Raw genomic sequence first — 144,179 nt, 5'->3', positions numbered from 1 at the left:
CATATGATACTGGTCTTTCTCTGACTGACTAATTTCATTTAGCATAATACCCTCCAGTTCCATCCATGTAGTTGCAAATGGTAAGATTTCATTCTTTTTGATTGCCAAGTAATACTCCATTGTGTGTGTGTGTGTGTGTGTGTGTGTGTGTGTATCACATCTTCTTTATCCATTCATCCATCGATGCATTTGAGCTCTTTCCATATTTTGGCTATTGTTGATACTGCTGCTATAAACATGGGGGTGCATGTGTCTCTTTGAAACAGCACATCTGTATCCCTTGGATAAATGCCTAGTAGTGCCATTGCTGGGTTGTAGGGTAGTTCTATTTTTAGTTTTTTGAGGAACCTCCATACTGTTTTCCAGAATGGCTGCACCAGCTTGCATTCCCACCAACAATGCAAAAGAGATCTTCTTTCTCTGCATCCTCGCCAACAGCTGTTGTTGCCTGAGTTGTTAATGTTAGCCATTCTGACAGGTGTGAGGTGGTATCTTATTTTTCATGTGTTTGTTGGGCATCTGGATGTCTTCTTTGGAGAAGTGTCTATTCGTGTCTTTTGCCCATTACTTCACTGGATCATTTGTTTTTTGGGTGTTGAGTTTGGTAAGTTCTTTATAGATTTTGGATACTAACTTTCCTTCGCTGTGCAGAATCTTTTTATTTTGATGAGGTCCCAGTAGTTTATTTTTGCTTTTGTTTCCCTTGCCTCTGGAGATATCTTGAGTAAGAAGTTGCTGTGGCCAAGATCAAAGAGTTTTTACCTGCTTTCTCCTCGAGGATTTTGATGGCTTCGTATCTTACATTGAGGACTTTCATCCATTTTGAGTTTACTTTTGTGTATGGTGTAAGAAAGTGGTCCAGGTTCATTTTTCTGCATGTCGCTGTCCAGTTTTCCCAGCACCACTTGCTGAAGAGACTGTCTTTATTCCAATGGATATTCTTTCCTGCTTTGTCAAAGAGTAGTTGGCCATACGTTTGTGGGTCCATTTCTGGGTTCTCTATTCTGTTCTGTTGATCTGAGTGTTCTTGTGCCAGTACCATACTGTCTTGATGATTACAGCTTTGTAATACAGCTTGAAGTCCAGGATTGTGGTGCCTCCTGTTTTGGTTTTCTTTTTCAAGATTGCTTTGGCTATCCAGGGTCTTTTCTGGTTCCATACAAGTTTTAGGATTGTTTGTTCTAGCTCTGTGAAGAATGCTGGTGTTGTTTTGATAGGGATTACATTGAATATGTAGATTGCATTGAATATGTAGTATTGACATTTTAACAATATTTGTTCTTCCTATCCAGGAGCATGGAATCTTTTTCCTTTTTTGTGTGTCTTCTTCAATTTCTTTCATAAGGTTTCTATAGTTTTCAGTGTATAGATTTTTCACCTCTTTGATTAGATTTCTCCTAACCAAAGGTATTTTATGGTTTTTGGTTCAATTGTAAATGGGATTGATTCCTTGACTTCTCTTTCTGTTGCTTTATTGTTGATGTATAGGAATGCAACTGATTTCTGTGCATTCATTTTATATTCTGCAACTTTGCTAAATTCATGAATCAGTTCTAGCAGTTTTTTGGTGGAATCATCTGGGTGTTCCATATAGAATATCATGTCATCTGCAAAGAGTGAAAGTTTGAACTCCTTCTGGACAATTTGGATGCCTTTTATTTCTTTGTGTTGTCTGATTGTAGAGTCTAAGACTTCCAATACTGTGTTGAATAACAGTGGCGAGAGTGGACATCCCCTCTTGATCCTGACCTTAGGGGGAAAGCTGTCAGTTTTCTTCCATTGAGGATGGTTTTAGCATTGGTTTGTTCATGTATGGCTTTTATGATCTTGAGGTATGATACTTGTATTCCTACTTTCTTGAGGGTTTTTATCAAGAAAGGATGCTGTATTTTGTCAAATGTTTCTCTGCATCTATTGAGAGGATCATATGGTTCTTGTCCTTTCTTTTATTGATGTGATAAATCATGTCAATTGTTTTGTGGATATTGAACCAGCCCTGCATCCCAGGTATAAATCCCACTTAGTCATGGTGAATAATTTTTTTAATGTATTGTTGGATCCAGTTGGCTCATATCTTGTAGGGGATTTTTGCATCTGTGTTCATCAGGAAAATTGGTCTATAGTTCTTTTAGTGGAGTCTCTGTCTGGGTTTGGAATCAAGGTAGTGCTGGCTTTATAGAATGAGTTTGGAAGTTTTCCTTCCATTTCTCTCTTTTGGAATAGCTTCAAGAGAATAGGTGTTAACTCTTCTTTAATGTTTGGTATGGGGCACCTGGGTGACTCAGTCGGTTAAGCGTCCGACTTCAGCTCAGGTCATGATCTCACTGTCTGTGAGTTCAAGCCCCGTGTTGGGCTCTGTGTTGACAGCTCAGAGCCTGAATCCTACTTCAGATTCTGTGTCTCTCTTTGCCCCTCCCCTGGTCATGCTCTGTCTCTCTCTGTCTCAAAAATAAATAAAAACATTAAAAAAATGTTTGGTAGAATTTGCCTGCAAAGCCATCTGGCCCAGGATTCTTGTTTTTTGGGAGATTTTTGATTACTAATTCGACTTCCTTACTGGTTATGCGTCTGTTCAAATTTTCTATTTCTTCTTGTGTCAGTTTTGGTAGTGTATATGTTTCTAGGAATTTGTCCATATCTTCCATATTGCCCATTTTATTGGCATATAATTGCTCATAATATTCTCTTATTATGTTTATTTCTGGTGTGTTGGTTGTGATCTGTCCTCTTTCATTCTTGATTTTATTTATTTGGTCCTTTCCTTTTTGTTTTTGATCAAACTGGCTAGTGGTTGATCAATTTTGTTAATTCATTCAAAGAACTGGCTTCTGGTTTCATTGATTTGTTCTGTTTTTTGGCTTCAATAGCATTAATTTCTGCTCTAATCTTTATTATTTCCTGTCTTCTGCTGGTTTTGGGTTTCATTTGCAGTTCTTTTTCCAGCTCTTTGAGGCATAAGGTTAGGTTGTGTATCTGAGATCTTTCTTCCTTCTTTAGGAAGGCCTGGATTGCTATATACTTTCCTCTTAATACCGCATTTGCTGCTTCCCAGAGGTTTTGGGTTGTGGTGTTATCATTTTCATTGGCTTCCCATACTTTTTAATTTCCTCTTTAACTTCTTGGTTAGCCTAGTCATTCTTTAGTTGGATGGTCTTCAGTCTCCAAGTATTTGTTACCTTTCCAAATTTTTTTCTTGTGGTTGATTTTGAGTTTCATAGCATTGTGGTCTGAAAATATGCACAGTATGATCTCAGTCTTTTTGTACTTGCTGAAGGCTGATTTCTGTCCCAGTATGTGGTCTATTCTGGAGAACGTTCGATGTGCACTGGAGAAGAATGTATATTCTGCTGCTTTAGGATGAAATGTTCTGAATATATCTGTTAAGTCCATCTGGTCCAGTGTGGCATTCAAAGCCATCTTTCCTTGTTGATTTTATGCTTAGATGATCTGTCTGTTGCTGTTAGTTGGGTGTTTAAGTCCCCTACTATTATGGTATTACTATCAATGAGTTTATTTATGTTTGTGATTAATTGATTTATATATTTGGTTGCTCCCACATTTGACGTATGAATGGTTACAATTGATAGGTCTTCTTAGTGGATAGACCCCTTAATTATGATATAATGCCCTTCTGCATCTATTGATACAGTCTTTATTTTAAAGTCTAGATTGTCTGACATAAGCATGGCTACTCTGGCTTTCTTTTGTTGACCATTACCATGATAGATAGTTCTCCATCCCCTTACTTTCAATCTGAAGGTGTCTGTAGGTCTAAAGTGGGTCTCTTGTAAACAGTATATTGATGGATCTTGTTTTCTTATCCATTCTGTTACCCTATGTCTTTTGACTGGAGCGTTGAGTCCATTGACGTTTAGAGTGAGTACTGAAACATATGAATTTATTGCCATTATGTTGCTTGTAGAGTTGGAGTTTCTGGTAGTGTTCTCTGGTCATTTCTAATCTTTGTTGCTTTTGGTATGTATGTATGTATGTATGTATGTATGTATGTATATTCATCTTTTCTCCCCTCAGAAAGTCCCCCTTAAAATTTCTTGCAGGGTTGGTTAAGTGGTCACAAACTCCTTTAATTTTTTTTGGGGAAATTTTTATCTCTCCTATTTTGAATGACAGTCTTGCTGGATAAAGAATTCTTGGCTGCACATTTTTCTGATTCAGCACACTGAATATATCCTGCCACTCCTTTCTGACCTGCCAAGTTTCTGTTGATAGGTCTGCTGCAAACCTGATCTGTCTTCCCTTGTATGTTAGGGACTTTTTTCCCTTGCTGCTTTCATGATTCTCTTCTTGCCTGAGTATTTTGTGAATTTGACTATGATATACCTTGTCGATGGTCAGTTTTTGTTGAATCGAATGGGGGTCCTCTGTGCTTCCTGGATTTTGATGTCTGTGTCTTTCCCCAGGTTAGGAAAGTTTTCCACTATGATTTGCTCACATAACCCTTCTACCCCTATTTCTCTCTCTTCCTCTTCTGGGACCCCTATGATTCTGATGTTGTTCCTTTTTAATGAGTCACTGATTTCTCTAATTCTTAAATCATTCTCTTTTGCTTTGATCTCCCTCTTTTTTTCTGCTTCATTATTCTCGACAAGTTTGTCTTCTATATCACTGATTCTCTGTTTTGCCTCATCCATCTTGCTGCCAGGGCATCCATCCATGATTGCAGCTCATTATAGAATTTTTAATTTCATTCTGGCTATTTTTTACTTCTTTTTCACTGCAGAAAGGGATTCTGATTTATTTTTTACTCCAGATAATATTCTTATTATTGTGATTCTAAATTCTGGTTCAGACATCTTGCTTGTATCTGTGTTGGTTAAGTCCCTGGCTGTTGTTTCCTCATGCTTTTTCCTTTGGGGTGAATTCCTTCGTTTTTGTCATTTTGAAGGGAGAAAAGGAATTAATGAGGTAGAAAAGTTGAAATTAAAAAAATTAAAATAAAAAATATTATAATTAAAAATTAAACACACACACACACACACACACACACACACACACACACACAAACCAAATAGATGTTGCTAGATCCCAAGTGTGTTTTGGTCTGGATGTTGAAAGTGGTTTGACAGATTAGAGAAAAAAAGTGGGGGGGGAAGGAAATCATTTGAGAATTTGAAAAAATGAATACACTGAAGTAGACTAAAATGAGATGATTAGGGTAAAATAGTACTTGAAAAAATGTACACAAAAGTAAAGATTATAGTAGAAAATATTAAACAAAAATATTTTTAATAAAAGTTAAAAATAAATATGAATTTTTTCTTTTTATGTATTCAAGAAAAAATAAAAGAAATGAAAAAGAGAAAAAAAGATTTAAAAAATAAAGAAAAAAAGGAAATCGTTTGAAAATTTGAAAAAGTGAATACACTGTAGTAGACTAAAATAAAATGATGGAAGTAAAATAGAATTTGAAAAATTTACATGAAAGCAAAAATATAGTAAAAAAACTAAATAAAAAATATTTTTAATAGAAACTTAAAGTAAAAATGAAGTTTTTCTCTTCTGCATTCAAGAAAAAGAAAAGAAATGAGAAAGAGGAAAAAAGAAAGAAAGAAAGAAAAAGGAAATTGCTTGAAAATTTGAAAAGGTGAATACACTGAAGTAGACCAAAATAAAATGATGGAAGTAAAATAGAATTTGAAAATATTTACACAAAAGTAAAACACATAGTAAAAAAATTAAAGAAAAATATTTTTAATAAAAATTGAAAATAAAAATGAATTTTTTCTTTCTGTATTCAAGAAAAAGATAATTGTAAAAGAGAAAAAGAAAAAAGAAAGAAAATTGAATAGATGAACCTGCTATCAGATTGAAGTTGGACTGAAATTACTTTGTTTTCCCCTAGAAGTCAGAATATGAAGCGCTTTATAGTCCATAAACTAAGCTGACAGTGAGACTTGTGTTCTTGAAGAGCGAAGTTGGCCCAGTTGGGTGGGACTCAGTGTAACAGCTCCGCTCTCCACTAGATGGTGCTGCTAGCCTCCTGGGGTGGATTGTTGTTGGGCTCGTAGGTGCCTAGCGCATATGTGGGAGTGGTGAAAATGGCGCCACCCAGTGACCCAGTGTGTTCTCACTGATCAGCAATTGCCCACCCATCCTCTGTCTTCAGCTTTCATCCACTCCTTGCCTTTTCAGTCTCCGTGACCAAGCCCCAGGCAGTACCTCTCTCCAGAGTTGTGTCAGATGCGGCTGTTTTACCCGGCCCCTTACTTCTGAAGGACTGTGGTTTTGACCTGTTCTGCCCCTCTGTGGAAGGGTCTCACCGAGCAATGGCCAAATGAGCAATGGCCAAATGTTGGCTGCACCCAGGAACGCTTGCTGGACCCTGCTGCTGGTGACCAGAGACTGCAGCCAAGTACCAGCCCACCCCAGAAAAAATTCATGAGACAGTGTAGCAGCAGCATTTCAGGGATTGTGGAAAATCACCACACATCTGGCACCAGGCTTCACCCTTAAAGACCTTGTTCCAGCACCAGTGAATGTGGCCATTCTCTGGGGTCTGCTGGGACCAGGTGGCCTCAACAGTCTCTACCAAATGTCTTTCCAGCAGTGGAACTGCTTTTCCCAGTGTGACCCAAGAACCTCCTGGACCTCACTCTGCTCCTGGGGATTCACCCTTCCCACCAGAGCACCGCCAGGTATCAAGCTGCGGAGTTGCAGACTTTGTGCTCCCCTTTTTTACAGTCTTAATGGAATTTAAACCCTCTCCTTTCTCCTTTCTCCCTTTTTAGTTTAGTCCCTGCAGCTGTTTCCAATTTTTCACTTTCTCTCCAGCTGCTTTTGGGGAGGAGTGTTTTTCCCGTATTCTCCCCTCCTCCCCAGTCTCTGTCTTCTCTCCGCCCACAAAAGCGGTTCCCTTCCCTCAGCAGCTTTTCACTCCCCAAGTTCACCTCTCCATGCCGTGTACCTGCTGAATTCTGTGGTTCAGGTTGTGCAGATTGTTGTGTTAATCCTCCAATCAGTTTTCTAGGTGTGTAGGATGGTTTAGTGTTGGTCTGGCTGTATTTCAGTACACGAGACACACAAAAAACTTCCATGCTGTTCCACCATCTTGGCTCCTCTCAATATTTATTCTTCTTATCTTTGAACATGGAATGTCTTTCCATTTCTTGGTGTCATCTTCAATTTTTTTCATCAGTGCTTTATGGCTTTCAGAGTATAGGTCTTTCACCTCTTTGGTTAGGTTTATTTCTAGGTATCTTATTGTTTGGGGTGCAATTGTACATGGTAAATTGATTCCTTGCTTTCTCTTTCTGCTGCTTCATTATTGGTGTCTAGAAATGCAACAGATTTCTGTACATGATTTTGTATCCTGAAACTTTACTGAATTTGTGTGTGAGTTCTAGCAATTTTTTGGTGGGGTCTTTTGGGTTTTCTATGTAGAATATCAAATCATTTGCAAGTAGTGAAAGTTCCAACTACTTTCTTGCCAACTTGCATGCCTTTTATTTCTTTTTGTTGTTTGAGTGCCGTGGCAAGGACTTCCAGTACTATGCTAAATAACAGTGGTGAGAGTGGATATCCCCATCTTGTTCCTGACTGTAGGGCAAAATCTCTCATTTTTTCCCCATTGAGGAGGATACTAGCTGTGGATTTTTTTGTATACAGCCTTTACTGTGTTTAGGAATGTCTCTCCTCTACCTCTACTTTGTTGAGGGTTTTATCATCACTTGATGTTGTACTTTGTCAAATGCTTTTTTTTGCATCTATTGAAAGGATTATATGGCTCTTATCCTTTCTTTTATTCATGTGGTGTATCACATTGATTGATTGATTTGCAAATATTGAACCACCCTTCCAGCCCAAGAATAAATCCCACTTGATCATGGTGAATGACTTTTATTTTTATTATCATTAAAAAAAATTAATGTTTATTATTTTTGAGAGAGAGAGAGAGAGAGACAGAAAGCAAGCAGGGGAGGGGCAGATAGAGAGGGAGACACAGAATCTGAAGCAGGCTCCAGGCTCTGAGCCATCAGCTCAGATTCCAACGTGGGGCTTGAACTCATGAATGGTGAGATCATGACCTGAGCTAAAGTAGGACACTTAACCAACTGAACCACCCAGGCACCTCTCATAAATGTTTTTTAAAAATCTATTGGTGGATTTGGTTTGTTAGCATTGTATTGAGAATTTTTGTTTCCATGTTTATCAGGAATATTGGCCTGTAGTTTCCTTTTTTAGTGGATTCTTTATCTGGTTTTGGTATCAGGCTAATGTGAGTCTCAGAGAATGAATTTGGAAGTTTTCTTTCTTTTTCTGTTTTTTTGGAATAATTTGAGAATAGGTATTAAATCTTCTTAATTATTTCATAGAATTCATCTTGAAGCCCTCTGGCCCTGGCCTTTTGTTTTTGGAGAGCTTTTTGATTACTGATTCAATTAGTTTGCTGGTTATTTTTCTATTCAAATTTTCTATTTCTTCCTGTTTCAGTTTTGGTAGTTTACATGTTTCTAGGAATGTATTTATTTCTTCCCGGTTGTCCGATTTGTTGACATATAGTTTTTCATAATCTCTGATAATTATTCGTATTTCTGTGGTGTTTGTTGGTACTTATCTTCTGTTCATTTGTGATTTTTTTTTTGTCTGGGTCTTTCTCTTCTCTTTGATAAGTCTGAGTAGATGTTTATCAATTTTATTATTTTTTTCAAAGAACCAACTTCTGGTTTCATTGATCTGTTCTATCATGGATTTAGTTTTTATATCATTTATTTCTGCTCCAATCTTTATTACTTCCTTCCTCCTTCTGGCTTTAGGTTTTATTTATTGTTCTTTTTCAAGCTCCTTTAGGTACATGGTTAGGTTGTGTATTTGAGATTTTTCTTGCTTCTTGAGGTAGACCTGTATTGCTATCTACTCCCCTCATAGGACTGCTTTTGCTACATTCCAACATTTTGCATCATCGTGTTTTCATTTTCATTTGTTTCCATGTATTTTTAAAATTTCTTCTTAGATTTCTTCATGGAATCATTCTTTGTTTAGTAGCATGTTGTTTCACCTCTATGTTTGTGGTCTTTCCATTCTTTTTCTTGTGGTTGACTTCTAGTTTCACAGTGTTGTGGTCAGAAAATATGCATGGTATGATATCAATATTTTTATATTTGTTGAGACATGTTTAATGACCTAATATGTGATCTATTCTGGAGAATGCCCAATGTTCACTTGAAAAGAATGTGTATTCTGCTGTTTTAGGTTGAAATGTTCTGAATATATCTGTTAATATTTATGTACTTCCGTGTTGGGTTCATAAATATCTACAATTGTTAGATCTTTTGTTGGATTGTCCCCTTTATTATGCTATAGTGCCAACTTTTTGTCTCTTGATACAGACTTTGTTTAAAATCCAGTTTGTCCACTATAAGTATCACTACTCTGGCTCCCTTTTGACATCTATTTGTGTGATAAATATTTCTCCATCTCATCACATTCAATCTCCAGGTGTATTTCAGTCTAAAATGATTCTATTTTAGGCAGCATGTAGGTGAGTCTTGTTGTTTTTGTTTTTATCCATTCTGACATTTATCTTTTTTTAAAAATATTTTATTTATTTTTAAGACAGAGAGAGACAGAGCATGAGTGGGGATGGGGCAGAGAGAGAGGGAGACACAGAACCTGAAGCAGGCTCCAGGCTCCGAGCTGTCAGCACAGAGCCCGACGTGGGGCTTGAACTCACAAACTGTGAGATCATGACCTGAGCCGAAGTCAGACGCTCAACTGACAGAGCCACCCAGGCACCCCTGACATTTATCTTTTGATTGGAGTGTTTAGTCCATTTACAGTCAAGTTCATTATTGATAGATAGATATTTAGTGCCATTTTATTGCTTGTCTTGTCATTGTTACTGGAGATTTTCTCTTACCCTCTCTTGTATTTGTCTCTTTTCATCTCCCTTTTCCACTCAGAGTCTCCTTTAATATTTCTTGCAGGGCTGTCTTATCTTTTGGTATCAAGTTTTTATTTAAATTCCAGTTAGTTAACATACAGTGTAATATTGGTTTTAGGAGTAGAATTTAGTGATTCATCATTTACATATAATACCCAGTGTTCATCACAAGTGTCCTTTTTAATACCCATTACCTATTTGACAAATCCCGCACCCACCTCCCCTCTATCAACCCTCGGTTTGTTCTCTATAGTTGAGTCTCTTGTGGTTTGCATCCCTCTTTTTTCCCCCTTCCCCTATGTTCATCCGTTTTTTTTCCCCACGAAGTTTATTTTTATTGGGGCGCCTGGGTGCCTTAGTCAGTTAAGCGCAACTTTGGCTTAGGTCATGATCTCACAGTTAGTGGGTTCAAGCCCCACAATGGGCTCTGTGCTGATAGCATGGAACCTGGAGCCTGCTTCATGTTCTGTGTCTCCCTCACTCTCTGCCCCTCCCCCACTCATACTCTTTCTCTCTCTCTCAAAAATAAAACAAAACATTAAAATATTTTAAAGTTTATTTTTATTTATTTTGAGAGAGAGATAGAGAGTGAGTGAGGGAAGGGCAGAGAGAGAGAGAGTCAGAGTACAGAGCCTGACTGGGGGCTCAAACTCACAAACTGTGAGCTCATGACCTGAGCTGAAATCAAGAGTCAGACACTTAACTGACTGAGCTACCCCAGCCTCCCATTTGTTTTGTTTCTTAAAAACCACAAATGAGTGAATTCATATGGCATTTGTCTTTCTCAGACTGACTTATTTCACTTAGCATAATGCACTCTAGCTCCATCCATGTCATTGAAAACGGCAAGGTTCCATTCTTTTTGATGGCTGAGTAATATTCCAGTGTGTGTGTGTGTGTGTGTGTGTGTGTGTGTGTGTGTACATATCACATCTTCTTCATCCATCTATCAGTTGATGGCCATTTGGTTCTTGCAGGGCTGTTTTAGTGGTCACAAACGCCCTTAATTTTTGTCTGCATGGGAAACCCTTTATGTCTCCCTCTATTCTGAATGATACCCTTGTTGGATAGAGTATTCTTGGCTATAAATTTTTCCCATTCAGCACTTTGAACATATCATGTCATTCCCTTTTGACTTGCCAAGTTTCTGTTGAGAAGTCTCCAGCTAGCCTTATCAGTTTTTCTTTGTAAGTTAAGGACTTCTTTTGCTACTTTAAAGATGTTTTCTTAAGATCATTATGTTTTGCAAATTTAATTACTATTTGTCTTGTTGTTGGCCTGCTTTTGTTGATTTTGATGGGGGTTCTCTGTGTCTTTTGGATCTGGATATCTATTTCCTTCTTCAGATTAGGGAAGTTTTCAGCTATTATTTCTTCAAATAAATTTTCTGCCCCCTTTCTCTCTCTTCTTCTGGCATTCCTATAACATGAATGTTATTACATTCGATGGAGTCACTGAATTCCCTAAATCTATTCTTGTATTGCATAAATCTTTCTCTCTTGTGTTCAACTTCATTAATTTCCATTCTTGTGTCTTCTATGTCACTAATTTGTTCCCCTGCTTCTTTTAGCTTGTTGTTCATTGCATCAAGCCTGCACTCTTCATCTCGGATTCATTCTTTTTTAATCCTTTTATCTCTGTGATAAGACCTCCCTGATGTTTTCTATTCTTTTCTCAATCCCAGTGAGTATCCTTATGATTGTTTAATTCTCCATCAGGCATGTTACTTATATCTGTTTCACTTAGATCTCTGACCATGGTCTTATCCTTTTATAAATTCCTCCATGTTGGTATTTTGTACAAGTCTCTGCCTTCTTCTCTGTGGTAGGAAAGCCAGCTATGTTTCCTGCTTCTGAAAGTAATGGCCTTATGAAGAGGAGGTTATGTAGTACCCTGGGCCTGGCATTTCAGGGAGTGTCTCTTGTGTGTTTTGGGTGTACTCTGCTCTTGTGCTTTGGATACTCAATCCTTTAGGCCGGTCATCTGCAGAAGTTCTCTTTCCCTGCAGAGGGCTGTGTTTGGTCCCTGGCCATATGTGGTGAGTTTTAACTAAGTGTTAAACTAAGAGTTAAACTAAATGGTGCTCTTTAAATGAGACCTGATACCACTTCCACTAGAACTGAGGCCAAGCAGAGCACTATGGCCAAGAGACATGGTGTGGGCAGAGGTTTGTGCTGGTATTCTGGCGGAGAGGCCCAGTGTGCTGGGACTGAGGCATGATTGACTGAGAAAGGCAGTCACACCAGAGTGGAGGGTGGGGGTGGAGTTTGCTGTAGGCAAATTTGGCAGTCAGTGTCCATGCTGTGCTGCTTTCAACAGGTGGCTCTGTGTTTATGCTGAGGGGTTGGGGAGGGAAATGGAGCCAGCCAGCTTTTTTTTTTTTTCCTTGAGAGGTGTCTCCATGGACACTACCTCTTAGATACATGCTTCAAGAAGAGCGAATAGTCTCCCCATTCTGTGCCCAAGTGTTTTTCTGATTGCTGTTTCCACACTGTTTGCTCCTGAGTTATTTGCCTGCATTCTCTCCAGAGCAGGTCTATCTTCAGGCTGTATTCCAGCTAAGCCCTCTCACCTTTAAAACTCCAGGCTTTAAGCTCCACTGGTTATAAGAACTCATGAAATTCAGCTCCTCTTGGTTTCTAAGTCAATGGCTTTGGGGAAATGCTCTCCTTGTGCCTTCCCCTGTGTGTTCCCTCCTGCCCCTCTCTCTCACTTTACTCTGTGACCATGTCTTCCTCCCTTCTGCAGCCCCAAGATCCATTTCTCCCTTGAACCAGGTCTCCACAATTCCTATATTCTTTGATGTGGCTTCTTCTCTCCCTTTAATTGTGGAGTTTGTCTGTCTTCAGGTTGATTTCTGCGATATTGAGAATGATTTGATAGTTACCTATTTGTGTCCATGGATGGAGGCAAACCTAGGGTCTCTTTAATCCACCACCATCTTCCCCAAGTCTCTCTCATATGGTTTTATTTTTAACTTTTGTGAAGAAACTCTATACTCTTTTTTTACATTGGTACACCAAATTACATTTCCACCAACACTGCACAAGGGTTCTCTTTTCTCTACATCCTTGCCAGCATTTGTTATTTCTTGTTTTTTGTTGTTGTTGTTGTTGTTTTTGGTAATAGCCATTTTAACAGGTATGAGCTGATAGCTAATAGTAGTTTTGACCCTCGTTTTCTCTGGACCTCAGCCTCACACTGCAGGAACATGACCTTGAAGGGTTTGAGAGGGAAGGAAAAAAGGATAAAGAATTAGATGAGGGATGTACAGAGCAAGGAGAGGATTGAGGATCAGGAACTAATGATCCAGCACCCACAAGACCTGAACTTTAGTGGTTCCTGAGAAAACAGGTAAGGGAGGCATGTTAGTATTGACTCTGAGCATATGGAAAGGTTAGGAGGCTAGTTAGTCCCCATGCTCTGTTTCTCTGGAAGCTTCTAGGATAGATGCCTCTCCAGCTTCTGGCATTTGTAGTGGTAAAATACCATGAAGAGTGTGTGCTCCCTTAATCTATTCCTGAGTAGAAGCAAAGCTGTGTATTGTCACACAACACAAATGTGAAAAACAGAGTATGTTTTTAAAAAATGTAACATAATTGTAATTCTCTGATATTTTCTTAAGGGGAGAAGTTTCTTCCATTCTTTGCCATGAAATTGACTTATATTAGGAAAGAATAATAATTTGTGTATAGTACTAAGGATCCTTCTGTACTACATTTACATCCGTGGATGTCCTTGTTACCTTTCACAATCCTGCAGCCCTCACCATTTCACCCTCTCCAGGCTTTCTCAGGACTCTATGGCTGCCTCCTTTTCCTGACAGACCTATCCATGGATCCAGCAAGGACTTTCAAACCAGACCCACCTGTGTAATTCTAACCTGAGGCACCAGAACCAGGTAATGCTGTGCCTGTGCAGAAGCCTGTCTGAGAAGCCACTAGGCCTGAAATAGACTTTCCTGTTCCCTCACAATGTCATTCAAGATTAGGCTTTCCAGAGGAAAGGTATTTGCATCTTACAGCACTGCCCAAGGGATCCATTCTAGACACTGACTTCTGCTCAGAAATGCAGGTGTTAACAGTTCTCTTTCATTTAGAAAATACTCAGCAAATGCCAATTATATGTCAGCCAGGCACTATTTTGGGCAATGAGGACTTATATATTTCCATTAAATTAAAAAAAAACATGACAAGATTCCAGCCTACTTGAATAATACAAACAGACAGTGAACCACTTAAAAACAAACACTTAGTATAATGCCAAGGATTGATAAGTATATGATCTAAAACAAAGCCAGGTGACAAGATTAATAGGGATGAGAATTTGTAATTTTAGCATTGTTGGTTTACAAGCGCCTCTGGAACTTCCCAGGTGTAATTGGAAACTGGCCCCCATACATGGTGGTGGGCAGGGAGAGACTTGCCCAGCCTACTCCAGATTGGTAATTGACAGGCTTAATAACCAAAGGAACTTACATATGAGGCTAGTTTAGGGTGACTGCAAAATGAAGAGATCTCAGCACCTACCCACCAAATCTTAAAAGTTTATATAAAGGGCCTGACTGGGTTCAGTCACATTTACCTTCCAGATGGTCTTAATACAACATTATCTTAAGGTTATGTATGTCTTTGGGACAGCCTCTGGGAGCAGAGAAGGCAAGTAAAATGCATATTCCAAGGAGAGGGACTGAGGGTAAAGAGTCTTCAGTTGCTGGGCTCCATCTCACATGTGAGCTGGCAGTCACATCTTCTCCATGACCTCCCCAATAATACATCCTTCATGACAAACTATTACAATCTTATATGCCCTGAGAAGTCAGCAAGGTGTTTCATTAGCATGGAGGTGGCTCTTTTGGCAGCTGGGTGCATCAGAGGCAGATGACACAGCAACAGCACAGGCTCATGTAAGAGAAAACACAGATTAAGACAATGATTTCCCATATCAGTGAGAATTTATCCACCTAAATGCCCATGATATGAACCATTGATTTATTAAGTCTTCTAGACTGGGAGTCACATCACTCAGGTTGTTCACTTGTGTTCTTGTGTAAATTAATAAGATTATACATTAGTAGAGTCACCAGGTATGAAACAACAGCATTCTTTTTGGATAATGGCACAGATGCCTTCTTGCAAAGAAGTAATAATGTCCAAGACCATCTTATTTTGGAGGACCACTTTTATTAAAGACATTTCAGTGTTCAGTAAGAACAGGCTTTGTTGACTATTATTTAAAGTTTGCTGGACAAAGTTAGTAAGGCATTTACGTGTGCTATAATATACTCCAGGCCAATGGAGGGGAAAAAGACAGTGGCCAAATAACTATTACCAGTGGTAAACATAACATACCCACATAGCATTTAGGAGAGCAAAGTTGGCAGTTTTAGGAACTTAACGTGTTTGTACATACCATACACGCTGTCCAGTGGAGGACATAAAGAGTTGTCAGGCATAAAGAGACGGACTGTCAGTAGGATATGCCAGACTAAAACTCTTTTTTTCTTCCCTCTTTCAATGGTACATGTTCCATTCCATGTATAGTGCATTTCACCAGGTCCAGCTTGCAGCAGGACAGTGCGATCCAGGGTAGAATGAGTAATTCCCCCTCACCAGGGATGCTTCATAACTTACCCATCCTGGTGGAATGTCCCATAGCAAATTCCAGTAGATAATTTCTTTTACAGCTGTGATGGAGCTAGGTATTCTCAGTAACATATCATCCACAGTAAGAGCCAGGGCAATGGTTGTTCCCAAGGCTTCCATACCTTTATGGTATTGGATGCCTATGGCAATAGACCATATTAGTTGATAATTCAAATGTATTAAAGCCTGACACAGTACTTTAGTGCATTTAGCCAAGATGGTTTCAGTAGTTAATAATTCAATCTGCTGCTTTAATATTCCATTTTTTTCTACCAACCCTCTGCTTGCAGATTATAGGAATGATGGAACTTCCAACAAATGTAATGTTCTTTTGCCCAATCTTTCATATTATGACCTTTGAAATATGACCCTTGATCACTGTCTAGTTGATAAAGGTATCCAGACATGGTGCTCAGCTTTTTAAGCCTCCTAATGATGGCAGCCTAGTTTACATGGTAACAAGGGAAAACTTGGGTTAATTCAGACTCAGTGTTCATACAAACCAGGGTATATTTAGGACCCTCACTCAGAGGGAGGAGGCAAGTATAATCAATTTGCCAATCCCTTACTGATTGGGAACTTTGGTGGATGGCCCCAGACTCCTTTGGCAAAGTCTTGGGCATTGTTTAGAACATACAGGACATGATATTACTACATTAACCAAGTCATAGTAATTCAAGACCAATCTGGCACCCTTGGCAGTATGCCATCCCACCAAGGCACTGCAATGATCTTTCCTTCTGTACACCCAATCTTCTGATCTACTTAAGATTCAGTTATTAGGGCTTACATCCAAGCTAAGGGCATCAGCTTCCTCGTTGCAGGGGTGTCAGTGCCTTATGAGCTGAGATATGAAAAGCAGTGAGAACTGTCTCAGCTCTTGTGGATGAACCAAAATGTCTTTCTATATATCCTGACCACACAAGGGTTTATTCATGATTTTACATCCCTCAGTTTCCCATTGCCATTCTAATCTCTTTAGAACAGCCCAACTGTTAGTGCAAAGGGTTAATGACCAGGGTTCATGACCAGTCAAACCACTTTGGGTTCAGCCCATTGACTTGCTATAAATTACTCCTTCTTGAGAGGTTCTAACTGGAGAAGCACTGTGTACACTGCTAGGAGCTGTTGCTTTATGGAGTATATTGTGTTTTTGCTCCCTTCCAGAGCTAGGACAAAAATCCTAGGGACATTATTCCCTTTTTTGTTTTTGCCACAGTATCTGATGCATACCTTCTCAAGTTACAAGCTCATTTAACTCAAAAGATAACCCTGCATGGGAGATGCCTATATTTTCTATTTGCTTCATTTTTCTATTTGTTTTCTCAAAGATGACTCACTACTCTGACCCCCATTCCTACACGTGTCCTTTCTTTAACAGGCAGTATAAGAGATTGAGACACTGTGCCAAGTAGGGAATAAAATTCCTTAAAACCCCTAAATCCCCACCAAAGGCTTGCACCTCATTCACATTCTTAGGGATTGGGTGAACTTGCATCTTATCAATCACAATTTCTGGACAATGTGAATCATTTTTTTTTCTTTTTTAATTTTTTAACTCATTTAAAAAAAACTTATATCCTAGTTAGCCTATAGTGCAACAATGATTTCAGGAGTAAATTACTTGATGCCCCTTACCCATTTAGCCCATCCCCCCCTCCCACACCCCCTCCAGTAACCCTCGGTTTGTTCTCCATATTTAAGAGTCTCTTATGTTTTGTCCCCCTCCCTGTTTTCATATTATTTTTGCTTCCCTTCCCTTATGTTCATCTGTTCTGTGTCTTAAAGTCCTCATATGAGTTAAGTCATATGATATTTGACTTTCTCTGACTAATTTCGCTTAGCCTAATACCCTCTAGTTCCATCCACGTAGTTGCAAATGGCAAGATTTCATTCTTTTTGATTGCTGTGTAATGCTCCATTGTATATATGTACCACATCTTCTTTATCCATTCATCCATCGATGGATATTTGGGCTCTTTCAGTAAACATTGCTATAAACATTGGGGTGCATGTGCCCCTTCAAAACAGCATCCTCGTATCCCTTGGATAAATACCTAGTAGTGCAATTGCTAGGTGGTAGGGTAGTCCTATTTTTAACTATCTGAGGAACCGCCATACTGTTTTCCAGAGTGGATGCACCAGCTTGAATTCCCACCAACAATGCAAAAGAGATCCTCTTTCTCCACATCCTCCCCAACATCTGTTGTTGCCTGAGTTGTTAATGTTAGCCATTCTGACAGGTGTGAGGTGGTGTCTCATTGTGGTTTTGATTTGTATTTTCCTGATGATGAGTGATGTGGAGCATTTTTTCATGTGTTGGTTGGGCATCTGGATGTCTTCTTTGGAGAAGTGTCTATTCATGTCTTTTTCCCATTTCTTCGCTGAATTATTTGTGTTTTGGGTGTTGAGTTTGGTAAGTTCTTTATAGATTTTGGATACTAACCGTTTATCTGATATGTCATTTGCAAATATCTTCTCCCATTCTTTTGGTTGCCTTTCAGTTTTGCTGATTGTTTCCTTCGCTGTGCAGAAGCTTTTTATTTTAATGAGGTCCCAATGGTTCATTTTTACTTTTGTTTCTTTTGCCTCTGGAGATGTCTTGAGTAAGAAGTTGCTGTGGCCAAGATCAAAGAGTTTTTTGCTGCTTTCTCCTCGAGGATTTTGATGGCTTCCTGTTTTACATTGAGGTCTTTCATCCATTTTGAGTTTATTTTTGTGTGTGGTGTAAAAAAGAGGTCCAGGCTCATTTTTTGCATGTCGCTGTCCAGTTTTCCCAGCACTACTTGCTGAAGAGATTGTCTTTATTCCACTGAATATTCTTTCCTGCATTTGTCAAAGATTAGATGGCCATATGTTTGTGGGTCCATTTCTGGGTTCTCTATTTTGTTCCATTGGTCTGAGTGCCTGTTCTTGTGCCAGTATCATACTGTCTTGATGATTACAGCTTTGTAATACAGCTTGAAGTCCAGGATTGTGGTGGCTCCTGTTTTGGTTTTCATTTTCAAGATTGCTTTGGCTATCCAGGGTCTTTTCTGGTTCCATACAAGTTTTAGGATTTTTTGTTCTAGCTCTGTGAAGAATGCTGGTGTTATTTTGATAGGGATTGCACGGAATATGTAGATTGCTTTGGGTAGTATTGACATTTTAACAATATTTGTTCTTCCTATCCAGGAGCATGGAATCTTTTTCCATTTTTTGTGTCTTCTTCAATTTCTTTCATAAGGTTTCTATAGTTTTCAGTGTATAGATTTTTCACTTTTTTGGTTAGATTTATTCCCAAGTATTTTACGGTTTTTGGTGCAATTGTAAATGGGATCGATTCCTTGATTTCTCTTTCTGTTCCTTCATTGTTGGTTTATAGGAATGCAACTGATTTCTGTGCATTGATTTTATATCCTGCAACTTTTCTGAGTTCATGAATCAGTTCTAGAACTTTTTTGGTGGAATCTTTTGGGTTTTCCATATAGAGTATCCTGTCATCTGCGAAGAGTGGAAGTTTGACCACCTCTTGGCCGATCTGGATGCCTTTATTTGTTTGTGTTTTCTGATTGCAGAGGCTAAGACTTCCAATACTATGTTGAATAGCAATGGTGGGAGTGGACATCCCTATCTTGTTCCTGACCTTAGGGGGAAAGCTTTCAGTTTTCCCCCATTGAGAATTGTTTTAGCATTGGTTTGTTCATGTATGGCTTTTATGATCTCGAGGTATGATACTTGTATTCCTACTTTCTTGAGGGTTTTTATCAAGAAAGGATGCTGTATTTTGTCAAATGCTTTCTCTGCATCTATTGAGAGGATTATATGGTTCTTGTCCTTTCTTTTATTGATGTGATAAATCATGTTAATTGTTTTGTGGATATTGAACCAGCCCTGCATCCCAGGTATATATCCCACTTAGTCATGGTGAACAATTTTTTAAATGTATTGTCGGATCCGGTTGGCTCATATCTTGTTGGGGATTTTTGCATCTGTGTCCATCAGGGAAATTGGTCTATAGTTCTCTTTTTAGTGGAGTCTCTGTCTGGGTTTGGAATCAAGGTAATGCTGGCTTCATAGAGTTTGGAAGTTTTCCTTCCATTTCTATTTTTTGGAACAACTTTAAGACAACAGGTGTTAACTCTTCCTTAAATGTTTTGTAGAATTCCCCTGGAAAGCCATCTGGCCCTGGACTCTAGTTTTTTGGAAGAATTTTAATTACTTATTCGATTTCTTTACTGGTTATGGGTCTGTTCAAATTTTCTATTTCTTGCTGTTTCAGTTTTGGCAGTGTATATGTTTCTAGGAATTTGCCCATTTCTTCCAGATTGCCCATTTTATTGGCATATAATTGCTCATAACATTCTCTTATTATTGTTTTTATTTCTGGTGTGTTGGTTGTGGTCTGTCTTCTTTCATTCTTGATTTTATTTATTTGGGTCCTTTCCTTTTTGTTTTTGATCAAACTGGCTAGTGGTTGATCAATTTTGTTAATTCTTTCAAAGAAGCAGCTTCTGGTTTCATTGATCTGTTCTACTGGTGGGTTTTTTTTGTTGTTTGTTTCAATAGCATTAATTTCTGCTCTAATCTTTATAATTTCCTGTCTTCTGCTGGTTTTGGGTTTTATTTGCTGTTCTTTTCCCAGGTCTTTAAGGTGTAATGTTAGGTTGTGTATCTGTCACGTTTCTTCCTTCTTGAGGAAGGCCTGGATTGGCATATACTTTCCTTTTATGACGCCTTTGTTGTGACCCAGAGGTTTTGGGTGGTGGTGTTATCATTTTCATTGGCTTCCATATACTTTTTAGTTTCCACTTTAACTTCTTGGTTATTCCATTCATTCTTTAGTAGGATGTTCTTTAGTATCCAGGTGTTTGTTACCTTTCTGAATTTTTTCTTGTGGTTGATTTCGAGTTTCATAGCATTGTGGTCTGAAAATATGCACGGTATGATTTTTATACTTGTTGAGGGCTGATTTGTTGGGACAGTGTGAATTTTAATTGACTTAATGACTTCCAAAACTGATGGTTTGCCTGGGCCTTGAATTGTCTGTGGGTTCACCTTTCATCTACTTTCTCCCAGATACTCCAGCAAAGTCTGAAAAGTGTCCTGCAGCAGAGGCAAGTCTTTGGATGTTAGCATCATATCTTGATGTAATGGTCCTATTTTACTGATGTGAGGAAGGAAAACAGGGACAGGTCTCAGGTTACCATCTCATGATATATTGTGAGGCTATGCAGGTAGCTTTGGTGAAGCACATGATAGGTTCATTATTATCCCTCCCACAAGAAGGCAAATTGATCTCTGTAATCAGAAACATATCCAAGTCTTTTCCATGAATCTCTTTGAAGTTCAGGCACTTTTACAAGAACACTTTTTCTTTTCTTTCCTTGTTCCTTTCCTTTCATTACCTTTCCTGTTTCTTTCTTTCTTTCTTTCTTTCTTTCTTTCTTTCTTTCTTTCTATCTTTCTTTCTTTCTTTTTCTTCTTCTTCTTCTTCTTCTTCTTCCTTCCTTCCTTCCTTCCTTCCTTGCTAAAGCATCAGAATGAAAAAATAGTTGTCTGCAAATGACAGAAGACTTTAAAATATCCATGGTTAAAGAACTGGTGAAAGTTCATTATAACTCAGTTGAGCAGATAATTTGGGTATTTCTGTGACATATGTTTTTAAACTATGACTGTAAACATTATTCCAGGATATATCAGATTTGAAATATACACTAAAGAAAGTTTAGCATCACTTAGTATTTGTTAATGCTTCCCATAAAATGGAACATATGCAAAAAGTTAAACACAGTTTAAAAAACTGAGTTCTTTTAATAGAGAAGATTCAATATTCTTAATCAAAGATATGATAAAGACTAAACACAGAATCTTTGTTTTCTAGGTAGATTGCATTAAAGGTAAATAAAAATATTTGTTTACAATTTCCTATTAAGAAAAGACTAATATCTAAGAAACTTTTGTCCTTTCAACTGAAAATCATATTCTTTTAAAAAAATTTTTAATGTTCATTTATTTTTGAGAGTGAGAGAGAGACAGAGCACAAGTAGGAGAAGGGCAGAGAGAGAGACACACACAGAATCTGAAGCAGACTCCAGGCTCTGAGCTGTCAGTACAGAGCCTGATGTGGGGCTCAAACCCACGAACTGTGAGATCAACACCTATGCACGTGAGGGGGCCTATGCATGTGTGGGGACAGTAAGTATATGGAAAATATCTGGACCTTCTCCTTAATTTTGTTATGAGTGGTAAACTACTCTAAAAAATAGGTTGAGAGAGAGGGGGAGAGAGAATATCAGGCAAAGGGTACAACAAACCAAAGTACTTCGAGTGGTACTGGCTTGATGAGTTCAAAGAATAGAAAGGAGGCCAATATGTTGGGAGTCTATTTAGTGAAGGACAGGGAAATAGTGGATAAAAAGTAGTGGTAAGGTTATGTAAAACTTTATAAGAAGCAAAAAGAAGTTACAGGTTACAGGTTATAGGTTATGGTAAGAAGTTACATGTGTTTCTTTGTTTCTTTGTTTGATGAGAGGCTGTGCCAAATCCAGTTGTAGAAATAAACAAAGACCATTCACGATATCAGAGTCAACAGAGCTTGCTATAGCAAGAGAATCAGCCACTATCTCTTGTATTTGTCAGAGACTCAAAGGCAAGCAGGGAAGTGGGAAAGCTTTATAGTGGAAAAAAAGGAAAAGGTTCAGACATACTCTGATTGGAGGTCTTTGGCATGGGGAAACTGGAGGCAGAGTAACTATGAGAGGGGAATCTTATGTGACAGAGTTGGAGAGTATATTCAGTGCTCTCTGGTTGGTCATAAGTCAGAAGATGGCAAAAAATATAGGAAAGTTGATAGTCATTGGCCAGGTTTTCACCATTATAAGTCAGTTGCTGTAGACAGAGATTGTAGTTTGGATTCCTGGAGTATTGTAGATTAGAGTTGTATTATATATTCTCTGTTTATGTTAGATTGTTTATTCAGTCTCTCACAGTTTATGTGCCTTCCTGTATTTTCTCAGCAATGGTTTTCTGCTTGAAGCTAATGGAAGCATTTCAGAAAGATATTCTAGTACCACCTGAATTCTTATAGGCCATAGAAGAGAGATTTTAATATTCCCCAGAGGAAGATTCTTTGGGATCTATTACTGGTTTCAGGGTATCACAGGGGCCACACCATTGTGATGCACTGACTACTTATCCAAGCACTGGCCTATTGTTCCAAGTCTTCCATATTGCTCATTGGCATGACCCAACAATATTCTGTCTCCCACTTCCTAGATAGGCTTCCTTGATGTTTTGTGTGAAAAGTGTTGTGAAAACACTGGGCATCTCTACATGTGCACCAGTTTTCCAGGAGACTTGCAAGGCTGTGGGTGAGATGCTGGGGCACAGCACTGTATGAGCACTGATTCATGCTGTGGATACTGCTGCATTTCTCTTGGGAACTTATCCCATGGTTGTAACAGCACTCCAGCTTGTCTTAAGCATTAACTTTCTTCAAGTTAACACACTCCTTGCTTGCTGACCTAAGGCCCTTAATTTGTAGCACAACTAATTTACTTTCTTTGAGATTTACAGACCATTGGCCTTGGGGAATGAAGGGCCAGAACTTTCCCAGGTCACAGAGGCCAGCAAGTCTGTTTGAAGCCACCTTGGCTTTCTGATAAGCTCAGCAATCTTTTAGCAAAATGTTTTTCTTTTTTAAGGTCACACAAATGAATTTTCTGACCCCCCTTTGCCCATCTGTAGACTTTGCACTCCTTTACAGAAAGAATAAGATATTCTTGCACAACCCCCAGGTGCCAAGGACCAGGCATTCTTGTACAACCCCTATCCTGGGCACTAAAGAACTAGACCTTCTTACACAACATTTGAGCATAAGGATAACTTGGTAGCTGGTATAATCAAGTCTGTATGTAATTGAGAAATGTCATAGACCACTGCACTCCTTTAACTGTTTAAACCCTTAAAAATCTTTGGGCCAGGTAGAACCAGAGTTGGCTTTTGGACAAAAGCCTGCCTTCTCTCCAGGTTGTCAGCCTCCTGAATAAGGCTCATATTCCTTTGCAATCAAAACTTGTCTCCCGAGTGTTGGCCTTTTGAAAGATAGGCAGCCAAACTTGGGTTCAGTAACATGGTGGCCTGTAAGTAATGTGAGAAGCAACCAGCAAATGTGAGGAGTTGAAGCTCCAATGAGTGAACCTTAACCAGGAAAATATAAGAAAAAGGGAAGAGGTCATATATCAGTTCTCTATTTCTTTCCACTCTCATGAACTTTTGTGAAATGCAATAATTTATAAATCATCTAGTTTATCTGGAAATTTGCCATAATATGGAATAAAAATGATTTTACTGAATTGGAATGTGAGACTCAGCTGGCCATTTTGGGGTACTATGCCACTGAGCCCAGAGGCAAAAGAGAGAGGGAGAGAGAGAGAGGATTAATTTAATGAGTAGGGTGATTGATCTAGATTACCAAGAAGAAATTGGATTGTTGCTATACAATACAAAAAGGACTATATATGCAACCTGGAATTCTCTTAAAGTGCTTCTTAGTACTTTCATGGTCAAGAGTGAAGTGCAGCAACCAAGAGGGAGACGAAAAAAAAAAAAAAAGAGGAAGACGAAGGAGGAGAAGAAGAAGAGGAGGAGGAGGAAAAGAATAAAGGCAAAAAAATAATCCAGTTAAGAAATGGGCAGAAAACATGAATAGACATTTTTTTCCAAAGAAGACATCCAGATGGCTAACAGACACATGAAAATGTGCTCAACGTCACTCATCATCAGGGAAATACAAATCAAAATCACAATGAGATACCACCTCACACCTGTCAGAATGGCTAAAATTGACAACTCAGGAAACAACAGATATTGATGAGGATGTGGAGAAAGGGGAACACTTTTGAACTTTTGGAGGGAATGCAAACAGGTGCAGCCACTCTGGAGAACAGAAAGTTCTCAAAAAGTTAAACATAAAACTACCCTAAGATCCAGCAATTGCACTACTAGGTATTTACCCAAAGGATACAAAAATACAGACTCGAAGGAATACATGCACCCCGATGTTTATAGCAGCATTATCAATATTGGCCAAACTATGGAGAGAGTCCAATGTTCATCGATTGATTGATGAATGACTAAAGAACATTGGCACACACACACACACACACACACACAATGGGCCATTAAATGAGCCATAAAAAAGAATGAAATCTTGCCATTTGCACTGACATAGCTGGAGTGTGTTGTGCTAAGTGAAATAAGTCAGTCAGAGAAAGGTAAATACCACAAGATTTCACTCAAATGTGGAATTTAAGAAACAAAATAGATTGACATACTGGAGGGAGGATAAGAGAGGGAAAAAACCATGAGAGATTCTTAACAATAGAGAACTGAGGGTTGATGGAGGGAGTTAGGTGGAGGATGGGTTAGATAGGTGATGGGTATTAATAAGGAGGGCACTGGTTATCATGAGCACTGGGTGTTGTATGTAATTGATGAAACACTGAGTTCTACTCCTGAAACCAATATTGCACTGTCTATTAACTAACTAGAATTTAAATAAAAGTTTGAAAAAGAAAAGAAAAAAGAGGCAAAACGATTGAGAACTCAAAGCTTTCAGGAATGAAGATTTGGGTTACTTAACCAGGTAAAGAACATAGAGCAACTCAGCTTCTGACAAAAAGCAAGAAAAATGTGGAAAGGGTTGAAGAATGAAGCAGTGAATATCAACTATGACCTCATGACCAATTACAGAATAAAAAGGACTGTAGTGTCTTTGCACATTTTTTCTTTGCTTGAAATATGTATGTTTATTTGTGTACAACAATAATTTTATTCTCTACCTTCCCCATTTTATTTTATATACAACTTGTTGGAGGTTAAAGCAACAATTTATTCATTAGGAAACTAAGTATTCAGTGTGACTGTGACTATATTTGAGAAGTAATGAATCTGAGCCAGCAATGGATACAGTTACTTTTGGAATTGTACATTTCCTCATTTTAGGGAAAGGCTAAGAACCTCTTCATTCGTAAGAAAGAAATATGTATCTTGTCAGATGACTATATGAAATTGTTTTGTTGATATGTAGGAGTTCAAACATATATTCAAGGGTGTGTATGAAAATTGAATAGTCAAAGGGATAGACTATGCTAGTTATCAATGTGTTTCCTCTCAACTCTGAGTTCACTCTTCATTTTCAGCACTGTGAAAATTTATATTGACCTTTTAAATATTTTTCCTTTTCCAGCCAGTGTATTAAGCTTTAGCAGTAGAAGGCACTGGAGAAGCATTGCAGAAGGAAGGGAAATTTGTTAAGAATTGCAGTTTTTAAAATTTCCTAAATATTTGGCTTAATTAAAGAAAACTGGTGAAAAAGACAAACAAATATAGAAATCCTGTGTTCATTAATTGGAAAACTTAATATTGTTAAGATGTAAATATTACTCAAAATGATCTCCAGATTCAAGTAATCCCTACCAAAATTTACACATATATTTCCAAATATAGAAAAATTTGTGCTAAAATTCATATAGAGTCTTCAGAGCCCTATAAAGGCAAAAAAAAAAATCTTAAAAATAGGAAAAGCTCAGAGATCTCACAGTTCTTGACCTCACAACTTATTACAAAGCTAAAGTAATCAAAGCAGCATGGCACTGGCATAAAGACAAACATATAGACCAATGAAATAGGATAGGGAAATAAACCCTCACATATATAATCAAATAATTTTCAACTACAGTCCTGAGAACTTTCAATAGGGGGAAAAAACAAACTTTTCAACAATTGTGTTGGGAAAATGGGGTACTCACATATCAGAGAATAAAGTTGCAATCTAACCTTCCATCATGTAGAAAAATTAATTAAAAAACATTTTTTAGATATATGAAATGTATTGTCAAATTAGTTTCCATACAACACCCAGTGCACGTTCCAAAAGATGCCCTCTTTAATACCCACACCCACCCTCTCCTCCCTCCCTCCCCCCATCAACCCTCAGTTTGTTCTCATTTTTTAAGGGTCTCTTATGTTTTGGCTCTCTCCCACTCTAACCTCTCTCTCTTTTTTTTTTCTTTCCCCTCCCTCATGGGTTCCTGTTAAGTTTCTCAGGATCCACCTAAGAGTGAAAACATATGGTATCTGTCTTTCTCTGTATGGCTTATTTCACTTAGCATAACACTCTCCAGTGCTGTCCATGTTGCCTCAAAGGGCCATATTTCATTCTTTCTCATTGCCACATAGTACTCCGTTGTGTATATAAACCACAATTTCTTTATCCATTCATCAGTTGATGCACATTTAGGCTCTTTCCATAATTTGGCTATTGTTGAAAGTGCTGCTATAAACACCGGGGTACAAGTGCCCCTATGCATCAGTACTCCTGTATCCCTTGGGTAAATTCCTAGCAGTGCTACTGCTGGGTCATAGGGTAGATCTATTTTTAATTTTTTGAGGAACCTCCACACTGTTTTCCAGAGTGGCTGCACCAATTTGCATTCCCACCAACACTGCAAGAGGGTTCCCATTTCTCCACATCCTCTCCAGCATGTAAAGTCTCCTGATTTGTTCATTTTGGCCACTCTGACTGGCGTGAGGAGATATCTGAGTGTGGTTTTGATTTGTATTTCCCTGATAAGGAGCGACGCTGAACATCTTTTCATGTGCCTGTTGGCCATCCGGATGTCTTCTTTAGAGAAGTGTCTATTCATGTTTTCTGCCCATTTCTTCACTGGGTTATTTGTTTTTCGGGTGTGGAGTTTGGTGAGCTCTTTATAGATTTTGGATACTAGCCCTTTGTCCGATATGTCATTTGCAAATATCTTTTCCCAATCCGTTGGTTGCCGTTTAGTTTTGTTGACTGTTTCCTTTGCAGTGCACAAGCTTTTTATCTTCATGAGGTTCTAATAGTTCATTTTTGCTTTTAATTCCCTTGCCTTTGGGGATGTGTCAAGTAAGAAATTGCTATGGCTGAGGTCAGAGAGGTCTTTTCCTGCTTTCTCCTCTAGGGTTTGGATGGTTTCCTGTCTCACATTCAGGTCCTTTATCCATTTTGAGTTTATTTTTGTGAATGGTGTGAGAAAGTGGTCTAGTTTCATTATTCTGCATGTTGCTGTCCAGTTCTCCCAGCACCGTTTGTTAAAGAGACTGTCTTTTTTCCATTGGATATTCTTTCCTGCTTTGTCAAAGATTAGTTGGCCATACTTTTGTGGGTCTAGTCCTGGGGTTTCTATTCTATTCCATTGGCCTATGTGTCTGTTTTTGTGCCAATACCATGCTGTCTTGATGATTATAGCTTTGTAGTAGAGGCTAAAGTCTGGGATTGTGATGCCTCCCGCTTTGGTCTTCTTCTTCAAAATTACTTTGGCTATTCGGGGTCTTTTGTGGTTCCATACAAATTTTAGGATTGCTTGTTCTAGCTTCGAGAAGAATGCTGGTGCAATTTTGATTGGGATTGCATTGAATGTGTAGATAGCTTTGGGTAGTATTGACATTTTGACAATATTTATTCTTCCAGTCCATGAGCATGGAATGTTTTTCCATTTCTTTATGTCTTCTTCAATTTCCTTCATAAGCTTTCTATAGTTTTCAGCATACAGATCTTTTACATTTTTGGTTAGGTTTATCCCTAGGTATTTTATGCTTCTTGGTGCAATTGTGAAAGGGATCAGTTTCTTTATTTGTCTTTCTGTTGCTTCATTGTTAGTGTATAAGAATTCAACTGATTTCTGTATATTAATTTTGTATCCTGCCATTTTGCTGAACCCATGTATCAGTTCTAGCAGACTTTTGGTGGAGTCTATTGGGTTTTCCATGTATAATATCATGTCATCTGCAAAAAGTGAAAGCTTGACTTCATCTTTGCCAATTTTGATGCCTTTGATTTCCTTTTGTTGTCTGATTGCTGATGCTAGAACTTCCAACACTATGTTAAACAACAGCGGTGAGAGTGGACATCCCTGTTGTGTTCCTGATCTTAGGGAAAAAGCTCTCAGTTTTTCCCCATTGAGGATGATGTTAGCTGTGGGCTTTACATAAATGACTTTTATGATGTTTAAGTATGTTCCTTCTATCCCGACTTTCTTGAGGGTTTTTATTAAGAAACGATGCTGAATTTTGTCAAATGCTTTTTCTGCATCGATTGACAGGATCATATGGTTCTTTTATTTACTTTTATTAATGTGATGTGTCACATTGATTGATTTGCGAATGTTGAACCAGCCCTGCATCCCAGGAATGAATCCCACTTGATCATGGTGAATAATTCTTTTTTTATGCTGTTGAATTTGATTTGCTAGTATCTTATTGAGAATTTTTTGCATCCATATTCATCAGGGATATTGGCCTGTTGTTCTCTTTCTTTACTGGGTCTCTGTCTGGTTTAGGAATCAAAGTAATACTGGCTTCATAGAATGAGTCTGGAGTTTTCCTTCCCTTTCTATTTCTTGGAATATCTTGAGAAGGATAGGTATTATCTCTGCTTTAAATGTCTGGTAGATTAGAGGAGAAAGCAGGAAAAGACCTCTCTGACCTCAGCTGTAGCAATTTCTTACTCGACACATCCCCAAAGGCAAGGGAATTAAAAGCAAAAGTGAACTATTGGGACCTTATGAAGATAAAAAGCTTCTGCACAGCAAAGGAAACAACCAACAAAACTAAAGGCAACGAACGGAATGGGAAAAGATATTTGCAAATGACATATCGGACAAAGGGCTAGTATCCAAAATCTATAAAGAGCTCACCAAACTCCACACCCGAAAAACAAATAACCCAGTGAAGAAATGGACAGAAAACATGAATAGACACTTCTCTAAAGAAGACATCCGGATGGCCAACAGGCACATGAAAAGATGTTCAGCGTCGCTCCTTATCAGGGAAATACAAATCAAAACCACACTCAGGTATCACCTCACGCCAGTCAGAGTGGCCAAAATGAACAAATCAGGAGACTATAGATGCTGGAGAGGATGTGGAGAAATGGGAACCCTCTTGCAGTGTTGGTGGGAATGCAAATTGATGCAGCCGCTCTGGAAAGCAGTGTGGAGGTTCCTCAGAAAATGAAAAATAGACCTACCCTATGACCCAGCAGTAGCACTGCTAGGAATTTATCCAAGGGATACAGGAGTACTGATGCATAGGGGCACTTGTACCCAATGTTCATAGCAGCACTCTCAACAATAGCCAAATTATGGAAAGAGCCTAAATGTCCATCAACTGATGAATGGATAAAGAAATTGTGGTTTATATACACAATGGAATACTACGTGGCAATGAGAAAAGATGAGATATGGCCTTTTGTAGCAACGTGGATGGAACTGGAGAGTGTTATGCTAAGTGAAATAAGCCATACAGAGAAAGACAGATACCATATGTTTTCACTCTTAGGTGGATCCTGAGAAACTTAACAGGAACCCATGGGGGAGGGGAAGGAAAAAAAAAAAAGAAGAGGTTAGAGTGGGAGGGAGCCAAAGCATAAGAGACTCTTAAAAACTGAGAACAAACTGAGGGTTGATGGTGGGTGGGAGGGAGGAGAGGGTGGGTGATGGGTATTGAGGAGGGCACCTTTTGGGATGAGCACTGGGTGTTGTATGGAAACCAATTTGACAATAAATTTCATATATTAAAAATAAATAAATAAATGTCTGGTAGAATTCCCCTGGGAAGCCATCTGGTCCTGGACTCTTATTTGTTGGGAGATTTTTGATAACTGATTTAATTTCTTCGGTGGTTATGGGTCTGTTCAAGCTTTCTATTTCCTCCTGATTGAGTTTTGGAAGTGTGTGGGTGTTTAGGAATTTGTGCATTTCTTCCAGGTTGTCCAGTTTTTTGGCATGTAATTTTTCATAGTATTCCCTGATAATTGCTTGTATTTCTGAGGGATTGGTTGTAATAATTCCATTTTCACTCATGATTTTATCTATTTGTGTCCTCTCCCTTTTCTTTTTGAGAAGCCTGGCTAGAGGTTTATCAATTTTGTTTATTTTTTCAAAAAACCAACTCTTGGTTTCATTGATCTGCTTTACAGTTTTTTTTAGATTCTATATTGTTTATTTCTGTTCTAATCTCTATTATTTCTCCTCTTCTTCTGGGTTTGGGGTATCTTTGCTGTTCTGCTCCAATTTCCTTTAGGTGTGCTGTTAGATTTTGTATTGGGAATTTTCTTGTTTCTTGAGATAGGCCTGGATTGCAATGTATTTTCCTCTCAGGACTGCCTTCACTGCATCCCAAAGCGTTTGGATTATTGTATTTTCATTTTCATTTGTTTCCATATATTTTTAAATTTCTTCTCTAATTGCCTGGTTGACTCATTCATTCTTTAGTAGGGTGTTCTTTAACCTCCATGTTTTTGTAGGTTTTCCAGACTTTTTCCTGTGGTTGATTTCAAGCTTCATAGCATTGTAGCCTGAAAGTATGCATGGTATGATCTCAATTCTTGTATACTTATGAAGGGCCGTTTTGTGACCCAGTATGTCATCTATCTTGGAGATGGTTCCATGTGCACTCGAGAAGAAAGTATATTGTGTTGCTTTGGGATGCAGAGTTCTAAATATATCTGTCAAGTCCATCTGATCCAATGTCTCATTCAGAGCCCTTGTTTCTTTATTGACTGTGTGTCTAGATGATCTATCCATTGCTATGAGTGGGGTGTTAAAGTCACTGCAATTACCACATTCTTATCAATAAGGTTGCTTATGTGTGTGAGGAATTGTTTTATATATCTGGGGGCTCCCGTATTCAGTGCATAGACATTTATAATTGTTAGCTCTTCCTGATGGATAGACCTTGTAATTATTACATAATGCCCTTCTTCATCTCTTGTTACAGCCTTTAATTTAAAGTCTAGTTTGTGTGATATAAGTATGGCTACTCCAGCTCTCTTTTGACTTCCAGTAGCATGATAAATAGTTCTCCATCCCCTCACTTTCAATCTGAAGGTGTCCTCAAGTCTAAAATGAGTCTCTTGTAGACAGAAAATAGATGGGTCTTGTTTTTTTTTTATCCATTCTGATACCCTGTGTCTTTTGGTTGGTGCATTTAGTCCATTTTCGTTCAGTGTTATTATAGATAGATATGAGTTTAGAGTCATTGTGATGTCTGTAGGTTTCATGCTTGTAGCGATGTCTCTGGTACTTTGTCTCACAGGATCCCCCTTAGGATCTCTTGTAGGGCTGGTTTAGTGGTGATGGATTCCTTCAGTTTTTGTATGTTTGGGAAGACTTTTATCTCTCCTTCTATTCTAAATGACAGATTTGCTGGATAAAGGATTCTAGGCTGCATTTTTTTTTCTGTTCACCACATTGAAGATTTCCTGCCATTCCTTTCTGGCCTACCAAGTTTCAGTAGAGAGATCCGTCATGAGTCTTAGTGGTCTCCCTTTATATGTTAGAGCACGTTTATCCCTAGCTGCTTTCAGAATTTTCTCTTTATCGCTGTATTTTGCCAGTTTCACTATGACATGTCTCACAGAAGATCGATTCAAGTTATGTCTGAAGGGGGTTCTCTGTGCCTTTTGGATTTCAATGTCTTTTTCCTTTCCCAGATCCGGGAAGTTCTCAGCTATAATTTCTTCAGCACCTTTCCCTCTCTCTTCCTCCTCTGGAATACCAATTATGCGTAGATTATTTCTCTTTAGTGCATCACTTAGTTCTCTAATTTTCCCCTCATACTCCTGGATTTTTTTATCTCTCTTTTTCTCAGCTTCCTCTTTTTCCATGATTTTATCTTTTAGTTCACCTATTCTCTCCTCTGCCTCTTCAATCCGAGCTGTGGTTGTCTCCATTTTATTTTGCAGCTCTTATAGCATTTTTTAGCTCCTCCTGGCTGTTCCTTAGTCCCTTGATCTCTGTAGCAATAGATTCTCTGCTGTCCCCTATATTGTTTTCAAGCCCAGTGGTTAATTTTATGACTATTATTCTAAATTCAATTTCTGTTATATTGTTTAAATCGTTTTTGATCAGTTCATTAGCTGTCATTATTTCCTGGAAATTCTTTTGAGGGGAATTCTTCCGTTTTGTCATTTTGGATAGGCCCTGGAGTGGTGCAGAACTGCAGGGCACTTCCCCTGTGCTGTCTTGAATAACCTGCATTGGTGGGTGGGGCCGCAGTCAGACCTGATGTCTGCTCCCAGCCCACCACTGGGGCCACAGTCACACTTGTGTACCTTCTCTTCCCCTATCCTAAGAATGGAATTCACTGTGGGGTGGCGTGGCCCGTCTGGGCTACTTGCATACTGCCAAGCTTGTGGTGCTGGGGATCTGGTGTATTAGCTGGGGTGGATGGGCAAGGTGCACAGGGGCAGGAGGGGCAGGCTCAGCTCACTTATCCTTCAGTGATCCACTTCAGGAGGCGCCCTGCAGCACCAGGAGGGAGTCAGACCTGCCGCCGGAGGGATGGATCCACAGAAGCACAGCGATGGGTGTTTACGTGGTGCAAGCAAGTTCCCTGCAGGAACTGGTTCCCTTTGGGATTTTGGCTGGGGGATGGGCGAGGCATATGGCGCTGGTGAGCGCCTTTGTTCCCCCCCAAACTGAGCTCTGTTGTCTCGGGGCTCAACAACTCTCCTTCCCGTTGTCCTCCAGCCATCCCGCTCTCCGAGCAGAGCTGTTAGCTTATAACCTTCCAGATGTTAAGTCCCACTTGCTGCCGGAACACACTCCATCTGACCCCTCCGCTTTTGCCAGCCAGACTCAGGGCTTCTGCTTGGCCAGCGGGCTGCCCCTCCGCCCCAGCTCCCTCCCGCCAGTCCGTGTAGCGTGCGCCACCTCTCTGCCCTTCCTACCCTCTTCCATGGGCCTCTCGTCTACGCTTGGCTCCAGAGAATCCATTCTTCTGGTGATTTTCTGGGTTATTTAGGCAGGTGTGGGTGGAATCTATGTGATCAGCAGGACACAGTGAGCCCAGCGTCCTATGCCGCCATCTTTCTCCCCCAGCCAAATTAATTCAAAATTGATAAAAGACCTAAATGTGAGAGTTAAAATTATAAAACTCTTAGAAGAAACAATAGGAGTACAACCTCATGATGTGTTCCTGGAAATGATTTCTTATATTTGACGTCAAAAGCACAGGCAACAGAGAGGAGTTAAGATGTTAGAGAAGTAGGGTACCCTGGGCTTTCCTGTCCTTCAAACACAGCTGTATTGAGGTCATATCACTTGGAACACTTAGAAAATCAATCTGTGTACTGTCCAAAGGATCTCCATGGTTGAGGGGAGACAGTGTGGCAGGTGTGAGGTGCATGGAAGAGAACTGGGGGTGAGAAAAACAGCAGTGCCATGGAGGGCAGGGAACGTTTCTGTGGAGACACAAAAGGGAGAGAAAGAAAGAAGGGTTGAAAGAGTGAGGCGTTGGGTTCATACAAGATGAAAACCTCTGTAGACCACAGACTGAGGAGAGAGAAGTACTAAGTATTGCAGGGTTTTTTGCAAACAGCACTTGGAGCTCAAACTCTGAGGTTTTGGAAGTGTGTGACATTCTCCAGAGCAGAGCTACTAGGGAGAAGGAGGGAGCTGGTTCTTGAGTGCATAGTGTGGTGTAGGGATCTCTGGGGGCACACTGGGAGAGAACATTCCCCATTCCTGGAATACTTTCAGAAGTTGGTATATTGCCTTTCCAAGGACAAAAGATCCTGTAGGCTCCAGCAAAAGGCCTTTTACTGGCAGATGACAGAGGCGAGCCCAGAAGGCATATAACCTTATTGCTGCTTTTACCAGTGCACCACTATAGATTCTGCACACAGCCCAGACATGGGGCTGTTTTTCTGGGCCAGAGGACATCAGACAGAGCATGGAGAGGCTCTACTCCAGAGGAAGGGGGAAGGTCTGTGTGGTTCTGGGTCCTTTAAAACTTCAAGTTTTGAATCCCACTTGTGTGCCAAAGAAAAAAATGAAGAAGAGCTGTGGCCCAGGGTGAGCTGACTGCTTTTGTATTCTGTGAGAACTGCATGAACAGTGGGGTGTGTGAGATCCCCTGGAGAGATTGGGACAGTGCCATTTTCCCCCCAACACAAACATGGTGGGGCTTCATAGAGCAACACAGTGTCCCCCAATGGAGGGGGAACCCACTTAAACCAAGCATGCCCCACTGTGCCTGACAACTGATTATTTACTGGCACAGGGTTGACACTGAGAGTGTGAAGTGGGCCTCTTCTCCAGAAGACCAGTACAGGCAGGACCCCACATGCACCAAGTGTACTGAAACAGAGTGCTTCAAAATGACACCTGTAGTTCTGGTGGAAAGAGGACCAAGCTTACTTTATTTCTTTTTTCTTTTCTGTTCTCTTCTCTTTTCTTTTTCCTTCCTCTTTTCTTTGTTCTTTTTTTTTCTTTGCAACCATGTTCATAGTATTTTTTTTCATTTCATTTTCTGTTTTTTTTAAATCAGTCTTTGTTCTTTTTTTCACCATTTTTTTCTTTTTTTATCTTTCTTTGGAATCAGCCTTAAGTTTCTGATTGTCTGTTTTTTTTCATTCCTTTTCCTTTTTTCCCTTTTTTTGTGGGGGGTAGTCAGGCTTTTCTTCCCTTCCCCTCCCTTCCCTTCTCTCCTCCCCTCCCCCTTCCCCTCCCCTCCTTGCTCTGCTCTTCTCTTCTTTAGGTTTATTTTAACAAACAAATCAAAACACACTGAGTTAAATGTTCAAACACTCCACCACTGCAAGCAAGAGGAGCTCTTAAAGTGCTGACCAGTGGGAAACAGCAGCCAAAATGCAATAGCGGAGTGCACACAGAATACACTGGAAACATTTCCTGAAGTGCCAGGCCCCGGATACAGTATGATCCCTTTTAAATATAGCAGTACTCTCAGGTGCAGGAAACAAAACATGCTTTCATAACACATAAAAGACAGAAACTTAGAAAAAATGACAAGATGAAATAATTCTCCCTAAAAGACAGGTGAAGAAGAAATCATAGCAGGGACTTGCTCAAAACAGATATAAGCAATATATCTGAACAATAATTTGGAGCAACAGTTATATGATTACCATCTGGGCTTGAAAAAAGCATAGAAGACACCAGAGAAACTATTGCTGCAGCGAGATCATAAAACCTAAAAACTGGTCAGGCTGAGATAAAAAAGAAAATGCTATAAATGAAATGCAAAACCGATTGGACACAGTCACAGTAAGGATTGAAGAAGCAGAGGAAATAGGTGAAATAAAAGATCAAATTATGGAAAATAATGAAGCTGAAAAGAAGAGAAGAAAATTATTAGATCACAAGGGGAGACTCAGAAAACTTAGTGATTATCTAAAATGAAACATCTATATCATAGGAGTCTCAGAAGAAGAGTGGGAGAAAGGGGCAGAAGGTTTATTTGACAAATTATAGCTGAGAAATTCCCTAATCTGGGGAAGAAAACAGGCATTCAAGTCCAAGAGGCACAAAGAACTCCCTTCCAAATCAATAAAAACAGGTCAACAGCACAACATATCATGGTGGAAGTTGCAAAATACAAATATAAAGAGAATTCTGAAAGCAGCTAGAGACAAATGTCCTTAACCTCAAAGGTAGACACATGAGGTTAGCAGCAGACCTGTCCACTGAAACTGGGAAGGCCAGAAGGGTGTGGCATGAAATAATCAATGTGTTGAGTGGGAAAAATATGTAGTGAAGAATTCTTTATCCAAAAAGTTTGTCGTTCAGAATAGAAGGAGAGATAAAGAGCTTCCCAGACAAACAAAAACTAAAGGAGTTGGTGACCACTACATCAGCCCTGCAAGAAATTTTAAGGGATACTCTTTGAGTGGAAAAAAAAACAAGACCAACATAAGAGACTACAAAGGACCAGAGAACATCACCAGAAACACCAACTCTACAGGTAACTCAATGGCACTAAATTGATGTCTTTCAATAATCACTCTGAATGTAAATAGACTAATTCTCCAATCAAAAACATAGGGTATCATAATGAATAAAAAACAAGATCCATCTATATTCTGCCTACATAAGACTTATTTTAGACCGAAAGACACCTGCAGATTGAAAGTAGGGGGTGGAGAATCATCTATCATGCTAATGGATGTCAAAGAAAGCCAGATTAGCTATATTTATATCAGACAAACTAGATTTTAAAACAAAGATTATAACAAGAGATGAAGAGGGACATTATATCATAATTAAAGAGCTTATCCATCAAGAATATCTAAGAATTGTAAATATTTAGCCCCCAACATGAAAACTCCCCAATGTATAAATCAATTAATTACAAACATAAATAAACTAATTGATAATAATAGTAGGGGACTTTAATATCCCACTTACAACAGTGGACAGATTATCTAAGCAGAAAATCAACAAGGAAACAGTGGCTTTGAGTGACACACTGGACCAGATATACTTAACAGATATATTCAGAACATTTCATCCTAAAGCATCAGAATACGCAATCTTCTCTTGCTCACATGGAACATTCTCCAGACTAGATCACATACTGGGTCACAAATCATCCCTCAACAGATACAAAAAGACGATCACACCATTCATATTTTCAGACCACTATGAAACTTGAAATCAATGATAGGAACAAATTTGGAAAGCTGTCAAATACATGGAGGTTAAAGAACATCCTACTAAAGAACTAATGGGTTAACCCAGAAGTTTAAAAAAATGAAAAAATACATGGATGCAAATGAAAATGAAAATACAACAGTACAAACCATTTGGGATGAGGCAGACGCATTCTTACGAGGAAAGTATATTGCAATTCAGGCCTATATCAAGAATCAAGAAAGGTCCCTAATACACAACCTACCCTTACACCTAAAGGACCTAGGAAAGGGACAGCAAATAAATCCAGCAGAAGAAGGGAAATAATAAAGACTAAAGCAGATATAAATTATATAGAAACAAACAAACAAACAAAACAACCAGTAGAACAGATGAACAAAACTTAGAGCTGGTTCTTTGAAAGTATTAACAAAATTGATAAACCTCTACCCAGACTTATCAAAAAGAAAAGAGAAAAGATCCAAATAGATACAATCATGAATGAAAGAGAAGAGATCACAATCAACACCACAGAAATACAAACAATTAGAATACTATGAAAAATTATATGCCAACAAATTGAGCACTCTGGAAAAAAATGGACAAATTCCTAGAAACTCATATAGTAGCAGAACTGAAACAAGAAAAAATAGAAAATTTGAACAAACTCATAACTGGCAAAGAAATTGAATCAGTAATCAAATGTCTCCCAACAAACAAGAGTCTTGTGCCAGATGGCTTCCCAGGGGAATTCTACTAGACATTTAAAGAAGAGGTAATGCCTATTTTTCTCAAACTGTTCCAAAAAATAGAAATGGAAGGAAAGCTTCCAAACTCATTCTATGAAGCCATCATTACCTTAATCCTACAACCAGTCGAAGACCCACTAAAAAGGAAAATTACAGGTCAATATCCCTGATGAAACTGGATACAGAAATTCTCAATAAGATACCAGCAAATCAAATTCAACAGTACATTAAAAGAAATATTCACCATGATCAAGTGGAATTTATTCCTGGGCTGCAGGGCTGGTTCAATATTTGCATGCAGAAGAATGAAACTGGATCACTTTCTTACACCATACACAAAAATAAATCTAAATGGATGAAAGACCTAAATGTGAGACAGGAAACCATCAAAATCCTAGAGGAGAACACAGGTAGCAACTTTTTTACCTTGGCCAGAGCAACCCCATACTACAGATGTGGCTGAAGTCAAAGGAAACAAAACTAAACACAAACTATTGGGACTTCATCAAGATCAGCTTCTGCATACTGAAGGAATCAATCAACAAAACTAAAAAGCCGCTTACAGAAAGGGAGAAGATATTTTCAAGTGACATATCTGATAAAGAGTTAGTGTCCAAAATCTATAAAGAACTTATCAGACTCGGAGATGGGGGCCAACATGGAGGAGAAGTAGGGGGAATCCATACTTCCTGCATCTCTCAAAAGAGAAGTGGAGAAGCCAAAGGACTTTGAACACCAGAGCATAGGAGGAAGAGACACTGAATGTACTAGGAAGAAAATGGGAAAGCTGGAAAAAAGATAGGTGGGTAACTGTGAACTGGGGGAGATAAAAAAAAACCTGCATGTGCACGGAGAGGAGGGACCCCCCCCCTTCTGTGGAGAAACAAAGGGAAGAGAAAGAGCAGTTAGAGAAGTGCAGACTGTATCTGGACAGGAGAAAGACCTCTGACTGAGACTGAGAGGGATCTTATCTCTAATCATGGGGCTTTCTTCAGACTGGGCCTGGCTCCCTGTTTGTGCATCTGGGGAGGAGGGGAGCCAGCCCTGGGTGCGGTGGTAGGTCAGAGGCTCAGTCCACAGTTGGAGAAAGTGGTTACCTGGAGAGCTGTGCGATAGTATGGAATCTGCCTGTGTCTGCCACCTCTGGGTGGAGTGGCTGGGCCAAAGGCACAGTCTGAAGGAGGATAAGGCCGCTGTTTCCCTGGAGTGCTGGGAAAAGACAAAGCCAACCTGCTTCTGCCACCCTGGGGCTCATGGCGAGGGCAATGGCTCAGTCTGCAGTAGAAGAAGGTGGACCTCCCTGAAGTGCTGTGGCACAGACAAAGCCAGCCGGTACCACATATTGCCACACTGAGAGGGGCTTCCCCAGTGCCAGAGCGCACAGAGTGGGACTTTGAATCCTAGCCAAGCACAGGGTCAGGGGAGTTGGTGGAGAAAGACTACCCCATCTGTACCCACGGCACAGTGAGGGTGATTCAAATTGAGCCCACCTGTCTGGCTCCATGGAGAAGAGACTGGGGGATCACCACCCCCCCACTACCACCACCAAGGAAGGAGCTTCAGGGATCACTTCCAGGGCCCATAGTGGAGGTGGGTTCAGATTACGCCAAACCATGCCCCCTTGCACTGGGTAACTGCCTATCCACTGGAGTGGCACAGAACCTGCGGATAGCTACTACCTACAAGTGCTGCAGAATTTCTTGGATTAACCCTAGGTCAATTCTGGATATATAGATATATTCTCTCCCCCCCATTTCTCCTCATCTCTTCCCTCCCCTAGGCTGGTTACTCTGGTTATTGGTCTGTCTAAACTGACATATTTAATCCATTGTCTTTATACATGTTCTACACCTCCTTCTTTACACTCCTTTCTCTCTCTCAAATAATCAAGGCATATAGTTTCTCTGTCTGGGTAAGTTTATCTTCGTTTTGTTTTCCCCACCTCCTTCCTTATTTTCCTTTCTCTCTCTCTGGATTAAGGCTTTTAGTCTCTCTGCCTAATCAATGGTTATTTTTTCTTCCCCGTGCCCCGCTCCTGTCATTTCTCTCTTTGTATATGCTCTTTCATTAGCACCACCTTCTTCTTTACTTGTAGCCGGTGTTTTTTGGATTTTTGTTTTTAGTCTTTAGGTTTTTGTTTTTGATTATTTGTTTGTATTATTTGTTTGTGTGTTTGTGTGTTTTTGTCTCCTGTTTGTCTGTTTTGCTTTACAGGGCTACTCCAAGGAACAAATTAAAGCACATCTGGTGGAGGGTCCAAATTATCACTACGAGTAGGGTAATAAAATAACCAAAGTCACAAAAGCAGAGAGCAAGTAACACTCTCCAAAAAAAAAAAAAAAAACCTCCTGAGGGGCCAGGCCCTGGATGTATGGCTCCCCCTTTAATGTAGCAGTGCTCGCAGGTGCAGAGAACACAACAAGCTTTTAAAATGCTTAAGGGACAGAAGACTAGCCAAAATGATGAAACGGAAGAATTCTTCTTAAAAGAAATTCCAGGAAGTAGCCACAGCTAACGAATTGACCAAAACCAATTTAAGCATTAAAAGGGACCAGGATTCAGAATAACAGTCATAAAATCAATCGCTGGGCTTGAAAAAAGCATAGAGGACAGCAGAGAATCTATTGCTACAGAGATCAAGGGACTAAAATAGTCATGATGAATTAAAAATTCTATAAATGAGGTGCAAAATAAAATGGAGGTGGTCACAGCACGGATTGAAGAGGCAGAGGGGAGAATGGGTGATTTAGAAGATAAAATTATGGACAAAGAGGAGCTGAGAAAAGAGAGATAAAAAAAATCCAGGAGATGAGCAGAGAATTAGAGAACCAGGTGATGCCATCATATGGAACAATATCCATATCATAGGATTTTCAGCAGAAGAGAGAAAGGAGCTGAAGGTGTACTTTAACAAATCATAGCTGAGAACTTCCCTGATCTGGGGAAGGAAAAAGGCATTGAAATCCAAGAGGCACAGAGAACTCCCTTCAGATGTAACTTGAATAGATCTTCTGCATGACATACCATAGTGAAACTGGCAAAATACAAGGATAAAGAGAGAATTCTGAAAGCAGCTAGGGATAAACGGGCCTTAACATACAAAGGTAGACACATAAGGGTAGTGGCAGACATATCTACTGAAACTTAGCAGGCCAGAAAGGAATGTCAGGAAATCTTCAATGTGATGAACAGAAAAAAAATGCAGCCGAGAATCCTTTATCCAGCAAGTCTGTCATTCAAAATAGAGAGATAAAGGTCTTCCCAAACAAAAACTGAAGGAATTCATCACTACTAAACCAGCCCTACAAGAGATCTTAAAGGGATGCTGTGAGTGAAATGTTTCAAGGACCACAAAGTACCAGAGACACCACTACAAGCATGAAACCTGCAGATATCACAATAACTCTAAACACAAATCTTTCAATAATAACACTGAATGTAAATGGACTAAATGCTCCAACCAAAAGACATAGGGTATCAGAATGGATAAAAGAACAAGACCCATCTCTTTTCTGTCTACGAGAGACTCATTTTAGACTTGAGGACACCTTCAGATTGAAAGTGAGGGGATGGAGAACTACCTATCATGTTACTGGAAGTCAAAAGAAAGCTGGAGTAGCCATACTTATATCAGACAAACTAGACTTTAAATTAAAGGCTGTAACAAGAGATGAAGAAGGACATTATATAATAATTGCAAGGTCTATCCATTAGGAAGAGCTAACAATTATAAATGTCTAGGCACCGAATTCGATAGCACCAAAATACATAAAACAATTAATCACGAACATAAGCAACCTTATTAATAAGAATGTGGTAATTTCAGGAAACTTTAATACTCCACCTACAGAGAAGGATAGAACATCTAGATAGAGAATAAAGAAACAAGGGCACTGAATGATACATTGGATCAGATGGACTTGACGGATATATTTAGAACTCTGCATCCCAAACCAACAGAATATACTTTCTTCTTGAGTGCACATGGAACATTCTCCAAGATCGATCAGATACTGAGTCACAAAACAGACCTCAATAAATATAAAAGAATTGAGGTGATACCTTGCACACTTTACGATCACAATGCTATGAAACTTGAAATCTACCACAGGAAAAAGTCTGGAAAATCTCCAAAAGCATGGAGGTTAAAGAACATCCTACTAAACAATGAATGGTTCAACCAGGCAATTAGAGAAGAAATTTAAAAATATATGGAAACAAATGAAAATGAATATACAACAATCCAAATGCTTTGGAGTTAGCAAAGGCAGTCCTGAGAGGAAAATGCATTGCAATCCAGGCCTATCTCAAGAAACAAGAAAAATCCCCAATACAAAATCTAACAGCACACCTAAAGGAAATAGAAGCAGAACAGCAAAGTCACCCCAAACCCAGCAGAAGAAGAGACATAATAAAGATCAGAGCAGAAATAAACAATATAGAATCTAAAAAAACAGTAGAGCAGATCAATGAAACCAATAGTTCTTTTTTTGAAAAAATAAACAAAATTGATAAACCTCTAGCCAGGCTTCTCAAAAAGAAAAGAGAGAGGACCCAGATAGATGAAATCATGAATGAAAATGGAATTATTGCAACCAATCCCTCAGAAATACAAGCAATCATCAGAGAATACTATGAAAAATTGTATGCCAACAAACTGGACAACCTGGAAGAAATGGACAAATTTCTAAGTACCCACACACTTCCAAAACTCAAAAAGGAAGAAATAGAAAACTTGTACAGACCCATAACTGGTGAAGAAATTGAATCAGTTACCAAAAATCTCCCAACCAATAAGAGTCCAGGACCAGATGGCTTCCCAGGGGAACTCTACCAGACATTTAAAGCAGAGATAATACCTATCCTTCTCAAGCTGTTCCAAAAAATAGAAAGGGAAGGAAACTTCCAGACTCATTCTATGAAGCCAGCATTACATTGATTCCCAAACCAGACAGAGTCCCAGCAAAAAAAGAGAACTACAGACCACTATCCCTGATGAATATGGATGCAAAAATTCTAAACAGGATACTAGCAAATCGCATTCAACAGCATATAAAAGAATTATTCACCATGATCAAGTGGATTCATTTCTGGGCTGCAGGGTGGTTCAATATTCAAACACAATCAATGTGATACATCACATTATTAAAAGAAAAGATAAGAGCCATATGATCCTGTCAATCGATGCAGAAAAAGCATTTGACAAAATTCAGCATCCTTTCTTAATAAAAACCCTCGAGAAAGTCAGATAGAAGGAACATACTTAAACATCATAAAAGCCATTTGTCAAAAGCTCATAACTAATATCATCCTCAGTGACGAAAAACTGAGAGGTTTCCCCCTGAGGTCAGGAACACGACAGGGATGTCCACTCTCACCACTGTTGTTTAACATAGTGTTGGAAGTTCTAGCACCAGCAATCAGACAACAAAAGGAAATCAAAGGCATCAAAATTGGCAAAGATGAAGTCAAGCTTTCACTTTTTGCAGATGACATGATATTATACATGGAAAACCCAATAGACTCCACCAAAAGTCTGCTAGAACTGATACATGGGTTCAGCAAAATGGCAGGATACAAAATTAATATACAGAAATCAGTTGAATTCTTATACACTAACAATGAAGCAACAGAAAGACAAATAAAGAAACTGATCCCTTTCACAACTGCACCAAGAAGCATAAAATACCTAGGAATAAACCTAACCAAAGATGTAAAAGATCTGTATGCTGAAAACTATAGAAAGCTTATGAAGAAAATTGAAGAAGACATAAAGAAATGGAAAAACATTCTGTGCTCTTGGATTGGAAGAATAAATATTGCTAAAATGTCAATATGACCCAAAGCTATCTACACATTCAGTATAATTCCAATCAAAATTGCACCAGCATTCTTCTCGAAGCTAGAACAAGCAATCCTAAAATTTGTATGGAACCACAAAAGACCCCGAATAGCCAAAGTAATATTGAAGAAGAAGACCAAAGTGGGAGACATCACAATCCTAGACTTTAGCTTCTACTACAAACTGTAATCATCAAGACAGCATCGTACTGGCACAAAAACAGACACATAGACCAATGGAATAGAATAGAGACTCCAGAATTGGACCCAAAAATGTATGTCCAACTAATCTTTGACAAAGCAGGAAAGAATATCCAATGGAAAAAAAGACAGTCTCTTTAACAAATGGTGCTGGGAGAACTGGACAGCAACATGCAGAATAATGAAACTAGACCACTTTCTTACACCTTTCACAAAGATAACTTCAAAATGGATGAAGGACATGAATGTGAGACAGGAAACCATCAGAACCCTAGAGGAGAAATCAGGAAAAAAACCTCTGTGACCTCAGCCCCATCAATTTGTTAACTTGACACATCCCCAAAGTCAAGGGAATTAAAAGCAAAAATGAACTATTGGGACCTCGTCAAGACAAAAAGCTTCTGCACTGCAAAAGAAACAATCAACAAAACTAAACAGCAACCAACGGAATGGGAAAAGATATTTGCAAATGACATATCGGACAAAGGGCTAATATCCAAAATCTATAAAGAACTCACCAAACTCCACACCCAAAAAACAAATAATCCAGTGAAGAAATGGGCAGAACACATGAATAGACACTTTTCTAAAAAAGACATCCAGATGGCCAAGACGCACATCAAAAGATGCTCAACGTCACTCCTCATCAGGGAAATACAAATCAAAACCACACCAAGAAACCACCTCATGCCGGTCAGAGTGGCTAAAATGAACAAATCAGGAGACTATAGATTCTGCAGAGGATGTGGAGAAACGGGAACCCTCTTGCACTGTTGGTGGGAATGCAAACTGGTGCAGCCATTCTGGAAAACAGTGTGGAGGTTCCTCAAAAAATTAAAAATGGACCTACCCTATGACCCAGCAATAGCACTGCTAGGAATTTACCCAAGGGATACAGGAGTACTGATGCTTAGGGGCACTTGTACCCCAATGTTTATAGCAGCACTTTCAACAGTAGCCAAATTATGGAAAGAGCCTAAATGTCCATCGACTGACAAATGGATAAAGAGGATGTGGTTTACATATTCAACGGAATACTAGTAGGCAATGAGAAAGAATGAAATCTGGCCATTTATGGCAACGTGGATGGAACTGGAGAGTGTAATGCTAAGTGAAATAAGTCAGGCAGAGAAAGAGAGATACCACGTGTTTTCACACTTATGTGGATTCTGAGAAACTCAACAGAAGACTAGGGGGTAGGGAAGAGGAAAAAAAAGTTACAGAGAGGGAAGGAGGCAAACCATAAGAGACTCTTAAAAAATGAGAACAAACTGAGGGTTGATCGTGGGTGGGAGGGAGGGGAAAGTGGGTGATGGGTATTTAGGAGGGCACCTGTTGGGATGAGCACTGGGTGTTGTATGGAAACCAATTTGACATAAATTTCATTAAAAAAAAGACTTATCAGACTCAACCCCCAAAAAGCAAACAACCCATTAAGAAATGGGCAGAAAATATGAATACTTTTCCAAAGAAGATATCCAGATGGCTAACAGACACATGAAAAGATGCTCAACATCACTCATCATCAGGGAAATACAAATCAAAACCACAATAAGATAACATTTCACACCTGTCAGAATGGCTAAAATTAATAACTCAGGAAGCAACAGGTATTGATGTGGATGCGCAGAAAAGGGAACCCTCTTACACTGTTGGTGGGAATGCAGACTGGTGCAGTCACTCTGGAAAACAGTATTATGGAGGTTCCTCAAAAAGTTAAAAATAGAATTCCTCTACAATCTTGGAATTGCACTACAAAGTATTTACCCAAAGAATCTGAAAATACTTATACAAAGGGATATATACACCCTAATGTTTATAGCAGCATTATCAACAATAGCCAAATTAGGGAAAGAGCCCAAATGTCCATCAACTGATGGATGGATAAAGAATATATGGTGTATATAAAAAATGGAATACTACTTAGCAATCAAAAAGAATGAAATCTTGCCATTTGCAACAACGTGGGTGGAACTAAAGTGTACTATGCTAAGTGAAATAAGTCAGGCAACAAAAGAAAAATATCATATGATTTTACTCATATGTGGAATTTAAGAAACACATCAGATGAACATAGGGGAAGGGAAGGAAAAATCAGATAAAATCAGACAGGAAGGCAAACCATAAGAGACTCTTAAATATGAGAAGAGGAGTTGTTAGAGAGTTGGTAGAGGGGTGGTGCATGTGGGATGGGTTAAATTGGTGATGGGCATTAAGAAGGACACTTGTTGGGATAAGCACTGGGTGTTATATGTAAGTGATGAATCACCGGGTTTACTCCTGAAACGAATACTATGCTGTATGTTAACTAACTTGAATTAAAAAAAAAAGTTCTCAGCACATGAAAAAAAATTCTACAACTATATATGCGGTGACTGATGTTAACTAGATTTATTGTGTGATTATTTCACATTATATGCAAATATTGAATCATTATGGTGTACACCTGAGAGAAATATAATGTTGTATATCAATTATACCTCAATTAAAAATTTTTAAAAATTAAAAAAATATAAATATTTGTTAAATTAAAAAAAACTGTCCTAGATATAACAAAACCTTAAAAACTAGTGATGTTAGTTGGTTTTGCAACTGAATTTGACATGCCTTGACAAAAGGAGTTATTATATCTCATAATCACATAACTTGTTTTACTTTAAGACATCCATCACACTTGTCTACAGTATAAATGTTTATGGGTACTTGCCTTCTTTTTCTTTTTGTGTGAATGTGTGAAGTGACTAAAACACAAGTGACTATTTGGTGACACTGCCTTGATTAAAGTAGCAACAGTTTTATCCACCATTGCTTTTGAACCATCAGTGCAAATGTCAACACATTGGAAAAAGCAAATCACCTTCATATTATTCATATTTATACTCATATTATGGGTTCCCTGTAAGAGGGTCAGTGATCCCCAGAGTCCCAGGGAACATGCTTTCAGAATATTTGCTCCAGATTTATGTGACATAAGTAAACCACTATTTAATACACAGTTAGTTTGGAGGCGCCTGGGTGGCTCAGTCAGTTAAGCGTCCGACTTTGCAGGTCATGATCTCACGGCTGTGAGTTCAAGCCTGTGCTGACAGCTCAGAGCCTGGAGCCTGCTTCATATTCTGGGTCTCCCTCTCTCTCTGCCCCTCCCCCGCTCATGCTGTCTCTCTCTGTCTCTCAAAAATAAACATAAAAAAGACGCAGTTAGTTTGGTTTAAAACACAAGATAATTTGTATCTCTAGTTTTCAAACCATCTTGTGCAAGTTTGCCAAAAGGCAGCAATTAGAGATATTCTTTTTCTGAAAATACTTTTCTCTTTTTTATAGCTTTATTGAGATGTAACAGAAAAATAAAAATTGTATATATTTAAGGTGTACAATGTGATGTTTTGATATACATATACATTGTGAAATGATTATCCCAATAAAGCTAGTTAACATATCCCTTACCTCACATAGTTAACACACTGTGTGTGTGTTTGCATGTGTGTGTGTGTGTGGTGTGTGTGTGTGTGTGTATGTGGGGAATAAGAACAATTAAGATCTCTTTTAGCAAATTTCAAGTACACAATACAGTATTATTAACTATAATCACCATGCTATAGAGTAGATCTCCAGAACTTTATCCTTTGCATAATTAAAATTTGAGACTCTTGAATTTATAGTAACTTACTTCAAATTCTGAGACAGAATAGGCAGGGGAAGTTAAGAAACAATTCTTTTTTTTTAGTGGTTTAGATGTTTATTGTTAATTTCAGTTAAAGGCTAGAAATGACTACAATACCCAACATTAAAGTTCTGCTAATACAGAACTTGCATATATAGACCAGAGTAAACAATACCATAACACAGAACACTATCTGTTTTAGAGGATACTATTTACTATTAAGGAAAAAATGAAGTCAACATATACACGAAAGTGGAATAATTCTCAGGAATTATTATTCTCAAGTGAAGAAACCATGATACAGAGCCATTATTTGATACTGTTTACTTTTCTTTTTGCTATACTTGTATATAATATTTCCTTTTAAATCATGCCCCGTATTCTCATATCTTTGTGCTCTACTCAAAAGTAGGATAGCATGTCCTTCTCAGACAGTTCTACTTAGAAATCAGCACATGCTCTTTTGTACCTCCCCTCCCTTGTTCCACAGTGTTGCAAGCACAGTGAATATTTGGTTCATAACTGTGGACAGTAGGAAGAACACCAGCTTTGGAGTCAGTTCAGACCTGTGTCTGCTGCATTGCTGAAATCTTGGGCAAGTAAGTTACTTATTTTTCTGAATATAAATTTTCTCAACTGGCATATGGCAACAAAAATATGTCTGTATCTATCTATTATGATGACTAAAGGAGCTAAAGCACATAAGCACTCAGCACAATGCTAGGTGCATAATAAGTGCTTCATAAATGACAGTTTTTATTAATTTAGTACAATGTTTAAGGGACTTGTTTAGATTTTATAAGCTCTTCTTTTCCAACTCTCCTTGAGCTGTATCACCCCAGCCTTCCCTGGTAAGCTTCTCTGGAAAGTTAAGTAATTTTGCCTTTCCTGGTTCTTTTAAGCACTTTTTAAAGCAAAATTACCTATTTTACACTCAGTGCTTTAAAGAAGAATGCTCTCTGTCCTCTTGATTTCAAAAGAGAGTTTACTCTTTCTTTAGATTATTCTGCATGTTTATGGTTAAATGTATCACTGTGCATTTTAAGTTGAATATTACATATTATATAGGAGGCTGTCTAGCAAAACAGTTACAATTTAAAACAGATCAATAGTGTGGACTGAAAGCCAAAACCTGGGATAATGTCTCTATTAGACTCTCTTTTGATTTAAATTATATTGAAGGAATATAGTCTTATAAAGTAATTTTTAACAGATTTTTATTTCTTCATTTTCAGGTCTTTCAGCCTGGTATGGCAGAAAAACCATTGTGTATGCCCACACAAATACCCCATGATGAAGATACAGTTGAGTATATCTTTCAAATAGAACTTCCAATTTTGTACTTTAACAAGATTGGGTAATTTCAAAATATTGATTCAGTAAAATGATATAGACATAGGTCATAAAGATTCGTGTTTGTTATGCTTGCACAAGAATTAAATTTTACATTGATTGGAGTTAAATACCAATATTGGTTTAAATAACTGTTCCCTGTTTCTTGAGTTTGCAGACCTTTTTGGTAGTATTCTTATTTAACAGCAAAGAATAACAAACCTCCCATTAGTGGGGAAGAATAGCACTATTTTGATGCATGTGTTTGTGGAAATTTATGTGCTGAAAATAAATAACTTTTAAGTGAAGTTATTTTAGGAAGTGGTTGGGTGGCTGTTTATTTCTTTGCTCAGTGGGAGATTGAAACAAGTTACATTTTAAGATGAGCCTCTGTACTAGGGACAACTTACAATAATTCACATACAAATTTACACTAAAAAAGAGTAGTATGCCTGAATGAGTTAAAAGTGAGTTTTAGAATTCCTTTTGAGCAGAATGTCAAATATATATGTGAACATTGATCTATGTTAAATAGTGCTCATTTATGTCTTAGTACCTAATGGCTCTCTTCTTGGTATTTTCTCTTCCCCCAAACATGCATATCCAAACTACCATATTTTTTCTCTTTTCCTTCTCACTGTTACTCCTCTGAAGAGAATGGCTTATTCAATGTTTGTTTTTCTATCAGTCACATGCTTAAAATCACACTTGATCCACCTTTCATCTTCACTGCTTTTTAAACTACTGTCAAAGTCATGTCTCAGAAATGAAACCACTGACTTATGTCCATGACATAATATCTTTGGCCCCTCTTTTGCATTAAATCATGGTGAACATTCCTTTGTTTACATGATATTAAAATAATAAAATTTTAGAATTAGAAGGGATACCAAAGGCCAATTAGTCACACTTTAAGCTAAGGTAGAAATGCTCAGTACACACCCTTTAGCAAGTAACCTTCCAACTTTTTTTAACCATTTTACAATTGGCAACTTAGTTTGTTCCCTCATCATGCTCAAACAATAGGAAAGAGAAAACACTCCTCTCAACCTAGTTTTTCACCAGCAGTAACTAATCTTTGGACAAGTTTTCATATCAGCACACAGATCAACCTTATTCTTTTTAATAGCTCTGTACTTTTGCTATTATAAATGTACTTTTTTTCAATAGCCAGCCCCTCTAAGTAGTGGTAAGGTAACTTCTAGGCTTTTTTTTTTTCTGTTTCTCTTTCTTCTTCTTCCTCCTCCTCATTTTTTCTTCTTTTTCGTCTTCACAATTCTGTATAATGCTGCATTGAATATCCTCCTACATACTTTTTCATATATATGTTTCATGTATTTTGTTAGAAATGAAATTATTGGATCAGGAAGTATATGCAATTTAAAATTTGATAGTAATTAGCAAGTCACTCTATAAAGATATTATGTCAATTTATGCTATAACCATCAATATGTGAGGATGTCTATCTTGTTTTTTTTTTAATCTCTCTCCTGTATTGGAATTCAAGGCTTAAGTAGACTCATTTAATTGTTTTTTATTGAAGTGTAATTAACATATTGTTTTATATTAGTTTCAGACATACAATATGATTAAACAATTCAATACATTACTCAGCGCTCATAATAATTAATGAACTCTTAGTCCCTTTTTATCTATTTCATTCATTCTCCCACCTTCCTGTTTTCTGATAACCACCAGTTTCTTCTTTGTATTTAAGAGTCTATTTTTTTGTGTGTCTTTTTTTCTTTATGTTTTTTGTTTGTTAAATTCCAAATATAAGTGAAATCATATGATATATGTCTTTCTCTAAGTGACTCATGTCAGTTAGCATTATACACTTTAGGTCCATCCATGTTGTTGCAAATGGCAGGTTCTCATTCTTTTTTACGGCCAAGTAATATTCTATTGTGTATATATGCCACATCTTTTTTTACACCAAGTTTTCATTTAAATTCCAGTTAGTTGACATACAGTGTAATATCAGTTTCAGGTGTAAAATTTAGTGATTCAACACTTACATACAACACTCAGTGCTCATCACAATAAGTATCTTCCTTAATCCCCATCACTTATTTACCACATCACCCTTCCCACCTCCCCTCTGGTAACCATCAATTTGTTCTCTATAGTTAATAGTCTGTTTTTCTATTTGCCTCTATTTCCCCCACTATGTTCACTTGTTTTGTTTCTTAAATTCCACATATGAGTGAAATCATATGGTGTTTGTGTTTCTCTGACTGACTTATTTCACCTAGCACAATACTCTTTTGCTCCATTCATGTTATTGCAAATGGAAAGATTTCATTGTTGCTATTGCTGAGTAATATTCCATTATATATATACATATATATATATATATATATATATATATATATCCAATTCTTCTGTATACATTCGTAGTCAATGGGCATTAGGACTCTTTCCATAATTTGGTGATTGTTGATAATGCTGCTACAAACATCAGGGTGCATGTATCCTTTTGAATTAGTATTTTTGTATCCTTTGAGTAAAGACCCAAGAGTGCAATTGCTGGATAATTGAGTAGTTCTATTTTTAAACCTCCATACCATTTTCCAAAATGTCTGCACAAATTTGCATTTCTGTCAAGAGTGCAAGAGGGTTCCTCTTTCTCTGCATCCTTTACCAACAGCTGTTGTTTCCTGATTTTCCTATTCCAAGAATAGTTTATTCTTGATTTTGTTTCTCTTGCCTCAGGAGACATATCTAGAAAGAAGTTGCTATAGCTAATGTCAAAGAGGTTATTGCATATGTTATTCTCTATCTCATATTTAGGTCTTTCCTATCTCACATTTAAGTCTTTAATCCATTTTGAATTTATTTTTGTATATGGTGTAAGGAAGTGGTCTAGTTCCTTTCTTTTGCATGTTGCTGAACAGTTTTCCTAACACCATTTGTTGAAGAGACTGTCTTTTTTTCCATTGGATATTCTTTCCTACTTTGTTGAATATTAATTCACCACATAGTTGTGGGTTTATTTCTGGGTTTTCTATTCTGTTCCATTTATCTATGTATATATTTTTGTGCCAGTATCATAGTATTTTGGTGACTACAGCTTTGTAATATAACTTGAAGTCCAGAATTGTGATGGTTCCAGCTTTGCTTTTCTGTTTGAAGGTTGCTTTGGTTATTTTTAGTCCTTGTTCATTCCATACAGGTTTTAGGATAGTTTTTTTCTGGTTCAATGAAAAAATGCTATTGTTATTTTGATAAGGACTGCAATAAGTGTGTAGATTGCTTTGGGTAGTATGGACATTTAAACAATATTTGTTCTTTTGATTCAGGTCATAGAATGTCTTTCTATTTCTTTGTGTCATCTTTTGTTTCCTTCATCAGTGTTTTATAACTTTCAGGGTACGGGTCTTTCACCTCTTGGGTTAGGTTTATTCCTAGATATCTTATTATTTTAGGTGCAATTGTAAATGGGACCAATTCCTTAATTTCTCTTTCTGCTGCTTCCTTATTGGTGTATAGAAATACATATTTCTGCATGTTGATTTTATATCCCGAGACTTTACTGAATTCATGTATTCTAGACGCTTTTGGTCAAATCTTTTGGGTTTTCTATATGGAGTATTATGTCATCTGCATATAGTGAAAGTTTGCTTTCTTCCTTGCTGATTTGGATGTCTTTTATTTCTTTTTGTTGCCTGATTGCTGAGGATAAGATTGCCGTACTATATTAAGTAGTAATAGTGGGAGAGAACATGCCTGTCTTGTTCCTGACCATAGAGGAAAAGCTCTCAGTTTTTCCTCACTGAGGATTATATTAGCTGTGAGTCTTTTGTGTATGGCCTTTATGATGTTGAGGTATGTTCCATCTACCCTTACTTTGCTGAGGGTTTTTATCAAGAATGGTTGCTGTATTTTGTCAAATGCTTTTTCTGCATCCATTGAGATTATATGGTTCTTACCCTTTCTTTTCTTAGTGTGATATATATGGTTGATTGATTTGTGAATATTGAACCACGCTTGTAGCCAGGAATAAATCCCACTTGATCATGGTGAATGATTTTTTTTTAATGTACTGTTGGATTCGATTTGCTAGTATTTTATTGAGAATTTTTGCACCCATATTCATCAGTTATACTGTCCTGTAGTTCTTTTTTTAGTGGAGTCTTTATCTGGTTTTGGTACCAGGCTAATACTGGCTTCAGAGAATGAGTTTGGAGTTTTCCTGCCACTTCTATTTTTTGGAATAGTTTGAGAAGAATAGATATTAACTCTTCTTTAATTGTTTGGTAGAATTCACCTGTGATGTCATCTAGCCCTAGACTTTTGTTTGTTGGGAGATGTTTTATTACTGATGTAATTTCCCTTATGGTTATTGGTCTGTCGAAGTTTTCCTTTTACCTGTTTCAGTTTTGGTAGCTTATATACTTCTAGGAATTTATCCATTTCTTCCAGTTTGTCCAATTTGTTGGCATATAGTTTTTCATAATATTGTCCAATAACTGTATTTCTGTGGTGTTGGCTATTATTTCTCCTCTTTCATTTGTGATTTTATTTATCTGGGTCTTTTTTTATTTTGTAAGTCTGGCTAGGGGTTTATCAATTTTATTAATTTTTTCAAAGAACCAGCTCCTGGTTTCATTGATCTGTTCTATTGTGGGTTTTTTGTTGTCTTTTAGTTTCTATGTCATTTATTTCTTCTCTAATTTTTGTTATTTCCCTTCTTCTGCTGGCTGCAGGCTTCATTTGCTGTTCTTTGTTGAGCTCCATTAAGTGTAAGATTAGATTGTTTATTTGAGATTTTTCTGGCTTGTTTAGGTGGGCCTGTTTTACTATCTACTTCCCTATTAGGATCACTTTGCCACATCTCAAAGGTTTTAAACCGTTCTGTTTTCATTTTCATTTGTTTCCATGTATTTCCTTATTCTTTTATTTTCTGTGTGACCCATTCATGGTTTAGTTGCATGTTGTTTAACCTCCATGTGTTCAAGCTCTTTCCAGACTTTTTCTCATGGTTTACTTCAAGTTTGATAGTGTTGTGGTCAGAAAATATGCATGGTATGATCTCAATATGTTTGTCCTTTTGAGGCCTGATTTTTGACCTAGTATGTGATTTATTCGGGAGAATCTCCCATGTAGACTAAAAAGAATCTGTATTCTGCTATTTTAGATTAGCATGTTCTGAATATATCTGTGAAGTCCATCTGGTCCAGTGTATCATTCAAAGCCATTGTTTCCTTGTTGATTTTCTGTTTGGATGTTCTCTCCATTGATATAAATGGGGTGTTAAAATCCCCTAATATTATGGTATTATTATCAATGAGTACTTTTATATTTGTTGTTAACTTTTAAAATATATTTTGGTGTTTCATGTTGGGTGCATAAATATTTATAATTTTTAGACCTTGTTGGATTGTCCCCCTTATTATGGCATAGTGCCCTTTTTGGTCTCTTACTACTGACTTTTTTTTTTTGAAGTCCATTTTTCGTGTATTAGTATGACAACTCCACCTTTCTTTTCATGTCCATTGCATGTCAATATTTCTCAATCCCCTCACATTCAATCTGCAGGTGTCTTCAGGTCTAAAATGAATCTCATAGGCAGCATATAAGTGGGTCTTGTTTTTTTAAATCCATTCTGACACCCTATGGCTTTTGATTGGAGTGTTAAGTCCATTTATATTCAAAGTAATTATTGATAGATATATTCAGTGCCACATCATTACTTGTTTTGTCATTGTTTCTGGAGATTTTTCCTGATCTTTTCTTGTCTTTGCCACCTTTGGTCTCTTCTTTCTTTGCCACTTTTGGTCTTTCCACTCAAAGAATCCCCTTTAATATTTCTTTCAGGGCTGTTTAGTGGTCAGTAATTCCTTTGGTTTTTGTCTGTCTGGGAAACACTATTTTTCCTTCTATTCTGAATGATAGCCATGCTGGAAAATATTCTTGACTGCAGTTTTCCCCATTCAGCACTTTGAATATATCATGCCACTCCCATTTGGTTTGTCAAGTGTCTATTGAGAAATCTCCAGCTAGCCTTATGGGTTTTCCCTTGTAAGTTAAGGACTTCTTTAGTCTTGCTGCTTTAAAGATGTTTTCTTTCACTCTACTTTGCAAATGTAATTACAATATATCTTGCTGTTGGCTTGCTTTTGTTAATTTAAAATTTTTTAAAAATGTTTGTTTATTTTTGAGAGCCAGAAAGAGAGAGTGTGAGTGGGGGAGGGGCAAAGGGAGATGGAGACACAGAATCTGAAGCAGGTTCCAGGCTCTGAGCTGTCAGTACAGATCTCAATGCGGGGCTTGAACTCACAAACTGTGAGATCATGACCTGAGCTGAAGTTGGATGCTTAACCGACTGAGCCACCCAGAGGCCCCATTTTGTTGATTTTGATGGGAGTTCTCTGTGCCTCCTGGATCTGGATGTCTGTTTCCTTCCTCAAATTAGGGAAGTTTTCAGCTACTATTTCTTCAAATAAATGTTTTGCCCCCTCTTCTCTGTCTTCTTCTTGTGGGACTCTTGTAATACAAATGTTATTACATTTGATGCAGTCATTGAGTTCCTTAAGTCTATCTCATGTTGCATAATTCTTTCTTATTTTGTTTAGCTTCTTTAAATTCTCTTACTTTGTCTTCTATCACTAATTCATTCCTCTGCTTCTTCCACTCTGCTATTCATTGCATCAAGCCTGTTTCCAATCTCATTTATTGCACTATTCATCTCTGATTGATTCTTTTTGAACTCTTTTATATCTGTGGTAATGGTATCACTGATCTCTTCTTTTCTTTAAAAAAATTTTTTTTTAAATAGCATAAAATAATTTTTTTTTTATGAAATTTATTGACAAATTGGTTTCCATACAACACCCAGTGCTCATCCCAAAAGGTGCCCTCCTCAATACCCATCACCCACCCTCCCCTCCCTCCCACCCCCCATCAACCCTCAGTTTGTTCTCAGTTTTTAACAGTCTCTTATGCTTTGGCTCTCTCCCACTCTAACCTCTTTTTTTTTTTTTTTTCCTTCCCCTCCCCCATGGGTTCCTGTTAAGTTTCTCAGGATCCACATAAGAGTGAAACCATATGGTATCTGTCTTTCTCTGTATGGCTTATTTCACTTAGCATTACACTCTCCAGTTCCATCCAGATAAAAAAAATTTTTTTAATGTTTATTTATTTTTGACAGAGAGAGAGACAGAGCATGAGCGGGGAAGGGGCAGAGAGAGAGGGAGACAGAATCTGAAGCAGGCTCCAAGCTGCGCTGTCAGCACAGAGCCCGACGTGGGGCTTGAACCCACAGACCGCGAGATCATGTCCTGAGCTGAAGTCGGATGCTCAACTGACTGACCCACCCAGGCACTCCTCTCTTCTTTTCTTTTAAAATATTCATTTTATTTTTTTTTTGAGTTTTCTTTGAAATAGACAGAGAGAGAGAGAGAGAGAGAGAGAGAGAGAATCCTAAGCAGGCTCCATACTGTCAGCACAGAGCCTGATGCAGAGCTTGAACTCATGAACCATGAGATCATGACCTGAGCCAAAATCAAGAGTCAGACAATTAGTTGAGTGAGCCACCAAGGTGCTCTTCTTCTATTCTTTTTTTAAACCCAGAGAATATACTTATTATTTTTGCTTTAAATTCTCCATCAGACATGTTACTTATATCTGCCTTTCTTAGATCTCTGGTTGTGACCTTATCTTGTTGTTTCATTTGGGATGAATTCCTCTGTCATGGCATTTTGTCTAAGTCTCTGCCTTCTTCTGTGTGTTACAAGCCTGTATGTTTCCTGCTCCCTAGAGTAATAGCTTATGAAGAAGAGGTCATAAATGTCCAGGGCCTGTCACTTTAGGAAGTGTCTCTGGTGTGTGCTGCATGCACTGCTATTTGCTCTATTCTTCATACCATGCATCTGCAGGCTCTCCTTGCCTGCAGTGGGCAATGTTGGGTCCCTGGCCAGAATGTGGAGTTTTAACTAGGTATGGCCTTATCTGTTTGTTGAATGAGACCTGATACTACTGAAGCCCTGCAGATCTTCCTGGTCAGGAGACTGGTGTGGCCAGGTGTTTATGCTGGTCTTTCTTCTGGGGAAGGGGCCTGCTGTGCTGGTACCAAGGTAAGCTTGACTGAGAAGGGCAGTTGTGCCAGAGTGTAGGGGTGTGGGATTTGGTGCAGGCAGGTTAGGCAGCCAGTCTTGGTACTGCCTGCTTACTGCAGGTGTGTCTATGTTTATATGAGGGTTGAAGGAGGGAACTGACATAAGCTGTCTCCTTTGTTCCTGTAGAGGTGACTCCTTGAATGCTGCCTCTCAGAGAAGCACTCCAAGAAGAGCAAATAATCTCTCCATGTTTGACCCAGGCATTTTTTTTTAAATATATATATATGAAATTTATTGACAAATTGGTTTCCATACAACACCCAGTGCTCATCCCAAAAGGTGCCCTCCTCAATACCCATCACCCACCCTCCCCTCCCTCCCACCCCCCATCAACCCTCAGTTTGTTCTCAGTTTTTAACAGTCTCTTATGCTTTGGCTCTCTCCCACTCTAACGTCTTTTTTTTTTTTCCTTCCCCTCCCCCATGGGTTCCTGTTGAGTTTCTCAGGATCCACATAAAAGTGAAACCATATGGTATCTGTCTTTCTCTGTATGGCTTATTTCACTTAGCATTACACTCTCCAGTTCCATCCACGTTGCTACAAAAGGCCATATTTCATTTTTTCTCATTGCCACGTAGTATTCCATTGTGTATATAAACCACAATTTCTTTATCCATTCATCAGTTGATGGACATTTAGGCTCTTTCCATCATTTGGCTATTGTTGAGAGTGCTGCTATGAACATTGGGGTACAAGTGCCCCTATGCATCAGTATTCCTGTATCCCTTGGGTAAATTCCTAGCAGTGCTATTGCTGGGTCATAGGGTAGGTCTATTTTTCATTTTCTGAGGAACCTCCACACTGCTTTCCAGAGCGGCTGCACCAATTTGCATTCCCACCAACAGTGCAAGAGGGTTCCCGTTTCTCCACATCCTCTCCAGCATCTATAGTCTCCTGATTTGTTCATTTTGGCCACTCTGACTGGCGTGAGGTGATACCTGAGTGTGGTTTTGATTTGTATTTCCCTGATAAGGAGCGACGCTGAACATCTTTTCATGTGCCTGTTGGCCATCTGGATGTCTTCTTTAGAGAAGTGTCTATTCATGTTTTCTGCCCATTTCTTCACTGGGTTATTTGTTTTTCGGGTGTGGAGTTTGGTGAGCTCTTTATAGATTTTAGATACTAGCCCTTTGTCCGATATGTCATTTGCAAATATCTTTTCCCATTTCGTTGGTTGCCTTTTAGTTTTGTTGGTTGTTTCCTTTGCTGTGCAGAAGCTTTTTATCTTCATAAGGTCCCAGTAATTCACTTTTGCTTTTAATTCCCTTGCCTTTGGGGATGTGTCGAGTAAGAGATTGCTACGGCTGAGATCAGAGAGGTCTTTTCCTGCTTTCTCCTCAAAGGTTCTGATGGTTTCCTGTCTCACATTTAGGTCCTTTACCCATTTTGAGTTTATTTTTGTAAATGGTGTGAGAAAGTGGTCTAGTTTCAACCTTCTGCATGTTGCTGTCCAGTTCTCCCAGCACCATTTGTTAAAGAGGCTGTCTTTTTTCCATTGGATGTTCTTTCCTGCTTTGTCAAAGATGAGTTGGCCATACGTTTGTGGGTCTAGTTCTGGGGTTTCTATTCTATTCCATTGGTCTTTTGTAGCAACGTGGATGGAACTGGAGAGTGTAATGCTAAGTGAAATAAGCCATACAGAGAAAGACAGATACCATATGGTTTCACTCTTATGTGGATCCTGAGAAACTTAACAGGAACCCATGGGGGAGGGGAAGGGAAAAAAAAAAGAGGTTAGAGTGGGAGAGAGCCAAAGCATAAGAGACTGTTAAAAACTGAGAACAAACTGAGGGTTGATGGGGGGTGGGAGGGAGGGGAGGGTGGGTGATGGGTATTGAGGAGGGCACCTTTTGGGATGAGCACTGGGTGTTGTATGGAAACCAATTTGTCAATAAATTTCATATATAAAAAAAAAAAGAAAAGCCAGCTATGTCTCTATTCTGAAATAATGGCCTTATGAAGAAGAGATCATGTAACATCCCCAGCCTGTCATTTCAGTAAGTGTCTGGATGTGTGCTGCATGCACTCTGCTATTGTGTTTTGGCTGCTCTATCCCTCAGGCCAGTCATCTGCAGAGGTTCTCCTTGCCTGTTGTGGGCATTGTTTGGTCCCTGGCCTAAATGTTGTGAGTTTTAATTAGGTGTGTTCTGGTCTGCTTATGAAATGAGACCTGACATTACCTCCACCAGAACTAAGTGCCCATAAAATTCTCTGGTCAGGAGACGTGATGTGGACAGGGGTTTGTACTTGCCTTCTAAGGGAGGGGTCCACCCCATTGTGCTTGAGGCGAGCTTGAATGAGAAGGGCAGTCCCATCAGAGTGCAGGGAGTGGGCTTTGTGCAAGCAAGTTAGTGTGGGCACTGCACTGCTTCCACAGGTGGCTCTTTGTTTATGCTAAGGGGCAGGGGACTGAAATGGTGCCAGGTAGCTCTTATGTTCCCACAGAGGCATCTGTGAATGATGCTCAGAGAAGAGCAAATACTTTCCCCACTATGTGCCCAGGCATTCTTTGGAGTTCTGTTTCCATGGGATCTGCCCCTGGGTTGTTTGCCTGCCTTATATCCAGGAGCAGAAAAATGCCCTTTGGGCTCTCTCCCAGACAAGCCAGCTCACCTTTAAAACTCCAGGCTTTAAGCACCATTGGTTGCAAGAACTCATGAAATTCAGCCCCTCTAGTTTTCCAAACCAATGACTTATGTAAAATATTCTCCTTGGGTGTTCCCCTTTGTGCTCCTCTCTTTCTCACCCTTCTCTCTGATGTTGGCTCCCTCCTTTCTGAAGCACCCATAATCTTTTTCTCCCCTATACCACTTCTCTGCACTTCATACTTTCTTTGATGTGACCTCTTCTCTCCCTTCGTTGTGGAGTTTGATCTGTCTGTCTTCAGATTGATTTCTGGAGTATTTAGGATGATTTTATAGTTATCTATTTGTGTTCAAGAGACAAGATGAGGCTAGGGTCCTCCTACTTTGCTGCCATCTTCCTCTCCCTCCTCCAGATTTACTATTTTTAAAATTGAAAGCAAAAACTATGTGTCTGGACAAGACTTACTTGCTCACAAATTTACTTAATTCAAATCTTGTCTGAGTTATGATAATCAAATGATAATTCTAATTTCTTAAACCTATTATTAAAATTATTTTTTCAAATGATATTACTAATTTTAATTAATTGTTTTATTTTTGTGTTTTTAAGCAAAGAGGAGATAGTGTCCGTTGCTTAACAATGCTTGGTCATTTTGGTTTTGAATGTTTGCCTCATCAGTTGGTAAACCAATCTATTCAACAAGGATTTTCTTTTAATATTCTCTGTGTGGGTAAGTGCCTGATTCCTCATCTGAATTAGTACTTAATTTTCTCAAATGCTTACTTCAACTTATCTAAAGTAGTGTAACACTGGTGCTGCTAATTCAAGACCATGTCCTTCTATCTGTATTTGTTCCCATCATGTTAGTCACATTACTTAGACTTTTTATACAAATAAATTTTTATTTGTTTTTGAGAGAGAGAGAGACAGAGTGGGGGGGGGACAGAGAGAGATGGAGAGAGAGAATCTCAAGCAGGCTCCACACTGTCAGTACAGAGGCCAATGTGGGGCTAGAATCCATGAATCATGAGATCATGACCTGAGCTGAAACCAAAAGTTGGATGCTTAAGTGACTGAGCCACCCAGGTGTCCCTAGACTTTTATTTTCTTTGGATGTTTCAGTGCTCTTCAAAATCTGATATGTTTTCGTGTATATTTTTTCTATATTATATTAATGACTGAGAGAGTCAAGAGAAACATGTATACCTCATTTTTATTCACAAGATTTTTAAAATGCATTTTATTTATTTATTTATTTTTGAAAGAGAGAGAGAGTGCACACACATAAGCAGGGGAAGGGGCAGAGAGAGAAGGAGACAGAATCTGAAGCAAGCTACAGGTTCTGAGCTGTCAGCATAGATCCCAGTGTGGGGTTTGAACCCATGAACTGTGAGATCATGACCTGAACTGAAGTTGGACACTCAACCAACTGAGCCATTCAGGAGCCCCTAAACATGTATACTTTAAAGGACATTATAGTCATTGATGTATTTGGGTTAAGCGTTACTTCTTCTTAGCCATTTTATGTCCCTAGATAATGTATCTATGTTTATTACAGGGGAAACTGGAATTGGAAAATCAACACTCATCGACACATTATTCAATACTAATTTGAAAGACAAAAAATCCTCACATTTTTACTCAAATGTTGGACTTAAAATTCAGACATATGAACTTCAGGAAAGTAATGTTCAATTGAAATTAACTGTTGTGAAAACAGTGGGATACGGTGATCAAATAAACAAAGAAGCCAGGTTAGTGTTTTCTTATTTTAATTACAAAAGATTTTATTCTTTCAAGGAATTTACCTTCTTTACTGACATTTCCTCTGGCTATATCACTCCCATCTGCCTCCACCTTTATATAGGCTTCTCTGCTCTCCTTATGTCTCTTTTAAGGACATTTGTTGTTTGAACTAAGATGTATCCAGAAAATCCAGGATGATCTTGTTTATACAAACACTCTTTTTTTTCCCAATAAGATTAAATTTACTGGTTTTATAGATTAGGATGCAGACATATCCATCTGATTCTCACCATTGAATCTTTATATAAGGGTATATCCTTATATATCTATATCAATATCGATATAGATATCCTATATATAAGGTTGATTCCTATAAATTTTTCAAATAGATTTTCCCCATTTATTTACTTGTTGGCTATTCTCATTTTTAAAATCACTTACCCAAGTTATAAGTAAATTTATTTCTGTAAAAATTTAAACGATCCAGATGAAATGAAAACCCACTTAGCCAAATGTAAGTACTTAGAGCCTTTTCTTTTTCCAAAAATAGCCACTATTGTAAGTTTAGTAAGTGTACTCTCAGACCTTATGTTGAATTTTTATAATAATTAATATACATTTGAAATAATACAGAACAAGTATCCTTAAACTATATTATGTATAATATAAAAATGCATAAAACATTTATGAACAGGTTAATAGATAATTCTGAAACAAACATCCTATGTAATCACTTTTCTTTTTTTTTTAATTTTTTTTTCAACGTTTATTTATTTTTGGGACAGAGAGAGACAGAGCATGAACGGGGGAGGGCCACAGAGAGAGGGAGACACAGAATCGGAAACAGGCTCCAGGCTCTGAGCCATCAGCCCAGAGCCTGAAGCGGGGCTCGAACTCATGGACCGCGAGATCGTGACCTGGCTGAAGTCGGACGCTTAACCGACTGCGCCACCCAGGCGCCCCTAATCACTTTTCTATTCAAATTGTGGTCTGATTCCCATGGGCCTTAGACATTTCCCTTTCTTATAAAAATTTTTTTAATGTTTATTTATTTTTGACAGAGAGAGATAGAGAGAGAGACAGCATGAGCGGGGGAGGAGCAGAGAGAGAGGGACACACAGAATCTGAAGCAGGCTCCAGGCTCTGAGTTGTCAGCACAGAGCCCAATGCAGGGCTCAAACTCACAGACCGTGAGATCATGACCTGAGCTGAAGTCGGACACTCAACCGACTGAGCCATCCAGGTGCCCCAAGACATTTCCTTTTCATGATCACAACCCCTCACCAAACTCATAGAAGAAGAGTGTAAAATGTTTGCCAATGGTTGGGGAGAAGGAGGAATTAAGAGTTCTTGTTCAATGGATAACGTTTTAATCATGCAAGATGAGATCTGCTGTGCAACAGAAGATTTAACAGTATATGTAACAGTACTTTATATTACATTCAAAAACTTGTTATGAGAGTAGATATCCATTAAGCAATCTTACTGCAATTAAAAACAAGCTATAGGAATGCCACAGGAGTTTTACTTAGAGGGAAATTAAAAAAAAAATTTTACTGTTTATTTTTGAGAGAGAGAGAGAGTGAGTGAGTGGGGGAAGGTCAGAGAGAGAGGAAGACACAGAAACTGAAGCAGGCTCCAGGCTCTGAGCTGTCAGCACAGAGCCCGATGTGGGGCTCGAACCCACGAACCATGAGATCATGACCTGAGCCAAAGTTGGATGCTCAACCGACTAAGCCACCTAGGGAAATTAATAGCATAAGATACTTATGTTAGAAAAAATGACAATCTCAAGTATTATAAATTTCAATGTTAAGAAACTAGCCAAATAAGAACAAATTTACCCTAAAGCAAGAAAAAGAAAGGAAAACCCATACTACAGCAGAAATTGATGAAAACAGAAAAAATGTCAGAAAATCAATAAATTGAAAACCTTTAACTAGACTGAGCAAGAAAAATAGATGAGAAGCCAAATACCACCAACATCAGGAATAAGAAAGAAGACATTATTACGGATTTTACAAATATTAAAAAGATAAGAATACAACAAACAATTCAATGCCCATAAAGTCAACAATTTAGAGGTTAGCCATGGGCTTTTCATATATAGCTTTTATTGTGTTGACATAAATTCTTTTATACATAGTTTCAAGAGTTTTGCTATTTTTTTAAATGATGAAAAGGTGTTAAATTACATCAAGTATCTGTTCTGCAACTATTGAAATAGTTATGTAATTTTTCTTTTTCAATCAATGTGGTGTTTATAAATCAACTTACTTACATTGAATAATCCTTGCATTCTGAGGATAAATCCCACCTACTCATTGTGTATGATCCTTTTAATTTGCTGTTGAATTCACGTTGCTAAGTATTTTGTTGAAGATTTTGCATCTGTGTTTATTAGGGATATTTATCTGTAATTTTTTTTTATATCAGGATAATTCTGGCCTTCAAAAGAGTTGGAAATTTTCCCTTTTCTTTAATCCTTTTGGAAGATTTTAAGTATTGGTGTCAATTCTTCTTTAAGTGTTTATTAGAATTCAATACTGAAGCCTGAGTTTTCTGTGTTGGTAAATTTTTGATTACTTATTTAACCTCCTTATTTGTACAAGAATACCTGATTTTACTAGACTTACTTTATTGTGCTTGTCAGATATTTTTCTTTTTATGTATTTTTTTTACAAATTGAAAGTTTATTGCAGCTCTGTGTAAAACAAGTCTATCAGCCTGGCTTTTCCAAGAGCATTTGATGACTTTGTGTCTCTGTGTCACATTTGGTAACTTTGCAATATTTAAAATTTTTCATGATTATATATTGTTATGATCAGAGATCTCTGATGTTACTTTGTAATTGTTTTGGGGCACTATGAGCTGTGTCCACAAAAGACAGGAAATTTAATTTGTAGATGTTGGGTTTTTAAATTTTTATTTTAATTCTAGTTAGTTAACGTACAGTATTATATTAGTTTGAGGTGTACAATATTATGATTCCACACTTCCAAACAATACCCAGTTTTTTCCCCTTTGTTTTGTTTCTTAAATTCCACATATGAGTGAAATCATATGGTATTTGTCTTTCTCTGTCTTATTTCGCTTAGCATTATACTCCCTAGCTCCCTCTATCTTATCGAAAATGGCAAGATTTCATTATTTTTATGCTGAATAATATTCCATATATAATACATAATATTCCATATATAGTATATAATAAATATATAATATATTCCATACATTATATGGAATTACATATATATTTTTTATTCAGCATAAAAATATATGAATGCATATATGAATAATATATATATGATATATATGCCTCTTCTTTATCCATCAATCTATGGACACTTGGGCTACTTCCATATCTTGGCTATTGTAAACAATGCTGCTATAATTATAGGGGTACATATAGCTCCTTGAATTAGTGTTTTTGTATTCTTTGCTTAAATACCCAGTAGTGCAAATGCTGGATCTTAGGCTAGTTCTATTTTTAACTTTTTGACAAACAAAACTTCATATTGTTTTCCAGAGTGGCTGCCTCAGTTTTCATTTGCACCAACAGTGCATGAGTGTTCTTTTACTCTACATCTTTGCCAACACCTGTTGTTTCTTGTGCTGTTAATTTTAGCCTTTCTGACAGGTGTGAGGTGATACCGCATTGTAGGTTTGATTTGCATTTCCCTGATGGTAAGTGATGATGAACATCTTTTCATGTGTCCGTTGACCATCTGGATGTCTTCTTTGAAGAAATGTCTATGTCTTCTTCCATTTTTAATTTTTAAAAAATGTTTATTTAGTTTTGAAAGAGAGAGAGAGACAGAGTGTGAGCAGGTGAGGGCCAGAGAGAGAGAGGGAGACACAGAATCCAAAGTAGGCTCCAGGCTCTGACCTGTCAGAACAGAGCCTGATGCAAGGCTCGAACCTACGAACTGTGAGATCATGACCTGAGCTGAAGTCAGACGGTTAACCTACTGAGCCACCCAGGTGCCCCACCCCTTCTACCCATTTTAAAATTAGATTATTTGTTTTTTGGATGTTGCATTTTATAAGTTCTTTATACAGTTTGGATACTAACCCTTTATCACATATGTAATTTGCAACTATCTTCTCCCATTCCGCAGGTTGCCTTTTAGTTTTGTTGCCTGTTTCCTTTGGTGGGCAGAAGCTTTTTATTCTCATGTAGTTGCAATGGTTTATTTTTTATTTTGTTTCCCTTGCCTCAGGGGACTTACTGAAAAAAAGGTTGCTACAGCTGATGTCAAAGAGGTTACTTCCTGTGTTCACTTCTATGATTTTTATTGTTTTAGGACTCGAATTTAGGTCTTTAATCCATTTTAAATTTGTTTTTATGTATGGTGTAAGAAATGGTCCAGTTTCTTTCTCTTTCATGTAGCTGAGCCGTTTTCCCAATACCATTTGTTGAAAGGACTGTCCTTTTCCCATGAGATATTCTTTCCTGCTTTGTCAAAGATTAATTGACTATATAGATGTGGGTTTATTACTGGGTTTTCTATTCTGTTCTATTGATCTACATATCAATATTTGTACCAGTACCATATTGTTTTGATTACTACAGCTTTGTAATATAACTTGAAATGTGGAGTTGTGATGTCTCCAGCTTTTCTTTCTCTTTTTATGTTTATTTATTTATTTTGAGAGAGAGAGTGAGTGAGTGAGAGAGAGAGAGCACGTATACAGAAGTGGGTGAGGGGCAGAGAGAGAGGGAGAGAGAGACTCCCAAGTAGGCTCTGTGCTGTCAGCTCACAGCCTGAGGCAGGGCTCAATCCCATGACCATGAGATCATGACCTGATCTGAACTCAAGAGTCAGATGCTTCACTGACTGAGCCACCCAAGTGCCCCTGTTTTTCTTTTTCAAGATTGCTTTGGGAATTTGGGGTCTTTTATGGTTCCATATAAAATTTAGAATTGTTTGTTTTAGTTCTGTGAAAAATGCTGTTGGTATTTTTTTTAGGGATTTAGTTAAATGTGTAACTTGCTTTGGGTAGTATAGACATTTAGCAATATTTGTTCTTTTGATCCATGAGCATGGTATATCTTTCCATTTCTTGGTGTCATCTTCAATTTCTTTCATCAGTGTTTAAATAGTTTTCAGAATACAGGTCTTTCACCTCTTTGTTTAGGTCTCTTACTAGTTATCTTATTGTGTTTGGTGCAATTGTACATGGGATTGAGTCCTTAGTTTCTCTTTCTGTTCTGTAATGATAGCTTCATTAGGGCTATCTAGAAATGCAACAGATTTATGTATTGACTTCGTATTCTGCAACTTTACTAAATTCATTTATCAGTTTGTGCAGTTTTTTAATGGAGTCTTATGAGTTTTCTATATACAGTCATATTATCTTCAAATACTGAAAGTTTTACTTCTTCCTGACTAATTTGTATGCCTTTTATTTCTTTTTGTTGTCTAATTGCTATGGTTAAGACTTCTAGTACTATGTTGAAAAAAGTTTGGGGATGGACATCTTTGTATTTTTCCTGTCCTTAGAGGATAACCTCTCCATTTTTAAATATCGCCTTTGATATTCACTGTGGGTTTTCCATATAAGGCCTTTACTATGTTGAGGTAAGCTTCCTCCAAACCTGCTTTGTTGAGGGTTTTTATCATGAATGGATGTTGTACTTTGTCAGATGGTTTTTCTTTTCTATTGAAATGATCATACGGATCATACGGTTCTTATCCTTTGTTCTATTTATGTGATGTATCACATTCATTGATTTGTGAATATTGGATCACCCTTGCAACCCAGGTATAAATCCCACTTGATCATGGTGAATGATTTTTTAATGTATTGTTGAATTCTTTCTGCTAGTATTTTGTTGAGAATTTTTGTAGCCTTATTCATCAGGGATATTTCCCTGTAGTTCTCTCTTTTAAAAAAAAAAAAAAAGGAAAACAACTTTTTTATTGAAGCATAGTTGAAACACAATGTTACATTAGTGTCAGGTGCACAACATAGTGATTTGACAAGCTTATACATTATGCTAGAGAAAAATAACTTTTGGGGTAAAAGAGAATCCCCGTAAGACTAATAGATTTTTCAGCACAAAATTTGCAGGTCAGAGGAAAGTGGAATGACATATTCAAAATACTGAAAAAAACTCCTAACCAAGAATATATTCAGAATTGAAGGAGAGAGAAACAGTTTTCCAGGCAAGAAGAGCTGGAGTTTATCAGCACTAAACCAGCCTTACAGGAAGTATTAATGGGATTTTTTTTTAAGTTGAAAAGAAAGGGTGTTAACTAAGAACAAGAAAACATGTGAAAGAATAAATCTCACTAGAAAGGTGAATATATAGTAAATGTAGTAGATTATTCACTTTTTAACATTTATTTTATTGTTTAAATTAATTAATTAATTTTTAAATTTACATCCAAGTTAGCATATAGTAAAATAATAATTTCAGAAGTAGATTCCTTAATGCTCCTTACCCATTTAGCCCATCCCCCCCTCACACAACCCCTCCAGAAACCCCCTATTTTGGCCCCTCCCTGTTTTTATATTATTTTTGCTTCCCTTCCCTTATGTTCATCTGTTTTGTGTCTCAAATTCCTTATATGAGGGAAGTCATATGATATTTGTCTTTCTCTGACTAATTTCACTTAGCATAATATCCTCTAATTCCATCCATGTAGTTGCAAATGGCAAGGTTTCATTCTTTTTGATTGCCAAGTAATACTCCATTGTCTGTGTGTGTGTGTATGTATATATATATGTGTGTGTATCTATCTATCTATCTATCTATCTATCATCTATCTTCTTTATCCATTCATCCGTCCATGGACATTTGGGCTCTTTCCATACTTTGACTATTGTCGATGGTGCTGCTATAAACATTGGGGTGCATGTGCCCCTTCAAAACATCACATCTGTATCCCTTGGATAAATACCTAGTAGTGCAATTGCTCGGTCATAGGGTAGTTCTATTTTTAACTATTTGAGGAACCTCCATACTGTTTTCCTGAGTGGCTGCACCAGCAATGCAAAAGAGATCCTCTTTCTCTGCATCCTCGCCAACATCTGTTTTTGCCTGAGTTGTTAATGTTAGCCATTCTGACAGGTATGAGGTGGTATCTCATTGTGGTTTTGATTTGTATTTCTCTGATAATGAGTGATGTTGAGCATCTTTTCATGTGTTAGCTGGCCATCTGGATGTCTTCTTTGGAGAAGTGTCTATTTATGTCTTTTATCCATTTCTTCTCTGGATTATTTGAATTTTTTGAGTGCTGAGTTTGTAAGTTCTTTATAGATTTTGGATACTAACCCTTTACCTGATATGTCATTTGATAATATCTTCTCCCGTTCTGTTGGTTGCGTTTTAGGTTTGCTGATGGTTTCCTTTGCTGTGCAAAAGCTTTTTATTTTGATGAGGTCCCAGTAGTTCAGTTTTCCTTTTCTTTCCCTAGCCTCTGGAGACATGCTGAGTAAGAAGTTGCTGTGACCAAGGTTAAAGAGGTTTTTGCCTGCTTTTCCCTCAAGGATTTTGATGGCTTTCTGTCTTACGTTTATCTTTCATCCATTTTGAATTTATTTTTATGTAGGATGTAAGAAAGTGGTCCAGATTTATTTTTCTGTATGTTGCTGTCCAGTTTACCCAGCACCACTTGCTGAAGAGACTGTCTTTATCCCAATGGACATTCTATCCTGCTTTGTCAAAGATTAGTTGGCCATACATTTGTGGGTCCATTTCTGGGTTCTCTATTCTGTTCCATTGATCTGAGTGTCTGTTCTTGTATCAGTACCATACTGTCTTGACGATTACAGCTTTGTAATACATCTTCAAGTCCTGGAGTGTGATGTCTCCAGCTTCGGTTTTATTTTTCAAGATTGCTTTGGCTATCCAGGGTCTTTTCTGGTTCCATACAAATTTTAGGATTGTTTGCTCTAACTCTGTGAAGAATGCTGGTGTTATTTTGATAGATATTGCATTGACTATGTAGATTGCTTTGGGTAGTATCAACATTTTAACAACGTTTATTCTCCCTATCCAGGAGCATGGAATCTTTTTCCATTTTTTTGTGTCTTCTTCAATTTCTTTCACAAGCTTTCTATAGTTTTCAGTACATAGATTTTTCATCTCTTTGGTTAGGTTTATTCCTAGGTATTTTATGGTTTTGGTGCAATTGTTAATGGGATAGATTCCTTGATTTCTCTTTCTGTTGCTTCATTGTTGGTGTATAGGAATGCAACCGACTTCTGTGCATTGATTTTATATCCTGCAATTTTGCTGAATTCATGGATCAGTTCAAGCAGTTTTTGGTGGAATCTTTTGGATTTTCCATATAGAGTAGTATGTCATCTGTTAAGAGTGAAAATTTGGCTTCCTCCTGGCTGATCTGGATGCCTTTAATTCCTTTGTGTTGTCTGATTGCTGAGACTAAGACTTCCAATATTATGTTGAATAACAGTGGTAAGAGTGGACATCCCTGTCTTGTTCCTGACCTTAGGGGAAAGCTGTCAGTTTTTCCCCATTAGGATGATATTAGCCGTGGATCTTTCATATATGGCTTTTATGATCTTGAGGTATGATACTTCTATCCCTATTTTCTTGAGGGTTTTTATCAAGAAAGAATGCTATATTTTGTCAAATGCTTTATCTGGATATATTGAAAGGATCATGTGCTTCTTGTCCTTTTTTTTTAAATTGATGTGATGTATCATATTTATTGTTTTGTGGATATTGAACCAGCCCTGCATCCCATGTATAAACCCCACTTGGTCGTGGTGAATAATTCTTTTAATGTATTGTTGGATCCGGTTGGCTAGTATCTTGTTGAGGATTTTTGCATCCATGTTCATCAGGGAAATTGGTCTGTAGTTGTCCTTTTAATGGGGGCTCTGTCTGGTTTTGGAATGAATGTAATTCTGGCTTCATAGAATGAGTTTGGAAGATTTCCTTTCATTTCTATTTTTTGGAACAGCTTCAAAAGAATAGGTGTTAATTCTTTAAATGTTTTGTAGAATTCCCCTGGAAAGCTATTCTGTCCTGGACTCTTCTTTGTTGGGAGATTTTTGAATATTATTTTGATTTCTTTGCTGGTTATGGGTCTGTTCAAATTTTCTATTTCTTCCTGTTTTAGTTTTGGTAGGAATTTGTCCATTTCTTCCAGATTGCCCACTTTATTGGTGTATAATTGCTGATAATATTATCTTATTATTGTTTGTATTTCTGCAGAGTTGGTTGTGATCTCTTTCATTCTTGATTTTATTTATTTGGGTCTTTTCCTTCTCATTTTTTTGGGGTCGAACTGGCTAGGGGGTTATCAGTTGTGTTAATTCTTTCAAAGAACCAGCTCCTGGTTTTATTTATCTGTTCTATTGTTGTTGTTTTTTTTAGTTTGTTTCTTTGTTTGGTTTTGATAGCATTGATTTATGTTCTAATCTTTTTTTTCTTGTCTTCTGCTGATTTTAGGTTTTATTTGCTGTTCTTTTTCCAGCTCTTCTGGTGTAAGTTTAGGTTATGTATCTGAGGCCTTTCTTCCTTCTTTAGGAAGGCCTGGATTGCTATATATTTCCCTCTTATGACAGCCTTTGCTACATCCCAGAGGTTTGAGGCTGTGGTGTTATCATTTTCATTGGCTTCCATGTACTTTTTAATTCCCTCTTTGACTTCTTGGTTAGCCCATTCATTCTTTAGTAGGATGTTCTTTAGTCTCCAAGTATTTGTTATCTTTCCAAATTTTTTCCTGTGGGTGATTTCAAGTTTCATAGCATTGTGGTCTGAAAATATGCACGGTATGATCTTGATCTCTTTGTACTTGTTGAGGGCTGCTTTGTCTCCCAGTATGTGACCTATTCTGGAGAATGTTCCATGTGCACTGGAGAATAATTTGTATTTCACTGCTGTAGGATGAAATGTTCTGTATATATCTGTTAAGTCCATCTGGTTCAGTGTGTCATTCAAAGCCAAACAATGTCATTCATTGTTTTCTTGTTGATTTTCTGTTTAGATGATCTGTCCATTGCTATAAGTGTGGTGTGAAGTCCCCTACAATTATGGTATTATTATCAATGAGTTTCTTTATGTTTGTGAATAATTGATTTATATATTTGGATGCTTTCACATTTGGAGCATAAATGTTTACAATTGATAGGTCTTCTTGGTGGATAGACCCATTAATTATGATATAATGCCTTTCTTCATCTCATGTTACAGTCTTTTTTTTAAAACGTTTATTTATTTTTGAGACAGAGAGAGACAGAGCATGAATGGGGGAGGGGAAGAGAGAGAGGGAGACACAGAATCTGAAACAGGCTCCAGGCTCTGAGCCATCAGCTCAGAGCCTGACGTGGGGCTTGAACTCATGGACCACGAGATCGTGACCTGAGCTGAAGGCGGACGCTTAACCGACTGAGCCACCCGGGCGCCCCTCATGTTACAGTCTTTATTTTAAAATCTAGATTGCCTGATACAAGTATGGCCACTCCAGATTTCTTTTGTTGACCATTAGCATGATAGATGGTTCTCCATCCCCTTATTTTCAATCTGAAGCTGTTTTTAGGTCTAACGTGGGTATCTTGTAAACAGCATATAGATGGATATTGTTTTCTTATCCATTCTGTTACCCTATGTCTTTTGATTGGAGCATTGAGTCCATTGACGTTTAGAGTGAGTACTGAAAGATATGAATTTATACCATTATGTTGCCTGTAGAATTGATGTTCCTGGTGGTATTCTCTGGTCCTTTCTAGTATTTGCTGCTTTTGGTAATTTTTTTTTTTCATTTTTTTCTCCCCTCAGAGAGTCCCCCTTAAAATTTCTGGCCAGGCTGGTTTAATGGTCACAAACTCCTTTAATTTTTGTTTGGGAAAATTTTTATCTCTCCTTCTATTTTGAATGACAGCCTTGCTGGATAAAGAATTCTTGGCTGCATGTTTTTCTGATTCAGCACATTGAATATATCCTGCCACTCCTTTCTGGCCTGCCAAGTTTCTGTGGATAGGTCTGCTGCAAACCTGATCTGTCTTCCCTTGTAGGTTAAGGACTTTTTTTCCCTTGCTGCTTTCATGATTCTCTCCTTGCCTGAGTATTTTGTGAATTTGACTATGACATGCCTTGTTGATGGTCAGTTTTTGTTGAATCTAATGGGAGTTCTCTGTGCTTCCTGGATTTTCATGTGTATGTCTTTCCCCAAGTTAAAAAGTTTTCTGCTATGATTTGCTCATGTAAACCTTCTACCCCTATTTCTCTCTCTTCATCTTCTGGAGCCCTTATGAGTCTGATGTTATTCTTTTTTTTTTTTTTTAATTTTATTTTATTAAAAAAAATTTTTTTTTCAACGTTTATTTATTTTTGGGACAGAGAGAGACAGAGCATGAACGGGGGAGGGGCAGAGAGAGAGGGAGACACAGAATCGGAAACAGGCTCCAGGCTCTGAGCCATCAGCCCAGAGCCCAACGCGGGGCTTGAACTCACGGACCGCAAGATCGTGACCTGGCTGAAGTCGGACACTTAACCGACTGCGCCACCCAGGCGCCCCTGATGTTATTCTTTTTTAATGAGTCACTGAGTTCTCTAATTCTTATTTCATTCTCATTTGCATTAGTCTCCCTCTTTTTTTCTGTTTCAGTATTCTCCATAAGTTTGTCCTCTGTATTGCTGATTCGCTCCTTTGTTTCATCCATCCTTGCCACTGTGGTGTCCATTCGAGATTACAGCTCAGTTATAGCAGTATAATTTTATTTTCATCCTGAGTAGATTTTACTTCTTTTTTTTCCACAGAAAGGGATTCTAGTCTGTTTTCAACCCCAGATAGTATTCTTATTATCATGATTCTAAACTTTGTTTCAGACATCTTGCTTGTATGTGTGTTGATGAAGTCCCTGGCTGTTATTTATTCCTGTTCTTTCTTTTGGGGTAAATTTCTTCCTTTCATCATTTTGAAGGAAAAAAGGAATTAATAAATTAAAAAAATTAAAATTAAAATTAAGAGATTAAAAACAACACAAAGAAATCAAATAAAGGATGATAGATCCTAGGTATGTTTTGGTCTTGTTGAAAAATACTTGATAGATCAGAGAAAAAAGGGGGAAAAAAGAAAAGAAAAAAGAGGACAAAAAAAGGAAATAGGTTGAAATTTTGAAAAAATGGATACAATAAAATAAATAAAATGAAATGATGGAAGTAAATAGAATTTAAAAAATTTACAAAAAGGTAGGGGCGCCTGGGTGGCGCAGTCGGTTAAGCGTCCGACTTCAGCCAGGTCACGATCTCGCGGTCCGTGAGTTCGAGCCCCGCGTTGGGCTCTGGGCTGATGGCTCAGAGCCTGGAGCCTGTTTCTGATTCTGTGTCTCCCTCTCTCTCTGCCCCTCCCCCGTTCATGCTCTGTCTCTCTCTGTCCCAAAAATAAATAAACGTTGAAAAAAAAAATTTACAAAAAGGTAAAAAACATAGTAGGAAAAAATTAAAAATCTTTTTAAAAATATGGAAAATAAAAATAGTGTCTCTTTCTATATACAAGAATAAGAAAGAAAAGAAAAAGAAAAAGAAATTGAATAGATGGACCAATGAACAGAATCAAGTACAATTGAAATTACATCCGGTTTCCCCTAGAGGTCAAACTATGAAGCACTTTATAGTCTGTAAACTAAGCAGGTGGAGAGACTTCTGTTCCTCAAGAGGGCAGTTGGCCCAGTTGTGCAGGGCTTAATGTAATGGCTCCGTTCTCCACTAGATGGCGTTGCTTAGCTTACTGGGGTGGATTGTTGTGGCACTTGTGGGTGTGTATGTGAATTTTCCGGAGGGTGAAAATGGAGTCACCCAGCTACCCAGTGTCTCTTATCAGAACTCTGTGCTCTCCCCAACCTGCAATCAAGCACGTCTCCTTTGTCTCTGGCTTCCATCCACCACCTGCTTCTACACTGTCTGTGACAAAGCCATCAGGCTGCCAGGTGGCACCTCCATCCTGAGTTTTATCTCAATGGGTCTGTTTCCCAACCCCTCACTTCTGAGGGACTGCAGCTTTGACTCACTCCCACCCTCTGGGGGAGGGTCTTGCTGAGCAATGGCCAGGTGCTGGTCTGTCCCCAGGAATGTTCATGAGACTGTGCCACTGCCTCTGCCCAGCAACTGTGGCCAGGTGCCAGCCCGCCCCAGAATAAGTTCATGTGATCATATAGCAACAGTGTTTCAAGGATTATGGCAAATCACAACACACATCTGGCACCAGACTTCACCCTTAATGTCCTTGCTCCAACACCAGCAAATGTGGCCATTCTTTGGGTCCACTGGGACCTTTGTCTTTGTGGAGGCCGCACTGCTGCAAATGTCCTCCCAGCAGGGAACTGCCTCTCCCTGTGTGGCCCAAGGACCCCTTGGACCTCTCTTTCTGCTCCTAGGGATTTGTCTTTCCCCCAGAGCACCACCAGGTATCGACCTGCAGAGTTTCAGACTCTGGGCTCCCCCTGTTTATAGAGTCTTAATGGAATTTAAACCCTCTATTTTCTCCTTTCTCCCTTTTTTGTTCAGTCCCTTGTGGCTGTTTCCACTCTCCCTTTTTCTCTCCAGCTACTTTCCAGGTGTGCTTTGCCCATACTCTCCTCCTGCCCCCATTTTCATCTCTCCACAAGCAAAAACAGCTCCCTGCTCTCTGCGGCTTTTCTCTCCCCCAGTTCACCTCTCTGCACCACATACCTGCTGAGTTCTATGGTTCAGGTTGTGCATATTGTGTTAATCCTCAAATCAGTTTTCTAAGTGTGCAAGAGGGTTTAGTGTTGATCTGGCTGCATTTAAGAGATGAGAGACACAAAAAAAACCTTCCATGCTGTTCTGCTGTCTTGGCCCCTCCCTTGTAGTTTTCTTCTTTAGTGGAGTCTTTATTTGATTTTGGTATCAGGCTAATGCTGGCCTCAGAGAATGAGTTTGGAGGTTTTCCTTTCTATTATATTTTTGGAATAGTTTGAGAAGAATAGGTAGTAACTCTTTAAATGTTTGGTAGAATTCTCCTGGGAAGCCATTTGGCCCTGAAGTTTAGTTTGTTGGGAGTTTTCTGATTACTGTTGCAATTTCTTTGCTGGTTATATGTCTGTTCAAATTTTCTATTCTTTCCTGTTTCAGTGGTGGTAGATTATATGTTTCTAGTAATTTATACATTTCTTCCAGGTTGTCCAATTTGTTGGCATATAATGTTTCATAGTATTCTCTGATTATTGTATTTATGTGGTGTTGGTTGTTATTTCTTCCTTTTCATTTGTGATTTTATTTGGGTCCTTTCTCTTTTCTTTATGATAGGTCTGGCTAGGGGGTTATCTATTTTATTAAATTTTTCAATGAACCAGCTCCTGGTTTCATTGATCTGTTTAAAAATTTTTTAGTTTGTATATCATTTATTTTTGTTCTAATCTTTAGTATTTCCCTACTTCTGGCTTTAGGATTCATTTGTTGTCCTTTGGCTAGCTCCTTTAGGTGTAAGGTTTGGTTGTTTATTTGAGATTTTTCTTGCTTCTTAAGGTAGCCTTATATTGCCATATACTTTCCTCTTAGGAAAAGTATACTGCTTTTGCTGCATCCCAAAATTTTGGACCATGGTGTTTTCATTTTCTTTTGTTTCCATGTATTTCTTTATTTACTCTTTGATTTCCTGTTTCATCCATTCATTATTTAGTAGCATGTTGTTTATCCTCCATGTATTTGGGCTCTTTCCAGATTTTTTTTTTGTTGGGTTGACTTCACATTTTATGGTGTTGTGGTCAGAAAAGATGCAATGTATGATTTCAATGTTTTTGTATTTGTTGAGGCCCGATTTCTGACCTAATATGTGACCTATTCTGGAGAATGTTCCATGTTCACTTGAAAAGAATGTGTATTCTGATATTATAAAATGACATGTTCTGAATATATCTGTGAAGTCCATCTGGTCCAGTGTGTCATTCAAAGCCATTGTTTCCTTATTGATTTTCTGTTTACATGATCTGTCCATTGGTAAGTGGAGTGTTAAAGTCCGCTATGATTTTGGTATTATTATTATTGATTAGTTCCTTTATGCTTATTACACATATATATTTGAGTGTTACCATGTCAGGTGCATAAATATTTATAATTGTTATATCTCCTTGTTGGATTATACCTTTTATGATTATATAGTGCCCTTTCTTGTGTCTTGTTACAGTATGTTTTAAAGTCTAGTGTGTCCAATGTATTACTACTCTGACTTTCTTTTGACATCCATCTGCATGATAAATATTTCTTTCTCCCCTCATTTTTAGTCTGCACGTGACTTTAGCTATAAAATGAATCTCTTGTAGGCAGCATATAGATGAGTCTTTTTTTTAAATATACTCTCACACTCTATGTCTCTTGATTGGAGCATTTAATCCATTTACTTTCCAAGTAATTATTGATAGATAAGTATTTAGTGCCATTTTATTACTTGTCATGGTGTCTGGAGATTTTTTTCTGACACTTTCTTGTCTTTTCCACCTTTTATGATCCATTCTTGGCTGCGGATTTTACCCATTCAGCACTTTGAATGTATCATGCCACTCCCTTCTGGCTTGTAAAGTTTCTGCTGAAAAATTTCCTGCTAGTCTTATGGACTTTTTCTTGTTAGTTACTGTTTTCTTTTGTCTTGCTTCTTTAAATTTGTTCTTTATCATTGTATTTTGCCAATTTAATTACAATAGGTTTTGCTTCTGGTCTGGTTTTGTTGATTTTGATGACAGTTCTCCATGCCTCTTTGACCTGGAGAGGTGTATTTTTTTCCCCACATTAGGGGAGTTTTCAGCTATTATGTCTTCAAATAAATTTTCTGCCTCCCTTTGTCTCTTCTGCTTTTGGGATTCCTATACTGTGGATGTTATTATTCCTATACTGTGGATTATTATTATCATCTCCTTTGTCTTTGGTGGAGTCACTGAGTTTCCTAAGTCTATTCTCCTTTTGCACAATTCTTTTTCTCTCTTTTGTTCAGCTTGGTTACTTTCCATTACTCTATCTTCTAGGTCACTAATTTGTTCCTCTGCTTCTTTCATCCTGCTGTTCATTCCATTAAGCATGTTTCTTATTTAGTTTATTGTGTCCTTTATTTCTTCTCTTTGTTCCTTATATCTTTGTTAAGAGTTTTACTCATGTATTGCACTCTTTTCTCAATTCCAGCGAATCTTCATGATCATTACTTTAAATTCTCTATCAGGCATGTTCTTTTTATCTGTCCCACTTTGATTTTGCTGTTGCCTTGTCCTATTCTTTCAGTTGGGTAAATTTATTTGTCTCCTGATTTTGTCTGCCTCTCTGTGTCTGTTTGTGTGTGTTAAGAATGTCAGTTATGTCTTCTGCTCTTGAAAGTAGTGACTTTATGAAGAAGAGGTCCCGGAGTGATTTGCTGTGCAGTGTCTCCTATGCACCAGAACCTGGTACTTCAGGAGAATTATCCTTTGTGTGTTGCTTACATCCTGCTTTTGTGTCTGAACCACTCTTCCTTTCAGTTCAGTCACCTGCACTGACTCTCTGCCTATTGTGGACTGTATTTATTCTCTGTGGCATTAGTGGGACCGAGACAGGGCAGCTCTTAAGGGTTCTGCCTGCTGGGGAACGTGGGGGTAGAGCGGCAGTTTTAGCAAATTTGCCTGGTGCCACTAGTCCTATGCTGGATCCCTCAAAGTGCTGGGGCGTTGGGGGGCTGGGCATTAGGGTGGGAAGTTGTGTGAGACTGGGCACAGCATATGGTGATATTTGGGCATGGCTTGGTCAGGTGTGCCATGGTGGATGTGCACCCAGTAGCTGGGTGGGGCTTGTATGCAGCTTGACAAAATTTTCCCTGGGCCCAGGGCTGAGGGTAACAGGCTTGGAGTGTGAGTGTCCTCAGGAGAATTTGTGGGCATGGCACATTGCTAGCAAATTATTTAGCTAGTGTCTGTGCAGCCTGGCCTCCTGCAGATGGCCCTATGTTTATGTTGGCGGCTGGGGAAGGCAAGTGGCACCTGCCATCTCCTTTGTCTTTGGTGAAGTCCCCTAACATGCTCTGAATAAGTATAAACAGCTGTGTCTCCTCTTTGCCCCTGGTGTATAAATTGCCATTTTTTATGTTGCTTCTATGCACAGGCTGCTGTCTCTTTAAAGGCAACGACACAGCTATCACTAGCCCTCTGGGCTCGCCCAGTGCTGAGCCAGCCACCAGTTAAAGGTCCAGGTTCCAAGTTCCACTGGTTACACAAACTCAAGAATTCAACCCCTCTGGTTTTTAAAACTGAACTTTATGGGGATTTGTCTTCCCTGTGTGAACTCCCTGGTGCAAGGGCCTATTTCTCTACCCTTCTGCATATGCAGCTCCCTTCCTCCTGTGGGAAGTCTCCCTCCATCATTCTGGCCTGCCTAACCTTTCAGATGCAGCCTCTTCTCTGTATTTAGTTGTGGAGTTTGTTCTGCCAATCTTTGGATCACTCTCTCGTTTATTGACTTGGATGTAGATGATATATATTTGTAAACATGGGATGTAGTGAGCTCAGGGTCCTCTTACTATGTCATCTTCCCAAGCTCCCCCATATTAGCTATTTATTAAGTGGTGAAAAGACAGACTATAGATGTTATTAATCTTTTATACTAATATGTTGAAATAACCTTTTTTTCCCCAGCTACCAACCTATAGTTGAATATGTAGACGCTCAATTTGAGGCCTATCTTCAAGAAGAATTGAAAATTAAACGTTCCTTCATTGACTACCATGATTCCCGTATACATGTGTGCCTTTACTTCATTTCACCTACAGGACATTCTTTGAAGTCCATTGATCTATTAACTATGAAGAACATTGACAATAAGGTGTGTTAGGTAAATCCATTAACCTGTCAGGATTTGATAATTATTTTATGATAATATATAATTTGAAGGTATTTGCATACAAGAATTTATTATTTTTTAATATGTTTAATATATTTAAAATATGTTTAATATGTTAAAAGGGATAGCATTACAACATGCCACAAACTTAGTAGTTTAAACAACAGAAGTTAATTTTCTCACAGTAATGGAAAGTAGAAGTCCATGATGAAGATGCTGCCAACATTGTTTTCTTCTGAAACCTTTTTTATTGAGTGGTAGACCATCACCTTCCCAATGTATCTTCACATGTTCTGTACTCTGTGCACGTATCTGATGTCTTTTTGTTGTATGTCTATGTTTCCTCTTCTTTTAAGGATACCAGTTACATTGTATTAGCCTCTATTCTAATGGCTTTATTTTAACTTAATCACCTCTTTCAAGATTCTCCAAATACCGTCTTGTTCTGAGATATTGGGTGTTAGGACCTCATCATATGCATTAAGGGAGGAATGATACATTCAGCCCATAATAGCATTTGATAAATTTCAACCTTAGTTTGCTTTACAGATAAATTTAATTAAGTATGTGTTAGGAAAATAAGATACAGGTTAAAAAATATTTTTAAAAAACTTACAGGTTTTTTCTTGTGATTAAAGATCATACAGATTGTGGTAATTTGCCTGTATTTGTAAATTTGAATTTATTCTATTGTACTATAAAACAATCCCATTAACATTTACTTGACACCATTGATTGTGTGAAACATGAAGTTTTTATGATCCTGGCTAGTGATCCTATCAGAGGGATTCAGAATGCAGTATGTTCGTGTATATTTTTTCCAATAGAAGGTAAATATACATATGAAAGAAACTTCTATTTCATGAGATTCTTTTCTGTACTTTATGAAGTTGAAGAGAGAAGAACTTTTAAAATTTGGTTTCTTTTTATCAAAGAAGGCCTGACTTTTGCTGTATATTGTTCAAACTGGAAAGAAATTTTGTACCTAATCATATATGTCACCAAGTTGTTGAAAGAAGTTAGATTTTTACTTAAAATCAAGAGCTGACCTAATTTCTTTATTATTAGTGTATTCAATAGCCTGAGACACAAAGTTTTATTTTTAATCTTATGGGTAGCTGTTATCATCAAAGAATTTCCAGATATAGAAAATTGCTATTTTTTTCCCCAAGGACATTACATAAAGGGGTGGGTAACCATGCCTATGTGTCTGTTGTCTTCTAGGTTGCTCAGTTCCCTTCTGCAATAAGTGACCTTCATTCCTCAAATCTGAACACCTAACAAATTAACATGGAAAATTTCCACTTGTTATGTGTTAAGGATTTACTATCATTAGAGGATAGCTTTCTCAGCAGTATAATCCAAGATATTTATGTTAGACTTGAATCTATCTTGGTAGTTGTCTGTTTTTTACCGTGGAAACTATTATTTAAGTTTCAAAAGCTAGATAAAAATTTGAACATCAATGTTATATTGAAGCCCTAGATTTGTACAAGGATTTTTTAAAATGTATTTTAAAGAATCTAAAACAAAAGCAAAATACATAGAACTGATTCTTATGCATTCACACTATATCACAAGCCTTGACATTATGTAGCTATGATTTAATAAAATATCTTAGTTTAACAGTAATAAAACATGTTTTAGAATTTTGCATATTTTTACTTTCTGCAAAGTTTAATTATTAAGATATAAATGCATGGAGACAGGAGGGATCATGTTGTAGAACTATGAAGAAAAGTTTATGAATAAAATTTCAACCTCAAATATGCAATATGGAAATAGTACCTTTTTACAAAATATGAATGAAGAGTTTTGTGAGCAAGATATTACACAAATGTATACATACATTCAGCCTTTAGAGTATGGTAACAAAAAAAAGTCTATTATTTTTACATGGTCTTTGGAAAACAGAAGCAAATATATCTGCAAAGACATGTAGGTAGATCAAGGATCTGTGAAAATGGGACATTGATTAAGATGAATTTATGAAGAAGGTGATGCAAATGAATGACAGGTAGATGGACAAAATAAATCTCATATATAGTTTTGATGAAAGGTCTCTTCTGTCTTTTAGCACTCAGTTTAATAAGAAATCAAATCGATAATGAGTTAAATAGACTATTTCATTATACCACTTACATTTTACTAACTCCAAATGTGTTGAAAGTATAAGAAAGTTTGAGAAAAAAAGTTTGAAACTTTTAAACCTGAATTCTGAGAAAAGATTCATCTTCAAAAGTACTGATGATTTTGGGAAGCAATTTTGTGATGAAGGTATGGTAGCCACTGATTATCTAGTTGTAAAAATTTATTGTCAGAGTGAGGTTTTGACTGTAAAAATTCCAGGATTAACAACACATCCTCAATGGTGATATTTTATTTGCTTCTTTATTTACAGGTGAATATTATACCATTGATTGCCAAAGCAGATACAATTTCTAAAAACGACTTACAGAAATTCAAGTGTAAAATAGTGAGTGAATTGGTTAGTAATGGCATCCAGATATATCAGTTCCCAACAGATGATGAAACTACTGCTCAGGTGAATTCCTCAATGAATGTAAGCTTCTAACTATTGAATATCATTTCTATTTTGTGTGAGAATAAAAATATAATTTATAAGTAACAATATTAGTAATAAATTGTCACTCGTATCTGACAAAGAGACTTTAAATAAGGCATTTTCCCCCAAAATTTATTGTGGGAAACCTTGCCTTGTCTTCCCTTCCCCTCCCGTCTTCCCTTCCCTTCCCTTCCCTTCCCTTCTTCTCTTCTCCCACCTGTCAGACCTTGCCACCGATGCTAAGCAACTACTAATCAACTCTCTATGTAGATTTTTTTGTTATGGAATTAGCATATGAATAAATTTAATAATATTTGGTCTCTTCGTGTACATATTGGCTATTAGTATGTCTTCCCACGAGAAATGTTTGCTTATATCCTTTTTACAAGGATTGGAAAATGGAAAAAACATCCATTTTTTAATTGAGGTTTTTGTCTTTTTTATCATTGAATTGTAAGTTTTTTTATATATTCTGGATACAAGTTCCTTATGAGAAATATGGCTTGCAAGTACTTTCTTCCAAGCTGTTGGTCATTTCCTCACTTTCTTTTTGCTATCATTTGAAACACAAAAGGTTTAATTTTGATGAAGTCCAATTTATGTATTTTTGTTATTGTTACTTGTATCTTTGGTGTCATATCTAAGAATATTTTGCAAAATCCAAGGTAATAAATATTTACCTTCTTCTAAGAGTTTAAAAATTATGGTAAAATACACATAGCATGAAAATTACCATCTTAAATATTCTACACTGTACAGTGGAGTTGTATTATACATTCACATTTTTGTGCTCCCATCACCATTATCTATTTACAGAACCCTTTTCATCTTGTAAAACTGAAGCCCTGTATCTAAGAAACAGTAACTCCACATTACCCTTCCCTTTAGCCCCTGGAAACCACCATTGTACTTTCTATCTATAAATTTGACTACTCAAGGTACTTCCTGAAAACACAATTATATAATATTTGTCCTTTAATGGATGTACAAATAACTCTTTGAATTACTTTGAATATATTCCAAGAAGTGGAATTGTTAGATTTTATGGTAATTATATGTTTAGTTTTTTTTTTGAAGAACTGTCATACTGTTTTCATAGTGTCTGCACTATTTTTCATTATCAACTATAGTGTGCAAGGATTCCAGTTTCTCTACATCCTAACCAATGCTTGTTATTTTCTATTTTTTTAAATAGCTAATCTTAATGGATATGAAGTGGCATCTCATTGTAGTTTTTATTTGAATTTTCCTAATGATTATGTATGTTAAGCATCTTTTATTGTGCTTTTGGTATTTGTATACTTTCAGTGGAGAAATATGTACATTTCCATTCTATTTAGTTGTCTAATTTGTTGGTGTTCAGTTGTTCATAATATTCATTTATAATTATTTTTATTTCTGAAATGTTGGTAGTAATGTGTCTCTTTCATTTCTGATTCTAAAAATTTGAATCTCCTTTTTTACCTTGGTTGATAGAGCTAAAGTTTGGTCAATTTTGTTGTTTTTTTCCCCAAAGAACCCACTTTAAATTTCTTTGATTTTTCCTATATCTTAATATTCCTTATGTCATTAATTCCCAATGTAACCAGTATTATTTTCTTCCTTCTGTCTGCTTTAGGTTTAGCTCTTTCTTCTTTTGTAACTGTCTTAAAATGAATGGTTAATTTGTGGATTTGGCGTCTATCTTCTTTCTTTATAGGGATTTATGGCTATAAATTTCCATCTAGTCATTGCTTTGGCTACCTCACACAATTTTTTTAGTATTTTTATTGTATTTTATTATTATTTTTATTGTTTTTATTTTAATTTCAGCATTTTTAACATATAGTGTTCTATTAGCTTCAGGTGTACAATATAGTGATTCAACAACTCCATTCATCACCCAGAGCTCATCAGGACAAGTGTACTCCTTCATCCCCATTGCCTATTTAACCCATCCACTACCCAACTCTCCTCTGGTAACCATCAGTTTGTTCTCTATAATTAAGAGTCTCCTTCTTGGTTTCTTCCTCCCTCTTTTTTCCCTTTGCTCATTTGTTTTGTTTCTTAAATTTCACATTAATGAAATCGTATGGTATTTGTCTTTCTCTGATTTATTTCACTTCTCATTATACTCTCTAGCTCCATCCATGTTATTGCAAATGGCAAGATTTCATTCTTTTTTATGCCTGAAAATATTCCATTGTATATATGTATATATGTATATCTCTATCATTTACCTATCATCCATCTATTGTCTACATATCTATCACTTGCTCTTTATTCATCAATCGATGGACACTTGGGCTTCTTTGAAATCTTGACTATTATAAACAATGCTGCTATAAACATTGGGGTGCATATATCTTTTTGAATTAGTATTTTAGTATTCCTTGAGTAAATGCCTTGTAGTGTGATTACTGATAAGTGTGATTAACTTTTTGAGGAACCTCCATACCATTTTCCACCATGGCTGAATCACTGCATTCTCACCAAACAGTGCACAAGTATTCCTTTTTTTCCACATACTTGCCAACACTTGTTTTTGACAGGTGTGAGATAATATACCATTGTAGTTTCGATTTGCATTTCCCTGATGAATGATGTTGAGCATCTTTTCATGTGTCTGTTGACTATCTGAGTGTTTTCTTTGGAGAAATGTCTGTTCATATATTCTGTCCATTTTTAATTAGATTATTTGTTTTCTTGGGTGTTGAGTTTTATAAGTCCTTTATATAATTTGGGTACTAAACCTTTAGCAGATATGTCATTTGCAAATATCTTCTCCAATTCTGTAGCTTGGCTTTTAGTTTTATTGTTTTCTTTCCTGTACAGAAGCTTTTTATTTTTTAATTTTTATTTTATTAAAAACTTGTTTTTAATGTTTATTTTTGAGAGAGAGAGAGAGAGAGAGAGAGAGAGAGAGAGGAAACGAGCAGGGGAAGGGCAGATAGAGAGAGACACATAATCTGAAGCAGGCTCCAGGGTTGAGTTGTCAGGGTAGAGCCCCACGCAGGGCTCAAACTCACAGACTGCAAGATCATGACCTGAGCCAAAGTCAATAGCTTAATCGACTAAGCCATCCAGGTGTCCCTGCAGAAAGTCTTTATTATGAGGTAGTCCTACTAGATTATTTTTGCTTTTATTTCCCTTGCTTCAGAGGACATATCTAGACAAATGTTGCTATGGCCCATGTCAGAGAAATTATTGTCTATGCTGCCTTCTTGTTTTATGGTTTCAGGTCTCACGTTTAAATCTTTAGTCCATTTTGGGGCACCTGGGTGGCTCAGTTGGTTAAATGGCTGACTTCAGCTCAGGTCATAATCTCATGGTCCGTGAGTTCAAGTCCTATGTTGGGCTCTGTGTTGACAACTCAGAGCCTGCAGCCAGCTTTGGATTCTGTGTCTCCCTCTTTCTCTGCTCCTCCGCTGCTTGTGCTCCGTCAGTTTCTGTCTCTCAAAAAAAATGTTTAAAACATTTTTTTAAATCTTTAGTCCAGTTTGAATTTATTTTTATGCATGGTGTAAGAAAGTGGACCAGTATCATTCTTTTGCATATAGCTGTTCACTTTTCCAAACACCAGTTGCTGAAGAGACTATCGTTCCTTTTTGTGTGTGTGTGCTATTTATTTATAATTAAGTTTTTATTTTAAATTTACATCCAAATTAGTTAGCATATAGTGCAACAATGATTTCAGGAGTAGATTCCTTAGTGCCCCTTACCCATTTAGCCCATACCCCCTCCAGTAACCCTCTGTTTGTTTTCCATATTTAAGAGTCTCTTATGTTTTGTCCCCCTCCCTGTTTTTATACTGTTTTTGTTTCCCTTCCCTTATGTTCATCTGTTCTGTGTCTTAAAGTCCTCATATGAGTGAAGTCATAGATATTTGTCTTTCTCTGACTAATTTTGCTTGGTATAATACCCTCCATTTCCACCCATGTAGTTTCAAATGGCAAGATTTCATTCTTTTTGATTGCCAAGTAATACTCCATTGTGTGTATGTGTGTGTGTGTGTGTATATATATATATATATATACACACACACATATCACATCACATATATATATCACATCACAGATATATATATATATCTGTTCCTTTGAAACAGCACACCTGTATCCCTTAGATAAATACCTAGTAGTGCAATTGCTGGGTCGTAGGGTAGTTCTTTTTTCAGTTTTTTGAGGAACCTCCATACTGTTTTCCAGAGTGGCTGCACCAGCTTGCATTCCCACCAACAATGCAAAAGAGATCCTCTTTCTCTGCATCCTTGCCAACATCTGTTGTTGCCTGAGTTGTTAATGTCAGCCATTCTGACAGGTGGTATCTCATTGTGAGATGAGGTGGTATCTCATTGTGGTTTTGATTTGTATTTCCCTGATGATGAGTGATGTGGAGCATTTTCTTATGTGTTGGTTGGCCATCTGGATGTCTTCTTTGGAGAATTGACTATTCATGTCTTTTGCCCATTTCTTCACTGGATCATTTGTTTTTTGGGTGTTGAATTTGAGAAGTTCTTTATAGATTTGGGATACTAACCCTTTAGCTGATACATTGTTTGCAAATATCTTCTCCCATTCTGTCGGTTGCCTTTTAGTTTTGCAGATTGTTTCCTTTGCTGTGCAGAAGCTTTTTATTTTCATGAGGTCCCAGTAGTTCATTTTTGCTTTTGTTTCCCTTGCCTCTGGAGATGTATTGACTAAGAAGTTGCTACGGCCAAGGTCAAAGAGGTTTTTGCCTGCTTTCTCCTCGAGGATTTTGATGGCTTCCAGTCTTACATTGAGGTCTTTCATCTATTTTGAGTTTATTTTTGTGTGTAGTGTGAGAAGGTGGTCCAGGTTCATTATTCTGTATGCCGCTGTCCAATTTTCTCAGCACCACTTGCTGAAGAGACTGTCTTTATTCCATTGGATATTCCTTCCTGCTTTGTTAAAGATTAGTTGGCCATATGTTTGTGGGTCCATTTCTGGGTTCTCTATTCCATTCCATTGGTCTGAGTGTCTGTTCTCGTGCCAGTACCATACTGTCTTGATGATGACAGCTTTGTAGTATGGCTTGAAGTCCGAGATTGTGATGCCTCCTGCTTTGGTTTTCTTTTTCAAGATTGCTTTGGCTATTCAGGGCCTTTTCTGGTTCCATACAAATTTTAAGATTATTTGTTCTAGCTCTGTGAAGAATGCTGGTGTTACTTTGATAGGGATTTCACTCAATATGTAGATTGCATTGAATATGTAGTATTGGCATTTTAACAATATTTGTTCTTCCTATCCAGGAGCATGGAATCTTTTTCCATTTTTTTTGTGTCTTCTTCATTTTCTTTCATAAGCTTTCTATAATTTCCAGTGTATAGATTTTTCACCTCTTTGGTTAGATTTATTCCAAGGTATTTTATGGTTTTTTTGTGCAACTGTAAATGGGATCGATTCTTGATTTCTTTCTGTCGCTTCATTGTGGTGTATAGGAATGCAACTGATTTCTGTGCATTGATTTTATATCCTGCAACTTTGCTGAAGTCATGAATCAGTTCTAGCAATTTTTTGGTGGAATCTTTTGGGTTTTCCATTTAGAATATCATGTCATCTGCGAAGAGTGAAAGTTTGACCTCCTCCTGGCCAATTTGGATGCCTTTTATTTCTTTGTGTTGTCTGATTGCAGAGGTAAGACCTCAAATATTATGTTGAATAACAGTGGTGAGAGTTGACATCCCTGTCTTGTTCCTGACCTTAGGGGAAAAGCTCTCAGTTTTTCCCCATTGAGGATGATATTAGCGTTGGGTCCCTCATATATGGCTTTAATGGTCTTGAGGTATGATCCTTCTAGTCCTACTTTCTTGAGGGTTTTTATCAAGAAAGGATGCTGTATTTTGTCAAATTCTTTCTATGCATCTATTGAGAGGATCCTATGGTTCTTGTCCTTTCTTTATTGATGTGATGAATCACGTTAGTTGTTTTGAGGACATTGAACCATCCCTGCATCCCAGGTATAAATCCCACTTAGTCGTGGTGAATAATTTTTTAAATGTATTTTTGGATCCAGTTGGCTCCTCTTGTTGAGGATTTTTGCATCCATGTTCATCAGGGAAATTGGTCTATAGTTCTCCTTTTTAGTGGGGTCTCTGTCTGGTATTGGAATCAAGGTAATGCTTGCTTCATAGAATGAGTTTGGAAGTTTTCCTTCCATTTCTATTTTTTGGAACAGCTTCAAGAAAATAGGTGCTAACTCTTCCTTAAATGTTTGGTAGAATTCCCCTGGAAAGCCATCTGGCCCTGGACTCTTGATTTTTGGAAGATTTTTGATTACTAATTTGATTTTCTTACTGGTTATGGGTCTGTTCAAATTTTCTACTTCCTCTGTCAGTTTAGGTAGTGTATATGTTTCTATGAATTTGTCCATTTCTTCTATATTGCCCATTTTATTGGCATATAATTGCTCATAATATTCTCTTATTATTGTTTTTATTTCTGTTGTTTTGGTTGTGATCTCTCCTTTTTCATTCTTGATTTTATTTATTTTGGTCCTTTCCTTTTTGTTTTTGATCAAACTGGCTAGTGGTTGATCAATTTTGTTAATTCTTTCAAAGAACCAGCTTCTGGTTTCATTGATCTGTTCTACTGTTTTTGTTTTGATAGCATTAATTTCTGCTCTAATCTTTATAGTTTCCTGTCTTCTGCTGGTTTAGGCTTTTATTTGCTGTTCTTTTTCCAGTTTTTTGAGTAATAAGGTTAGGTTGTGTATCTGAGATCTTTCTTCCTTGTTTAGGAAGGCCTGGAGTGCTATATACTTTCCTTTTAATACTGACTTTTCTGCTTCCCAGAGGTTTTGGGTTGTGGTGTTATCATTTTCATTGGCTTCCATATACTTTTTAATTTCCTCTTTAACTTCTTGGTTAGCCCATTCATTCTTTAGTAAGATGTTCTTCAGTCTCCAAGTATTTGTTACCTTTTCGAATTTTTTCTTGTGGTTGATTTCGAGTTTTATAGCATTGTGGTCTGGAAATATGCACAGTATGATCTCAATCTTTTTGTACTTGCTGAGGGCTGATTTGTGTCCCAGTATGTGGTCTATTCTGGAGAATGTTCCATGTGCACTGGAGAAGAATGTATATTCTGCTGCTTTGGGATGAAATGTTCTGAATACATCTGTTAAGTCCATTTGGTCCAGTGTGGCATTCAAAGCCATTGTTTCCTTGTTGATTTTATGATTAGATGATCTGTCCATTGCTGATAGTGGGTTGTTGATGCCCCTACTATTATGGTATTATTATCAATGAGTTTCTTTATGTTTGTGATTAATTGATTTATATATTTGGTTGCTCCCACATTTGACAAATAAATGTTTACAATTGATAGGCCTTCTTGGTGGATAGACCCCTTATTTATGATATAATGCCCTTCTGCATCTCTTGATACAGTCTTTATTTTAAAGTCTAGATTGTCTGATATAAGCATGGCTACTCGGGCTTTCTTTTGTTGACCATTAGCATGATAGATGGTTCTCCATCCCCTTATTTTCAATCTGAAGGTGTCTGTAGGTCTAAAGTGGGTCTCTTGTAAACAGTATATTGATGGATCTTGTTTTCTTATCCATTCTGTTACCCTATTCTGTTACTCCAGTCTTTTGACTGGAGCATTGAGTCCATTGATGTTTAGAGTGAGTACTGAAAGATATGAATTTATTTCCATTATGTTGCTTGTAGAGTTGGAGTTTCTGGTGGTGTTCTCTGGTCCTTTCTAATCTTTGTTGCTTTTGGTATTTATTTATTTATTTATCTTTTCTCCCCTCAGAGAGTCCCCCCTTAAATTTCTTGCAGGGCTGGTTTAGTGGTCACAAACTCCTTTAATTTTTTTTGCCTGGGAAATTTTTCATCTCTCCTTCTATTTTTAATGGCAGCCTTGCTAGATAAAGAATTTTTGGCTGCACATTTTTCTGATTCAGCACACTGAATATATCCTGCCACTCTTTTCTGGCCTGCCAAGTTTCTGTGGATAGGTCTGCTGCAAACCTGATCTGTCTTCCCTTGTAGGTTAAGGACTTTTTTACCCTTGCTGGTTTTATGATTCCTTGCCTGAGTATTTTGTGAATTTGACTATGACATGCCTTGTTGATGGTCAGTTTTTGTTGAATCTATTTGGAGTCCTCTGTGCTTCCTGGATTTTGATGTCTGTGTCTTTCCCCAGGTTAGGAAAGTTTTCCACTATGATTTGTTCACATGACCCTTCTACCTCTATTTCTCTCTCTTCCTCTTCTGGGACCCCTATGATTCTGTTGTTCCCTTTTAATGAGTCACTGATTTCTCTAATTCTTAAATCGTGCTCTTTTGCCCTAATCTCCCTCTTTTTTTCTGCTTCATTATTCTCTATAAGTTTGTCCTCTATATCACTGATTCTCTGTTCTGCCTCATCCATCTTGCTGCTGGGGCATCCATCCATGATTGCAGCTCAGTTGAAGTACTTTTTATTTCATCCTGACTAGTTTTTACTTCTTTTATCTCCACAGAAAGGGATTCTAATCTATTTTCAACTCCAGCTAGTATTCTTATTATCATGATTCTAAATTCTGCTTGATACATCTTGCTTGTATCTGTGTTGGTTAAGTCCCTGGCTGTCGTTTCTTCCTGCTCTTTCTTTTGGGGTGAATTCCTTTGTTTTGTCACTTTGAAGGGAGAAAAGGAATTAATGAGGTGAAAATATTAAAATTAAAAAAATTAAAATTAAAAAATTAGAAACACACACACACAAAAATGGAATAAATGATGCTAGATCCTAGGTGTATTTTGGTCTGGATGTTGAACGTGGCTTGATAGATTAGAGAAAAAAGGGGGAGAAAAGAAAAAAAAAGAAATCATTTGAAAATTTGAAAAAATGAATACACTGGAGTAGACTAAAATGAAATGGAGTAAAACAGAATTTGAAAAAATGTACACAAAAGTAAAGAATATAGAAAAAATTAAAGAAAAATATTTTTAATAAAAATTGAAAATAAAAATGAATTTTTTCTCTTTCTGTATTCATGAAAAAGAAACTAAATGAAAAAGAAAAAAAAAGAAAAAGAAAAAAAGGAAAAATTTTGAAAATTAGAAAAAGTGAATACCCTGAAGTAGACTAATATAAAATGATGGAAGAAAAATAGAATTTGAAAAAAATTACACAAAAGTAAAACACATAGTAAAAATATTAAAGAAAAATATTTTTAATAAAAATTGAAAATAAAAATAAAAATTTTCTCTTTCTGTATTCAAGAAAAAGAGAAGAAATGAAAAGCGGGAAAAAAGAAAATTGAATAGATGGACCTGCTAACAGCGGACATACTACTAAAATTACTTTGTTTTCCCCTAGAAGTCAGACTATAAAGCGCTTTATAGTCCACAAATTAAGCAGGCAGTGAGACTTGTGTTCTTGAAGAGTGAGGTTGGCCCAGTTGGGTTGGGCTTAGTGTAATGGCTCCATTCTCCACTAGATGGTGCTGCTAGCCTACTGAGGTGGATTGTTGTGGGGCTCGTAGGTGTGTATGAGCATGCGCAGGAGTAGTGAAACTGGTGTCCCACAGCTACCCAGTCTCTAGTATCGGAACTCCACACTCTCCAATCAGCAATCGCACAACTGTCCTTTGTCTTCAGCTTTTGTCCACTGCCCGCTTTTACGCTATCCATATCGAAGCCCCAGGTAGTACCTCTCTCCTGAGTTTTGTCTCAGATGCAGCTGTTTCCCCCAGCCCCTTACATCTGAGGGACTTTGGCTTTGACCTGTTCTGCCCCTCTGCGGAGGTTCTCAGGGAGCAATGGCCAAATGCCGGCTGCACCCAGGAACGCTTGCTGGACCCTGCCTCTGCTGGTGCCCAGAGACTGTGGCCACGTGCCAGGCCACCCCAGGACAAATTCACGAGACAGTGTAGCAGGAGCATTTCAGGGATTGTGGAAAATAACAACACACATTTGGTGCCAGGCTTCACCCTTAATGACCTTGTTCCAGCACCAGTGAATGTGGCCGTTCTCTGGGGTCTTCTGGGACCAGGTGGCCTCAATAGTCTCTAACAAATGTCCTCCCAGCAGTGTAACTGCTTTTCTCCGTGTGGCCCAAGAACCTCCCAGACCCCACTCTTCTCCTGGGGATTCACCCTTCTCACCATAGCACCACGAGGTATCAAGCTGCAGAGTTGCAGACTTTGCATTCCCCTTGTTTACAGTCTTGATGAAATTTAAACCCTCTCCTTTCCCCTTTCTTTTTTCTTCTTTCTCCTTTCTCCCTTTTTAGTTTAGTCCCTGTGGCTGTTTCCTAATTTCAACTTTCTCTCCAGCTGCTTTTGGGGAGGAGGGCTCTTCCCGTATTCTCCCCTCCCCCACCCCTGTTTTTGTCCTCTCTCTGCACGCAAAAGTGTCTCCCTGCCTTCTGCTGCTTCTCTTTTCCCAAATTCACCTGTTGGCGTCATGTACCTGCTGAATTCTGTGGTTCAGGTTGTGCATATTTTTGTGTTAATCCTCAGATCAGTTTTCTAGGTGTGCAGGATGGTTTAGTGTTGGTCTGGCTGTATTCATGGACGCGAGACACACAAAAAACTTTCATGCTATTCCGCCATCTTGGCTCCCTGAGACTATCATTTTCCATTGTATATTCCTTCCTCCTTTGTCAAAGATTATGTGACCATATAATTGTGGGTTTCTTTCTGGGTTTCCTATTCTGCTCCATTGATGTATGTGTCTATTTTTGTGCCAATACCATATTATTTTGATTACTACGGTTTGTTGTAAATAAAATGGTCTAGAATTGTGAGACCTCCAGTTTTGTTTTTCTTTTTTAATATTGCTTTGGTTGTTTGGGATCTTGGGGTTCCATACTAATTTTAGGATTGTTTGTTCTAGTTCTGTTCCATGAAAAGTGTTGTTGGTATTTTGACAGGGATTGCATTAAATGTATAGATTGCTTTGGGTAGTATAGACATTTTAAGAATATTTGTTCTTCTAATCCATGACCATTGACTGGCTTTCCATTTCTTTGTGTCATCTTCAACTACTTTCATCAATATTTTATAATTTCCAAAGTATAGGGTTTTTTTCCCTCTTTGGTTTTTTTCCTGGGTATTTTATTATTTTGGTGAAATTATAAATGGGACTGTTTTCTTAATTTCTCTTTTTGCTGCTTCATTATTAGTATATAGAAATTCAACAGACTTCTGTATATTGATTTTATATCCTGCAACTTTACTGAATTCATTTATCAGTTCTTGTAGTTTTTTGGTGGAGTCTTGTAGGTTTCTATATAGAGTATCATGTCATCTGCAAATAGTCAAAGTTTTACTGCTTTCCTACTGATATTTATGATATTTATGATTTACTGATATTTATGCCTTTTATTTCTTTTTGTTGCCTTATTGCTGTAGCTAGGACTTCCAGTACTATTTTGAATAGGAGTGGTGAGGATGGACATCATTATCTTGTTCCTGACCTTAGGAAAAACTCTCTTGGTTATTTCCCTATTGAGTATGATATTCATTGTGGGTTTTTCATATGTTACCTTTATTATGTTGAGGTATGTTTCCTCTGTACCTACCCTGTTGAAAGATTTTATCATGTTGCTCTTTGACAAATTCTTTTTCTGCATCTATTGAAATGATCATATCATTTTTATACTTTCTCATATTGATGTGATGTATTACCTTGATTGATTTGTGTATTAAACCTCCCTTGCATGCCAGGAATAAATTCCACTTGGTCATGGTATATGATTTTTTAAATGTATTTTTCAATTTGGTCTGCTTGCATTTTATTGCAGATTTTTGTATGTTCATCAGTGATATTGGCCTGTAGTCCTTTTTTAGTGGTGTCTTTAACAAGTTTTGGTAATGAGTAATGCTGGCTTTATAGAATGAATTTGGAAGTTTTCCTTCCTCTTTTTTGGGGAATATTTTGAGAGGATTAAGTATTAACTCTTATTTAAATCTTTGGTAGAATTTGCCTATGAAGCTGTCTAGTCCCAGACTTTTGTTTGTTGAGAGTTTTTTGATTAATTCAACTTCCTTGCTAGTAATCAGTCACTTCAAATTTTCTATTTCTTGGATGTTGGGTTTGATAAGTTCTTTATAGATTTTTGGGTTATCTGATATGTCATTTGCAAATATCTTCTCCCATCCCACTAGTTGACTTTTAGTTTTGCTGATTGTTTCCTTCACCTTGCAGAAGCTTTTGAATTTGATGAGGTCCCAATAGCTCATTTTTTCTTCTGTTTCCCTTGCCTCCAGAGTCTTGTTGAGTAAGAAGTTGCTGCGGCCAAGGACAAAGAGGTTTTTGCCTCTTTCTCCTCGAGGATTTTGATGGCTTCCCGTCTTATGTTTAGGTCTTTCATCCATTTTGAGTTTATTTTTACATATGGTGTAAGAAAGTGGTCCAGGTTCATTCTTCTGCATGTCGCTGTCCAGTTTTCCTGACACCACTTGCTGAAGAGACTGTCTTTATTCTATTGGACATTCTTTCCTGCTTTGTCAAAGATTGGTTGGCCATACGTTTGTTGGTCCATTTCTGGGTTCTCTATTCTGTTCCATTGATCTGAGTGTCTGTTCTTGTACCAGTACCATACTGTCTTGATGATTACAGCTTTGTAATACAGCTTGAAGTCCAGGATTGTGATGCCTCCTGCTTTGGTTTTCTTTTTCAAGATTGCTTTGGCTATTTGTCTTTTCTGGTTCCATACAAATTTTAGGATTGTTTGTTCTAGCTCTGTGAATAATGCTGGTGTTGTTTTGATAGGGATTACATTGAATATGTAGATTGCTTTGGGTAGTATTGACATTTTAACAATATTTGTTCTTCCTATCCAGGAGCATGGAATCTTTTTCCATTTTTTTTGTGTCTTCTTCAATTTCTTTCATAAGGTTTCTATAGCTAAATGGTAAGGGGCATTAAGGAATCTACTGAAATCATTGTTGCAGTATATGCTAACTTGAATGTAAATTAAAAAAAATAAATTAAAAAATAAAAGTAAACTAAAAACAAAACAAAGAATACACTAATACAAAAAAATTCTATTTTTTTCTACTTCAATTTTTTGTAGGTTCTATTTTCTAGGAATTTATCCATTTCTTCTAGTTTGTCCATTTTTTTTTGCCAATTCACTTTCATAACATTCTTTTACAATTTTATTTCTGTGGTGTTGGTTGTTATTTCTCCTCTCTCATTTGTAATTTTATTTGGGTTCTCTTTGTCTCTCTTTCTCTCTCTCTCTCTGTCTCTCTCATGAGTCTGGCTACAGGCTTATCAATTTTGTTGACGTTTTCAAAGAACCATCTCCTAGTTTCATTGATATGTTCTTTTTCCTTTTTCTTTTTTTAAAAGTTTTTATATCATTTATTTCTGATCTAATCTTTATTATTTCTTTTCTTATGCTGTTTTTTTTTCTTTTACTGGCCCTTGTAGGTGCAAAGTTAAGTTGTTTATTTCAGATTTTTCTTGCTTCTTGAGGAGGGCCTTATATTAGTATTAACTTCTCTCTTAGAACTGCTTTAGTCACATCCCAAAGATTTTGGGTCATTGTGTTCTTATTTTCATTTTTCTTCATATATTCTTTAATTTTCTCTTTGATTTCCTGTTTGACTCATTTATTTTATAGTGGCATATTATTTAACCTCCATGTATTTGTGGTTTTTCTAGATTTTTCTTGTGGTTGACTTCTAGTTTCACAGAGTTGTGGTCAAAAAAGATGTACAATAGGACTTGGCTCTTTTTGATATGTTGAGGTTTTTGCTTTGGCTTAATATGTGATCTCTTCTGGAGAATATGTGTACACTTGAAAAGACTGTGTATTCTGTTTTAAGATGGAATGTTCTGAATATATCTGTTAAATATGTCTGTTTCAGTGTGTGATTGTTTCCTTGTCAGTTTTCTGTTTAGATGGTTTATTCATTAATGTTAAGTGTTAAAGGCAACTGGAATAATTGTATAATTATCAATTAGTTTCTTTTTATTTTTTATTAACTGTTTTATACATTTATGTGTTTTCTTGTTGGGTGCATAAATATTTCCATCTCTGATATCTTCTTGTTTGTCTCTTGTTACTGTCTTTGTTTTATTTTTTTATTTTATTATTTTTTTTATGAAATTTATTGACAAATTGGTTTCCATACAACACCCAGTGCTCATCCCAAAAGGTGCCCTCCTCAATACCCATCACCCACCCTCCCCTCCCTCCCACCCCCCATCAACCCTCAGTTTGTTCTCAGTTTTTAACAGTCTCTTATGCTTTGGCTCTCTCCCACTCTAACCTCTTTTTTTTTTTTCCTTCCCCTCCCCCATGGGTTCCTGTTAAGTTTCTCAGGATCCACATAAGAGTGAAACCATATGGTATCTGTCTTTCTCTGTATGGCTTATTTCATTTAGCATTACACGCTCCAGTTCCATCCACGTTGCTACAAAGGGCCATATTTCATTTTTTCTCATTGCCACATAGTACTCCATTGTGTATATATACCACAATTTCTTTATCCATTCATCAGTTGATGGACATTTAGGCTCTTTCCATAATTTGGCTATTGTTGAGAGTGCTGCTATGAACATTGGGGTACAAGTGCCCCTATGCATCAGTACTCCTGTATCCCTTGGATAAATTCCTAGCAGTGCTATTGCTGGGTCATAGGGTAGGTCTATTTTTCATTTTCTGAGGAACCTCCACACTGCTTTCCAGAGCGGCTGCACCAATTTGCATTCCCACCAACAGTGCAAGAGGGTTCCCGTTTCTCCACATCCTCTCCAGCATCTATAGTCTCCTGATTTGTTCATTTTGGCCACTCTGACTGGCGTGAGGTGATACCTGAGTGTGGTTTTGATTTGTATTTCCCTGAACATCTTTTCATGTGCCTGTTGGCCATCTGGATGTCTTCTTTAGAGAAGTGTCTATTCATGTTTTCTGCCCATTTCTTCACTGGGTTATTTGTTTTTCGGGTGTGGAGTTTGGTGAGCTCTTTATAGATTTTAGATACTAGCCCTTTGTCCGATATGTCATTTGCAAATATCTTTTCCCATTCCGTTGGTTGCCTTTTAGTTTTGTTGGTTGTTTCCTTTGCTGTGCAGAAGCTTTTTATCTTCATAAGGTCCCAGTAATTCACTTTTGCTTTTAATTCCCTTGCCTTTGGGGATGTGTCGAGTAAGAGATTGCTACGGCTGAGGTCAGAGAGATCTTCTCCTGCTTTCTCCTCTAAGGTTTTGATGGTTTCCTGTCTCACATTTAGGTCCTTTATCCATTTTGAGTTTATTTTTGTAAATGGTGTGAGAAAGTGGTCTAGTTTCAACCTTCTGCATGTTGCTGTCCAGTTCTCCCAGCACCATTTGTTAAAGAGGCTGTCTTTTTTCCATTGGATGTTCTTTCCTGCTTTGTCAAAGATGAGTTGGCCATACGTTTGTGGGTCTAGTTCTGGGGTTTCTATTCTATTCCATTGGTCTGTGTGTCTGTTTTTGTGCCAATACCATGCTGTCTTGATGATGACAGCTTTGTAGTAGAGGCTAAAGTCTGGGATTGTGATGCCTCCTGCTTTGGTCTTCTTCTTCAAAATTCCTTTGGCTATTCGGGGCCTTTTGTGGTTCCATATGAATTTTAGGATTGCTTGTTCTAGTTTCGAGAAGAATGCTGGTGCAATTTTGATTGGGATTGCATTGAATGTGTAGATAGCTTTGGGTAGTATTGACATTTTGACAATATTTATTTTTCCAATCCATGAGCAGGGAATGTCTTTCCATTTCTTTAAGTCTTCTTCAATTACCTTCATAAGCTTTCTATAGTTTTCAGCATACAGATCCTTTACATCTTTGGTTAGATTTATTCCTAGGTATTTTATGCTTCTTGGTGCAATTGTGAATGGGATCATTTTCTTTATTTGTCTTTCTGTTGCTTCATTGTTAGTGTATAAGAATGCAACTGATTTCTGGACATTGATTTTGTATCCTGCAACTTTGCTGAATTCATGTATCAGTTCTAGCAGACTTTTGGTGGAGTCTATCGGATTTTCCATGTATAATATCATGTCATCTGCAAAAAGCGAAAGCTTGACTTCATCTTTGCCAATTTTGATGCCTTTGATTTCCTTTTGTTGTCTGATTGCTGATGCTAGAACTTCCAGCACTACGTTAAACAACAGCGGTGAGAGTGGGCATCCCTGTCGTGTTCCTGATCTCAGGGAAAAAGCTCTCAGTTTTTCCCCGTTGAGGATGATGTTAGCTGTGGGCTTTTCATAAATGGCTTTTATGATCTTTAAGTATGTTCCTTCTATCCCGACTTTCTCAAGGGTTTTTATTAAGAAAGGGTGCTGGATTTTGTCAAAGGCCTTTTCTGCATCGATTGACAGGATCATATGGTTCTTCTCTTTTTTTTTGTTAATGTGATGTATCACGTTGATTGATTTGTGAATGTTGAACCAGCCCTGCATCCCAGCAATGAATCCCACTTGATCATGGTGAATAATTCTTTTTATATGCCATTGAATTCGATTTGCTAGTATCTTATTGAGAATTTTTGCATCCATATTCATCAGGGATATTGGCCTGTAGTTCTCTTTTTTTACTGGGTCTCTGTCTGGTTTAGGAATCAAAGTAATACTGGCTTCATAGAATGAGTCTGGAAGTTTTCCTTCCCTTTCTATTTCTTGGAATAGCTTGAGAAGGATAGGTATTATCTCTGCTTTAAATGTCTGGTAGAACTCCCCTGGGAAGCCATCTGGTCCTGGACTCTTATTTGTTGGGAGATTTTTGATAACCGATTCAATTTCTTCACTGGTTATGGGTCTGTTCAAGCTTTCTATTTCCTCCTGATTGAGTTTTGGAAGAGTGTGGGTGTTCAGGAATGTGTCCATTTCTTCCAGGTTTTCCAATTTGTTGGCATATAATTTTTCATAGTATTCCCTGATAATTGTTTGTATCTCTGAGGGATTGGTTGTAATAATTCCATTTTCATTCATGATTTTATCTATTTGGGTCATCTCCCTTTTCTTTTTGAGAAGCCTGGCTAGAGGTTTGTCAATTTTGTTTATTTTTTCAAAAAACCAACTCTTGGTTTCGTTGATCTGCTCTACAGTTTTTTTAGATTCTATATTGTTTATTTCTGCTCTGATCTTTATTATTTCTCTTCTTCTGCTGGGTTTAGGCTGCCTTTGCTGTTCTGCTTCTATTTCCTTTAGGTGTGCTGTTAGATTTTGTATTTGGGATTTTTCTTGTTTCTTGAGATAGGCCTGGATTGCAATGTATTTTCCTCTCAGGACTGCCTTCGCTGCGTCCCAAAGCATTTGGATTGTTGTATTTTCATTTTCGTTTGTTTCCATATATTTTTTGATTTCTTCTCTAATTGTCTGGTTGACCCACTCATTCGTTAGTAGGGTGTTCTTTAACCTCCACGCTTTTGGAGGTTTTCCAGACTTTTTCCTGTGGTTGATTTCAAGCTTCATAGCATTGTGGTCTGAAAGTATGCATGGTATAATTTCAATTCTTGTAAACTTATGAAGGGCTGTTTTGTGACCCAGTATATGATCTATCTTGGAGAATGTTCCATGTGCACTCGAGAAGAAAGTATATTCTGTTGCTTTGGGATGCAGAATTCTAAATATATCTGTCAAGTCCATCTGATCCAATGTCTCATTCAGGGCCCTTGTTTCTTTATTGACTGTGTGTCTAGATGATCTATCCATTTCTGTAAGTGGGGTGTTAAAGTCCCCTGCAATTACCACATTCTTATCAATAAGGTTGCTTCTGTTTATGAGTAATTGTTTTATATACTTGGGGGCTCCGGTATTCGGCGCATAGACATTTATAATTGTTAGCTCTTCCTGATGGATAGACCCTGTAACTATTATATAATGTCCTTCTTCATCTCTTGTTACAGGCTTTAATTTAAAGTCTAGTTTGTCTGATATAAGTATGGCTACTCCAGCTTTCTTTTGGCTTCCAGTAGCATGATAAATAGTTCTCCATCCCCTCACTCTGAATCTAAAGGTGTCCTCAGGTCTAAAATGAGTCTCTTGTAGACAGCAAATAGATGGGTCTTGTTTTTTTATCCATTCTGATACCCTATGTCTTTTGGTTGGCGCATTTAATCCGTTTACATTCAGTGTTATTATAGAAAGATACGGGTTTAGAGTCATTGTGATGTCTGTATGTTTTATGCTTGTAGTGATGTCTCTGGTACTTTGTCTCACAGGGTCCCCCTTAGGATCTCTTGTAGGGCTGGTTTAGTGGTGACAAATTCCTTCAGTTTTTGTTTGTTTGGGAAGACCTTTATCTCTCCTTCTATTCTAAATGACAGACTTGCTGGATAAAGGATTCTCGGCTGCATATTTTTGCTGTCTAGCACCCTGAAAATCTCGTGCCAATTCTTTCTGGCCTGCCAAGTTTCAAAAGAGAGATCAGTCACGAGTCTTATAGGTCTCCCTTTATATGTGAGGGCACGTTTACCCCTTGCTGCTTTCAGAATTTTCTCTTTATCCTTGTATTTTGCCAGTTTCACTATGATATGTCGTGCAGAAGATCGATTCCAGTTACGTCTGAAGGGAGTTCTCTGTGCCTCTTGGATTTCAATGCCTTTTTCCTTCCCCAGTTCAGGGAAGTTCTCAGCTATTATTTCTTCAAGTACCCCTTCAGCACCTTTCCCTCTCTCTTCCTCCTCTGGAATACCAATTATGCGTATATTATTTCTTTTTAGTGTATCACTTAGTTCTCTAATTTTCCCCTCATACTCCTGGATTTTTTTATCTCTCTTTTTCTCAGCTTCCTCTTTTTCCATAACTTTATCTTCTAGTTCACCTATTCTCTCCTCTGCCTCTTCCATCCGAGCTGTGGTGGTTTGCATTTTGTTTTGCATTTCCTTTAAAGCGTTTTTCAGCTCCTCGTGACTGTTCCTTAGTCCCTTGATCTCTGTAGCAAGAGATTCTCTGCTGTCCTGTATACTGTTTTCCAGCCCAGCGATTAATTTTATGACTATTATTCTAAATTCACTTTCTGTTATATTATTTAAATCCTTTTTGATCAGCTCATTAGCTGTTGTTATTTCCTGGAGATTCTTCTGAGGGGAATTCTTCCGCTTGGTCATTTTGGATAGTCCCTGGTGTGGTGAGGACCTGCAGGGCACTTCCCCTGTGCTGTGGTGTATAACTGGAGTTGGTGGGTGGGGCCGCAGTCAGACCTGATGTCTGCCCCCAGCCCACCGCTGGGGCCACAGTCAGACTGGTGTGTGCCTTCTCTTCCCCTCTCCTAGGGGTGGGATTCACTGTGGGGTGGCGTGGCCCATCTGGGCTACTTGCACACTGCCAGGCTTGTGATGCTGGGGATCTGGCGTATTAGCTGGGGTGGGAAGGCAAGGTGCACGGCGGGAGGGGGGGCAGGCTTAGCTCGCTTCTCCTTAGGTGATCCACTTCAGGAGGGGCCCTGTGGCAGCCGGAGGGAGTCAGATCCGCTGCCGGAGGTTTGGCTCCGCAGAAGCACAGAGTTGGGTGTTTGCGCGGAGCGAGCAATTTCCCTGGCCGGAACCGGTTCCCTTTGGGATTTTGGCTGGGGGATGGGCGGGGGAGATGGCGCTGGCGAGCGCCTTTGTTCCCCGCCAAACTGAGCTCTGTCGTCCGGGGGCTCCGCAGCTCACCCTCCCTTTGTCCTCCAGCCTTCCCGCTTTCCGAGCAGAGCTGTTAACTTATGACCTCCCAGACGCTAAGTCGCGCTTGCTGTCGGAACACAGTCCGTCAGGCCCCTCCGCTTTTGCAAGCCGGATTCGAGGGCTCTGCTTGGCTGGCGAGCCGCCCCTCCGCCCCGGCTCCCTCCCGCCAGTCCGTGGAGCGCGCACCGCCTCGCCGCCCTTCCTACCCTCTTCCGTGGGCCTCTCGTCTGCACTTGGGTCCAGTGACTCCGTTCTGCTAATCCTCTGGCGGTTTTCTGGGTTATTTAGGCAGGTGTAGGTGGAATCTAAGTGATCAGCAGGACGCGCGGTGAGCCCAGCGTCCTCCTACGCCGCCATCTTCCTTGCACTCCCACTGTCTTTGTTTTAAAGTCTACTTTGTCTGATACAAATATGCTACTGTGGTTTTCTTTCAACATTCATTTGCATGATAGATGTTTCTTTATCTCCTCACTTTCAATCTGCTGGTGTCTTTAGGTCTAAAATGAGTATGCTCTTGTAGGTCTACAAGTGTGCTCTTGTAGGCAGCATATAGATGGATCTTGTTTTTTAATCCATTTTGATACCCTCTGTCTTTTGATTGGAGCCTTTAGTCCATTTACATTCAGAGTGATTATTGGAAGATATGAATTTAGTGCCATTGTGTTACCCATAGAGTTGGTATTTCTGATTATGTTCTCTGGTCCTTTATAGTCTTTGTTACATCGGTCTTATTTTTTCTCTACTCTAAGATTCCCCCTTAAAATTTCTTGCAGGTCTGGTTTAGTGGTTACATCCATTAGCATGATAGATGGTTCTCCATTCCCTTACTTCCAAGTTGCAGGAGTCTTTAGGTCTAAAATGAGTCTCTTGTAGGCAGCATATAGGTGGGTCTTATTTTTTTATTCATTCTGATACCTATTTCTTTTAATTGGAGCATTTAATCCTTTTCATTTAGAGTGATTATCAAAAGATATGAATCTAGTGCCATTGTGTTGCATGTAGAATTGGTGTTTTGGGGTAATATTCTCTGGTCTTTTCTAGTATGTTGCTTTTGGTCTCTTTTGCTTTGTTTTGTATTTTTCTCAACTCAAAGAGTCACCCTTAAAATTTCGTATAGGGCTTACTTAGTGGTCATAAAGTCCTTTAGTTTTTGTTTATCTGGGAAACTCTTTATCTTTCTTATTTTGAATGACAGTTTTGCTGGATAAATAATTCTTGGCTGCATATTTTTTCCATTCAGCACGTTGAATATATTCTACCACTCCCTTTTGGCCTGCCAGGTTTCTGTGGACAGATCCTTTAATATGTTGTTGAATTCCATTTCCTAGTATTTTGTTCAAATTTTTTTTGCATCAACGTTCATCAGGGATATATATATATATATATATATATATATCACACATCACATCTTTTTTATCCATGCATTTATGGATAAAAACTTAGATTGTTTCCATGCCTTGGCTATGGTAAATAATGCTGCAAAAAGCCATAAAGGTGCACATACCTTTTCAAATTAGTGTTTTAATTTATTTGGGATAAATACCAATAGTGGAGTTAGTAGATCCTATGGTATTTTTATTTTTAATTTTGGGGGGAACCTCTATACTGTTTTCCATAGTGGCTGCACCAATTTACCTTCCCACAAACGGTTCATCAGATTTCCTTTTCTCCATATCCTCATCAACACTTCTAATTTCTTTTTTTTTATTCTAATGATTTTGACGAGCATAAAATATCTCATTGAGGTTTTGATATGCATTTCTCTGATGATTAGTAATTTGGGGCACCTTTTTATGTATCATTTTGACATTTTTCTTGGGTTTGTGTTTAATATTGCTATTTCTGTAACATCAATTGTAATGTCTCTCCTTTTATTTCAGATTCTATTTGAGTATTCTTTTTTCTTTATTAATTTAGCTAAAGACTGATCATTTTTGTTAATATTTTCAAAAAAGAACCGTGATTTTTTTCTATTGTGATTCTATTCTTTATATCATATACCCTGCTCTAATGTTTATTGTTGCCTTCATTGTACTATGTTTGGGTTTTGTTTGTCTTCTTTCTAGTTCATTGAGCTGTAAAATGAGATTGTAGATTTGAGGTGTTTCTTTGTTTTAAATATGTTTATAGCTCTAAAGTCTTCTGTTAACAGTACTTTGGCTGTATCCCATAAATTTGTGTTTTCTTTTGGTTGTCTGAAGGCAGTTCTAATTTCTTTTGTAATTTCTTTTTATACCCATCCATTGATTGTTTGAATGTGTTACTTAATTTGTACATAATCATGGGTTTTCTATTTTTTCTGCTATTGCTTTCTCTTTGTATTTACTTTGTTCAGCTTTTGCTTGGTGTTTGGACAGAAATGATAACCTACAAGCTCTTTACATGCCACAAAGGAAACCAGAGTTCGGCTCTACTTTTCTTGAGTGCCCTTAGGCTTTTCTTTCTCTATGGTTGCTGTAAATTAAATCAGCTTATTTAGGAAGAGATTAGATGTCCTTTTCTTTATGTCTCCCTCCAAGAAAAATTTCTGAAAAAGGGATGTGAAATTGGATGTGGGGACATTAGCAATTTATTTCCTTAGTGTGAGCATACTGTCAGTGGGGAGTTCTCAGTGGGGAGGGGAAGCAGCCTGAGGTACTTTTGCTTGCCTCGTTAGTCATTGAGCTATCTCCTTATACCCAAGGTGAGGGTGATGAGGGCCTCAATTTTGTCCAAAACTCGTCTAACCAAAATAGAGATTTTAGTACACAAATACAGCTTGAATAGTAGAAGGGAGGCTTATTTTGCAAATCCAACTCCCAGAGGCTTAGTTTCAGAAACAGGTAGGTGGGGACTGAATCAGAAATGCTATACTGTATTTCTATCATTTTGGTATTATGGCAATATTGAATGACTAAGTTTCATTTGTGTAAATTCTTCATGATAATAAATATCTAATGTATCAAGCCATATTTTGAAAATTAAACATTGTAGTTAGACTGAAACTTCAATTCTGCCTTCTCTACTTAAAAGCTGTAGGACCCTATGTACAAAAATGAGTCAAGGAATCCACAATATAAAAGGCTGTAATGTATGACATCAAAAATATATAACATGTGGGGAGGCGGAATAGAAATTTAGTGCTTTTAGTTTGGGTTCAAACTTAACTTGGTCATCAACATAAAATAAACTACTATATACTGGGGCAACTGGGTGGCTCAGTAGGTTGAGTGTCCAACTTTGGCTCAGGTCATTATCTCACAATTTGTGGGTTCAAACCCCATGTCAGGCTCTGGGCTGACAGCTCAGAGCCTCGAGCTTACTTCGGATTCTGTGTCTCCCTCTGTCTCTGCCCCTCCCCTGCTCATTCTTTGTCTCTATCTCTCAAAAAAAACATTTAAAAAATTTGAAAATTGTATTACACTCTAAGTCTAAAGTTCTCTGTTGTCTAGCAAAAGAGTGGGATGGATTAAAATGAGAGACGGCTAATGTCCAGGAAAAGACAAGAGCACCAAATAAGCGTCCTTGACCCGTATTTATTAAGATCAGAAGGCTTACAAATGTGATGGGTGTGCACAAAGAGACAATGAATTGGTGAACATTAACTCATGGGCATGAGGGAAAATGGGGTTTTGAAGATATACAGTGTTTGGGGTTTGGGTCAATATAAAACAAAATCCTGGCACCAGGCAGATGGGCAAATAGTTGTTAAGGGCAGACAGGAGGTGCTGCCATGTCTGTTTATCTTAGCTAGCCTAGGGGATAAGACAGATAGAACAAATAACCTCAGGATTAACAAGGCAACTTTTCTTTTGTTAATGAACTCTGCTCTGGGCAGCTTTACCCACAGTGCAGTGGTCTATAGCCCTATTTACCTGTTTACCTAACTTGGTCCTTCCCTGCTGTGAAAGCAGCTTTCTTCTATGGTACTAAATTGGGGGGCACTTTTGCCCTGAATGCCTAATCTTGCTTACCTCATATACCTTTGTATTGGGGAACTTTGCCCCCTCTCTATTCTGGGGACTTTCCCCATCCCTCTTTATTCTGGGGGCTCTAGCCACTCCCTATTTTATTCTGGGGCCTTTGCCTCACCCTACTACATTCTGGGGTCTTATCTTGTTCACGCAAGTTTGGGTGAGAGCACCCTATGGCTTTGTAATTCTTTATGCCTTGTTAACCCATTGGTGTAAGCCAAGGGAATTTCTAATCTTATTCCCCACAACAAACAAACAAAAAACAAACTTCTATATACTTAAGATGTTATATGTATAAACCTAATGTTAAAAATCACAGGGAAGATGACGGTGTAGAAGGATGCTGGGCTCACTGCATCCTACTGATTGCTTAGATTCCACCCACATCTGCCTAATTTACCCAGAAAACCACCAGAAGACTAGCAGAACAGACTTTCCACAGCCAAGCGTAGACAAGAGGCCCACAGAAGAGGGTAGGAAGGGCAGAGAGGTGGTGCATGCTACACGGAATGGCGGGAGGGAGCCAGGGCGGTGGGGGGGCAGTCAGCACACCTGGCAAGGCAGAGCCCCCGAGACTGGCTTGCAAAAGTGGAGGGGCCAGATGGAGTGTGTTCTGACAGCCAGCGGGACTTAACATCTGGAATGTTATAAGTCAGCAGCTCTGCTCGGAGAGTGGGAGGACTAAAGGACAATGGGAGGGAGAGTTGTTGAGCCCCAGAGGACAGCTCAGCTTGGTGGAGAACAAAGGTACTCACCAGCACCATCTCCTTCGCCCACCCCCCAGCCAAAATCCCAAAGAGAACCAGTTCCCGTCACGAACTTGCTTGCACCGTGCAAACACCCAATGCTGTGCTTCTGCGGATCCATCCATCCGACGGGTCTGCCTCCCTCCTGGTGCCACAGGGTCCCTCCCAAAGCATACCACCAAAGGCAAAGCGAGCTGAGCCTGCTCCTCCCGCCCCTGTGCACCTTGTGGATCCACCCCCGCTAATACGCCAGATCCCATCAAAGCAGCACCACAATCCTGGCAGTGTGCAAGTAGCCCAGACAGAGGCCATACCACCACAGTGAGTCCTGCCCCTGGGAGAGGGAAATATGAAGTACACACCAGTCTGACTGTGGCCCCAGCAGTGGGCTCGGGGCAGACCTCAGGTCTGACAGCGGCCCCGCCCACCAACACAAGTTACTCCAGACAGCACAGGGGAAGAGCCCTGCAGTTCCCCGCCACTCCAGGGACTATCCAAAATGAGAAGGAAGAATTCTCCTCTAAAGGAACTCCAGGAAGTAGCGACAGCTAATGAACTGATCAAAAACGATTTAAGCAATATACCAGAAAATTAATTTAAAATAATAGTCATAAAATTAATCGCTGGGCTTGAAAAAAGTATAGAGGACAGCAGAGAATCTATTACTACAGAGATCAAGGGACTAAGAAACAGGAGGAGCTAAAAAATGCTATAAATGACTGCAAAATAAAATGGAGGTGACCGCAGCTCGGATTGAAGAGGCAGAGGAGAGAATAGGTGATTTAGAAGATAAAATTATGGAAAAAGAAGAAGCTGAGAAAAAGAGAGATTAAAAAAATCCAGGAGGATGAGGGGAGACTTAGAGAACTAAGTGACATAATTAAACGAAATAATATACACATAATTGGGATTTCAGAGGAGGAAGAGAGAGGGAAAGGTGCTGAAGGTGTACTTGAAGAAATTATAGCTGAGAATTTCCCTGAACTAGGGAAGGAAACAGGCATTGAAATCCAAGAGGCACAGAGAACTCCCTTCAGATGTAACTTGAATCGATCTTCTGTGAGATATATCATAGTGAAACTGGCAAAATACAAGGATAAAGAGAGAATTCTGAAAGCAGCTAGGGATAAACATGCTCTAACATATAAAGGGAGACCACTAAGACTCGTGACGGATCTCTCTACTGAAACTTGGCAGGCCAGAAAGGAATGGCAGGAAATCTTCAATGTGATGAACAGAAAAAAAAAAAATGCAGCCAAGTATCCTTTATCCAGCAAGTCTGTCATTTAGAATAGGAGAGATAAAGGTCTTCCCAAACAAAAACTGAAGGAATTCATCACCACTAAACCAGCCTTACAAGAGATCCTAAGGGGGATCCTGTGAAACAAAGTACCAGAGACATTGCTACAAGCATGAAACCTACAGACATCACAATGACTCTAAACCCATATCTTTCTATAATAACACTGAATTTAAATGGACTAAATGCACCAACCAAAAGACAAACTGTGTCATAATGGATAAAAAAAAACAAGACCCATCTATTTTCTGTCTACAAGAGACTCATTTTAGACCTGAGAACACCTTCAGATTGAAAGTGAGGGGTTGGAGAAGTATTTATCATGCTTCTGGAAGTCAAAAGAAAGCTGGAGTAGCCATACTTATATCACACAAACTAGACTTTAAATTAAAGGCTGTAACAAGAGATGAAGAAGGGCATTATGTAATAATTACAGGGTCTATCCATCAGGAAGTGCTAACAATTATAAATGTCTATGCGCCAAATAAGGGAGCCCCCAAATATATACAACAATTAATCACAAACATAAGCAACCTTATTGATAAGAATGTGGTAATTGCAGGGGACTTTAATACTCCACTTACAACATTGGATAGATCATCTAGACATTGATCATCTAGAAACAAAGGCCCTGAATGATACACTGGATCAGATCGACTTGACAGGTATATTTAGAACTCTGCATCTCAGAGCAACAGAATATACTTTCTTCTCGAGTGCACATGGAACATTCTCCAAGATAGATGACATACTGGGTCACAAAACAGCCCTTCATAAGTATACGAGAATTGAGATCATACCATGCATAATTTCAGACCACAATGTGATGAAGCTTGAAATCAACCACAAGAAAAATCTGGAAACCTTCCAAAAGCATGGAGGTTAAAGAACACCCTAGGGGCGCCTGGGTGGCGCAGTCAGTTAAGCGTCCAACTTCAGTCAGGTCACGATTTCGTGGTCCATGAGTTCGAGCCCCGCGTCATGCTCTGGGCTGATGGCTCGGAGCCTGGAGCCTGTTTCCGATTCTGTGTCTCCCTCTCTCTCTGCCCCTCCCCTGTTCATGCTCTGTCTCTCTCTGTCCCAAAAATAAATAAAAAACGTTGAAAAAAAATTAAAAAAAAGAACACCCTAATAAGGAATGAATGGGCTAACTAGAAAATTAGAAAAGAAATTTAAAAATATATGGAAACAAATGTAAATGAAAATACAACAATCCAAACACTTTGGGATGCAGCAAAGGCAGTCCTGAGAGGAAAATGCATTGCAATCCAGGCCTATCTCAAGAAACAAGAAAAATCCCAAATACAAAATCTAACAGCACAGCTAAAGGAACTAGAAACAGAACAGCAAAGACACCCCAAACCCAGCAGAAGAAGAGAAATAATAAAGATCAGAGCAGAAATAAACAATATAGAATCTAAAAAAACTGTAGAGCAGATCAATGAAACCAAGAATTGGTTTTTTGAAAAAATAAACAGAATTGATAAACTTCTAACCAGGCTTCTCAAAAAGAAAAGGGAGATGACCCAAATAGATAAAATCATGAGTGAAAATGGAATTATTACAACCAATCCCCCAGAAATACAAGCAATTATCAGGGAATACTATGAAAAATTACATGCCAACAAACTGGACAACCTGGAAGAAATGCACAAATTCCTAAGCACCCACCCACTTCCAAAACTCAAACATGAAGAAATAGCTTCATCAGACCTCATAACCAGCAAAGAAATTGAATAAGTTATCAAAAATCTCCCAACAAATAAGAGTCCAGGACCAGATGGCTTCCCAGGGGAATTCTACCAGACATTTAAGGCACAGATAATACCTATCTTTCTCAAGCTATTCCAAAAAATAGAAAGGGAAGGAAAACTTCCAGACTCATTCTATGAAGCCAATATTACTTTGATTCCTAAACCAGACAGAGACCAAGTAAAAAAGAGAATTACAGGCCAATATCCCTGATGAATATGGATGCAAAAGTTTTCAATAAGATACTAGCAAGTCAAATTCAACAGCATATAAAAAGAATTATTCACCATGATCAAGTGGGATTCATTCCTGGGATGCAGGGATGGTTCAACATTCACAAATCAATCAATGTGATACATCACATTAATAAAAGAAAAGATAAAAACCATATGATCCTGTCAATCAATGCAGAAAAAGTATTTGACAAAATTCAACATCCTTTTTTAATAAAAACCCTCGAGAAAGTCACAATAGAAGGAACATACTTAAACATCATAAAAGCCATTTATGAAAAGCCCACAGCTAATATCATCCTCAATGGGGAAAAACTGAGAGCTTTCTCCCTGAGATCAGGAACACGACAGGGATGTCCACTCTCACCGCTGTTGTTTAACATAGTGTTGGAAGCGCTAGCATCAGCAATCAGACAACAAAAGGAAATCAGAGGCATCAAAATTGGCAAAGATGAAGTTAAGCTTTCACTTTTTGCAGATGACATGATATTATACATGGAAAGCCTGATAGACTCCACCAAAAGTCTGCTAGAACTGATACATGAATTCAGCAAAGTCGCAGGATACAAAATCAATGTACAGAAATCAGTTGCATTCTTAGACACTAACAATGAAGCAACAGGAAGACAAAGAAACTGATCCCATTCACAATTGCACCAAGAAGCATAAAATACCTAGGGATAAACCTAACCAAAAATGTAAAATATCTGTATGCTGAAAACTATAGAAAGCTTATGAAGGAAATTGAAGAAGATATAAAGAAATGGAAAAACATTCCATGCTCATGGATTGGAAGAATAAATATTGTCAAAATGTCAATACTACCCAAAGCAATCTACACATTCAATGCAATCCCAATCAAAATTGCACAAGCATTCTTCTTAAAGCTAGAACAAGCAATCGTAAAATTTGTATGGAACCACAAAAGACCCCGAATAGCCAAAGTAATTTTGAAGAAGAAGACCAAAGCGGGAGGCATCACAATCCCAGACTTTAGCCTCTACTACAAAGCTGTAATCATCAAGACAGCATGGTATGGGCACAAAAACAGACACATAGACCAATGGAATAGAATAGAGACTCCAGAATTGGACCCACAAATGTATAGGCAAGTATTCTTTGACAAAGCGGGAAAGAATATCCAATAGAAAAAAAGTCTAACAAATGGTGCTGGGAGAACTGGAAAGTGACATGCAAAAGAATGAAACTAGACCACTTTCTTACACCATTCACGAAAATAAACTCAAAATGGATAAAGGACCTGAATGTGAGACAGGAAACCATCAAAACCCTAGAGGAGAAAGCAGGGGAAAACCTCTCTGACCTCAGCTGCAGCAATTTCTTACTTGACACATCCCCAAAGGCAAGGAAATTAAAAGCAAAAATGAACTATTGGGACCTCATGAAGATAAAAAGCTTCTGCACAGCAAAGGAAACAATCAACAAAACTGAAAGGCAACCAACAGAATGGGAAAAGATATTTCTAAATGACATATTGGACATAGGGCTAGTATCCAAAATCTATAAACAGTTCACCAAACTCCACACCTGAAAAACAAATAATCCCGTGAAGAAATGGGTAGAACACATGAATAGACACTTCTCTAAAGAAGACATCCAGATGGCCAACAGGCACATGAAAAGATGTTCAATGTTGCTCCTCATCAGGGAAATACAAATCAAAACCACACTCAGATATCCCTCACGCTAGTCAGGGTGGCTAAAATGAACAAATCAGGGGACTAGATGCTGGCGAGGATGTGGAGAAAAGGTAACTGTCTTGCACTCTTGGTGGGAATGCAAACTCGTGCAACCGCTCTGGAAAACAGTGTAGAGGTTCCTCAAAAAATTAAAAATAGACTTACCCTATGACCCAGCAGTAGCACTGCTAGGAATTTACCAAAGGGATACAGGAGTGCTGATGCATAGGGGCACTTGTACCCCAATGTTTGTAGCAGCACTCTCAACAGTAGCTAAATTATGGAAAGAGCCTAAATGTTTATCAACTGATGAATGGATAAAGAAATTGTGGTTTATATACACAATGGAATACTACGTGGCAATGAGAAAGAATGAAATATGGCCTTTTGTAGCAACGTGGATGGAACTGGAGAGTGTTATGCTAAGTGAAATAAGTCATACAGAGAAGGACAGATTCCATATGTTTTCACTGTTATGTGGATCCTGAGAAACTTAACAGGAAACCATGGGGGAAGGGAAGGAAAAAAAAGGTGAGAGAGGGAGGGAGCCAAAACATAAGAGACTCTTAAAAACTGAGAACAAACTGAGGGTTTATGGGGGGAGGGAGGGGTGGGTGGTTGATGGGTATTGAAGAGGTCACCTGTTGGGATGAGCACTGGGTGTTGTATGGAAACCAATTTGACAATGAATTTCATATTAAAAATAAGTAAACAAAAATCACAAACCTATATTAGACCCAAAACAAAAAAAAATAAGAAATAAAGTCAAGAATAACCAAAAAACCACAAGGGAAGAGGGCAAGAGAAGAGGGAAAGAACAGAGAAGAACCATAAAAATGACTGCAAAACAAGTAACAACTGGCAATAAACACATTTGTCAATATTACTTTAATGATAAATGGATTAAAATAAATGGATTCAAAGACATAGAATGACTGAATGGTTAAAAAGGCAAGACCCATCTATATATTGATTACAAAAGACTCACTTCAGACCTAAAGACACACACAGTTTAACAGAGGAGGTATGGAAAAGAATTAAAGGTGGAGAGGCCAACATGGCGGAGAAGTAGGGGGATCCATACTTCCCTCATCTCTCAAACAAAGAGGTGCTGAAGCCAAAGGACTTTGAATCCCAGAGTCTAGGAGGGAAAGAGACTGAATCTACCAGGAAGAAAATGGGAAAACTGGAGAAATGATAGGCAGGTGATTGCAAACTGGGGGAAATAAGAAAGGCCACATGGGCATGGAAGGGAGGGATTCCCTTCTGCAGAGACAAAGGGAAGAGAAAGAGTGGCTAGGGAAGTGTAGGACCATATCTGGACAGGAGAAAGACCTTGGACTGGGACTGAGAGGGATCCTATCTCTAACTGGGGAGCTTTCTTCAGACTGGTGCTGGATCCCTGTTCACACACCTGGGGAGGAAGGGAGCCAGGCTTGGGTTAGGTGGTAGGTCAGGGGCACAATCCAAAAGTAGAGAAAGCGGTCCCCTCCCTGGAGGGCTGTACAATAGTACAAAGCCTGCTTGCACCCACCACCTCTGGGTTCAGTGGCTGGGCCGAGGGTGTAGGTCACTGTAGGAGAAAGTGGCCCCTCCCTAGAGTGCTGTGGAAAAAGACAAAGCCTGCCTGCATCTGCCTGCATCCGCCACCCCTGGGGCTTGGTGGTGAGGTCAGCAGTGCAGTTCACAGTAGGAGAAGGCGGTCTTCCCTGAAGTGCAGTGATACAGAAAAAGCCAGCTGGGACCACATATTAGGCCGCACTGAGAGGGGCTTCCCCAGTGCCAGAGTGCATGGAGTGGGACTTTGAATCCTAGCCAAGCGCAGGGTCAGGGGAGTTGGAGGAGAGAGAAGGACCACTACATCTGTGCCCATGGCACAGTAAGGATGACTCAAATGGAGTCCACAGGGTCCAGGTCTGTTGAGACTGGAGTATCACCATTCCCCTCCCCCACCACCACCACTAACGTGGCCTCAGGAATCAGTCCCAGGGCCCATAGGGGAGGTGGGTCCAGACTACACCAAACCATGCCCCTTCGCACTGGGTAACTGTGTAAACTGACAGACCCTGCACAGTTCTCCCAGACCAGTGATGCAGCACTGTCTAGATTAATTCTACATCAATTCTGGATATATGAATATATACTCTCCCCCAAACCCCATTTCTCCTCCTTATCTCTTCCCTCCTCTAGGCTGGTTACTCTGGTTAGCAGTCTGTCTAAACAGACATATTTAATCCATTCTCTTGATACATGTTTTACACCTCCTTCTTTATATTCCTTTCTCTCTTTCTGGAATAATCAAGCCATATAGTCTCTGTCTGGGTAACTTTATCTTCATTTCTTTTTGCCCGCCTCCTTCCTTATTTTCCTTTCTCTCTCTCTCTGGATTAAGCCTTTCTCTCTGCCTAGTCAATGTTTATTTTTTCTTGGTCACTGCTCCTGTAATTTCTCTCTTTGTATGTGCTCTTCCATCAGCACTGCCTCCACCCTGTTCTTTACTTGTAGTAGGTGTTTTTGGTTTTTTTTTGTAAGTTTTTTTGTTTTTCTTTATTGGTTTGGGTGTTTGTGTGTTTTGTCTCCTGTTTGTTTTCCTTTACAGGGTTACACCAAGGAACAAATCAAAGCACATCTGGTGGAGGGTCCAAAATATCACTACAAGTAGGGTAATAAAAATAACCAAAGTCACAACAGAAAGCATGTAACAATCTAAAAAAAAACCACTTCCTGAGGTGCCAGGCCCTGGAGTGTATGACCCCCCCCCCCTTTAATGTATCAGTGCTTGCAGGTGCAGAGAATACAACAAGCTTTTAAAACACATAAGGGACAGAAAACTAGCCAACATGATGAAATGGAAGAAATCTACTGGAAAGAAATTCCAGGAAGTAGCAGCAGCTAATGAATTGATCAAAACCGACTTAAGCAATATAACTAAGAATTTAGAATAATAGTTATAAAATTAATTGCTGAGCTTGAAAAAAGCATAGAGGACAGCAGAGAATCTATTGCTACAGAGATCAAGGGACTAAAAAATAATCATGATGAATTAAAAAATGTTATAAATGAGGTACAAAATAAAATGGAGGTGGCCACAGTGTGGATTGAAAAGGCAGAGGGGAGAATGGGTGAATTAGAAGATAAAATTATGGAAAAAGAGGAAGCTGAGAAAAAGAGAGATAAAAAAATCCAGGAGTACAAGGTGAGAGAGAACTAAATGATGCAATGAAATGGAACAATACCTGTATGGTAGGAATTTCAGAAGAAAATGAGAGAAAGGTGCTGAAGGTGTACTTGAACAGATCATAGCTGAGAACTTCTCTGATCTGGGGAAGGAAACAGGCATTGAAATCCAGGAGGCACAGAGAACTCCCTTCAGAGATAACTTGAATTGATCTTGTGCACGACATATCATAGTGAAACTGGCAAAATACAAGGATAAGGAGAAAATTCTGAAAGAAGCCAGGGACAAAAGAGTCTTGACATACAAACAGAGACATATAAGGGTAGTAGGAGACCTATATACTGAAACTTGGCAGGCCAGAAAGGAGTGGCAGGAAATTTTCAATGTGCTGAATAGGAAAAATATCCAGTCAAGAATCCTTTATCCAGCAAGCCTGCCATTCAGAACAGAAGCAGAGATAAAGGTTTTCCCAGACAAACAAAGACTGAAAGGAATTCATCACCACTAACCAGCCCTACAAGAGATCCTAAGGGGACACTGTAAGTGGAATGTTGCAAAGACCACAAAGGACCAGAAACATCACTACAAGCATGAAACCTACAGATAACACAATGACTCTGAATCCATATCTTTCGTTAATAACACTTAATGCAAATGGACTACATGCCACAATCAAAAGACATAGGGTATCAAAATGGATTAAAAAAAAAAAGACCCATCTGTTTGCTGTCTACAAGAGACCCATTTGAGACCTGAGACCTTTCAGATTGAAAGTGAGGGGGTGAAGAACCATGTATCATGCTCCTGGAAGTCAAAAGACAGCTGGAGTAGCCATACTTATGTCAAACTACACTTTCAATTAAAGGCTGTAACAAGAGATAAATATAAATGTCTATGTACTGAATTCAGAAGCACCCAAATATGTAAAACAACTAATCACAAACATAAGCAACCTTATTGATAAGAATGTGGTAATTGTAGGGGACTTTAATACCCCACTTACAACAATGGACAGATCATCTAGGCAGAGTATCAGTAAAGAAACAATGGCCCTGAATGATACATTGGACCAGATGGACTTGACAGATATATTCAGAACTTTTCATGCAAATGCAGAATACACATTCTTCTCGAGTGCACATGGAACATTCTCCAAGATAGGTCACATACTGGGTCACAAAACAGCCTTCAATAAATATAAAAGTGAGATCATACCATGCACACTTTCAGATCACAATGCTATGAAACATGAAATAAACCACAGGAAAAAGACTGGAAAACCTCCAAAAGCATGGAGGTTAAAGAACATCTTGCTAAAGAATGAATGGGCCAACCAGGCAATTAGAGAAGAAATTTAAAAATACATGGAAACAAATGAAAATGAAAATACAACAATCCAAATGCTTTGGGATGCAACAAAGGCAGTCCTGAGGGGAAAATAAATTGACATCCAGGCCTATCTCAAGAAACAAGAAAAATCCCCAATACAAAATCTAACAGCACACCTAAAGGAACTAGAAGCAGAAGAGAAAAGACACCCCAAACCCAGAAGAATAAGAAGAGAAATAATAAAGATCAGAGCAGAAATAAACATTATAGAATCCAAAAAAAAAAAATAGTAGAACAGATCAATGAAACGAAGAACTGGCATTTTGAAAAAGTAAACAACATTGATAAACCCCTAGCCAGACTTCTCAAAAGAAAAGAGAGGGGACCCAAATAGATAAAATCATAACTGAAAATGGATTTATTACAACCAATCCCTCAGAAATATAAGCAATAATTAAGGAATACTATGAAAAATTATATGCCAACAAAATGGACAACCTGGAAGAAATGGACAAATTCCTAGATACACACACACTACCAAACTGAAACAGGAAGAAATAGAAAATTTGAACAGACCTATAACTAGTGAAGAAATTGAATCCGTTATCAAAAATGTCCCCCCAAAATATGAGTCCTGGACCAGATGGCTTCCCTGGGGAATTCTAGCAGACAGTTAAAGCAGAGTTAATGCCTATCCTTCTCAAGCTGTTCCAAAAAAAATAGAAACAGAAGGAAAAATTCCAGACTCATTCTATGAAGCCAGCATTACTTTGATTCCTAAACCAGACACAGACTGAGCAAAAAAAGAGAACTACAGGCCAATATCCCTGATGAACATGGATGCAAAAATTCTCAACAAGATACCATCATATCAAATTCAACAGCATATTAAAAGAATTATTCACCATGATCAAGTGGGATTCATTCCCGGGCTGCAGGGTGGTTCAATATTCACAACACAATCAATGTGATACATCACATTAGTAAAAGAAAAGATAAGAGTCATATGATCCTGTCAATCGATGCAGAAAAAGCATTTGACAAAATACAGCATCGTTTCTTAATAAAAACCCTCGAGAAAGTCAGGATAGAAGGAACATACTTAAACATCATAAAAGCCATTTGTCAAAAGCCCATAGCTAATGTCATCCTCAGTGAGGAAAAACTGAGAGCTTTCCCCCTGAGATCAGGAACACGACAGGGATGTCCACTCTCACCGCTGTTGTGTAATATAGTGTTGGAAGTCCTAGCACCGGCAATCAGACAACAAAAGGAAATAAAACTCATCAAAACTGGCAAAGAAAAGTCAAACTTTCACTTCTCGCAGACGACATGATACTATACATGGGAAACCTGACAGACTCCATCAAAAGTCTGCTAGAGTGGATAGATCAATTCACCACAGTTCCAGGGTACAAAATCAGTGTACAGAAATCGGCTGCATTTTTATACATCAATAATGTAGCAACAGAAAGAGAAATAAAGAATATGATCCCCTTCACCTTTGCACCAAGAATCATAAAATACCTAGGAATAAAGCTAACCAAAGACATAAAAGATCTGTATGCTAAAAACTATAGAAAGCTTATGAAGGAAATGTCAGAAGATACAAAGAAATGGAAAAACATTCCATGCTCATGGATTGGAAGAGTAAATATTGTTACAATGTCAATACTACCCAAAGCAATCTACACATTCAATGCAATCCCAATCAAAATTGCACCAGCATTCTTCCCAAAGCTAGAACAAACAATCCTAAAATTTCTCTGGAACCACAAAAGACCCCAAATAGCCAAAGTAATTTTGAAGAAGAAGACCAAAGCGGGAGGCATCACAATCCCAGACTTTAGCCTCTACCACAAAGCTGTAATCATCAAGACAGTATGGTATTGGCACAAAAACAGACTCCTAGACCAATAGAATCGAATAGAGACCCCAGAATTGGACCCTCAAATGTATGGCCAACTAATCTTTGACAAAGATTAGTGCAGCCACTCTGGAAAACAGTGTAGAGGTTCCTCAGAAAATTAAAATAGATCTACCCTATGACCCATCAATAGCACTGCTAGAAACTTACCCAAGGGATACAGGAGTGCTGATGCATAGGGGCACTAGTACTGCAATGTTTATAGCAGCACTTTTAACAATAGCCAAATTATGGAAAGAGCCTAGATGTCCATCAACTGACGAATGGATAAAGAAGATGTGATTTATATATACAATGGAATACTACTTGGCAATGAGAAAGAATGAAATCTGGCCATTTGCAGCAACATGGATGGAACTGGAGGGTATTATGCTAAGTGAAATAAGTCAGGCAGAGAGAGACAGATACCAGATGATTTCACCATATTTCCTGAGAAACTTGACAGGCAACTAGGGGGGTGGTGAAGGGGGGGGGAAGTTAGAGAGAGGGACACCAACCATAAGAGGTTCTAAATACTGAGAACTCAGGGTTGATGGGGGATGGGGGGAGAAGGAAATTTTGTGATGGGCATTGAGGAGGGCACCTGTTGGGATGAGCACTGAGTGTGGTATGGACATCAATTTGACAATAAATTATATTTAATTAAAAAAGAATTAAAAATTAAAATAAAAATTTAAAAGTAAATAAAAGTGGAAGTATGAAAAACATTTACCATGTAAATTGAAGCAAAAATAATATGGGATTTTAAGAAGCAAAACAGAAAAACAGTATGGAGTTCACTTAGAAAGTTGAAAATAGAAGTACCGTAAAATCTAGCAATCACACTACTGGTATGAACGCCCCAAGTGCAGAAACACTAATTCAAATGGATACATACACCTCTATTTTTATTTTAGCATGATTTACAATAGCCAAATTGTGGAAGCAGCCCAAGTATCCATCAATAGAATGGATAAAGAAGATATGGTACATATATAAAATTAAATATTATTCAGCCATAGAAAGAACGAAATGTTGCTATTTGTAATGACATGGATGAAGCTGGAGAGTATAGTGCTAAGGGAAATAGGTCAGAGAAAGACAAATGCCATAAAATTTCACTCATATGCAGAATTTAAGAAACAAGACAAATGAGCAAAGGAAAAGATAGGAGCCACGAAACAGACTCTTAACTATTGATGACAAACCAATGGTTACCAGAGGGGAATGGGTAGGGGGAATGACCACTAAGTGCTGTATGGAAGTGTTGAATCATTATATTGTACACCTGAAACTAATATTACACTGTATGTTAATTAATGGGATTTAAATAAAAACTTTAAAAAAGAGGAAAACTATTTTAAAAAATCAATAAAATCCTGTAGAATTCTATAGAATTTCTATATTCCCTGAGGTTTTTAATGTATCTACACTATGGGATTATAGATATGACTAATTGAGGCTTTTTGTGAGGTATAAATGCCATAGTCTTTGTGAAGTGCCTGATACACAGGGTCTATCTATAACAAATAATTGATAAATAAAAATTATGTTTCTTCCATTTCTCTTTTGGTATTTTTCATACACCATTTATTGTAAGATTTCACAAACTAAACAGACTTCTGAATTGAAAAGCTGAGTACTGTAAAATTTATATTTATTCTTCTGTGTTAAATTTTGTTCAGATTTTGTCCTAAATATTTTGGCCTTTCCTATCTAATTGTACCTCTAAGAATTCATAGGGAATACTTTTTCATCAAAATCAATTAATAAATTAAATATTGTTAGGTATTAAGTATTTATATTGATGCTTACTAATTTTTATCTTAGACATTTCTTGTATATCAACCTTTCTATTCAAACAATCTATATAACTTCTGACAGATCATGAATTTATCTTGAATATTTCTGCTGTCTTTACAGCCTGTTGAAAACCTCATTTTTACCTGTGATTATTCTTCCTACTTTGCTTATTATCTTCCCAAATCTCCGTTTGGTTGCACATTAATTTTCAGAATCTCTCTGATTCTCACCTCCCAGAAAGACACTTTAATTATGTTTAGAATTTATTGATACATGTATGGTAGTATTTATTAATATACCCTAATTGTATATCCATTAATTATTACAGTTTTTTCTCAATATTTTCCATTTAACTTGTATATTGGAGTTAAAAGTGGTTTACACATAGGGCACCTAGGTGACTCGGTTAAGTGTCCAACTTAGGTTCAGGTCATGATCTTGCAATTAATGAGTTGGAGCCCCACTTTGGGCTTTCTGCTGTCAGCAAAGAGTTGACTTCAGATCCTCTATCTCCCTCTCTCTGCCCCTACCCTGTTCTCTCTCTTAAAAATAAATAAACATTTTAAAAAGTGGTTTACATATTATTTCCTCAACATTTTTTGTTTTGGGGTAAAGACAATGTGAAAAAAATGTGTCTAGTAAAAATATTTTTTATTTGTATTCCCCACAGCAGAATGCCTTGCTTTAGCCTCTACTCGGTAGTTTTCATTTATGTGCATGACCTGACAATAATGCTTGCAGAAATTAATTTCCACAAATTTACTGCAAGTCACAAAATCTGAGGCAGGGTAGATAAACTTGTTTGAATAAACATAATATTCTTTCTTTTGATTTCCACAACGGAAATAGGTAACAGAGTAGGCCTTATTGGTATAAGGGAACATAATGAAAGTTGTTCTTACTTTCTAGGGACAATTACCTTTTGCTGTAGTAGGGAGTATGGATGAAGTGAAAGTTGGAAAAAGAATGGTCAGAGGCCGTCAGTACCCTTGGGGAGTTTTACAAGGTAAATGTGATAAAAGTGAGCAGGCTTGCTCTGGAAAGACTGTGTGTGTGTGTGTGTGTGTGTGTGTGTGTGTGTGTATTCTCATAGTCCTAAAATATTTTAACTTGAGTAAGTAGTGGTAATTGCTGCTAAATAGTAAATTGAGAGTTACTAATTAGGAGCACAGATTCTTTTACATTTAACTGAATTCTCACTTTGACTATAATTCATTCTCACAGCTTACCAGGTGATGCTTTAGATAAAATTTCTTAGAGGTTTGGTAGAACCTCCTCATTTACCCCAACCTGACATATACATAGTATCTCTCTCTGCATAAACTACTACATTCAGAATGTTGGAAAGTGCTTTGAACGAAAGAACTTTGAACACTATTAAAGTATAAATGCCAGTCTTTAAAACCTGTTACATGAATTAATGACTACTTAATTTGTAAAGCATTTTTAAGTGGCCACCAAAGAAAAAGGATGGTAAGCTATTTAAAAAAAAAAGAAATGTAATTTACTTTTGGAAAATTCATACCTATATACTTATATTAGCTATCTAACATCATGATGAATTGAAATATTCTAATAGGCAGTCATTTATTCTCTGGTTTATATGATTGTAATACAGATTATTGGGGATTGGATTATCTCCACTTATACTAGTTTCAAAAATGTTTTAATTGATATATTAAAAATTAAACTTATGAAACACACTTAAAAACAATATATTTTAATGTATATTAAATTTGGTTACAATATCATGCACAATAAGGTATATATTGTGCCCAGTAGTCTGGATATGACAAACACAGGAAAGAGCCATATAAACTAATTGGTTGATTTTGAATATTGACTAATTTGGTCTCATAAATATGGGGTATAAATAGAAATAGAGAACTCAAACATGCATAACTTTTAATGTTTTCATGTCAGCAGGATTTACATTAATTAAAGTGTTTCATTAGTGAAATATTATATTCTGTGTTAGCACTCAGTGAAATACCTTGGGGGACAGTTTGTAAAATACTAACAATTATTAATGAAAAACTGTGTACACTAATATAACATATTATTTCACTGTTTCTTATTTATTCTTTGACTAATAAACTTAAAGCAACTTTCCTGGTCCAAAAATAAACTCTGCCTATAATAGATATGTCCCATATAATTATAGTTACAAAGAATTATAGCTATTTAACAGAACGATCTCTTAGTTGTTATTTTAAATGTTTTTCATGCACATATCCACTCTAGAATACTGATTGGATGCAAAGGATTGATAATGAGTGTTGTTACTTTCTTATTTTTCTACCTAGTGGAAAATGAAAATCACTGTGACTTTGTCAAGCTCCGGGATATGCTTCTTTGTATAAATATGGAAGACCTGAAAGAACAAACTCACACTCAGCACTATGAACGTTATAGGTGCTGCAAACTGGAGAAAATGGGCTTTACTGATGTGGGCCCAGACAACAAGTCACTTAGGTGAGTAGAGATCATGTCAGAACAAGCTAATGGGTGATTTAGAAACCCCCTACAATGATGATATGCAATCATTTGGGAATGAGAATAACTACTTTTCACATTCTGGGTCATACTGAATTTTTTTAATGTCTTATTTTTTTATTTTTATTTTAAAATATAATTTATTGTCAAATTGGCTTACATACAGTGTGTAAAGTGTGCTCTTGGTTTTTAGGGTCGATTCCTGTGGCCTATTGCTTACATCCAACACCCAGTGCTCATCCCAACAAGTGCCCTCCTCAATGCCCATCACCCATTTTCCCCTCTTGAACACCCTCAGTTTCTTCTCTGTATTTAAGAGTCTCTTATGGTTTGCCTCCCTTCCTCTCTGTTTATAACTATTTTTCCCCTTCCTTTCCCCACAGTCTTCTGTTAAGTTTCTCAAGATTCACATATGAGTGAAATAATCTGGTATCTGTCTCTCTCTGCCTGACTTATTTCACTTAGCATAATACCCTCCAGTTCCATCCATGTTGCTGCAAATGGCCAGATTTCATTCTTTCTCATTGCCAAGTAGTATTCCATTGTATATATAAATCACATCTTCTTTATCCATTCGTCAGTTGATGGACATCTAGGCTCTTTCCATAATTTGGCTATTGTTAAAAGTGCTGCTATAAACATTGCAGTACTAGTGCCCCTATGCATCAGCACTCCTGTATCCCTTGGGTAAGTTTCTAGCAGTGCTATTGATGGGTCATAGGGTAGATCTATTTTAATTTTCTGAGGAACCTCTACACTGTTTTCCAGAGTGGCTGCACTAATCTTTGTCAAAGATTAGTTGGCCATACATTTGAGGGTCCAATTCTGGGGTCTCTATTCGATTCTATTGGTCTAGGAGTCTGTTTTTGTGCCAATACCATACTGTCTTGATGATTACAGCTTTGTGGTAGAGGCTAAAGTCTGGGATTGTGATGCCTCCCGCTTTGGTCTTCTTCTTCAAAATTACTTTGGCTATTTGGGGTCTTTTGTGGTTCCAGAGAAATTTTAGGATTGTTTGTTCTAGCTTTGGGAAGAATGCTGGTGCAATTTTGATTGGGATTGCATTGAATGTGTAGATTGCTTTGGGTAGTATTGACATTGTAACAATATTTACTCTTCCAATCCATGAGCATGGAATGTTTTTCCATTTCTTTGTATCTTCTGACATTTCCTTCATAAGCTTTCTATAGTTTTTAGCATACAGATCTTTTATGTCTTTGGTTAGCTTTATTCCTAGGTATTTTATGATTCTTGGTGCAAAGGTGAAGGGGATCATATTCTTTATTTCTCTTTCTGTTGCTACATTATTGATGTATAAAAATGCAGCCGATTTCTGTACACTGATTTTGTACCCTGGAACTGTGGTGAATTGATCTATCCACTCTAGCAGACTTTTGATGGAGTCTGTCAGGTTTCCCATGTATAGTATCATGTCGTCTGCGAGAAGTGAAAGTTTGACTTTTCTTTGCCAGTTTTGATGAGTTTTATTTCCTTTTGTTGTCTGATTGCCGGTGCTAGGACTTCCAACACTATATTACACAACAGCGGTGAGAGTGGACATCCCTGTCGTGTTCCTGATCTCAGGGGGAAAGCTCTCAGTTTTTCCTCACTGAGGATGACATTAGCTATGGGCTTTTGACAAATGGCTTTTATGATGTTTAAGTATGTTCCTTCTATCCTGACTTTCTCGAGGGTTTTTATTAAGAAACGATGCTGTATTTTGTCAAATGCTTTTTCTGCATCGATTGACAGGATCATATGACTCTTATCTTTTCTTTTACTAATGTGATGTATCACATTGATTGTGTTGTGAATATTGAACCACCCTGCAGCCCGGGAATGAATCCCACTTGATCATGGTGAATAATTCTTTTAATATGCTGTTGAATTTGATATGATGGTATCTTGTTGAGAATTTTTGCATCCATGTTCATCAGGGATATTGGCCTGTAGTTCTCTTTTTTTGCTCAGTCTGTGTCTGGTTTAGGAATCAAAGTAATGCTGGCTTCATAGAATGAGTCTGGAATTTTTCCTTCTGTTTCTATTTTTTTTGGAACAGCTTGAGAAGGATAGGCATTAACTCTGCTTTAACTGTCTGCTAGAATTCCCCAGGGAAGCCATCTGGTCCAGGACTCATATTTTGGGGGGACATTTTTGATAACGGATTCAATTTCTTCACTAGTTATAGGTCTGTTCAAATTTTCTATTTCTTCCTGTTTCAGTTTGGTAGTGTGTGTGTATCTAGGAATTTGTCCATTTCTTCCAGGTTGTCCATTTTGTTGGCATATAATTTTTCATAGTATTCCTTAATTATTGCTTATATTTCTGAGGGATTGGTTGTAATAAATCCATTTTCAGTTATGATTTTATCTATTTGGGTCCCCTCTCTTTTCTTTTGAGAAGTCTGGCTAGGGGTTTATCAATGTTGTTTACTTTTTCAAAATGCCAGTTCTTCGTTTCATTGATCTGTTCTACTATTTTTTTTTTTGGATTCTATAATGTTTATTTCTGCTCTGATCTTTATTATTTCTCTTCTTATTCTTCTGGGTTTGGGGTGTCTTTTCTCTTCTGCTTCTAGTTCCTTTAGGTGTGCTGTTAGATTTTGTATTGGGGATTTTTCTTGTTTCTTGAGATAGGCCTGGATGTCAATTTATTTTCCCCTCAGGACTGCCTTTGTTGCATCCCAAAGCATTTGGATTGTTGTATTTTCATTTTCATTTGTTTCCATGTATTTTTAAATTTCTTCTCTAATTGCCTGGTTGGCCCATTCATTCTTTAGCAAGATGTTCTTTAACCTCCATGCTTTTGGAGGTTTTCCAGTCTTTTTCCTGTGGTTTATTTCATGTTTCATAGCATTGTGATCTGAAAGTGTGCATGGTATGATCTCACTTTTATATTTATTGAAGGCTGTTTTGTGACCCAGTATGTGACCTATCTTGGAGAATGTTCCATGTGCACTCGAGAAGAATGTGTATTCTGCATTTGCATGAAAAGTTCTGAATATATCTGTCAAGTCCATCTGGTCCAATGTATCATTCAGGGCCATTGTTTCTTTACTGATACTCTGCCTAGATGATCTGTCCATTGTTGTAAGTGGGGTATTAAAGTCCCCTACAATTACCACATTCTTATCAATAAGGTTGCTTATGTTTGTGATTAGTTGTTTTACATATTTGGGTGCTTCTGAATTCAGTACATAGACATTTATATTTATCTCTTGTTACAGCCTTTAATTGAAAGTGTAGTTTGACATAAGTATGGCTACTCCAGCTGTCTTTTGACTTCCAGGAGCATGATACATGGTTCTTCACCCCCTCACTTTCAATCTGAAAGGTCTCAGGTCTCAAATGGGTCTCTTGTAGACAGCAAACAGATGGGTCTTTTTTTTTTTTAATCCATTTTGATACCCTATGTCTTTTGATTGTGGCATGTAGTCCATTTGCATTAAGTGTTATTAACGAAAGATATGGATTCAGAGTCATTGTGTTATCTGTAGGTTTCATGCTTGTAGTGATGTTTCTGGTCCTTTGTGGTCTTTGCAACATTCCACTTACAGTGTCCCCTTAGGATCTCTTGTAGGGCTGGTTAGTGGTGATGAATTCCTTTCAGTCTTTGTTTGTCTGGGAAAACCTTTATCTCTGCTTCTGTTCTGAATGGCAGGCTTGCTGGATAAAGGATTCTTGACTGGATATTTTTCCTATTCAGCACATTGAAAATTTCCTGCCACTCCTTTCTGGCCTGCCAAGTTTCAGTATATAGGTCTCCTACTACCCTTATATGTCTCTGTTTGTATGTCGAGACTCTTTTGTCCCTGGCTTCTTTCAGAATTTTCTCCTTATCCTTGTATTTTGCCAGTTTCACTATGATATGTCGTGCACAAGATCAATTCAAGTTATCTCTGAAGGGAGTTCCCTGTGCCTCCTGGATTTCAATGTCTATCTTCTTCCCCAGATTGGGGAAGTTCTCAGCTATGATTGTTCAAGTACTCTTTCCACCCCCTTCTCTCTTTCTTCTTCTGGAACTCCTATAATAGGGATATTATTCCTTTTCTTTGAATCACTTTGTCTAATTCCTCCCTTGTGGTCCAGAATTTTTAAAACTCCCTTTTTCTCAGCCTCATAGTTTCCCATAATTTTATCTTCTATTTCACTTATTCTCCCCTCTGCCTCTTCAATCTTCACTGTTATCACCTCTAGTTTATTTTGCACCTCATTTAGGGCATTTTTAGATTCATCATGGCTATTTTTTAGTTCCTTGATCTCTGCAACAATAGCTTCTCTGTTGTATGTTTTTTTTCAAGCCCAGCGATTAATCTTATGATGATTATTCTAAATTCTTGTTCAGTTATAACGTTTATCAATACTTTAGCTGTCATTTCTTCCTGGAATTTCTTTTGAGGAGAATTGTCATTTTGACTGGTTTTCTCTCCTTTATGTGTTTTAAAAGTTTGTTACATGCCCTGCACCTGCGAGAAGTACTATATTAAAGAGGTGTCATACACTGTCCAGGGTCTGTCCCTTCCATAGGTGTGTTTTGGAGTGTGTTACTTGCTCTCAGTTGTTGTGACTTTGGTTTACTTCATCTCTCTACTTCTCATAGTGATGCTTCAACCCTTCACCAGGTTTACTTTGATTTGTTGATGGAAGTGACCCTGGAAAGGAAAACAGACAAACAAAACACAAACACACAAACAAAAAAACCCCAGAAAAACCCACAGAAACACCAGCTACAAGTAAACAATATGGTGGAGGTAGTGCTTATGGAAGAGGCCTTATCCCATACTAAGAGAGAAATAACAGGGTTGGGGAGAAAGAAAGGAAAATTGACCAGAGAAACTGTATATGGATTAATCCAGAGAGAGAGAAAGGAAAATAAAGAAGGAGGTGTATAACATGTATAAAGCCAATAGATTAAATATGTCTGCTTAAACAAACCAACAATCAGAATAACCAGAATTGAGAAGGGGAGAGATAAGAAGGAGAAAAGGAAGGAAGACTGTGTCTATATAATAAGAATTGTCTGAAAATTAAATCAGGCAATGCAACAGTGCTGGTCTGGAGGAGGGGCTGTCTGGTTCATCAGTGTCAATCCTGCTCTCATAGATACACAGTTACCAGGCACAGAGGGGCATGGTTTGGTGTAGGCGGGTCCTGCTTCCACTCTGGGCTCACTGTTCATTCCCTGAAGCCCCACATTATTGGTGATGGGGAGAAAAATGGCACCCTAGTCTCTCCTCCATGGACAGTGTGTCCCAAAACACTCTGTTCAGGCCGTCTTCACTGTGCCATGGGCTCAAACAAGGTGGTTTGTCCTGCTCCACTGACTTCTGTGCCTCCCTGCATCTTGGCTGGGACTTAAACCCCGATGTCTAAAGGTTCCCACTCTATACACCCTAAGTTTTGGGAAGTGCCTCTTTGCACTGCCAGATATATGGTCTCTGGCTGGCAGGTGCAGGCAGTCTTTTTCCTCTGAATGGCTATATACCTTCTTCCCACACCACTCCAGGGAGGGAATTGCTTTCTCCCTCTGTAGACTGCACCTCTGAACTAGTTACTGAGCTTGGGACTGGCTCTCCTCTTCCCCAGGTGTGCAAACAGGGCAGCTCGTCCAATCCGGAGAAAGCCCCACAGTTAAGAGATTGGATCTTTCTCAGTCCTGGTCTGTGGTTTTTCTCTTGTCCAGATACAGTCCTATGCTTTCCCACCCTCTCTTTCTCTTCCCTTTTTCTCTCCACAGAAGGTGATCCTTCCCCTCCATTCCTCTGCTGCCTGTTTTATCTCTCCCAGTTTGTAATCACACACCAATGGCCTGCCAGTTTGTCCCAGTGGGTCCCTGGAGGCATCTGTGTTACTTGGTCCCCCAGACTTTTGGAGTTCAAAGTCCTTTGGCCTCAACACTGCTGTGTTTGAGAGATGAGGGAACTTCAGATCACCCTACTTCTCTGCCATGTTGTATCCAAATGGATCATCTCAAATTTTGTTTTTTAATCATCTTCAGACTTGGAGAGAGTTGTTAGGAGCAACATAATTAAAGGGCTCATTTATATGCTCAAAAAAGAGTATCCAATGTATCCAATATGTATATATGCTGAAATGTGTATCCAAAAGAAAAACATTATATTGTTTTTATTTTTGTATTTTATATGAAATAGATGTACATGAAGGAGGTTTCCAAATATTGGCAAAGCCTTTATTGATAAAAGCTGGCAAAGAATATTAAGAAGGATGACAAAGGACATTGAATGTTGGATGAAAGAGAGAGGAAAAGCCACAGTGGAATGTTGTAGAATTCAAGTGAAAATAGTTTGAGAGTAGGTGTATTTAGTGATATTTAAGTAGCATAGTTTTTGTGCTGCAAATGATGAGAGTGTGGTATGATCCAGGTATGCTGATTTTTTCAGGTATTTTGAAGACAAACAAAATTGAACTGGTTATTTTAACTGACTTATATTTTGAAAGATGTCTGACTTAATATTTAATTTTTATTTTGGGAGAAGAGGTAGACTTTCTAAGAAAGATGTGAAAACCATGGGGCGCCTGGGTGGCTTGGTCGGTTAAGCGTCTGACTTTGGCTCAGGTCATGATCTCAGGTCCGTGAGTTCGAGCCCCGCATCAGGCTCTGTGCTGACAGCTCGGAGCCTGGAGCCTGTTTCAGATTCTGTGTCTCCCTCTCTCTCTGCCCCTCCCCTGTTCATGCTCTGTCTCTCTCTGTCTCAAAAATAAATAAACGTTAAAAAATTAAAAAAAAAAGTAAGATGTGAAAACCAGATTGTTTTCACTCATAAAATAATTTTTAAAAATTAACTATAGTGATACACGTTACATTAGTTTAAGGTGTACACATAATGACTTGACAACTTTTACATTCTGCTACACTCACTACAAGTGTAGTTACCATCTGTCACCATACAACACCATTATGATACCACTGACTTTATTTCCTATGGTGTACCTTTCACCCACTTGACTTACTTATTTCATAACCAGGAGCCTCTACCCCCTCACTCCCTTACACCCATTTTTCCCATCTCCCATTCCCCTAGCCTTTGGTAGGCACCAGTTTGTTTGTATTTATTTGTCGGTTCCTCCTTTTGTTGTTTGCTTATTTGTTCATCTGCTTTGTTTTTTTACATTCCACATATAAGTGAAATCATACGGTATTTTTCTTTCTATGACATTTCACTTAGCTTAGTACCCTCTAGGTCCATCCCTGTTGTTACAAATAGCAAGATCTTATTCTTTTTTAAGGCTGAGTAATATTATTTACACACACACACATGCATACACACAGACATACCCCACATCTTATTTATCCATTCATCTATTGATGGAAACAGGTTGCCTCCATGTCTTGGCTATGGTAAATAATGCTGAAACACACTTAAGGATTCAAATATATATATTTGAATATATATGGATCCAAATATATATTATTTAGATCCAAATAATCAAATATATATCCAAATATATATTTGATTTCATATATAAATATATTATATATTATATATAATATAAATATATATATTACATAATATATAATAAATATAATATATATTTATATTATATATAATATATTATATATATTTATATAATATATATATTTGAATTAATGTTTTCATTTTGGGGGGTAAATAACCAGTAGTGGAATTACTGGAACCTATGGTATTTCTATTTTTAACTTTTTAAGGAACCTCCATATTTTTTTTCCACAGCACTTGTACAAATTTACATTCCAACCAACAGTGCATGAGGATTCCCTTTTTGCCACATCATACCAACATCTGACAGGTGTAAGATTATGTCTCATTGTGGTTTGATTTGCATTTCCTTGATGATAGTAATGTTGAGCATTTTTTCATGTGTCTGTTGGCCATCTGTATATTTTCATTGGAAAAATGTCTATTCACATCCTCTGCCCATTTTTTATCAGTTTATTTTTTTCTTTTTGGTGTTGAGTTGTGGAAGTTCTTTATATATTTTTGTTACTAACCTCATATCAGATATATTATTTGCAAATGTTTTATCCCATTCAGTAGGTTGCCTTTTAATTTGGTTGATGGTTTCCTCCACTGTACAAAAGTCTTTTATTTTGGTGTAGTCAAAATAGTTTATATTTGCCTTTGTTCCCTTTCCCTGAGGAGACATAGCTAGAAAAATGTTGGCAGAAAAATGTTGACCAATGTCCAAGAGATTATTGCTTATGTTTTCTTCTAGGAGTTTTATGGTTTCAGGTTTTGCTTTAGGTAATTAATTAATTTCGAGTTTCTGTGTATGGTATATGAACGTAGTCCATTTTCATTCTTTTGCACCTAGCTGTTCAGTTTTTCAGTGCCAATTATTGAAGAGACTTTTACCCATTGTGTATTCTTTCCTCCTTTGTCATAGATAAATTGACCATATAAACTTGGGTTTGTTTTGGGGATCTTAATTATGATCCATTTATTTGTCTATTTTTGTGCCAGTACCATACTGTTTTGATAATTATAGCTATGATGATGATAATGATGATGAGGATGATGATGATGCTTCATTTTAAATAAGAATTTTATAAAGTAGAGGTCTCCTGAAATTTTATTATCAAAAGATGTGAAGAGTTGTGATATAATGAAAAGTGTTGATAATAAGAAATCACTGATATAAGTGTTTCAAAATTCTAGTACTCTTTAGGTAGGCTGTCCATATATTCAATACCGCACTCCACTTTTTTACATCTCATGATATAAATTTTTTACATTATATTTTACAGTATATAGTTTATGAACTGTACAGTATATATTTTTACAGGTTTGTTTATATACCATTTTAATATTACAATAATAAAATATTTTTTATAGTTTTCAAGAGATCTATGAAGATAAAAGACAAAAGTTCTATGATCAATGTCAGAGGGAAGAAGAAGAATTGAAACAAAAGTTTATGCAGCGAGTAAAGGATAAAGAAACAACATTTAAAGAATCTGAAAAAGAGGCAAGTACACTGATATAATCCAATTTGTGTTCATTTTAATGTTATTATTAATTTGGAGTTTTAATATCAAAGGTTTAGTTGATGATTTTGGAGGAGACTTGCTACTTTTGAAGTAGCTGTTTACAGTATAGGTTTTGAATACAAGCTTTAAAAATTATAGTCAACAATTTTATTTTTTAGAACATATAGACAATTTGTATTTTTAGAAAAAATGAAAATAATTTTGTAAAACCTATTTACCTTTATTTTATAATATGAATTTTCATGAATAAATTTTAATTTATAAAAAATTCAAGCTATTGATATGTGTGAAGAGTTATTACTTTCTAATGCTACTACTGCATTATAAAAAATTTTCACTTTTATAAATAAGCAGGTAAATGTTGAATAACACACATCTTAATTAGAAAACATTTAATTGGTGAATTATTTGGATTTTTTTTCATTTCATTCCTTTATGTTTCCAAGAAATTGAAAAAAAAAAAGACAACTTATATAGTTTTGATTATTTGCACCAATACCTTTTTAACATAAAATATATTTGGAATCATAAATACCTTTCAAATGATTGTGGTTTTAACTTAATATTTTAGTTTTGAGCAGAAATAGGTACATTGAACATGAACTTCTTTCTCAATAGAAACAATGTAGTGATTAGGTGTTCTATAACAGATGTCTCAATCATGGGCAGTTGAATTATAGGTAATAAAAATTCTTTTAGCTTCAGTATAAAGGTAAAGTTTTGGAATTATTCAAGGGTATCTTATGGAATCCAAGAACAGAAAGCATAACTGGATCTCATGATAACTTAAACCCAAAGTAGGAGGTTATCAGAAACCAAATCAGCCATTTACATTCTCTATTTCTTCCCTACTTTATTCCCCTTAGTTATGGCACTTAACTGTGTACATCTGTTTCATTTTTGTCCTCTGGTCATCAGTTATTCTCCCATTCTTCAGTTATATTTCCCTCAAGAAAAACCAAACATAACTTAAAATTGGTTGTGCAGAGTGATGAAATTCTTAACAGAGAACAGAGATTAATTTTTGTAGAAAAAAAATTAAATTTCTGGTAGAAATAAAATGACCGGGATAGTAAAAGCAACCACAAAGAGTAAAATGAAAGGAAATGGGCCCACCAGACTTGCTCAGAAAAGGAACAGCTTAGTTATTGAAAACATGATAAGTAGACAGAAGTTATGATTAACTGACAAGGAAAGTGGAGACTCACAGAGGTAAAGCAAACTTTTTAAGCACATGTAGCAGATAAATTAGAATTCAAACTTACAACTTTATAATTTTCAAATACTTAAAATTGATGTTTGTACATTTCCCACATTACTAGAGATTTCATCGTCTTTCTTCTCATCTTCTTAAATGTGTTATTTTAATTTCAGTTAGCATACAATGTTATTTTTTAAAATTTTTTTAACGTTTACTTATTTTGAGAGAAAGAGACAGAACATGACAGGAGAGGACGGAGAGAGAGGGAGACACAGACTCTGAAGTAGGCTCCAGGCTCTGAGCTGTCAGCACAGAGCCTGATGTGGGCCTCTAACTCACAAACTATGAGATCATGACCTGAGCTGAAGTCGGACGCTCAACTGACTGAGCCACCCAGGCGCCCCAGCATACAGTGTTATATTAGTTTCAAGTGTACAATATAGTGATTCAACACTTCCATATGCTACCCTGGGCTCACCACAAGTGCACTCCCAATACCCAATCACCTCTTTAACATATCCCCCCACACCCTCCTGTCTCTATCAGGTTGCTCTCTATAATTAAGAATCTGTTTCTTGAACTCTCTCTGTGCTTACTTGTTTGTTTTTTAATAAATTGCACATATGACTGAAATCATATGGTATTTGGCATTCTCTGTCCGACTTACTTTGCTTTGTTGTAGTCTCTAGCTACATCCATGTCATTGCAAATGGCAAGATTTCATTCTTTTTCATGGCAGAATAATATTCCATTGCAATATATATACCCCATCTTTATTTATTAATCAATGAATGGGCACATGGACTGCATCCATATATTAGCTATACTAAATAATGCTGCTGTATGTATCCTTTTGAATTAGTGTTCTTGTATTCTTCAGGTAAAAATCAGTACTGCAATTGCTGGATCACAGGGTAGTTCTATTTTTAACTTTTTGAGGAACCTCCATACTTTTCTCCAGAATGGCTGCACCTTTGCACAGTGCATGAAGATTTCTATTTCTCCACATCCTCACTAACACATGTTGTTTCTTGTGTTGTTGATTTTAGCCATTCTGACAGGTGTGAGGTGATGTCTCATTGTAGTTTCTACTTGCACTTCCCTGATGGTAAGTGATGATGAACATCTTGTCACCTGTCTGTTGGCCATCTGCATGCCTTCTTTGGAGAATTGTCTGTTCATGTCTTCTGCCCATTTTTTAATTGGATTGTTTTTTTTTTGGGGGGATGTTGACTTTTATAATTCCTTTATATAATTTGGATACTAACCATTTAGCAGATTTGTCATTTGCAAATATCTTCTCTCATTCCCAGGTTGCCTTTGAATGTTGTTGATTGTTTCCTTCACTGTGAAGGAGCTTTTTATGTTGATGAAGTCCCGAGAGTTTATTGTTGCTTTTGTTTCCAATGCTTCAGGAGACATATCTAGAAAAATTTGTTATGGCTGATGTCAAAGAGATTACTTCTTATGTTCTTTTCTCAGATTTTTATGGTTTTTGGTCTCACATTTAGGTCTTTAATCCATTTTGAACTGTTTTGTGTGTATGGTGTAAGAAAGTGCTTCCTTTTCATTCATTTTCATGTTGCTGTCCTGTCTTCCCAACACCATTTGTTGAAAAAACTATCTTTTTCCACTGGATATTCTTTCCTGCTTTGTTGAAGATTAATTCACCATATGGTTGGGGATTTATTTCTAGGCTTTCTATTCTGTTCTCTTGATATATGTATCTATTTTGTGCCAGTAACAGAGCATTTTGATCATGGCAGAAATGTAACTTAACTTGAAATCTGGAATTGTGGTATCTCCAGCTTTGCTTTGCTTTTTTAAGATGGCCTTGGCTGTTTGGTGTCTTTTGTGGTTCCATACAAATTTTAGGATTGTTAGTTCTATCTATGAAAAAAGCTGTTGGTATTTTAATAGGGATTGCATTACTGTGTAGATTGCTTTGGGTAGTATAAACATTGTAACAACATTTGTTCTCCCAATCCATTTATTGATGTTATCTTCAATTTCTTTCATCAGCATTAGTTTTCAGAATACAATTGTTTTACTTCTTTGTTTAGGTTTATTCCTAGGTATCTTATTATTTTGGTGCAATTATAAATGGGATTGTTTTCTTTAATTTATTTCTGCTGTTTTATTATTTGTGTATAAGTGCAATAGATTTGTGTATGTTGATTTTCTATCCTGCAACTTTACTAAATTCATTTATTCGTTTATTTTTCTTAGCAGGTTTTTTTCGTGGAGTCTTTTGGGTTTTCTAGAGTTTCATGCAGTCTGCATTTAGTGAAAATTTGACTTCTTCCTTGCTGATTTGAATTCTTTTTTATTTCTTTTTGTTATCTGATTGCTGTAGCTAGGACTTCCAGTACTATGTTGAATACAAGGGGAGAGAGTACATCCTTGTCTTGTTCCTGACCTTAGGGGAAAAACTCTCAGTTTTTCCCCTCTAAGGATAATGTTAGCTGTACATTTTTCTTATATGGCCATTATTATGTTGAAGTCTATACCCTCTATGCCTATTTTGTTGAGGGTTTTCATCAAGAACGAATGTGTACGTTGTCAAATTCTTTTTCTACATCGATTGGGAGGATCATATGGTTATCTTTTCTTTTATTAATGTAATGTGTCACATTGGTTGACTTGCAAATATTGAACCACCATTACTCCAGGTAAAATCCCACTTGATCATGGTGAATTATTCTTTAATGTATTGTTGGATTGGATTTAGCAATATTTTTTTGAGAAATTTTGCAACCATCAGAGATACTGGTCTGTAGATCTCTTTTTTAGTGGAGTCTTTGTCTGGTTTTGGAATCAGGGTAATCACTGGCCTTATAGAATGAGTTTGGAAGTTTTCTTTCCATTTCTACTCTTTTGGACTAATTTGAGAAGAATAGGTATTAACTCTTTTTAAAATGTTTGCTAGAATTCCCCTGTGAAGCCATTTGGCCCTCGACTTTTGTTTGCTGGGAGTTTTCTGATTACTGATACAATTTCTATGCTGGTTATCGATGTGTTCAAGTTTCCTATTTCTTGCTGTTTCAGCTTTGGTGGTTAATATGTTAAGCAATTTATCCATTTCTTCCAAATTATCCTATTTGTTAGCGTATAATTTTTCATAATATTCTTATGTAATTGTGTTTCTGTGGTGTTGGTTGTTATTCCTCCTGTCTCATTTGTGATTTTATTTATATGAGTCCTTTCCTCTTTCTTTTCTTTTTGATATTCTGGCTAGGGGGTTATCAATTTTATTTTTTTTCAAAGAACAAGTTCCCGGTTTCATTGCTATGACCTGTTTTGTTTTGGTTTTAGTTTCTATATCATTTATTTTTGTTATAATCTTGATTAGTTCCTTCCTTCTGCTGGTTTGGGGTTTTGTTTGTGGTTGTGTTTCTAGTTTCTTTAGTGTAAGGTTAGGTTGCTTAGATTTTTCTTTCTCTTGAGGTAGGCCTATATTGCTATAAACAGCCCTCTGGTTCTGCTTATGCTGCATTCCAGATGTTTTGGACTCTTGTTTTTTCATACGTTTTCATGTACTTTGAAAGAGTTTGGTGTTTTCTTAAAAAACTAGTCATGCCCTTTCCAATACAATTCAACAATTGTGCTCCTTGGTATTTACCTAGAGGAAATGAAACTTATGTCCACACAAAAACCTATACACAGGTGTTTAAAAGAGATGTATTCATTATTGCCAAAACTTGGAAAAACTGAGATGTCTCCCAGTAGCTGAATGGTATAAAGTGGGGTGTTAAAGTCCCCTACTATTATTGTATTATCAATGAGTACCTTTATGTTTGTTTCAATTTTTAATATATTTGGGGGCTATCATGTCGGGTGTATAAATATTTACAACTGTTAGATATTATATTTGGAATGTCCTCTGTATTTTGATATTGTGCCTTCTTTCATCTCTTGTTATAGTCTTTGTTTTAAGTCTATTTTGTCTGATACAAGTATTGCTACTCTGGCTTTCTTTGACATCCATTTGCATGAAAGATGTTTCTCCATCCCCTTGTTTTCAATCTGTATGTGTCTTTAAGTTGAAAATGGGTCTTTTGAAGGCAGCACATAGATGGGTCTCGGTTTTTTTTTTATCCATCTGTCGCCCTGTATCTTTTGACTGGAATGCTTAGTTAATTTACATTCAAAGTAGTTATTGATAGATGTGTAGTCAGTGCCATTTCATTACTTGTTTTGTCACTGTTTCTGAAGATTTTTTCTGATTCTTTCTTCTTTGTCACTTTTGGTCCCTCCTTTCCATTCAAAGAGTCCCATTTAATATTTATTGCGGGGCTATTTTAGTGGTCATGAACTCCTTTGGTTTTGTTTGCTGGGAAACTTCTTATCTCTTTATTCTAAATGAAAGCTTTTCTGGATAGAGTATCCTTAGCCACAGATTTTTCCCATTCATCACTTTCAATATATCATGCCACTTCCTTCTGGCTTGCCAAGTTTCTATTGAGAAAAATCCAGCTAGCCTTATGGGTCTTCCCTTGTAATTTAAAGACTTCTGCTTGTAAGATGTTTTCTCTCTATATATATTTTACAAATTTAATTACAATATGTCTTGGTGTTGAGTTGCTTTTGTTGATTTTGATGGGAGTTCTTTGTGCCTCTTGGATCTAGATATTTGTTTCCTTCCCCAGATTAGGGAAATTTTCAGCTATTATTTCCTCACATAAATTTTCTAACCCCACCCCCATTGTTTCTTTTCTTCTATAAGAAGAGAAACTATACAATGCTGATGAAATAGATTCATATCTTTCATAATATGAATGTTATTACATTTGATGGATTCATTGAGTTCCCTGATTCTATTCTTGTGTTGCATAATTCTTTCTTTTCTTCAGCTTCTTTATTTTCCATTAGGCTCCCTTCTAGGACACTATATTATTCCACTGCTTCTTTCAGTCTGCTCTTCATTGCATCAAGCTTGTGTTCTTTGCCTATCTTCTCTCCAGGAGCAGGACAGTGCTTTCAGGGCTCTATCTGAGCCAAACTTCCTGATCTTGAAAACTCCAGGATCTAAGCCTCACAAGTTGTAAGAACTCACATAGTTCAACCCATTTATTTTCCAAGCCAATGGCTTTGAGGAAACATTCTCCTTGTGCATTCCTCCATGTGCTCCCCTCACTCTCTCCCTTTTCCATGACCAACAGCTACCTGTTGGTATCAGGTTGTTGATATCAGGTACCCTTCACAGCACCTGATATCCATTTCTCCTCTAAATCACATCTCCACACTTACTATCTTCTTTGATGTGACCTCTTCTCTCCCTTTAATTGTGGAGTTTGTTCTGTCAGTCTTCAGGTTTATTTTGGCACATTAGGATGATTGGATAGTTAATTAGTTGTGTTTGTGGGAGAAGGTGAGCCTCAGTTCCTCCTACTCCACTGCCATCTTCCTTCCAAGTCTCACCTTCCCATCTTTAAGTGAGTTTTCTCACTGATTTTTGCCATCATTTATAGATACCACACTCTCACATCCCCAGTCTTTTCAATTGTGTGTCAGTATTCATTTCCTTCAGCAGAAGGAATGTAATCTTTATTTATGGGCGCCTGTGTGGCTCAGTCGATTAAGCATCTGACTTCAGCTCAGGTTATGATGTCATGGCTCATGGGTTCAAGCCCCATGTCAGCTGTGCTGACAGCTTGGAGCCTGGAACCTCCTTCAGATTCTGTGTCTCCATCTTTCCCTGACCCTCCCCTACTCTATCTCTCAAAAATAAATAAACATTAAAAAAAAAAACCACCATGGATTTGGGACACCTGGGTAGCCCAGTTGGTTAAGCATCAGACTCTTGATTTCGGCTCAGGTCACGATCTCACAGTTCATGAGATCAAGCTCCACATTGGGTTCCATGCTCACAGCATGGAACCTGCTTGAGATTCTCTTTCTCCCTCTCTGTCCCTCCCCCACTCACTCTCTCTCTGTCTCTCAGAAAGAAAGAAAGAGGAAGAAAGAAAAAAAGAAAGACCATGGATCTCAAACTTTGCTGCACACTAAAATTACCTGGGGATTTTCTAAAAGGACTGATGCTCAGGTTTCATTTCCAGATAGTGTGATGCAATTGATCTGTGGGTAGCCTGTGCATTAGGAGATTTACAAACTTACTGAACGATTCTAATGGGCATCTAGGGTAATATCAACACCATGCTTGTGTTCTTCACAGCCATATAAGGCAGCTAATTAATATTGTGGCAATTTAAGCCCCTAGCCTGTTTTTCAAAAAGTTAAACTGAAAATTAGTTGGTCCTTTATAATTTTTTTGGATTAGCAAAAATTCAAAAAAATCATACCATCTCTGATGCATACAAGCAATCCTTATGTTGAATAATGTCTTACTAAAGACCCAGGCCTGTCTCTAATGGAAACTAAGGTGGTATTATCTCTTTCTTATGATTAATTTGGCTTAAATCCCACAGATTAAAGATCTCAGTAGTAAATAACAAGTAACTTAATGAGGTTTTTTTCTTCCTATAATTGTACTAATCTTACTTAAGGAAATTATCAGACTTTCTTTTGAAATGACTTTATCAATTAAAGTATAGACAAAAAACTTATAATCCATGTCATAATTTAATGTATGTATCTTTACAGGACATGGATCTATCAATTTTTACTCAGAGAGATTAGTGGAAAAGTATAGAGTAAAAAATTATACATTAGTAAAAATTTTTAAATTGAGTATTTTTCATAATTTTGCATCTTATTACATTTGGCTCAATGGGGACACATTTAAAATTAAAATTAAGAAAGAAATTTCATATATGATTTTCTACTTTAAACATGAAATTTAGAGACTGTTACTAAGATCATGCTCTACTCTGATGATTAGGTTATATTTAATAACCAGTAGAAAACACCATCAAGTCCCTGGGAATGTGCTACCATAGTGTGCATTGAGTCACAGCTGCGCATTTGTTTTACAGCTACAGGAAAAGTTTGAGCATCTTAAACGAGTCCAACAAGAGGAGACAATGAAACTTGAGGAGAAGAGAAGACAATTGGAAGAAGAAATAATGGATTTTTATAAATTGAAGGCTGTTTCTGGAACATTACAGACTCTGGTGTGCACCAATATAAAGAAGGAGAAAGATCGTAAGAAATAGCCCTCTCTTACCATTCTGTGTATTATAGAGCCTTATCGCTCTCAAGTCTATCTTTCTGTGAGATTATCTTTATAGCACTTAACTCTTCCCCAATTAGAATGAGAACTTCCCAAGAGCAGGTACCCTGACCATCATATTAGATTTTGTGTCTCCAGTGTTTTAACAAAAACTAACACAGTTTCCACTCAATAAATATTTACTAAATGAAAAAAAATCAAAGAAATGCATAGCATAGTGTAAGTAGTGTGATTAGCTGTTTTTGTTTGTTTTTTTTTAATACCATAGCTCTGGCTATGGGTCCAGTGCATAACTATAACTATAACTAACTATAACTATAACTATAAAACTGTAACTACTATATAACTATAACTATAAAACTATAACAACTATAACAACTATAACTATATATATAGGGGATTTGTTCATGAGCCATTGCCGGAGTCAAGCTCCAGCAGGTCCAGGGGTTCCTGAAGGCTGAACAGCATTGGCAAAAAAAAATGAAAAAAAATAAATCAAAAATAAAAATGGACACAGACAACAGCAGTGTGTTGAACTGGCTGCTTTATTGTGGCAAATGTGGCATTATATTTGTTAGCAATTTCCTTGTAGTGTGCATCATCTATGTTTTCTAGCATTACCTAATTCTAAAAATGTTCCTATGTGTAATCACCTTTTAAGGAATAACATGGTTATTTTTTCATAACATTCCCTCCTGCCCTTTGCTTATTGATTAATTTCTTACATTATTTTCATTATGTATCTACGTTTATCTATAATCTATAAAGCATTTGCTTTGCTGTTTTTATGAAAGGTCATCTATCTCTCAACACCTCAAGTGGAACAGTTACAGGAACATGACCTCTTAGTTGTTTCACTGAACCATTTGTGGTTTGAGGAACAAAAGTGTTCGCCTTGGTCCGAGGTGCCAGGAGGAGGCCAAAAGGGCCTTAGGAACCCAGGCCTTATACATTCTCAGAGAGACAAGGCACCTAGGAAATAATGAACCATTCTGTACTTTAACCGACTAGGTTCAATCATCATCTGGAATGCCTCCTGGGGGCCAAGTGGACCTAGGGGTTGGAGTAACTTGTGCCCATAGATACACTACTTTGTTGCCAGAGTGGGGCTTTCAAATCCATTTGTACTCCCGCTTTTATGTAATTTGGCCTTAATAAAGTACCCGGGGAATTGTCTGTTGGGGAATTGTCCTTGACAGGCCCCTGGGAAAAGAACCTTTGGGAAAGAAATAAGGTTCCTCAAGGAAATTGTGCAGCCCTACATTTAGCCCTTGCCACTCCCTATAAAGATTCTTCTACCTAAAGGAAGGATAGCCTCATACATTCCCAGCCAAGGAGGGACGAATGGATTTAAAACCCCCACTCTGGCAACAAGGAGTGTATCTATGGGCACAGGTTACTCCAACCCCTAGGCCCACTTGGCCCCCAGGAGGCATTTTAGAATTAAGAGGTATTTAGATTAGGATGGGGACGGTCCCGATCCGTCCACCGCCTGGGCCCTGCCATCAGGCTGGTTGGATAGCTTGGGTTCTGGCAAGCCATATGTATAAAAATCTAATCTTATGCTCACTTCCTTTACTAAATTCCTAATAATAATTTCTTGATAGTTATTACAATAAAAGACTGAGTTTTGTTAGAACTTCTATGCTTTGAGGTCAGACCTTGTAAAACTATTAGAATAAAAGTTTTAGAAGTTGGGTAGAGCCAGAGAACAATGGAGCACCATAAGTAATATTTGGATGATGATTTATAGATTTTATGTATATTAAAACTAAAGTTACCAAGCTTTTAGAAACATAAGTTGGATTTTTTTGCTAATTCAAAATTTTCTTTCTGACTGACTATTCTATATTTGTGTAGCTAGCCTCACCATGACTCCTGTTAAAATGCTACTTTTGAGGGGTGCCTGGGTTGCCTAAGTTGGTTAATTGACTCTTGATTTTGGCTCAGGTCATGTTCTCAGGGTCTTGAGGTTGAGCCCTATGTGGTTCTTAAAGTTCTCTCTCTTCCTCTGCCCTTCCCTTGCCCATGTGCTCTCTCTCTCTTTCTCAAAAATAAAAATTCTACATTTGAGGGCATTTATATGTTTATTTCAACAACATCTGGCATAGTGCATGATATTTTCTCATGTTCCTAAAAGAATCTTTGTTTCTGTTGTAATTTTATTACTGCATAATTTCAAAGGACAGAACTTTTTTCTTTTTAAAAGGATATCAGGGTATTATAATTTAGCTTCAGATATAATAATGTTTGGTTATATTTACTTATTGAAAAGTTTATTTAAAAATATGGGGAAAGGGAGGTACATCCACGGATTTTTTATTTTTATTTTTATTTATTTTATTATTTTTTTTTAGAAACAGAGAAAAGAGAGTGCACTAGTGAGGAGATGGAAAGAGGGAGAAAGAAAATCTTAAGCAGGCTCCACGTTCAGTGCTAAGCCCAATGTAGGGCTTGATCCCATGACCCTGATATCATGACCCAAGCCAAAATCAAGAGCTGGATGCTCAAACAACTGAGCCTCCCAGGCATCCCACATCCATAGGATTTTTAAATATGATATTAATCATCTTACAGATTTTATAATTTGGGGGAGGAAAGAAATCTTCTATATGAACTTTCAATAGAAACTCTACTAGGACTAGGGTCTTTTTTTTTTTTTGCTCACTTTTGCATTTTGCTCACTTTTGCTTTGCCTGACCACACAGTGGCCGGCACCTGTTTATTTGATAAATGAATACGTTAACAATACTTTAGCTGTATTATAGGTATGGCTAGTTTAATCTAGATCATTAATCTTCAGAAGATAGACAATGTAACTTATTAGTGCTTTTCAAATGCTGGATTATACTGCTAAGGGACTTTCTCTTCTTACTCTTTCAACACAATCTAATGTTATTAAAAATGGAGTCAGCAAAGTTGAGACATGTATAAAAATAATATTAACTTTGTAAAATTATCATTCTATTGCACATTAGAATGGACTTCTGGTAATAATGTGACAGTCCAAAGGTTTACCTTACATAAACTGTGTTATTTTAAACAATTTCTTTTCTAATGGCATAGAACAAGTTATAATTAGGAAAATAAGGCATACATTTGCTCTTTGTATAAACAGTTCTGTAAAATAGTGTGTTTCACATATATCCTTTAATTTATGATTACAATTACTTTTCTCTTTCAGATCCATTTTTATGTAAACAGAAGATCCAAATTTATGTAGCACAGTTTTCATAAGTCAGAGTTACTAAGACTTATAAGTATAATTTGGCTTTCCTTTTTTTTTATTGCTACACCATTTTGATGTTAATGCAAATTGCCTTTTTAAAAATTTCAGTTTCCATTTGATCACTACTAGTAATATACAGTGCAATAATTTTAATGCAATGATTCTGTATTTTGTCACTTTTATAAAACTTGTTAATTTATCAATAAGTTGAAGTAGATTTTTTTGTAGATTTATTTGGATTTACTAGGTATGTGACCATATCATCTTTGATTCAAAACAGTTTACTTCTGTTTCCTTGCCTTACTGAGTTGACTATGACTTTTATTACATGTTCAGTAAAGTGTGACCTCTTTAATATTAGGAAATAGACACCAAAGTCTATCATTTTTTTCATCTTTTTTGAGATATAGTTAACATAGAACATTGTGTAAATTTTAAGGTGTACAATGTGTTGATTGATACAATTTATATATTGCAAAATAATTACCAACATAGGATTAGCTAAGAAACTTCCTGTCATCATGGAGAGAGGAGCAAGAGAGAAGATGGAAAACAAGAGTGAAAACAACGCAGGGGGATTGCACAAAAAACTTCCCCCAAACCACTGACTGGGAAAAGGAGAGGGTTTTTAAATACTACAAGTTTTTTATAAACAGTAGAGTGCAGAGTCTGAAGTTTCTGCAGTCAGCACCATCAGGAGGGTTCGCACCCAGTGGGCTCAGCAGTGCTGAGTGGGGAAGGAGGGCAGAGACCCAGGAGTGGACAGCATGGTCTGAGGGTTGCATGGGGAGGAAAAAGTTCCCCGCTTGGAGTGCATTTGGCAGAGGTGATTTGGCCTTTCTGTGCCAAAAGACACTGTGGATGCCATTGAGCTGCCCCGTTCAATAACATAAAGATGCTGGCTGAGGACAGCAGCCTTGGCACCAGTTTTGTGCTGCTATGTACCATAAACTCCGAACTGGAGGATGGTTGTGTGACCTAGTTTTGGACAAGACTGCACTGGCCACAGTGCAGCAAGACCCTCCCCAGAGGATCAGCATGGGTCCTCGCCACAAGTGTCTCTGATGTTTGGAGTTTAGAATCACAGCCATGCCTGAGATAAAATACAGGAGTGCTGCTGCCTGGCAGGCAGACAGCTCAGACACAGACAGGGTGAGGGTGGGGATCTGATGGAAGCTGGGGACACAGGAAAGATGATTGCTCATCTGTGAGGCTTCCTGAGGAGTGGCAGGTAAGAGCTCCCTGCTCCAGAGACAAGAGAGCTAGGCTAAGCCATTCACTACCCCCACCCCCAACAACACTGATCCAGTTCAGTGAGCAAAACAGTGCCACCAAGTGGAAGCCAGAGCTACTTCACCAACACCACGGAAGCACCCTGCAAGTGTATCTCCTCTAGGGCAAGTCCACCTGAGAATCAGAGCAGCAGGCCCTCCTCCAGAGGGCTAGGACAAATCCCTCCTATGCGCCAACTCTACTGATTGTAGAGTGCTGCAAATCTTCAGTTCTAGGGGAAACAAGATCTAGTTTTCCTTGGGGATTTTTTTTTTTTTTTGGATACAGAGGAAGCAATTATTTTCATTTTAAATTTTATTTTGTTATTTATTTTTTACTTTATTTATTTACATTGTTATTATTTTTACTTATTAATTTTTTTTTAATGTTTATTTTTGAGAGAGACAGAGTGTGAGTGGAAGAGGGGCAGAGAGAGAAACACACACAGAATCTGAAGCAAGCTCCAGGATCCGTGTTGTCAGACAGAGTCCTACATGGGGCTCAAACCCATGAACTGCAAGATCATGACCTGAACCGAACTCGGACACTTAACTGACTGAGCCACCCAGGCACCCCAATTTTTGCTTATTTTTTGAATCAAGATTCTCTCCTTCTTATTCATATATTTATTTTTAATTGAAATTTTAGTAAATATACAGTGTAATATGGTTTCAGGAGTAGAATTCAGGGATTCACCACTTACATACAGCACCCTCTAGCCCATCTTCCATCCACCTCAGTCCATCAACCCTCAGTTTGATTTCTATTATTAAAG

At 37.6% G+C, this 144,179-nt stretch overlaps 1 protein-coding gene across 1 annotated transcript; it reads left to right on the top strand.

Moving 5' to 3' along the window:
• The first annotated feature begins 60,112 nt into the window (after nucleotides 1–60,112).
• SEPTIN14 (septin 14) lies at nucleotides 60,113–139,033 on the top strand. The gene is made up of 8 exons (XM_030301482.1): nucleotides 60,113–60,227; nucleotides 61,056–61,251; nucleotides 78,830–79,016; nucleotides 81,436–81,597; nucleotides 119,996–120,092; nucleotides 121,393–121,561; nucleotides 130,416–130,548; nucleotides 138,707–139,033. The coding sequence occupies exons 1-8, from the start codon at nucleotides 60,137–60,139 to the stop codon at nucleotides 138,884–138,886; spliced, it is 1,215 nt and encodes a 404-aa protein (XP_030157342.1). The 5' UTR covers nucleotides 60,113–60,136; the 3' UTR covers nucleotides 138,887–139,033.
• The last annotated feature ends 5,146 nt before the right edge of the window (nucleotides 139,034–144,179 follow it).

This window comes from Lynx canadensis, chromosome E3, assembly GCF_007474595.2.
Source record: "Lynx canadensis isolate LIC74 chromosome E3, mLynCan4.pri.v2, whole genome shotgun sequence".
In the NCBI taxonomy this organism is placed as follows: domain Eukaryota; kingdom Metazoa; phylum Chordata; class Mammalia; order Carnivora; family Felidae; genus Lynx; species Lynx canadensis.
This window is presented reverse-complemented; position numbering and strand designations above follow the sequence as displayed.

Coding starts and splice junctions, on each gene's coding strand:
- SEPTIN14 (XM_030301482.1), top strand. CDS start 60,137: ATGCTTGGTCATTTTGGTTTTGAATGTTTGCCTCATCAGTTGGTAAAC. Junction 79,017..81,435: donor TGAAGAACATTGACAATAAG/GTGTGTTAGGTA, acceptor CTTTATTTACAG/GTGAATATTATACCATTGAT. Junction 130,549..138,706: donor TTAAAGAATCTGAAAAAGAG/GCAAGTACACTG, acceptor TTTGTTTTACAG/CTACAGGAAAAGTTTGAGCA.